At 36.3% G+C, this 113,331-nt stretch overlaps 2 protein-coding genes across 6 annotated transcripts; both read right to left on the bottom strand.

Moving 5' to 3' along the window:
* Positions 1 to 36,234: 36,234 nt before the first annotated feature.
* Positions 36,235 to 85,812, bottom strand: ADGRF4 (adhesion G protein-coupled receptor F4). Of its 4 annotated transcripts, XM_074237154.1 has the most exons (10): positions 85,550 to 85,812; positions 70,829 to 70,939; positions 69,018 to 69,072; positions 63,927 to 64,084; positions 58,951 to 59,211; positions 56,300 to 57,676; positions 55,232 to 55,273; positions 54,736 to 54,795; positions 46,499 to 46,557; positions 45,598 to 45,655 (listed from the first exon to the last, which is right to left on the bottom strand). In XM_074237154.1, the coding sequence occupies exons 1-9, from the start codon at positions 85,568 to 85,570 to the stop codon at positions 46,513 to 46,515; spliced, it is 2,130 nt and encodes a 709-aa protein (XP_074093255.1). In that variant the 5' UTR covers positions 85,571 to 85,812; the 3' UTR covers positions 45,598 to 45,655; positions 46,499 to 46,512. The 4 variants fall into 4 exon arrangements, with proteins under 4 accessions (XP_074093254.1, XP_074093256.1, XP_074093255.1 ...); XM_074237153.1 differs by lacking the exons at positions 45,598 to 45,655; positions 46,499 to 46,557 and adding an exon at positions 36,235 to 36,392; XM_074237155.1 differs by lacking the exon at positions 46,499 to 46,557 and having other exon boundaries at positions 45,032 to 45,655.
* Positions 85,813 to 95,367: 9,555 nt separating this feature from the next.
* On the bottom strand, positions 95,368 to 102,691 carry LOC141523725 (uncharacterized). Of its 2 annotated transcripts, none has more exons than XM_074237151.1 (2): positions 102,273 to 102,691; positions 95,368 to 97,433 (listed from the first exon to the last, which is right to left on the bottom strand). In XM_074237151.1, exon 2 carries the CDS (start codon positions 97,367 to 97,369, stop codon positions 95,384 to 95,386), a length of 1,986 nt encoding a protein of 661 aa, XP_074093252.1. In that variant the 5' UTR covers positions 97,370 to 97,433; positions 102,273 to 102,691; the 3' UTR covers positions 95,368 to 95,383. The 2 variants fall into 2 exon arrangements, with proteins under 2 accessions (XP_074093252.1, XP_074093251.1); XM_074237150.1 differs by having other exon boundaries at positions 95,368 to 97,411.
* Between the last annotated feature and the right edge of the window lie 10,640 nt (positions 102,692 to 113,331).

Raw genomic sequence — 113,331 nt, 5'->3', positions numbered from 1 at the left:
AGGTTGAAATGCAGCCAAGAATTCATTGTCTGGCAAAACTGAGCCTTCTCTTCCAGGGAAAAAGATGGACATTTAATGAAATAGGAGGCTTCTAACTTTTCCTGATGAAAAGACCAGAGCTAAATAGAAAATCTGGACTTCAAACAGGAGACTCAAGAGACACATAAAGGTCAAAAAAATGTGGGGGGAGTAAAGAAAAAAAAACTGGCATCCAATAAGCTGAAACTGGCTATATCCCTACCTGGGAGAAAGACTTTAATAACTCTCAAGAATTGTAACTCTATCAGAGAGAATATATTTAGCCAGAAGTGATGAGCACTCATGACTTTTCTGTGGCTTAGATAGGATGATATAAAAACAATACCTCCTTAAAAACAGGGACAGTAAAGAGATGAGAAAATAGGGGAGATTGAATGGGGTAAATCTCATTACATTAAGAGGTACAAATGATCTATTGTAATAGAAGGGAAGAAAGGAGGAGGTGAGAATTACCTGAATCTTATTCTCATCAGATTTGACTTAAAGTTAATATACATATAGTCAGTTAAGTTAAGAAATTTATCTTACCTTTGAAGTATTAAAAGGGAAAGAAGGGAGGGGGAGAGGAAACGGCAAATCAACAGAAGGAAGGGAAGGAAGAAGGGGCAAAAGGAAGGGGAAAAAAGTGGAGGGGGTTGGATATAGGAGGGCAAACTCATTGAAGGTGATGGTATTCAGAAACAAAATACTGGGGAATATGGATTAAGTGAAAAAAAGGGGAAAATCCAAACAGAGGGAAGATAACATGGAGGGTAATAAGGAGTTAGTAATTATAACTTTGAATGTGAAGGGGATGAACTCTTCCTTAAAACTTAAGCAAAGATCAGAGTAAATTAAAAACCAGAATCCTACAATATGCTGCTTACAAGAAACTCATTTGTAGCAGAGAGATACATATAAAGTAAAGGCAAAAGTTTAGAGCAAAATATATTTTGTTTCAGCTGAAGTGAAAAAAACAGATGTAGCCTTCCATATCTCAAACAAAGTAGCTGCAAAAATAGATATAAGTTAAAAGAGATAAGGAAGGAAACTAAATCCTCCTAAAAGGTACAATAGACAATCAAGTAATTTCAATAAAAAATATGCATAAACCAAGTGGTATAGCCTCCAAAATCTTAGGAGAGAAATTGAAGGAGTTATGGGAAGACATAGACAGCAAAACCCTACTAGTGGGAGACCTCAACCTCCCACTCTCAGATTTAGATAAAATAAACAAGAAGGAAGTTAAAGAGGTAAATAGATTGTTAGAAAACCTAGACATGATAGACCTATGGAGGAATCTGAATGGGAATAGAAAGGGGTATTTTTTTCTTTTCTGCAGTATATGGCATTTTTACAAAAATTGACCATGTACTAGGACACAAAAATCTAATAATCAATTGCAGAAAGGCAGAAATAGTGAATACATCTTTCTAAGATCATAATGCAATAAAAAAATCACATGTAATATTGGTCCAGGGAGATATAGACTAATTGGAAACTAAATAACCTCCTTTTAAAGGATGAGTGGATCAAAGAGCAAATTATAGAAAAAAATAATTATTTCATCCTAGATAATGACAATAATGAAACAACATACCAAAACTTATGAGAAACAGCCAAAGAAGCTGTTAGGGGATATATTATATCTTTAAATGCATACATGAATAAACTAGAGAAAGAGGGAATCAATGAACTAAACATGCAACTAAAAAAATTAGAGAAAGAACGAATTAAAAACTCTCAATTAAATACCAATTTAGAAATTCTAAAAATTAAAGGACAAATTAATAAAATTAAAAGCAAGAAAGAAAACCATTGAACTAATAAATATACCAATAGTTGAATTTATGAAAAAACAATAAACCTCTGATTAATATAATTTTAAAAAGAAAGAAGAAAACAAAATTGCTAGTATCATAAATGAAAAAGGTGAACTCAACCACCAATGAGGAGGAAATTAAAGTAATAATTCAGAATTATTTTGCCCAATTCCATGCCAATTATTTTGATAACCTAAGTGAAATAGACAAATATTTACAAAAATATAAGTTGCCCAGGTGAAATGAGGAGGAAATTAAATACCTAAATGACCCTATCTCAGAAAAAGAAATTAAACAAACCATTGTTGAACTCCCTTAGAAAAACTCTCCAGAGCCAGATGGATTTACAAGTGAATCCTATCAAACATTTAAGGAACAATTGGTTCCAATTCTATATAAACTCTTTGGAAAAATAGGTGAAGATGGAACTCTGCCTAACCCTTTCTATGATACCAATATGATGCAGATATCTAAATCAGGAAGAATTAAAACAGAGAAAGAAAATTATAGACCTATCTCCCTAATGAATATAGATGCAAAAATCTTAAATAAAATCTTAGCAAAACAACTACAACAAGTTATCACTAAGATAATACATTATGACCAAGTTCAATTTATCCCAGGAAAGTCAGGTTGGTTCAATATTAGGAAAACTGTCAGTATAATTAATTATATCAATAACAAACCTATCAGTAATCATATGATTATATCAATAGATGCTGAAAAAGGTTTTTGACAAAATACAGCACCCATTCCTACCAAAAACACTAGCAAGTGTAGGAATAAATGTATTGTTCCTTAGAATAATAAGCAGTATCTATCTGAAACCATCAACAAGTATCATAAGCAATGGGCATAGGCTAGAGGCATTCCCAATAAGATCAGGGGTGAAACAAGGATGCCCATTATCACCATTACTATTCAATATTGTATTAGAAATGTTAGCTTCAGCAATAAGAGAAGAAAAAGAAATTAAAGGAATTAGAATTGGGAAGGAAGAGAGAAAACTCTCACTCTTTACAGGTAACATGATGGCATACCTTGAAAATTCCAAAAATCATCTTAAAAACTACTAGAAATAATAAGCAACTTTAGCAAAATCACAGGCTATAAATAAACCCTCATAAATCCTCAACATTTCTAATATGACTAGCAAGATACAGCAGAAAGAACTAGAAAGAGAAATCCCATTCAAAGTAACCTCAGATAACATAAAATACCTGGGAGTCTACCTGCCAAGGCAGGTGCAAAAACTTTTTGAAAACAATTACAAAACACTTCTCACACAAATAAAATCAGATTTAAATAACTGGGCAAATATCAACTGCTCATGGATAGGTCAAGCTAATATAATAAAAATGACAATTCTACCAAAATTAAACTACTTGTTTAGTGCCCTACCAATCAAAATTCCAAAAGAAATTAATGAGTTAGAAAAAATTTTAAGTAAATTCATATGGAGAAATAAAAAGTCGATAATTTCCAAGGATCTAATGAAAAAAGTGTAAAAGAAGGTGGCTTAGCCCTACCAGATCTAAAATTATATTATAAAGCATCAGTCATTGAAACTGTCTGATATTGGCTAAGAAATAGAGTGGTGGATCAATGGAATAGACTAATTGCAATAGCAGGAAATGATTATAGTAATCTGCTGTTTGATAAACCCAAAGTATCCAGTTATTGGAATAAAAACTTTCTCTTTGATTAAAACTGTTGGGAAAATTGGAAGTTAGTATGTCAGAAATTTGAATTAGACCAACACCTCACACCCTATACCAAGATAAGATCAAAGGATTTAGACATAAAAGGTAATATTATAAGTAAACTAGGAGATCAAGGAATAATTTATGGAAAGGAAAGCAGTTTATGACCAAGGAAGAGATGGAAAACATCATTAAAAACAAACTAGATAATTTCAATTACATTAAATTAAAAAGCTTTTGCACAGACAAAACCACTGCAACCAAGATCAAAAGAAATGTAGTAAATTTGGAAACAATTTTACAGCTAGTATCTCTGACAAAATGACTCATGTCTAAAATATACAAAGAACCAAATCAAATTTTTAAAAAACAAGCCATTCCCCAACTGATAAATGGTCAAAGGATATGCAAAGGCAATTTGCAGATGAGAAAATCAAAGCAATCCATAGTCATATGAAAAATTGTTCTAAATCACTAATTTTTAGATAAATTCAAATTAAAGCATCTCTGAGGTACCACCTCACACTTCACAGGCTATCTAATATGACCAGCAAGGACAATGATCAATGTTTGAAGTGATATGGAAAATCTGGGACACTAATACATTGTTGGTGGAGCTGTGAACTCATCCAGCCTTTCTGGAGAGCACTTTGGAATTAACCTCAAAAGGCAACAAAAATGTGCATACCCTTTGATCCAGCCATATCACTACCGGGTCTATATTCCAAAGAAATCATAAAAAAGGGTAAAAATATCACTTGTACAAAAATATTCATAGCAGCTCTGTTTGTGATGGCAAAGAATTGGAAATCAATTGAGGAATGGCTTAATAAAGTATGGTATATGTATGTGTTGGAACACTATTCTATTAGAAACCAGGAGGAATGGGAATTCAGGGAAGCCTGGAAGGATTTGCATGAACTGATGTTGAGCAAGATGAGCTCAACCAGAACACTGAACACCCTAATAGCAACATGAGAGTGATAATCAACCTTAATGGACTTGTTCATTCCATCAGTACAACAATCAGGCACAATTTGGGGGTATCTGTGATTGAAAATACCAACTGTATCCAGAGAAAGAAGTGTGGACTTTGAACAAAGACCAAAGACTATTACCATTAATTTAAAAAAGAAACCATTATCTTATTATATAATTTTGCTATCTCTTATACATTATTTTTCTTCCATAAGGATATGATTTCTCTCTCTTCACATTCAACTTAGATCAGTGTATACCATGGAAACAATGTAAAGACTAACAGACTGCCTTCTCTGGGGTGCGGGGGGAGAAGCAAAATTGGGGGGGAGAGAATTGTAAAAATTCAAAACAAATAAATAAATAAATAAATAACTTTAAAAAATATTTGCCTTTGCTACTATCAGTTTGACTTCATCAAGAAGCTTAATTCTATTTGCATTCTACTCTTTCTAATTTGATCCCTCTATCTCATCTAGGATGGGAAATCAGATAACTTTTTTTGAGCTTGTGAGAACCATGTCTAAAGTAAGAGCAAAGAGGAACCCAAAGGATTCTCCTATGAATGCATGAACTTTAATTCATAAATTGCTTCATCCATTTAAGGTTTTAATTTTTGGTCTAAATTCCTTCACTCTATTAAATTGCACTGACTTTCCTACTTTATATTATACTTAGTAGTAGTGACATTCATACTATGCTTTTCCTACCATGTTCTGGCAAGTCCCATCTCCTGTAGGGGTCCAGCCTCCGTGGGGTCCTTGGAACCTGACAGGAGGGATAGAGTCAGCGAAATGAGTTGAGTCAACAAGTGGGTAAAGGCAGGAGCAGGTTGACTGACTGTCAACTGCTTGGATTTATTTTTATAGTCTCAGAATCATATCAAACAAGCAAACTAAAATCATTTCCTTGGTTACAAAAGTATACAATTTTCATCATCAATCGTATAATTCATGTGGTTACAAGTTTTAATCATGTGATTACAGTTTAAGTAATAATCATATAGTTAATTGATTTCTTTTCCCTACTCAGACCATGATGACCTCAACCTGTCTGTTACCTTATTTATTACTACATTGTATCATTGTTAATTCATTTAAAGTTATTACTTAAGCAATTCTTTTAATGGAAAGTTTTTTATGTTTTCTGTGTAAGTAATGTTTTTCGATACACTTCCTTAACAATCTATAGTGAGGGTCTTTATGCTTGTCCACCCATCCGTTAACTCTTACAATAACCAATTTTTCTTTCAGGCCTTGTTGGTAGAAGCCACAGTTTCTGTGACTTTTTTATTCTTTCCCATGAAACTAAGGCTGCTGGAGTTCACATATCAGTCACCTGTACTAACTATTTTCTCACCATCTTTTTCATATATTCCTGTGTATATGGTAAGGGGGGCAAAACTATTAATTTCCCTGGAATTCTATCTGACCCATCTTGTATCTGTTTTCCTTGTATATATTCTGACATCTCCTTGGAATTCCCAGTGTTGGATTTTCCAGGGATTTCATAATGCTGAAGCTTTTTGTATGCCTCAGGGAGAGGCAGTCCTGTTAAATTTGGACAGAGTTTACAATCTGTTTTATTCAAGGAATTTTTCTGAAATCCTTCCTTTATAGTCATTCCAGTATTAGGGTGAGTAAATATTGCAATCAATAATAAACCTATAAATATTGGTATGCATGAAATCCCTATATATATTGAAGAAGGAAATGTTGTTCCATCAGGCAGTGTGACTGCCTTGAGTCTTCTTGCTGTGACTGTGTCAAACAGCTTAGAGACCCTGGCTCCCAACTATCTCCCTCATGTATATAGCTCTACTTTTCAATTTTCTTGATGCATTTTTCCCCACTAGAACGTAAGCTACTTAAAGGCAGTAAATGTCCATTTCTGGTTAGATTTTTATTCCTAATACTTAGTCTGGCACAAAATAGGCATTTAATAAATGCTTATTGACTTGACTTATTCCAGATAGTTGAGTTTATTGGATAAGGAATTCCCACCAAGAAATATTCACTATATGTTCAAATAAAGAATATCGATGCTGTAATTATGAATGCAAATAGACAGTAATTTCTTATGTACTCTAGGAATAGTTAGCACATCAGTATTTATTCTTGTGCCTCCCTGCATTTCCCAGAAGAGAAGGTACTCAATGAGCATGCCAATCTGTGATACAAATATATCACTACAGTGAATGAAGAAGTGTGACTCACCAAGTTAGCACAGAACTTGATGATATTCTTCAAGTCATCCATTTCCTTTGCTTTGAAATTCCAAATTGGCAATACAATCTATTGGGTTATAATGCTCAGCTAGAGGATTTGACTATTATTATAGATATATTTCATAATGTAAATAACATATTAGAGAGAGGCAGCATGGTATAGTAACTAGAGAGGCAGTCTTGGAATTGGGAAGATGTGGATTCTCAACTCACCCTTGATACATATTGTGATGTTGGGCAAATTTTCATCTCTCAGTAATACCAAGCAATTTACTAAGGCTTTAAAGTTACAGAGTAGGTGGTAAACAGCAATGATACAGGGTGTTTCTTCACTTAGGGTTCCATGAAATGAATGAAATCCGAAAGCCCATTTTAAAAATAAATTAAATATTATATCAACATGGGGCAACTAGGTGGCAGAGTGGATAGAGCACTAGCTTTGGAGTCAGGAAGACTGGAGTTCAAATTTGGCCTCAATTAATACTTAACTTAACTGTGTGACCTTGAGCAAGTTACTTAATCAACGCCATTGCCTTGCAAAAATTTTTAAAAAATTAAATCAACATTATGGTTTATAAGTCACCTTTTATGAAGGTGGGGAATATTTATTATATTATATTATATTATATTATATTATATTATGTTATGTTATGTTATGTTATGTTATGTTATATTATATTATATTATATTATATTATATTATATTATATTATATTATATTATATATTAGATGGGGGAAGAAATTTTTGAGTTTCACACTACAATGGAATTTGTTTTTTTTTCTTTCCTGTAAACTGAAAGCCTATTGTTCATATTATCCTGACCAAAATCTATCCCATGGAATGTGAAATTTACTTAAAGTCTTAAATATTCCTTAGATTAAAAAAAAGAGAGAGAAAGTATTTCAACTGTCCCTGACTCCTTGTAATTATCATTGTTGTTATTGTTGTTTGTCCTTTCTTGAAGAAGATTATGACATCAAGGAGGTGATACCATGACAAGCAAGTGAACTGGATTTGAGTGAGGGAGATGTACAACATTCTCACTTTCTCCTCTGGAACCATCTGGGTCCAGGGGCCAGATATGAATCAGGACCACTGGAGATGGTCCTGTATGCAAGACAATCAGGGTATGAGTTCCCCAGGGTCACACAGCTCGTAAGGGTCAAGCATTTAAGGTCAAATTTTAAGTCAGGTTCTCTCTACTCCAGGGCTGATGCTCTGTCCACTATAACATCCCGCTACACCTCTGACTCCTTAGTAACATGTAAATCTTCCTCCTCAATCAACCTATACGTGAACTCTCTAAATGTAATTTAATTTGTAATCTGACTTTGTTTAGCAACAGAGTTTATTTGAGGAGATTCCTTCCTTTCTTAGGGGAAGTATGAGAATATGACTCCATTTACTTAAGTTTATACATCTTCAGTAACATTGAAGGAAGTGTGCTATTAAGAATCTGTGTTTTCAAGGGCAGCTAGGTGGCGTAGTGAATAAAGCACTGGCCCTGGAGTCAGGAGTACCTGGGTTCAAATCCAGTCTCAGACATTTAATAATTACCTTGCTGTGTGACCTTGGGCAAGCCACTTAACCCCATTTGCCTTGCAAAAACTTAAAAGAAAAAAAAAGAATCTGTGTTTTCTTTAACTTTTAAGGCCTAAGAGGAATATAAAAGATTCCAATTGTACAAGAATTATTTCTCTATGGTTAATATGCTTTGCATGATTTTTCATGTATAATTGATATTATATTGTTTGCCTTCATAATGTGTAGAAAAGGTGTGGGAGGCAGGGAGAGGATTTGGAATTCATTTTTCTAAATGGTTAAATTAAGTATTTTTTTTGTCACTCTGACATAATTTTGCCCAACAGAGGGCTTGTTATAAGCCTAATGGTTTTTCAGGCTTATTATTTTGTCTGAGACCTCTCTGATTCCTCTGATGTTTGACCATAATAATAAAATCTAGGTTTTTATCTTTTAATTGCTGCAACATGGTAAATATGTTTTGGTAGCAGTTACCTAATATATGAACTCAGAGAAGATATTTCTCCTGTAACAACACCAATGGCACTAGGTACCATTTTGCTTTGGCAAAAACTTTCCCATATAAATAAAATTATAAGTCTGATTAAAGTTATTACATAACACTTAAACACTTCTTTAAGGTCTTCAAGATACTTTAATAGCAGTGACCCTAGGAGGTAACAAATGTGATTATTATTATTTTTTTTCTTTTGGTAAGGCAATGCAGTTAAGTGACTTGCCCAAGGTCACACAGCTAGGTAATTATTAAGTTTCTGAGGTCATATTTGAACTCAGGTCCTCCACCTCCAGGGCCAGTACTGTATCCACTGTGCCACCTAGCTGTCTTATTATTATTATTCTTAACAAATTAAGAAACTAAGTGTCAGAGAGGTTAAACCTCTTCCCCAGGATCATATGGTATATGAGGTCGACTTTGAACTTGGTCTTCTGGTTCTGAGCCCATTTATTGGGATACATTAATTCTTTTTTTTGTCCCAAGTTCAATGACACCATTGCTAGTCCTTCCCCAAATTTCAATACAATTTACTTGTTGTTGTATCACCTCTCTGATGTCCTAGTCCTCTTAAAGAATGAAGGACAGACAATAATAACTATAACTATTAACTCCTATCTTTGTCTTTGCTTATACCAATTGAATTCTCTCCTGTGGGACAATGCATAAACTACTGAACAGTTCTGGAAAGAGCAGTAGGAGGAAAGAAAACACAAACTCTGACACCTTGGGGTTATTTAATTTGTATCTTCTGATTCACTCTGATTCACATAGGTAAAAATTCAGTTTTTAAATTAGAAGAAATCCCTGCTGGGCTTGATTTATTGCTCCTAAAATGGACTGTGGTAAAGAAAGGTGTGAAAATCCTGTAAAATGATTCATCACCAGTCACAATTGCTATTTTCCAATCACCTGTCAGGTGGCTGTTATTTTTTATCAACCCTGAGCGTGGGTCTGTGCACCCTCTATTAAAGTTTTGCTTGACTTCTGGTAATCTGCCTTAGTTACTGAAAACTATTGATTTTCTTTTCCACACATCACAGATTGTTAATAAGCTCCTTGTTATAAGTGTCCCCACAGGCATCAGAGATCAGCTTGACCTGTTAAATGAGCAAAGTTGGTTCCTATTAGTATGTTCTTTATTCTAAGTTGAATCCAGGAAAACATAAACTGAGCAAGTCTGAATTTTAACATCTTCAGAACAAAATTGTCCAGTGGACCATATATGTGAATTTGGTTGCCCATTTATGACAGGGTATCATCTATATAGCTTCGAACCGGGGTGAGGTCAGGAAAAGTCTAAGAGGAAAAAAAAAAAAGACCAGTGATCAGCCAGTCAACAAAATTTTGTTTATTTTATATTGACCTTATGCCAGACACTCCACTTGGCACTAGACACAGACAAAGACAAAACTGAAATAGCACTTGCTCTCAAAAGGTTTCCGTTCTATTAGCAGATACAGAATGAAGACATAAAAATAAATCCAAAATTTATAAAAAGAAAATATAAAGAATTTTAGGGAGAAGAAGGAGAAGGAATAAATCAGCACGGCCACTTAGTCTATGTTTGTAAAATTCTATGAAAGTGGAAGCTTATAATGTAAGGGATCACTCACCAGTCAATTCATCAACTAGCTAAGGAGCAGCAATATAGTTCAGACGATAGAGATCTGGACCTGGATTCAGGAAGACCTGCTTGACTAGGAAGCAGCTTGGTGGTTTAGGAGACAGAGTCCTGGGCCTGGATTCAGGAAAACCTGAGTAGAAATCTGACCTAACTCTTACTTGTTATGTGACCCTGGGCAAATCATTTAATCTCTTTTAGCCCTAATCTATTGGAGAAGGAAGTGACAAAAAAGTACTTCAGAAAACCCCATGGATAGTGCTGTTCCTGGGCTCATGAAGAGTGGGACATGAATGTGCCATGCAAGGGCTGACATGACACAATAGATCTTTGGAGTAAAATGATAATAAAAATAAAGATAACAATAATAACAATGTCATTTCTAAGACCTGTTAACATTTTGCAAAATACTAAATATCTCACTTGTGCCTCACAACAACCCTGTGGGGTAGATTTTAGTAATCCCATTTTATAGATATGGAAACTCAAAAAGTTTTAAGTGATTTGCCTAGGATAATATAGCTGGTAAATATCACAGATGGGATTTGAAACCCGAGCTCTTCCTGAATCCAAATACAGTATTTTTTCCATTATGTCAAGCAGCTTCCTCTTAAGGTAAAGTTAAATCTGCCTGCAAACTAGAAAAAATTTACATTCAGGTAGAAACAATAATGTGAAACTGAATGACATTTTTTAAATATTTCAGAAAAACTATATAACCAAGGCATATCATCACTTTTCATGCCACATAATTTACTACTTAATTTATCTTGTTTGATATTGAAAAAATTTCAAGGGTTATACTGAAGACCTACTCACTAACTTAGTGATCTTGCGTAAGTCACTTAACTAACTTTCCTGAGTCTCATTGTCCTCATACCTAAAATGGGATTAATAATAGTATAGTACCTCCCTCACAGGGCTATTGTGAGATTAAATATGAGTTAGTATCATCACTCTAATTGTTTCCCTTCTCTCAAGGGTATGGTACACTTCAGAGTTTATTCAGTCCAACTCTATCATTTTATGGATGATAAAAGTGAAGTGATAAAGTATCTCATTCAAGGTTAGTGACATGAATAGGACTTGAATACAAGACATATGTCTCTCAATACAATTTTCCTTATACTACAAGATGCTTTCTCCATCCCTCTCCTCTTCCACCATGCCATGCTTGATTTTAATCATCCTCCCCTTTATAAATGAGGTTGCATTTTGACAACAAACATGACCAAAAAAGGATCACATTCACAGACATTGTCTTTACTTTTGTTCATTCTCACTTTTTTCGAGGCATGCTTATTTAAAAAGTTTAGATTAGATCTGTCATAATGGTACATAGTATCCTCCTCTCATTTCTTGCTTTTCTTTTTTTTAATTTATTTAAGGCAATGGGATTAAGTACTTGCCCAAGGTCACACAGCTAGGCAATTATTAAGTACCTGAAGCCAGTTTTGAACTCAAGTACTCCTGACTCCAGAGCTGGTGCTCTATCCACTGAGCAACCTAGCTGCCTCTTGCTTTTCTTTTAATTTGCTAAATTAACATCTGATTAAGAAGTTGAATCTTATGTATAAAATTTGAATTTTTTAACCATGATTTAAAATAAGGGAATTTTTTTTAAGTTTTAACCATGAAATGAGTTCACAATCAAGGCTAGTGATATATGGAAATCTAGACCATATTTTTTCTAGATGAAAAGGTTTGGAGAGGGGAAAAGATACCCACAAAGATCTGCCACAAGAAATAGCAAATACAACATACAAAGAAACAAAGATAGGAATAGGAGAAGGAGCAAGCAGCATTCATGAAACATCCATTATATGTTTGCTAAGGCACTTTATTAGGCATTTTACAAATAACTCATTTAGTTGACTAGAATGCCAATAGAAAGAACTAGTAATTCACAGATGTTATCCAAGAAGAGAATCAGAAATAAAACTTAAAGCTTTAGAAATTTTCACAAAAGAATATAAAATATGAATAGAGATCTTATAGCAAAGGAAAAAATTGATCTCCTGGTTATCACTGAGACTTGGTGGATAAAATTCATATCTAAAATATGATTCTAAAAAGAATTGATAATATAAACAAAATAATGGGGTAGGATTATAGGATCATAAAATTAGACATCAAAGGGATCATAGAAGCTATCTATTCCAAGATCTTCATTTTACAGATGAGGAAACTGAGGTCAAGAGAACATAAGTGGCTTGTCTTGGATGGTATATAAATAAGATCTTTTTATTTAGCAAAAGTCAAGTATTAGAAATGAAAGGCTTGACAGAAAACATTTGGGTAAGTTTCAGTGTAAGAAACAGAAGCAATATTGTTTCAGGAGAGTGTACTAGAAAACACATGAGTAGAAGGATGAAAAGCCAGAAAAAGATAAACTTGGGATGGAAGAATTTCATTATAACTAGAGAAGTCTTCAATTATCTGACATAGATGTTATTCTGAGAATTTTTTTTATTTACTTCCATTGAATTTTACTATTTAAGGTTCAGGGCCATTTTTCCTAGATGGTTTCTTATTAATATTAACTTCATCTGGCTAAAATCTGACTCATAAAATGATAGTATTAAGGAAACACTTTTTTTTTACTTTTTATATTACTGAGATAAAAAAAGCCAAAAAGGAATTTGAGCTTCCCAAAGTAATTTAAATTGCCTTAGTTTTAGAAAGATCTCCTTGGCTCTGATCCTTTTATAAATCTCTTTCTCTCAACTAACCCATTATGAACATTTTTAAATGTAAGCTTGCAGTATTATAGTAATTTTTTCAAACTTCATGTTTAAATCTGTAACTTAGTTTCTTTCTCAGATAAGTCTAACTCAGTTTTTTAACTTTAATGATATTGGAGAAAGCATGAAATCATACTTCTTTTTGGCTAGAGCTGTGTGACCTCTATAACCTAAAAAGTCATAAACATTATCTATGTTAAAAAAAAATTTTCTCTGTCCTCTGAAGTGAAATTTTCTCTTTAAAAATCTTAACCCAATCTTGATTCAAGATTAATTTTCTGAATCTTGAAACTGTGCTTAAACATAATTAATCCTAGGTGTTAACCTCTTGGATTTCTCCATTGTTGTAGAAATATTCAGTAAGTTACCTATCATATGAACTCAGTGGGAAATATTTTTCCCTTAACAAATTTGGTGACACACAAAAAGACACGCAGTAAGATTGGAAAAACTGGAGCATTCATTTGAGAAGCTGTCCTATATGCATGAGATTATGTTTGCCTTGGAGGCTTTGAAGGGGAAGACCCAGAGAGTTATAAAGAATACTGTCCTCAAGGAATAAAAAATCATAGTAAAAGAAGCAAGTCTATCTTCTATATGCATTCTTAGTATTTCTGTCTTTTTTTCTGTATTTTGCTTTTGCTTTTTGTCTTTTGCATCTGAATAATCAGCACATTTTTAGTGTGTTTAGACTGAAAGCTGTCAGGCAATATGATTAGTATTATATTAGTTTATTACTATTATTTATTACTAATCTAAAGCAAGAGATGGACTGAGAATCCAGGTTTTACAAGGCAGAACAGGATCTTAAATAAAATTTTAACAATGAAACTACAGAAAATCATTGCTAGTATAATACACCATGATCAGGTAGGATTTATACTAGGTAGGCAGGGATGGTACAACATTAGAAAACACTCAACATAATTAAACAAAACAAAATAAAAACCTACAGAAATCATATGATTATCTCAATAGATGCTGAAAAAGTCTTTGATAAAATACATTCTTTCCTATTAAAAACACTGGAAAGTTTAGGAATAAATGGAATTTTACTTAAAATAATAAATAGTATCTATCTAAAACCATCAACAAATAGTTTATGTAGTGGGAATAAAATAGGAGCATTTCCAGTAAAATTAAGGGTGAAAAAAGGGATGCTCATTATCACCATTACTATTCAACATAGTATTAGAAATGCCAGCTGTAGCAATGAGGAAGAAAAAGAAACTGAAGGAATCAGAATTGGCAATGAGAAATAATCTTTGCAAATGATATGATAGTATACTTAGGGGACCTGAGAAAATCATCTAAAAAATTCCTTGAAATAATTGACATATTCAGCAAAGTAGATGGATATAAAATAATTTCTTTATCTATGTACAAGAAAGTCTAAGAGCAAGAGAGAGAAAGAGAAATTCCATTTAAAATAACTATAGACAACATTAAATACTTGGGAATCTATCTCCCAAGACAAACCCAGAAAGTGTATGAACACAATTATAAAGCACTTCTCACTCAAATAAAGAGAGATCTAAATAATTGGAAAAATTTCAATTGCTCATAGTTATGTCAAACTAATATAAAAAAATGACAATTTTACCCAAATTAAATTATTTATTCCGTGTCATCCATACCTTTCAAACTACCAAATAACTACTTTACTGAGTTGGAAAAAATAGTAACAAAATTCATCTGGAGCAACAAAAGGGCAAGACTAGCAAGGGAACTGATGGGAAAAAAAAACTGTAAAGGAAGGTGGCCTAGTTCTACCAAATTTAAAAGTATACTATAAAGTAGAAGTCATCAAAACTGCCTGGTACTGGTTAAGAAATAAAGTAATGGATCAGTGGATTAGGATAGGTTCAAAAGAAGTTACAGTAAATGACTACAGTAATCTCCTATTTGACAAACCCAAGACATCAGCTTCTGGGATAAGAATTCATTGACAAAAATAGTTGGGAAAACAGGAAAATAGTATGGCAAAAACTAGGCATAGATCCACATCTCATACCCTATACCAAAATAAGGTCAAAATAAGTACAGGATTTAGACATAAAGAGTAATACCATAAATAAATTAATAGACCAAGAAATATTCTGTCAGATCTATGGAAAGGGAATAAATTTATGACCAAACAAGAATTAGAGCACATTATAAAACTGCAAAGTGAATGATTTTGACTATATTAAATTAAAAAGTTTTGGCACTAATAAAATCAATGTTGCCAAAATTAAAGGAAAACAGAAACCTAGGAGTTCTGATAAAAGTCTCTTTTCTAAAAGTTATAGAAAATTGCATCAAATTTATAAGGTCACTGGTCATTTCCCAAATGATAAATGGTCAAAGGATATGAACAGTTTTCAAATGAAGAAATTAAAGCTATATAGAATCAAGTGAAAAAAATGCTCTAATCATTATTGATTAGAGAAGTGCAAATAACAATGAAGTATCATCTCACACCTATCAGACTGACCAAGATGAGAAAAAGGAAAAATGATCAAAGTTGGAGAGGCTGTAGGAGGATTGAGACATTGATGCATTGCTAATGGAGTTATGCCCAAAGAGCAATAAAACTGTTCATACTCTTTGACCTAGCAATTCCAATTCTGGCACCATATATCCAGAAGAAATTATTTTTTTAAAAAAAGGGAAAAGTTCTACATGTTCCAAAATATCCATAGCAACTGTTTTTGTAGTGGCAAAGAATTGGAAATTGAAGGGATGCCCATCAATTGGGGAATGGCTAAACAAGTTATGGTACATGAATACTATGGAATACTATTGTTCTATAAGAAATCATAAATGGTCAGACTCTAGAGAAATGTAGAATGCCTTTATAGGATCTGATACTGAGTGAAGGGAGTAGAACCAAAAGAACAATATACACATCAATAACAACATAGTGAGATGAACAGCCTTAATGGAAGCAACTCGTCTCAGCAGTTCAAAGAGCTAGGACCACTCTATTAGATGGGCTATAAACTATGTTATCCCCACACAGAAGAAGAAAAACAAAACAAAAAACACACACAAAAAGAACAATCCTTCAGAATCTGATTAACACTTTATAAGCATTATCTCTTATGTATCTCTTTCCCTTAATCCTAATTCTTCATACCAAAAATAACTAATTTGTAAACATGTTTATCAAAATATGTATGTACAATGTTAATCTGACTGTTTGCTGCTGGCAAGGTGGGGGGGAAAGGGAGGGGGAAGGAAATTTTATAGCTTAAAAATATACATTTGCATATGGATGAAAATAAATTTTAAAATATATATAAAAAAACAAGGCAACTTTTTTTGCAAATTCTGTGCCATTTTTACTCCATTTTTTTGTAGGCAAGAATCTTGTCTGTGTATTGGACCATTGTCCCTGAGCCTCAGATTGATCACGTCAAAGTGGTCAAAACTGATCACTTGGAGATGGTCTTAAATGGATTGCTTAGACATGACCCAAGTAGGTCACTGTGGTTTATCTGATTATAAGAACTGCAGTGGTTTAATCAGAAATTCCCTTCCTTGTCTGGCTATGCTGGGTCAAAAAATATACATTTGTCATACATCTCATTGTCACATTCATGATATTGCAGAGATATAAGCAGCTAACAATTACTTATTATTAACTCTTTTCTCCACCTTGGAAAAAATAACAGTCTTGCTTAACTCACAGAACAATGAAAAAATAAGCAAATGTATTCTGACAATGTTTTTACCTTACCACTGTCTTCTATAAATGATTTAACAGAACTTTATTATTTAGGTAAACTGGTAGTAAAGTTACCTAAAAGAAATTGGAACTGATTATGCAATCAGAAAGGTGAACATGTTGTAACTAATTGGTAATAAGAAAATAGAGATCGGGAAAAAAAGGAAAGATGAAGCAAGAAATGAAGATAAATGAAGTGTTAGATCAGAGTGTAAAAGGAATGATGCAGTTAGAAGTTTGTTCACAGGAAGACAGAAAAAAGGAGAAAGAGGAGATTTGGCTAAGTAGAGATGAGATGGAAAGAAAGTTAATGAAAATTGTAAAGACAATGTGAATAAAGGGTTTGAAAATAAAAGTCTGAAGTTGTGGACAGGGGTTTGAGGAAAGTTGATTTTGTTGGGGTTTTTTTATTTCATTGAGATAAGAAGGATATGAGAAATTTTCTGTGCCTCTAATACTATTTGGAGAAATACCAATTGGAATAAATTTTGAGATGTCTTATTTATGTATTTATTTATTCTTTTTTTTTATAAAGAAAAGTTCAAATTGTGGAGTACAAATCAATATTGATAGTATTCTATCAAGTTACAACATTTACCCAATGGAAAACATAGAAGTAATTTTGAAGCATGGAATTATTTGAAAATTGCATACTAAAACTCTATCTTTTAAGATATATTAGAAGGGTATTATATCCTCATTAGATAATAGAAGTTGCATTTGTAATTTCTATATTTTAGGACAGCCTAATGGACCCCAAAAGAGGAAGATGAGAATGCAGACTGCCACCATAAATATTTGAGAATAAGTTATTTGAAAGCAGAGTGCCTCTTAATTTGAAGTGCTAACCGCTAATGGCTCTTGGGATAATTGAGATTTTGAAGGACAACTTTTGTTATTGTAAATCCAAATTTAATTTCATTGTAACTTCATTTAAAATGAGATGTGTTCTCTCCTATTTGAATACTTGTGATGTTTAATCCTCTATAGATAGATCAGACTTTTATTATAATTATAAAAATCAAAATCAAAAGTATAATTGCATCAAAATTTCTCTACTGTTCTCTGAATCCAAAATTGATAGGATAAAGTAATTTTCTTTTCTTTTTTTCATTAAGTATCTGAGACCAGATAAAGTGATTTTCTATTTAAGATCATTCAGGTGTGGTAATGCCAGAGCACTAGTCTTAAAGTCAGGAGAATGGGAGTTCAACTTCAGTCTCAGAGATTTGACTCTTAACTAGCTGTGTGACTTCTGGCAATTCACTTAACCCTGATTCCCTCACATCCAAGGTCATCTCTAGTCAGCCCTGATCTATATCTGGCCACTGAACCCCAGTGGCTCTGGAAGAGAAAGTGAAGCTGGTGATTTTGCACAGTATTCCCCTCCCTCAATTCAATTCAGGTGCTTCTTCAAGAATGAAGTATAAAACAAAGCAAAACAAAACAACAACAAAAAACACATCATTGACTAGAAAAAAATGCTGTTTTGTACATTTTGTGCATGAAAATTAAAATATTGTTTATGCTACTGTTGGACTTTTAGTTTTTCTTGTACTTGATTTTGTAGAAATCATTGTAAAAGAAATGCTTTCAACATGAAAAATGATACCTCAAATGTGGTATAATTGTATTCTTAGAAAATTAATTTTTCTTTTGATTTCACTATTAGATTTTAAATTGTTTGTGATCATTATGTATGTATGTTGTTCACTTATTTCAGTTTGACCCTATTTGGAGTTTTCTCAGCTGAGATATTGAAAAAGTTTGTCATTTTCTTCTCCAGTTCATTTTAAGATGAGAAAACTGAGGCAAATAGGATTAAGTAACTTGCTCAAGGTCTCAAAGTTAGTAAGCTAAATTTTAACTTAAGTCTTCCTGAATTCAGGCCTAGAACTCTATCTGCTCTACCACCTAGATTCCTGGTCATAATGTAAAAAAACTTAATTGGGTATATTTTGTTTTAAAATAAATAGCTTACCCATTTTGAAAAGCACAAGACTTGAAATTCTTTTTTTGTGCAATTCTTTGGGAACTTACTGCCTATTTGCACAAAAGTAAGGAAATCTTAAATTCCCTGGGAAAAAGAAGTTGCTGTAAAAATATGAAATTGTAAGGAAATGAAGTGATGTAATAGAAACTAGGATCTCTCGCAAACAAAATAGGGTGGAGGATGACTAACAAGTTGAAGAATTTTTTTCATAAAAAAGTGATTTTTAAAAATCTAATGGTTTGATTTATAATCAGGCCATTGATTGTGCAAAATAAAAAAAATCACTTGGAATAGTATGCTTTAAATGTTATAAATCTGATAGAAAACATTCATTTTTTTCTCATAACAATGATAGGTGGCACAGTAGATAGATATATAACATTTAAAGCACTGACCCTGGCTGGAGTCAGGAATACCTGAGTTCAAATCTATCCTCAGACACTTAATTATTACTTAGCTGTGTGGCCTTGGGCAAGCCATTCAACCCCATTGCCTTGCAAAAACCTAAAAAAACAAACAACAACAACAAAAAAAAAATGATAGGCCATTTCATTCACATACTTGGAGTCCTCTTGGTCAAAAGCAAAGCAATTAATAAATTCTTGGTTTACCTTAATAATGACTTTATCTTTCAAAAGGTAGTAGAGAAGATGGAAGGACAAAGAAAACTATTCTTCAGTACTTGACTCTGATCAGTAAGTGTGGAGGATGTAGATAAATCTGTGTACTGTGAGTCTTGGGGAAACATCTACACAGAAAAAGTTACTTTAGATGACAAAGAAAAGAACATTTGTTCTTTATAAACTGAATTTCTTGGGTTGACAAGAATAAGACAAACCAGACTGATTGGTTTTTTTCAATTAATATACATACTTTTAAGTTCCATGATTTCCTTCTCCCCTCCCTACCTACCCCCTCCCCTCAGAGGTGAACAGTCATGTGAATATTATATATACACATTATGTTTAACATATTTACAGATTAGTCATTTTCAGTATAAGGAATTCAATTAAGGGAAAAGAAAGAAATCCATGAAATAGGGAAAAAATACAAAAGAGAAAATTTTTAAAAATGAGTGTAGTGTTCATTCAGATTCGGTAGGGTTTTGTTTGTTTTTCTTCTTCTGGATGGGAATAGCATTGTCCATGACTAGTCCTAGAGTTGTCTGAGCTTTCTGAACTGCTGAGAGGAGCTGCATCCATCAAGGTTGATCAACTCACAGTGTTGTTAATGTGTACAATATTCTCTTGGTTCTGCTCCCTTCACTCAGCATCACTTGCTATATTCATTGGATGATTCTCTAGAGTCTGACCATTCAAGATTTCTTATAGAAAAATAGTATTCCATAACATTAATATACTTGTTCAGTCATCTCAGACTAATTGTTTTCTGAAGGACAATTCCATTATCTTAAATATTTCCTGACCAAATAGAATATTCTGATAAGATTAACTAGAGAGAAAACATTATCTGCCCAAACAAGCTGATCTTTGGCAACTCCTAGGGTTCTAATGAGAACTCAATCTCCCTAAAATTTTCTAACATTCTGTCTTTGCTACTCAACCTTCCAAATAAGATAAGTGTCTGAGAAACCTGCTTGAGTTTTCTTTTTACCATGTAATGTCATCCTAGTATTGGTCAAACCCTATTCTTCTGAGTATCTCTCTTTAGTTCATGGCTGTTGCTATTTACTAGTCAATTATCTCTTAGATGATGCTAACTAAAATTTAAATCTTCTGATTTGTTGACCTTCAGTCAAACAGATCTAAGTTAGACTAGATGAATTTTGAGTTACTTCCAACTCTGAGATATTGACTGTAACTTAGGATCTAATTAGTTAACAACTTGACTATAATGTTTATTGTTACTTCAATATGTCCTTCCCTGTAAAAAATATAGCGTTTCATTTTTTTTGGTGATATCATTGAGACCTCAGTATTTCTAGGCCATTCCAATTATCTTATCAAAAAAGTATTCATGATGTACTAGCATGAGGCAACTGAGCAATCTGTAAGTCTTTGACCTCTTTTATTTCTTGCCTACAAACCATATTTTCCAAAATAGTTTCTATAGCCCTGATTCTTTGTTCAATACTACTTTTGATTTAAATGAAAATCAAGACATTTGAATAACTTATTTTGAAGAATTCTATCAAATTTTCCACAATTTGTATACCTCTTCATCTTCTACAATGATTACTGCTGCATAAATTATATTATTTCCTTGATGTTCTTTTTGCTTCAGGTAAGACAAAGCAAGTTGACCCAATTATCACTGAAATTAAAGTTTCTAATATGTTGGAATATAGGATAAAACACATTTTGCCAACAAGGACAGAGCATAGTATAGTGGCAAAAATGCAGAACTTCATTCAGTTCCACTTATAGAGGGTTATGCACTTCCCACTCTGGGCTTCAGTTTCCTCATCTATAAAAGGAGGGGATTAGAGAAGCCCTCAAAAGTAATCCCCAGCTCTGAGTCTCTAATTTTTGGTTTGTCTATCTAAGGAAAGTCCATGGACAATCTTTTCATCTCTGTCTGAAACATCTGTATAGCTTTTCTTTTCAGTTATAGAGAGAATATCAATATGGAAGAGGTCAATTTCCTGCAATGAATATGCCACCTTCTTGGAAAGTGGACAAAGGTCATACATTAAGAGTGCTCACAGTTAAGTTAATGTTTATAGACAAGCTAAGAATGGTGACATTCATAATACCCTCTGACCCCTTTCTCATAACTCAATCAACCCCAATCACTATGGAGGCATTTAGGAAGTCACAAATCTTAAAGGAAAAACACCTTTTTTAATCATTTCATTGATCATCTCTCATGGATTGTAAGCCTTCTTGAAATTATCTTTTCAAAGTTCTTTTCAATTTTCTCTGTTCCTATTCTCTTACCAGAGCCTATTTCTGCTCCCTCTACTGTAGACTGAAATTTCAACTGAGTTATTCCCTGTTTTAGACAATAAAAGCAAAACCTTAAATGAAATTAACCACCCTGTTTTGGGAAGAGTATTTTCAAACATACCAGCTCCAAGAAGACCTGGTTCAGTGGGCAGAGAGGTTGCTTTTGCCTCACATTATCAACCAGTGTACAAGTAAGATAAACGTTTGCCCATTAATGACCAAGTGACCCAGGGGGTGCTACCCTGTTAACCCCACCAACAAGTCCAGTTTTTCCCTATCCTATAGAACACCATGGTCAACAAATACCATCTAGTGGTCAATCTTTTGATTATCAAGCTTTCTGTACTTAGTTAGGTTTCAAGCAACCAAACTATTGTATGTTAAATAACATATTCAAAATCATGCAGTTTTGTAAGACTTGCTCAAGTTTGTATTCTGTAGTAATGATTTCTTTCCAGCTGTCAATATATGTCTTGATATTTATGAAATCAAATGTGATATTAGGCACAAAAGCTGAACAATAGAAAGTATACTGGAACATATGATTTGTAATCAAGAAATAAATGAGACCAAAAGTTTTAGAGGCTACTCAGCTGCCTCTTGCAAATATATCAAAAATACATTCTTTAAGAAGACATATGGGGGCCACTAGGTGGCGCAGTGGATAAAACACCAGCCCTGGAGTCAGGAGTACCTGGGTTCAAATCCGGTCTCAAACACTTAATAATTACCTAGCTGTGTGGCTTGGGCAAGCCACTTAACCCCATTTGCCTTGCAAAAACCTAAAAAAAAGACATATGAAAGTAATTAGACATGTCAAAATCTGAGCAACATCACAAAGATGGCACTAATGCCCATATAGAAGAGTACTGATTGCAGAAGTAACAATCATTTCAGAATTAGCTGTATCTGTAGTTAGATCCTTGAATGATTAGAACATGGGTCAAAGTTGATATCACAGAATCAAAGGATTAAAAGAGACATCAGAAGTCATCTAATTAACTTGTATAAGAATAGGAAACTTTCCTGGGTAATTCTTGAAATGCTTCAAGAACCCAGAGTCAACTCTACATAAATATGTAAGTTTAGAGTAAGACTTGTGTAGATGACCTCCTTTATGTTACAGAGCAGAAAACTGAGGCCCAAAAAATGAAGCCGCACTCTTGGCAGACCAAGGATGTGAATTCCTCAGTTCCAAAGTCAGAGCTGCTAGAGGCAGTTATGTGACATGGTAGCTTGCACACTGTCACTAGTTGGGAAGAATTTAATTCATATGCAGCATCAAAAACTTAACTAGCTATGTGATCCTGAGCCAGTCATTTAACTTCTATTTGCCCCAGTTTCCTAAAGTATAAAATTAGTATGATACCTCCAAAGGTTGTTGTGAGGATCAAATGAGATAATATTTTAAAACATGAGCACAGTGACAGGCACATAGTAGGTACTTAATGAGTGATAGTTTCTTCCTTCCTCTTTCCACAACATCATACCATTTCCCTGGGTAGTCATCACCACTTTATCTATGGCCTATTGTTGTTTAAACTTCACAGTTTGGATTGCCACCACATGAATCAAATGCATTCAACACAACCTTCATTCTCTAGCCAATAATTTGCACCAAAGTCCATTGGCATGATGAGTTAGAAAGAAGGAAATCTAAACTTGAAACTTGTCTTTCTATTTTGTGAGACCAGCTCAAAGATACAATCTTCAGTCTCGCAGAAAGAATGATTTCATTAGATATCTAAGCAGTTAGGACCTACTTTTTTTTTCCCATGGCATCAGCCAGATGTTTATGAAACCACTAACATCATTTAATCATTTATCTTCCTACTGAAATACTGATCATGTTAGTCAGCTACTGCCCAGCTCCAGCTAATATGGTGAGAAATTGTGCCTTCCCAAAGCATGCCAAAGCTGTTTTCCAACCACAGGGAGCAACCCCAAGAGTTTGAATAAAGTTCACAAATTAAGCATCATCTCTACCTTGGAATATATACATCACAGAATGGATAGACTTGAAGTCAGAAAAACCTGAATACAAATCTGACCTCAGACACTTACTAATGTGAGATCCCTAGACAAATCACAATAGTTTAGAGATTCAGTTCCTCATCTGTAAAATGAGAATCATAATAACACCTTCCTCCCATCATTGTTATAAGGATCAAATGAGATATTTGTAAAGTATTTTGAAAATTTTAAGGTTTCACACACACACACACACACACACACACACACACACATATATGACATCATTATATAGCTATTTTTAAAAGAAATGGACATCACATGTGGTCATGAAAAACCACAGAATAAACCTCTGCAGGATTCATTGAGGCTTATTTCAATAGACTTTGGGGATGGGAAATGAGGCTTCTCCCCAGCTTCAACCAGCAAAACACTATTGTGTTTGTCTTTATCAGATTAATTTTTTTGCTCCACCTTCCACCCTAGTCAAGCCAGTCTTATACCACTAGCAGCAAACTCCCATGCCAGTTCTCATCTCTGTGCCTTCACTGTCTTTTCTCTTTTCTAGAAAATCCATTCCTTTCCCTGTTCAAATCCTACCATTCTTCAAGACCTACTCTTTGCTACCTCTTCCATGAATCCTTCCCCAAGTAATAATGGAATTATAGTATCTGAGAGTTGGATGGGACCTCAATGACCATCTAACCTAAAAGCAATCCTCATGGATCTCTCTTCCTTCTTAGCAATTACAGTCTATTCCACATTAGTCAGTATTTAATAATATGCTATCCTTTATGTTTGTTATTCCCTGGAAATTGTATATCTTTTCCAACTAGTTTATACTTTTTTCCATCCCCAAAAGATCCCTGTTGATTATGTGATTAACTTATGAATCAGTCCTAGAATGCTTAAGAATAGAAGAGGGTAAGTTTTAAGATGTATTGGTTTCAATGGGATGAGGCTGAGAGGAGAATAGCAAAATATGACCCCAGACTCACTTGGGGGTCATGAGACTTTCCATTCATTCTTTCTCTTTGAGCAGTTGATCAACTTCCCTGCTCCTACACCCTTTATCTCCTAATTTAAAATATCATTGACAGTCTGCAAGACAAATCTATTTTGGTGGAGGGAAAAAGAGCCAGAATCATATGGTCATAGATCTAGACCCTGAAAAGGACCTTAGAAGCCATCAAATCTAAACCTCTCACTTTGTATATGAGAAAACTGAGGTTCAGGAAGGTACAATGATTTACTCAAGTACATCAAAGCTGGGGTTTAAATCCAAGTCCTTTAATTTCAGATACAGTGCTCTTTCTTCTGTTCCACACCCAGGGAATCTCTTGTGGGATCCTGAGCATAGAAAATGCTGGAAGATCATTGCTCTAAGCCTTCATTCAGATCACACTTTTATAAGACCACACCTTCACAGAAAGTATGATCAAAGAGCTATTCAATGGCAGAAGACTTTTCTAGGGAATGCATTCCTAATAATTACAAATCACTTGATTTTCCAAGTTTGATAGTTTTATATTTTCATCAGATAGTTGTATTTGATTGCTAATTTTTCTTTGGCCTTCTGATTCTGTCAAAATAGAAATTCTAGGAAAGTATTCCTGTTCCTGGAAATAGCACTGAATCAGCAATAAGACAGTTTAGAATCAATAAAAATATGTAACCACTAGGCAGCAGCAAAGTATTTCTTTTGATTTTATCAAGCTAAAAAAATCTACTAGACAAATGAATAGAAATTTTATCTTAAAAACTGATGAATTGGTAATGATCATAAAGCTTTGATAAACTATGGAATTTGGGGAAATTATGAAATTATGAAATAAACAAAATTATTTTTATCCTTTGCCTCCCCAGGCAGTATGAATCATTTAGTACCTTTTTCAGTTTAACAAACACATAAATACCTACTGTATTCGAAGAGCTCTATTAGCCATTAAGGATACAAGGACAAAATTTTTTAAAAAATAGTCCTTGTGCTCTGACCGCATTCAGATCCTGATCACAGTCTAGGCCCCCCATAGAACAGCAGGGCTCCCCCCACCTCAGCCTCATGCCAGATGGATGCACTTGTCATCATTCACAGACCAGGGACCAGGAGAGAAGATAGAGCTTCACACACAGAGATCCTTGGGGGGGGGGGTGTCCCAATAATACTCAAAAGCTCAGGAAGCACCCCAAGACCAGACACAGGCTGGGGAAATGAGTAAACAGAATAAAAAGAGGAACACCATTGAGAAATACTTTGTCTATGATCCCAGGAAGGATCAAAATACTCAGAAGATGAGGAAGTCCAAGCTCCTGTATCTAAAGACTCCAATAAAAATGGAAATTGGGCTCAGATTATGACAGAGTTCAAAAAGGATTTTTAAAATCAAGTGAGGGAGATAGAAGAAAAATTGGGAAAAGAAATGAGAGAGATTCAGGAAAAGCATGAAAAAGAAGTCAGCACCTTACTCAAGAAGATCCAAAAAATGCTGAGGAAAATAGCATGTTAAAAACAAACTGAGGCCAAATGGATAAAGCAGTTCAAAAAGTTATTGAGGAGAAGAATATTTTAAAAAGCAGAACTGGCCAGATGGAAGAGATAAGAAAGCTCTCTGAGGAAAACAAATCCTTCAGATCTAGAATGGAGCTGACTTTACAAGAAGTCAGGACACAATACTTCAAAACCAAAAGAATGAAAAATGAGAAGAAAATGTGAAATATCTCATTGAAAGAACAACTGATGTGGAAAACAGATTCAGGAAAGATAATTTAAAAATTATTTGGATACCTGAAAGTCATGATCAGGAAAAGAGCCTTGACATCATTTTTAAAGAATTCCTACAGGAAAATTGCCCAGATATCCTAGAAGCAGAGGGCAAAATAGAAATTGAGAGAATCCACCAATCTCCCCAAGAAAGAGATCTAAAAAAAAAAAAAAACAACCCCCAGGAATATTATAGCCAAGTTCCAGAACTCCCAAGTCAAAGAGAAAATATTACAAGCAGCCAGAAGGACACAATTCAAATATCATGGAGCTGCAGTCAGGATCACACAGGACTTAGCAGCAACTACATTAAAGGCTCATAGGGCTTGGAATATAATATTCTGGAAGGCAAAAGAGCTCATAATGTAACTGAGAATCAACTACCCAGCAAAACTGAACGTCCTCTTCCAGGGAAAAAGATGGACTTTCAATGAACCAAAGGAATTTCAAATGTTGAAATGGCCAGAACCGAATAGAAAGTTTGATCTTCAGGTACAGGACTCAGGTGAAGCATAGAGAGCAGAAGAGAAGGGTAAAATATGAAGGACTTAATGATGATGAACTACATATATTTCAGCATAGAAAAATGATACTGATAATACTCTTAGGAAACTTCTCTTTTAATAAAGCAGGTAAAAGGAGCTTTTATGGATGAAGCACAGGAGAGAGCTGAGTTTGAAGATATAATATATTTTTAAAATGGAGTCAATGGCTAAAAGGGAAATGTAATGGGAGTAAGAGAAAAAAGAGGTAGAATAGGCTAAGATATTTCATATAATAAGATTTTTTTTTATTACAATCAGCTATTGCAATGATATGGAAGAGGGGGAAGGTGAGGAAGAATGAGGGAACCTTCACTTTCATCAGAGGTGGCTCAGAGAGGAAACAGCATATATACTCAATGGGGTATAGATATCTAGAATAAGGAGAGAAGAGGGACAGGGGGATGGGGGGGAGATGTGAGTGACAGAGGGGAGGGTGGACCATGGGGGAGAGTGGTCAGATATAACACATTTTCTTTTTTACTTCTTGCAAGGGGCTGGGATTGGATGGCCTATCTGGGACCACAGGGTGGGTGGTTGCTGGGCCTTAGGGGTGGTAGGTGGGCTCAGGGCCTCTTAGCCCCAGGGCCAGTGATTAGTCTACTGTGTCACTCAGCTACCCTACAGCAAATTTAAGAAGAGGGACAGAGTGAAAGGAGAGAGAAAATATAGTGTATGGTAGTGGGGAAGTAAGAATGGAGGGAGTTGTGATCAGCAATGGCAACAGTGGAAAATTATGGAAGTAGCTTTTGTGGTGGACTTATCCTAAAGAATGTGATCCACCCACAATAGAGCTGGTGGTGTTGGAACACAGACTGAAGCATTATTATCATTATTATTATTATTATTATTATTGTTGTTGTTGTTGTTGTTGTTGTTGTTGTTGTTGTTGTTATCATTATTATTATCATTGTTGTTGTTATTGTTATTGTTATTTTTGTGGGGGGGGTGTGGGGAAGTGGGGTTAGGTGGCTTGCCTGGGGTTGCACAGCTGGCTGATTGTTAAGTATCTGGGGCTGGATTTGGGCTCAGGTGCTCCTGACTCCGGGGCTGGTGCTCTGTCCAATGTGCCACTTAGCTGCCCCTATCATTATTATTATTTTTTAATTTTACTTTTAATTTTTTCCTCTTTCCTTTATTTTATTGCTCATGAGGGTCTATATTTTGAGGGGGAAGGAGTATTATGCTTACTCTTAAATGAAAATATTTTAATAATATATAAAAAATCATTTGTTCAAAAATAAAATAAACATAAATAAATAAAAATAATAGTGACTGCTAATTATAAAAAAAATAGTCTTTGTCCTCAAAGAACTTACATTTTACTTTTACAGTTGTTTCACTCTTAATTTCCCTATATCAGATCTACATCCCCAAAGGTCCCTATAAACAAAAAAATGACTCTCTCCCTTTTCTTACCCAAGTCAAAACTATTTCTTTCATGGTTTTTAAAGTAAATAATTAGTTTAATTATAGCTAATAAGATGTCGCATTAGGTTTTTAACCACTGGGACACTAAGGAATAATTCCATGATTATCTTTATCAAGGGAATCCATATTTTAGAAAAGATTGCCCAATGGTTGAACAAATAGGAATACATGAATGCCATGAAATTTTCCTCTTCTGTGAGAACTAATGAAGTTGTTGAATACAGAAAAGTATGAAAGGATTTCCATGATCTGTTGCAGAGTGAAGCAGAACCAGAAACAATGTATTCCATAATTTCAGCAGTGTAATAGAGTAACCACCACAAAATTATCAGTACTGAATACCATGAAAGATTAGCTCCAAAGAAGAAGGAAGAGACATCTTTCCGCTTTTGATATACATATTTTGTCAATCAAGTTAAATAACTATTATATACTAAAAAAGTGCTAAGAGCTGGGGATACAGGAAGAATCCTTATCTTCAAAGAGTTCATAATCTAATGGCTCATTTTTGCAGAGGTTCAGGTCCACAGTTGTGGAACTTTGAATTAATACTTCAGCCTTTTTCCATGTATTAATTTTAGTGAATTTTTTCTCTCTCTTTTTTTACTTTTTTTCTATTAAAAAATGTATTTGTTATAAGGGACAGCTCTCTCTCTCAGCAAGGAAAAAGAAGGAAGTAGAGGTAAAATCAGGAAATTTTAAAAAATATTAATAATGCCAAAGGAGTTGATGGTTTAGTCAAAAGAGTGAATAGCTAATAATGGATTTTCCAGAACCAGGCAAGATCAGAAGAGGAAATATTCTTGTAAAGCAAAGACTTAACCTTTTTGTGTGTGTGTCATGAACATCTTTGGAAGTCTGTTGAACCCTAAGGCTAAAACCAATGTAATACAATAGAAAGAGTATTGACTATATCCTGAAAGAGCTGAAAGAAAAAAAGACCTTCATGGTAGCATGTGGTGGCATTTGGTAGCATGATCTATGAGAAAGAAACTGTGGTTAAACTGGTAGCTCACCAAAACTTTTAGTAATCTGCTTCCTGATGCCACACTAACACTTCTGACTTATTCTTATTTGAAATTAGCCTAGGTTATAATTCTCTTGCTGTTATTGGCAAATATATATATATATATATATATATATGTATATATAACTGAAATTATATCTATAATATGTCATTTAGGGACAGACTGGGAGATATGAAATTCATTCTTCTTTTCCCTTCTTAAGTATTTCCTTTATGAAATGGCCTGCCTGTTCCTTCTCAGAATCTCATTTTATCTCCAATAAGAGATTCTCTGTACTTGGTGCCAAAGTCTTTAGATACAGATCACAGTCCTCTTAGGACCATTTAGAAATTCAAATGAGCTAATAGACAGGAAGCACTTTGTAAATCTTAAAGCACTATATAAATGCCGGTAATGATTGTTATTGTTACTATTTTTATTATTATCATTTTTACCAGTTTACAGGCATCAAACCTCCAGATTGGTAAAGACTTGACTCCCTATGCCTGCTACTGCACTCCTGCTGAGCTCAAGCAATGTTTACAGTACAATACACAGGTATACTAATAAATATTTAACAACTAACTCTGCAGGGAAAAATGTACTTCTAAGTTTAATCTGCATTATTAACACTTTCTTAAATCTAGACAACTAAAAAAAAAAAAAAACAATAAACCAAAGTCATTTCTGAAGTGTGAATACTCATACTGAACATTTAACAATTGACTCTCCCTTACCCATTAAAGTTGGTTCCAACATACTCTGCTTCCTAATTAATCTTTTCCTTGGATTAAACTTCCTGGTTCATGATGCTTGATTCTTACTAAATATCTTACCGTCTCTGATGACGATCGTTCCATCTATTATCTAAGTTTAAACTATAAAGTCTGGAATTTTTCCTTATTTGTAACCATAACTATTGAAAACTTTACCTTAACCCTTACTTTTCTATATAGGAGAACTATGGAGTTCCCATGTTGTTAATACATGACTTTACTCTTGTGAGATTTCTGTTGGCTTAAATCCCAAAATGGAGTGGGTCTTATAATACACAGGAGTTGAACTTATTTGATAGCAATATTTCTCTGAGAAGAACCTTAAGAAGGAAAAAAAGATGAGTTGAATATAGAAAAAATTCCCAGAATGGGATCCAAACTAGAGCAAGGAAGAGGAGGTGGTAATTTTCCAGGTAAATTTCTTCACACCACTTTGGTCAAGGATGATTGATCCTCCCAATCCTTAGCTACAGAGCAGTAGAAAAGTGGCAACAAGAAGAAAGCTAAGAGTAAGTTAATTTTCAGAGGAAGGAGAGAACAAGGAAGGAGATTTTTCAAAAAAATTAGACTATTGTTTGCCTAATTGAAAAAAGGCATTTTGGATTTATTTACCTATTCAAGATTTATTTCTCCTGACTTTCTAAATTGAATTGGGGTATAAGGCAGTAGAAGAGGTGTTGAAAAAGAACCATACATTTCTTCCTCAAATCCTGTCCCAAAAAGTTTTCCCAGTTCCTCAGAAGATAACCCCAGGGGTTCCAAATTGGTGTGGCTCAGCAAAAAGTGAGCCAGAGTGAGAGTAAAAGTCCATATATGGGATGTCCAAAATTGTTGGACCAGTGAAGCAGAGATGGTGGAAGGAGATCTGATGTAATTCAGGGATTTAGACTTGCTGTGGGAGGGTAAGATAGATAAAAGAGGAGAATTTGAAAAGTAGATCAGGAGTTACAAAGGAAAGGGGTGCTGGCTTATTTCAAAAAACAATTGGACAGGGGCTGCTAGGCGGTGCAGTGGATAAAGCACTGGCCTTGGAGTCAGGAGTACCTGGGTTCAAATCCCGTCTCAGACATATAATAATTACCTAGCTGTGTGGCCTTGGGCAAGCCACTTAACAACATTTGCCTTGCAAAAACCTAAAAAAAAAAAAATTGGACAGCTGTGAACTCATGCAACCTTTCTGGAACGCAATTTGGAATTATGCCCAAATGGCAACAAAAATGTGCATACCTTTTGATCCAGCAATATCACTCACTAGTGGGTCTATACCCTGAAGAGATGATGAAAAAGGGTAAAAAAGTCACTTGTAGAAAAATATTCATATCAACCTTGTTTGTGGTGGCAAAGAATTGGAAATTAAGTGAATGTCTTTCAGTTGGGGAATGGCTTAACAAACTGTGGTATATGTATGTGATGGAACACTATTGTTCTATTAGGAACCAAGAGGAATGGGAATTCAGGGAGGCCTGGAATGATTTGCATGAACTGATGCTAAGAAAGATGAGCAGAACCACAAAAACATTGTACACCCTAACAGCAACATGAGGGTGTTGGTCAACCTTAATGGACTTGCTGTTTCCATCAGTGCAACAATCAGGCACAATTTGGGGGTATCTGTGATGGAGAAAGCCATCTGTATCCAGAGAAAGAATTATTGAATTTGAACAAAGACCAAAGACTATTACCTTTAATTTTTTAAAAAACATTATCTTATTATGTAATTTTGCTATCTCTTATGCTTTATGTTTCTTCTTTAAGGATATTATTTCTCTCCCATCACATTTAATTTAGATCAATGCATACCATGGAAATAATGTAAAGACTAACAGACTGGGATGGCTAGGTGGCATAGTGGGTAAAGCACCGGCCTTGGAGTCAGAAGTACCTGGGTTCAAATCCAGTCTCAGACACTTAATGATTACCTAGCTGTGTGGCCTTGGGCAAGCCACTTAACCCCATTTGCCTTGCAAAAAAAAAAAAAAAAGACTAACAGACTGCCTCCTGTGGGGAGGTGGGGGTAAGGAAGCACGATTAGGGGAAAAATTGTAAAATTCAAAATAAATAAAATCTTTCTTAAAAAAGAAACAACTGGACAGGACACACGGTATTTCTTGCCTTACTTCTGACTCAAATTTTTCAGGTCAGTGAGGGTGTCAGGAAATTTTTGGAATTTGAGGTCCTTGTGCAAAAAAGTATTACAAAGAAGTAAGGATCCACAGAATAGTTCAGTGGCTATAACTAAGCGGGGAATTGAGGGGAAGGGCATCCCCACCAGCTGAGTTGTTTAGACTCAGTTTAAATACAGAAAGAAAGAGGCATCCCTGTTCCATTTCTCTGTTTTGAGGCAGTTCCCCACCTATCTAGGATTTTGGAAAGGAACACCCTGGCTGTCCTGGCAAGGAGGAAAGAGAAGTACACAGGAAGGAGTCTTAGCTCTCAAATTAGTCCAATCTTCTCAAATGGCCAATCAAGTTTGTGATCCTTCTGAAGTGGCCAGAGTGTAGTAGCTGTCCTTAAATATAGAGATTTGGTAGGTCCAGGAGATTACAAGGTTTGTTTTGCCAAGATCAGGGGTCAGGCAAGTGTACTGCCACAGCTCACTGCTTCCCTGGTTGAAAAAGCCTCAGGATTCCTTGTTATTCTTCTCCTGGTTTCAGCACCAAATGAAAGGTCAATACATGAACCCTCAGTATAAAGAGAACAGTACTAAAATGGAAGAGAATGCAAAACTATTTACTGAGTGAAAATAAGTTGGCTAGGTCCAAGAAGACTCCAACAGTGGAAAGAGTGGAGAGCAAGCTTTTGTATAGGATATTGGATAAAGGAGATAGGGTAGTATGGTTTCCATAGGAACTGAAAACCATTTAGGGTCTCCATAGAGGATGTTTTGTTTGGGGGTCACCAAAGTGAGATTGAGAGTTGTTTGGAATTTCCATGGAGGCTAAGATTCATATTCTCAGGAAAGGATAATCAACAGGGATCTACTGGGCAAGAGTGAAACTCAGGTCTGGATCCAGCAATTACTTCCTTTATCTGATGAAAGAAAATGAAATGATCTTAAAGACAAATCAAAAATTTTTCAGGTGCTCTCCTTTTGATACAAAGAAAGTCTGAACAGTGACTAACTAACTTGTTGAAACTCCACATCACTATTTTGTGTCTTTATACCAAGTTTGTGATACTAAACTCCTCACTTATTTCCTTTCTCTGGTCTAATGCTCTGTATGATGACTTCTGTATAGCCTTTCACTGGTCCTCATCCAAATATTCTCCATTATTCTTCCCCAATGTGGTTTTTAGATTTCCTCAGGTAACTGTAACTTATTTATTATTACCATTATTTTATCTTTTTTTTCATTATCTGTTTTTGAATAAGATATTTTCCTTTGTGATTCTCTTCCCACCAAACCTCTGTAATATATATGAATTCGTATTTATCTCCTGTCATTATCATTTTTATGAGAATGTATGGAATAATCAATAGACTTCTGAAATCAGGCAGACTTGGTCTCAACTAATCTCCTCATTTTGCAAATGAGAAAATTGAGGCATAGAGAGGTGACTTGCCCAAAGACTCATATATGGTAAATTGTAGAGCCAGTATTAATCTAGCAATTCTATTATATTCCATACTGCTTCTTCTTAAAATCCTCCTGCAGTCATGAGAATTTTATGTGAACTAGCTTCAGTACAAGCTACATGTTAAATAGCTGACATATTGGTAGGAATTCATCGATCTCATTAACCCTTAAGCTTGCCTCTCCTACAGCAGAGAACCAGACCCTAAAAGAGAAACATAGCTTGATTGGATTAAAAAAATCCAGTGAATCAATCTAGCTCCAAAGTTGCCCCATCCAGGAAGCTTTTCATGATTCTGATTAGAATGAAAAAAATTCTCTCCATCTTCAAATCTCTCAAAACACTTTGATCTTTTCTATCCATTTTCCACAATCTGTTTTATATTAATCATTTTTATTCAGTTTTTATATCTCCTACATATTATAAATTTGGGGGGAGTGAGTGTATGTGTAAGCAGTCAAGGTTAATTGACTTGCACCAGGTTCACACAATCTGAGAAGAGATTTGAACTCAAGTCCTCCTGACTCTAAACATGGTCCTGTATCCACTGCACCACCTACCTGCTCCCATATGACAAGTTTCTTGAGGAAGAAGTTCTGAATTCATTATACAATGTCCATACTCACATTCCTTTTAAGCACCTAGGATGATTGCTTGAGTATAGCAAGAGACAAAAAAAGTCAAATTAAACTTTTATACGATGCCCTAACTACTTGAGTCCTTTGGCTAGCAGAGGACTGTTCTCAGCTTGCCGTGAATGAGATGGGAGGCAGAGATGGTAAAGCACTCCAAACTTTATTAGGGTCACACAGCAGTTTATATCGTAGTCTACTTCTATACTTGTGGACAACTCATGCTACCAACTCAAGCACCAATCATATTAAAGATTACACATTGGTTAGTTCATTACACTTTGGTTAAATAGTTGCACATTCTTATGCATACTTCATTGCTCTCGCTACAATGTGATTCTTGATCAATGTCAGGAGATACAAAGGAACTGGGTCATGCTGATATTATGGAAAATCAAAGGGGTTTGGGTCATGCTGGTCTCCTAAGAAACCAAGCCAGTATGTTTGCAAAACAGCAAGAGGCCAAGAGGGTCTTTAAAACATTACCTTTCTCATTTCACAACTGTGGTCCTCAAGGATCCCTAACAAACTCTGAATTCAATAAGATGGAAAGAGAAAAGGTTCAGAAGTTAAGGTGTCACCTAGCCTCATAAAATAGCTAGGAATAGTAAAGGCACTGAGCAATTTTAAAAAGGGAAGACACTGAACCAAGGAAAAGCACTTTTAATGAAGAGTCTAACGTTGAGTTTTCATATCACATTATTCATTTTAGTCTAGATAGTATGACGCATATAGAAAAATGAGTACATTTCTTCCTGACAGAATAATAGATTTAAAGTTCATTTTTCCAGAGAAAAGAGATTTTTTTCCCCCATAGAAACATGGGAACTAAACTCTAAAGCAGATGATGTGACCTTAATTAATTTACTTGAAATTCACACTTAGATCATAGATTTAGAGCAGAAACCCTAAAAAATCATCTAGTCTACATCTCCCGTTGAGTTTACAAATGAAATAGCTAAGGCTTAGACAAAGATCACACAGGTAGTAAGTAGCAGGACCATGAATAGAACCAAAATTCATTTAGTGAATATTATGATATCAATTTCATCCATGTAACTTATTAATTTTAAGACTTTAGAATTTTGAATAAATCACTTAAGGCTTGTGATGCCTCAGTTTACTTATATTTAAAATGAAAAGACTAGACTAAATAACCATTGAACATTGAATCTATGTTAGTTTCAATATATCTATCAAAATAAATAGAACCTAGGATTTGTTAATAAGGATAGTCAGATGATATTTAGGGAAGCTTAAATTGAGATGTTGCTGTTGCTGCTGCTTGTTGCTGTTTGAAAAAAAGAAAGAAAGAAAATCATTGGGAAAAAAATTCTTGATATGTATGTAAAAATCTTGGTACATATGACTGGCTATTTCATAAGATGTTTCTGGGGTGCTGTCAGTATCCATAGCAATGCAGAATCAAAGCAAAGCAATGCTAGCTAAAAATCACTGAACCATGATGAATGAAATGAAATTCTTTGGAACTAATGAGTGGAGGTGCATAGATCTGGGTCTACTCAATCAGATCTATTTCTCTTCTTGCTTTCCAAAATACCCTCCCAACCAAACTCTTACCAGATGTCTTTGTGTAAAAGAATTCATATGATCACAAAGCTAAAGGGACTCCAGAGAGAATCAATCTTGTATACCATAGGAGAAAACTTAAATTAGTAAGATCACAGATATAGAATTGAAAGATATCATTTACTCTCATCCATTTTATAGATGATTAAATTGGGGCGAGGAAAGTTAAATGACTTCCCCAAGTTCTCACAGAGAGTAGTTAGAGATGATATTTGAACCCAGGACATCCAACTTAGGGAAAGAAGGGAAACAACTTGCCCAAGGTTACCTTTTTTGTTATTGGTAGGTCCAAGAAGCTCCAGATCTCCTAATTCCTGTTCCAGTGATCTTTCCTTCATACTGTAGAGATAAGAACAATCAATCAACAAATCATAAACATTTACCATATGCCAAGAATTTTATCAGGAGCTGGGAATAAAAATAAAATGAAACAATCTTTTCTCACAAGGACTTTACATTTTGAGGAGAACAAAAAAGCTTCATTGGACTTCAAATTCTCACTAAACTCTTGAGCTCTTATGAGTCTCCACAACCTCATTCTGTCCTGTCCATCCAAATTTATCTCCCAGCACTCTTTAATAAATACCTGTATTCCAGCAAGTCCACCCTATTCATTTCTATCTTTGATGCTTCCTTTATGCTGCATTTGCAGCTTAGAATTTATACTCCCCTCCACATATCCATCAAGCTCAGCTAAAGGCTCAACTAAAGGCTCATTCACTCCCCTCATAAAAAACTTTTCTGACAATTCTGATTCCCATTGACCTGGTATAGTCCTTTATACTATTTTTAAAAAAGTTTTTAAATGAATGTAACTAAGGTTCCTTATCTATTAAATTAAGCTAGAGAAAGAAATGGCGACTCAATCCAGTATCTTTGTTAAGAAAATCTCAAATAGGATCACAGAGAGTTGGAAATAACTAAAATGACCAAACAACAACAATAAAAACTTAGAGGTTTAAGTCTGAATATTGGGAAAAGACTCCTCATTGGTGGAAAATACAATTACTCTATGTTCAGTGCCTCTGTGAAGGGGTTGAGTTGGCAAGAACTTGAGAAAGGAGATTTCTGACTTTGATAGAGGATATACACAGACATAAATAGAAGGCATAGACAGTTCCAAATTCTCTTCAGTGAAAGTCTCTAGAGAGAAAGATGGGAAGAAATATACCTGTAGAAGGGTCAGTGCCCCAAGCATGTCCCAAATTTCGATCTTACTACAGAAAAAATTTTGGAAAATTTTCCCATGGATGAAATTGGGTATTGTCTCTCTTAGTTGAGTTGAGATCTCATTCACTCTGCAATGTGCCTGATATAGCTTTCTCTTTATAGCCTTCTCTGATATCTATTTGTTAATCACTTGAATAAAAAGAAGTTATTTGATTTTCACTATTAGTGGAGGTCTTTGTTTAACTAGCATTTGCTAGAAAAGGAGTTGTACCTTTGGAGAGATCTTGGGGAATCTCTTCTTGGCTAAGGAAAAGTAACCAGAAAAAAATGACTTGAACCTAAAAATAATTCTTCCTAGAAAAACAATATTCAGAGGAGCAGATAGATATAATTCTATTCCAGTATCCCTTCCTGGAAGACAATAGAGTTGCCCAGGTTTCTGGTCTTATTCTCCAGCTCCCCTCCAGCCATTACTCAAAGTCTCTCGAAGATGAATAAACAAGACTCTACAGATATCTATCCATCCTATCTATCCTTACCTCTGAGTCAAATTTAAACAAATTCATGTGGATTTACATTTAAACACCATGGGGAACACACACACACACACACACACACACACACACACATCCCTTCCATTTAAATACCACAAATTTGATATTGCATTGATAGGGGCTCTCCCTTATACTGATTTTTTTCAAAATCCACATACCTCAAACATTTTTTCTCAAAATTATTTTAAAACCAAAACTGGGAACAAATGGGATTTGTGAAGTAGAAAGAGTGCTAAAATTATCCATGTCAAATCTAGTTGCTGGTTTCTTCTTTGGGCCAATCACTTAACTTCTCTAAATTTTAGTTTCTTCATATGTAAAATGAGGGGTTTGGACTTTCCTTCTACTGCTACATTAAATCTAAAATCATCCTATGATCTAATTTCCATTCTGGGCAAAATTCTCTAATCTGTTAACTAACTAGACTGGTAAATCAAAGAATACAAAAGATACCCAGTGGTGTTGTAGGACTCAAATGAGATGACTATGAAGCACTTTGCAAATCTTAAAATACTATATAAATGTCCATTATTCTTATTATTAATTATCATTATTAGTCTCCAGACCTCCAGGTTTCTAATGACTTAATTCCTTCCATCTTTTCCTACCATCATGCCAAGCTCTAGCAATATTTATAGAGCATTACTAGGGTGTTTAGTTACTAGGTTCACAAAAAAAAGTACGTACCTAATTAAATGTTTAATCTGAACTATTAACTCTTTCTTAAATTGAGACAATTACCAAAAAGCCTCATTTGTCTTGTTACCTATTTCTGATACATGCACAAGGAATATTTAACAAATGGTTCTTAAATGTAGAGTTGGTTTCAACCCACCCTAAAGATACAGTTTACTTAGATTTTAGAAAAGTATTTGAGATGGATGTGGTGATATATGCCTATACCATAGAAGATGAGACAGTTGTATCACTTGAGTTGAGGAGTTCTGAGTTGTAACAGTACTAAAGATGATTGGTGTGCTGAACCAATATGATGAAACCCTTAGATCAGAGGGCTACTAGGCTGCTACCTAAAGAGGAATAAACTGACCCACTTCAGAAGTGGAGAAGATGAAAGGCTCTGTGCAGATCAGAAGTGCTGCCAAGTCTGTAAGGACTCACTGTACTGGAAGAGATAGAAAGGGCCTATCTCAAAAATTAGAAAAGAGGAAAGCATTTGATAGTCTTTCACACTATTGCAGAAATGATAAAGATGTCGGTGTAGATGATGGCACAAATAGGTGGATACCGACCTCGTAGTTATATCTGTCCCCAAAGTGTATTCATATCCTATCAATTTGTCTGGAGTTATTTTAAACAAATATTAAATATTTTAAATAAAATTTCTCTGTCTATTCCTGGTGGGTTTTGATATGGAAATATATAGAAATATATAGAAATGCTGATGATTTATTTGAGTTTATTTTATATCCTTGGCTAAAGTTATTGTTTCAACTAGTTTTTTAGTTGATTCTCTGGAAAACTCCAAGTATATCATCATATCATCTGAAAAAAGTGATGGTATTGTTTCCTCATTGCCTATGCTTATTGTTTCCAAATTTTTTCTTTCTTGTTGCTATAGCTAAGATTTCCAATGTAATATTGAATAATAATAGTGATAATGGACATCTTGCTTCACCTCTGAGCTTCTTGGATTCTAACTTATCTCCACTATATATAACACTTTTTAATGATTTTAGATACTATTTATCATTTTAAGGAAATCTTTATTTATCTCTATGCTTTTTAGTGTTTCTAATAAGAATGGATGTTGCATGATGTCAAAAGTTTTTTCTGAATCTATTGTTTTAATCATATGATTTTTTTCTATTGATATGGTCAATTTTGCAGATAGTTTTCCTAATATTGAACCAGTTCTATATTCCTATTACCAATTCAATAATCTCCAAGGAGAGAATCAAACCCCTTATAATATGATTTTTAAAATAACTGTAACTAGAAAGAAAGAAAAACATTAGAGCCCAATTTCCTGATTGAATATTGATACAAATGCATCAATATTCATTCAGGAAATTGGGATCTAACTTTATTTTCTATTTTTTATCTCCTGGTTTAAAATCATATTTTGTCATAGAAGGAATTTATTATTATTATTATTATTATTATTAATTGAAGAACTTTAGCTAAGGTCATTTAGGGATTAAACTTTACAATTCTTTCATTCCAGTTACAATTATTCTAAAAATCATATTAGAAGGGGCTTGTCTTTCTCCTTAATGATGTTTTTTCCTCTTTCTCATATCTTCAAGCTCCCATGTCTCTCTACAACTTCTCTGACACAGAATATTGAGTTTCCTTCAAAACTCAGCTCAATGACTTCTTCATTCCTTGGTAACTGACTCCCCACTCCCTGGGCAGGTGGCTACATCCTGAGGAGCTGGGCTAGGAAGACTAGAGCTGCCACAGAACCACTCCTTCTTTGGAGTAACTCAAGATTTCCACCACACCTCCCAGAAGTATGAGTGGGGAAAACAATGACCATCTATTACTTCACTGCCATCTGCAAGGAAGAGATGAGTCTCTTACTAGATATACTTTTTAAATCTTTGCTGACCTGTAGTGGGAACACCACATTTGGATTCTAACACGAGTGTGGCTTATAAAGTTTGGAACATAGAAGGTTCATAATATGTGCTTTTTGATTGCTTGGGAAAGGGGCAAGTTCTGAGAGGAAAGCTAACACCTTAGCCAAACAGCATGAGGATCAAGGCATTTCTTTTCCCTGTTCCTATTAAAATGTTCTTCCTCCCACTTTGGGAATCCCCAGCTTCTTCTGCTAGAGTGTCACACACTATCTCCTCTTGTCCCACTCCCCAATAATTTGTATTTTTATGCCATATTCCTTTCTACACATTATACATTTGCTATGTATATATGTATATAATAATAATTAATAATAATAATAATGTTTATTTAGTCATTTCAGTCATATCCAACTCTTTGTGACTCCATTCAGGTTTTTCTTAAAAAGATACAGGAGTGTTTTTTTCCATTTCCAGTTCTAGATTATTTTATATATGAGGAAAACAGGCAAATAGGATTAATGACTTGCTCAGGGTCACACAACTAGTAAGTGCCTTAGACTGAATTTGACTTCAGACCTGGCACACTATCAGATGTACCATCTAGCTACCCTTATGACTCTTGAAGAGGTAACATAGCTAGTAGTTATCAAAACTCAGGTCCTCCTGACTCCAGGGCTGGTGTTCATCACACTGTGTCACCTAATTGAACTGCTTTATTTATTTTCAGTTGTATCCAACTCTTTGTAACTTCATTTGGGGTTTTTTTTTGGGGGGGGGGGTAGGGCAGGAGCAGATTTCCCTCTCCAGCTCATTTTCCTAATAGATGAGACAATTGAGACAAACAGGGTGAAGAAATTTGCCAAGGATCATGCAGCCAATAAATGTCTGATGTAAGAGATGAACTCAGGAAGATGAGTCTTCCTGACTTCAGGCCTAACACTTGATCCACTGTGTCACCTAACTGTCCTTTTATGAATATAAGATTAAGATCATAATCGCCATGCAACTGACCTACTTGTATTCTCTCCTAGTCAACATTTAGTTCCTTACTCTTTCCTCTTGTATCTTCCCCCTATTCTCCATCATAAGGTCTTCTTCTTACCCAGCTCTGCCCCTGCTTTTTCTTTATCTGCTATTCATTTTTATCTTAAATTTAACTCCATTCATGCCCCAGATTGTATTCCTAATTTTTTTTTGCAAGGCAATGGGTTAAGTGGCTTGCCCAAGGCCACACAGCTAGGTAATTATTAAGTGCCTGAGGTCGGATTTGAACTCAGGTACTCCTGACTCCAAGGCCAGTGCTCTATCCACTGTGCCACCTAGCTGCCCCTGTATTCCTATTTTTGAGCTTCACTATTATCTCCTATAGCAAGGCCATACTATTCAAACCTGTTATTCTAGGACATTTATATTCTAGCACCATATGATCAAGTCAATTTTCTCTCCAAAATACACACTCCACTCAGCTCTGACATCTCTTCACAGTTCTCTAAACCACCACAAACCATTTTCATTCTCACTTTTATGGCTTTGCTCATGATACCTCCTTTACCTGGATTGCCCATCTCACTCTCATCCTTACATTCAACTTCTATATACCCTTCAATAACTAAATTAAATCCCAGCTCTTCCTCAAAGTTTTCATAGTCTTAGAGTAATCATTTCTTTTCCAAGTAACTACATATTTGATTACAAATGACTAAATCTTTAATATGTTTAGTCTTTTTTCCCCTCCTCTCTACCCCCTGCCATCTCCTCTATCACCTGCCATCAACAAACATGGTTCATTTTTTGAGGATAAAGACTATCTCATATTTTTTATTCCCTATAGCACTGATGTCAAAATCAAATAGAAAAGGATCATTAATGTAAACATAAGTATTCCCACAAGATATATATTGGCACAATTTTAAAATGCAATATTATCTATGTTTTATTTTATTTTTTTATTTTGTGAAATATTTACCAATTATATTTTAATCTAGTTTGGGTCTCATTCAGGAATGCTGTTGGTTTTTATGAGTCTCATGTTTGATATCTGTGCCCTATAGTATCATTTAATATTTAATGACTTGAATAAGATATAAAGCAAGAATCATGTCTCTCTCCTTGCTCTCTCCTTGATCTTGTATTAAGTGCTTTTAAAAATATAAAATCATAGTCCTTTTCCTCACATTATTTAGAGTATGGCAAGAAGATATTAGTACTAATGGCAATGATACACAACTATGATAAGTTCATTAAAGAGTCATAACATAAAATGCTATATTAAAGGTCTACAAGATAAGATCATTATTAACTGTAGGAATCTGCGATGATTTATTTGAGGCTTCTTTGACTTTTTTCCATCAAGCCCTCTTTCTGAATACTTTTCCCTCCCCTGCCTTTTCAGCTTTCTTTTGTACTTTGTCTTCTTCCACTAGATTATAATCTCCTTGAGGACAAGAACTGTCTTGATTCTTCATATTTAGCGGAGTCTCTGGAACATCATAGGAGTTTAATTCTTACTGACTCTTATCCTGACCTATATCTGGTCACTGGACCTAGATAAGTCTGGAGGAGAAAGTGAAGCTGGTGACTTTGCACAATCTTTTCTCACTTTAATCCAATTCACTTGCATATCATGCTATCACCTAAATAATGTCATGGTCCACTTTGAGAATGAAGAACAAACAATAATTAACCATTGACTCCCTGGAGGAGATGGCATTTGCATCCATTTTAAAGCATGAATAAAAATACAATGGGCAGAGAAAAGAAAGTATGAAAATGAGAAGATTCAAAATATTTTCAGAGCAAAGTACTACAGGTTCACCAGAGTATAAAGCACATCTTTCAATCTATATCCCAGGTGCAGCCACAAGTCCTCCACTTTCTTCATTGTTTCATTACTCTGATCTACTCTCAAGAGAGGCAGCAACAACAGCTGTGGGACATCCAATGAGTTTGGCAGTCCTCTTTCCCAAAGGCACTTTATGCTCAGTACATGTTAAATATAAACAAATGGGAGAAGGAAAATCATAAAAGTTGAAGCAGCTAGGTGGTACAGTGGAGTCAGGAGTACCTGAGTTCAAATCTGACCTCAGATACTTAATAATCACCTAGCTGTGTGGCATTGGGCAAGCCACTTAACCCCATTTGCCTTGCAAAATCCTTAAAAAAATCATAAAAGTCAAGAAATTCTTGACTTAGACCAAAGCTATATTGAGGGTTCAGAAATTGAAATCTATCTGGAATTTCCAATTCATGGGACAAGAGAAAGAAATGGTTAAGCAAACAGGGGAGCCAGGGGAGGGGGGAGACTCCTTATAGAAGATGCTATCCACAATCAGAGGAAGAAAATGATAAGAGTCTGAATTCCAATCAAAACACACTATTTTCGTTTTCTTATTTTCCTTTTGGGTTGTTTATCCTTTCACAATGACTAATATTGAAATATGTTTTACCTGATTGCACAAAAATAACTTCTATCAAATTACCCTTTTAGGGAAAGAGAAGGGGAAGAGGAGGGAGAACAATTTAAAATTTTAATTTTTTATAAAAGGAATGTTAAACATTGTCTTTACATGTAAGTGGGGAAAAACTATTTTTTAAAAAATAAGAAAAGACAGTGTAGATGGACAGGAAGAAGGAAACCAACATAGAACAGAAAGACTTTGTTGGAGATGTTTCACACATGTTAAATCTAGCTAAATTTATGTGTCTAAGAATGATATAAATTAAACCAGGAAAACAAAGTTATATATTAACCAGCAACTGATATCATGTAAATAGTCATGATTTCTTTAGAAACTAAATCTAGTAGTCTCTTACCATATGATCCAATATCAAGGGGATGAGTAAGAGCAAGTCCTTAAAATAAAGTCAGTAGTAAGACATTCACACTTTTGTTCATGATGATTCAGCAATAAAGATGATAAAGTATTTCCTCTGAATCAAAAAAATGTACTGCTTTAGATAGAATATCCCACTCTCTCACTTCTCTCACTCTTCCCCCAGCTATTTCAAGTCAAAACTACAATAAATTTCAATATAGGAAAACATTTCCTGCCACTCTACCTTTATATAGTGCCTAGAATGAATATCCTCCCTCCTCACTTCTATATCCTTTGAGCTTTAGGTTCTTTCAATCTCCACCTCAGGTGCTGCTTCTTATAGGAAATCTTTTTTTTTTATTTTTGCAAGGCAATGGGGTTAAGTGGCTTGCCCAAGGCCACACAGCTAGGTGATTATTAAGTATCTGAGGTCAGATTGGAACTCAGGTACTCCTGACTTCAGGACTGGTGTTCTTACAGGAAATGGGAAAACCCCTGGATGTTAAAATTTTTTTCCTTCCTCAAATTATTTTATATTTACACAACTGTGAAAAGGTTGTGTCCTCCAGGATAAGCCCATTGGAACAATGATTATGTTTTGCTACAAACCTGACACAGAGTCTGGCAAACAGTAGGTACTTGTTAAGTACTCATTGAATAAACTAGTGTTCACAGAAAATAATTTAGAATTCTTTGGCCAGTCTTTTCCTGTCATTGCAACCAATCAATTATCAAACATATGCTTGCCAGGAATTCTGTTAGATTCTGTTAGATCTGTCAGATCTGTTAGATCAAGACAAAGATAAAAGACCCTGCCCTCAATGAGCTTACATGCTATAGATATGTCTGGATTAATGAGGTGAATCAGAATCTTATGAAAGTCAAATATTCACTCACCCAGGGAAGGGAATCTTCTTTATTCTTAATAAAGAAAAAACATCATGACAACAATTTCATCTTTTATACACACTGTATACACTGATTTATCCATATGTACATATCCACATTTGTCCTCACAAGCACTTTCTAATATTATTTTCTCCATTTCACAAGTGAAAAAAACATGGTCCCTAGAGTTCCTTCTTCAAAAGTCCAAAATTGAACAGTAGTTCAAGTGTACCCTCCTTGTCAAAAACCACCTTGGACTCATTTTCCCCAAAATATGTTCTCTCAATTGATTTTATTCACTCCAGGAAAGCTAAAGACTTTCATATACATATATATGTATATGAAAGAAAGCCCCGCTTCCTTATAAGAAATATAAAACTTTAGGAAGAAAAGTTAAATTTCCTCTCCTAAAGAGAATACAGCAATGTTCAGGCAGATTCATAATCTCTACAAAGTCCAAACAGGCTTCAACATGCCATAAACAAGTCACTGGCTCAGATGAAAATCCTTTAGGCAGCAGTCTTCCTGATATGATTTCACATTGTTGGCCCTGGTTTCAGTTCACTGGGGAAATAATAAGCCCCGTTTTCTCATCAACCTTCCTTCCAAACACGTCTTCCCTGGAAGCATACCTGTAAGTCACAAGAAACCAAGATTTATAGTGTAATCTACTTGGTGGTAAAGCAAAGAGTCAATCTGGTACAAAAAGATGCTATTTATTCTTTTATGCCCTCCTCTACCCTTTCTCTTTTCCAAAATCCATTCCTTCTCTGTATGGTAACTCTCCCATTCCCCCACCTACTCTACTCACCTCCTACTTTAAATATCCAGTGCCCTCTCTATCTTCATTTCTATCAAACCTCTCCTGGGGAGAGGATGTGATATCACTCACACTGAAGGATAGTGGTGAATGTCATTGAAAGAGTTCTGGATGGTCAATCAGAAAACCAGAGTTCTTATTCTGACTTTGTCACTCATTATCTTGTGTGACCTTGACCATGTCACTTTACATTAAATTGTGAGTTCCTTGAGGACAGGAACTATCTTTTGTCTCTTTTCTGTATCCCCAAAGCTTAACATTGTGCGTTTGTTGTTCAATGGTTTTTCAGTTGTATCTGAATCTGTGTAACTTCATTTGGAATTTTCTTAGCAAAGATACTGAAATGGTTTGCCATTTATTTTTCCACCTCATTTTACAGATGAAGAATCTGAGACATAAATAAGAGTTTACTTGCCCAGGGTCCCATAGCTAGTAAGTGTAGGAGATCAAATTTGAATTCAGAAAGATGAATCTTGCTGACTCCAAGACAGTATTCCATCCATTGCATTATCTAACTGCCTATGTCTCAAATAAAGAGGCTCTATTCCTCCAAAATCCTTTCCAGCACAAAATCTATGATCTGCCCAATACACTCTTATGCTTTTATATATACTAGAGGATTGGTCTACCAACGGACAACAGTTCTGGAACTTACCTTTATAGGGGGTCTCATACTTGAGGATAAAGCATATGGCCAGGGATGGTAAGCTTTTCCTATATTAAGAAATGCATTTCTGAGTAAAGATGTTTTCACTATCTCATATCCAGGGCCTGTTCTATGAAGGAGTAAATTTGGAATTTACATCTTCGGTATGATCAACTGCATGCTCCAAACTCTGCCCACTCAAAAAATATCTTCTTTTCCTGGCTATTATGGCATTTGTCTTCCTTTCAAGTCCACCTGAAATTTCCACAATTACAATTGACTCCTTTGAGTCAACAACAAAGGCTAAGCTAGTTCTCCAGAAAGCCACTTAAATGAACAGCATATAACCAGGATGTAGCAGAAGGGCCCTCTCCTATGAATACAATGTAGTTTGTTACAGGGATTCATAAACTGGGATTTATAGATAGCTTTTAGAGAGTTTAAGAACCTATTTGGGGGTGGGAGGGAAGATTATTTCTTTATTTTCACAAACCTCTAATTGAAATTTAGTTTGTTCTTCAATTATGAATATAATCACAGGAATGTGATGGTGTTTAACAACCAGCTCTATGGGGTAAGTGGGGGGGATATAAACATAACACATTTTTCATTTTAATCCACATTTCTAACGTTTTCTCCAGAGTTTACTGAAGTCTAGACAATCAGGAAAGCAATAAAACATTTTTATAAATTTTGCTGATTTCTAAAATGAAAATGCTCACACTGAAAAATTTAACAATCATCTCTCTCCTTTGAACTGACTCCAGCATATCCTAGATGAAGGCACCAAACATTATTCTGTGAAAGATGATAATAGACAGCATTCAGACAGTAGATCAGCAGACTGCCAAAGGAATCCATGTCAAAAAAAAAGGTTAAGAACCCTGGATTTATTAAGATAGTTAATTGTATCCTTAGAAGACAGAGAAAGTACTTAGAGGAAGAGATACAGAGAGAGAGTGTAAATTTCAATACAGAGGAAAGGATTTGAAATATAGCTACCATGAGACCTTAATTGATGGAGGACCAGAGAATCTCAAAAATATTAATAATAATAAGTTTGTCCATTGTTTACATGAACTTTAATGTTGTTTTTTGGTCATTTAAGTTGTCTCCAACTCTGTGTCCCCATTTGAGGTATTCTTGGTAGATATTGGAATAGTTTGCTGTTTCCTTTCCCAGCTTATTTTTAATAGATGAGGAAACAGCTTCCTATACAATGTTATCTCATTTGATCCTTACAACTCTCTAAGGCAGATGGTTCTATTTTTAATTTTAAAATTTTTTAAATTTACAAATGAAAAAGCAGTCTGAGAGAAGTTCAGTGTCTTGTCCAGGATGACACAGCTGGCAAGCATCTGATGCAGAATTCTAAAATATGCTTCCTGACCCAAAGGTCTTTATCTCCTATGACACCTGTCTGCCTAGAGGGATTGCATGTGAGCACCAAGTCAAGAATGGTAACAAAAGGCACACCCAGGGCAGTCACTTAGGAAGAAAGCAGAAAGGGTGGAGGAGGGAAAAGGTAAAGATAAACTTTTCCTACTCCGAAACTTGTGCCCTGGCTCCACCCAATTGTTGACTAATAACAAATATCACTTTTGAATTACTTTACTGGGTCAGATTTGAGAGATAGAAAAATAAGGCAATAGAATAACCAATACTTTTTAGAGTAAATTGGCCCTGCTGAAACTCTTTTGGGAAAAGGGTCATTTCTCTCAAAATCCAGAACTGAGAAAGATTTTGAAAAGATAGCGTTATGGTGGTATTTGATGACCAACATTTTGGGGGAGGTGGAAAGGTGAGTATAATTTTTTTTCAGTTTAATCTGGAATTCTTAGGTTTTCTCCATAACTTTCTTAAACTTGATAATCAACACAAATTTTTTTTAGATTTTGTTGGTTTTTAAGGGGTAAATGCTCACACTAAAAGTTTAACAATCAGCTCTCACTTGAATTGGCTCCAGCAACCCCCCATGAAGGCAACAATTATTCTTCCATATTCATTTCTAGATCCCCATGCAAAATTTGTCAGCATCATCTTCTGGACCCTTCCTAACCCCTACTCTGATATACCAAATAAGCCAATAGTACTTAACTCCTAGGCATTCTGATCCCATTTTATCTTCTCCTTCCTTACTTGGTTCCCTAGCAACTGCCAGCTCTGATCCATATTCTTTTTCTTGTTATTTTTCAATATTTCTGACTCTTTGTGATACCCTTTGGGGTTATATAGACAAATCTTCAGTTCATTTTACAAATATAGAATTGAGGCCAACAGCATTAAATGACTTGCCCATTAAATGACTTACACAACTAGTAAATGTCTGAGGTCAAATTTCAACTTAGGTAGATGAATTTTTCTAACTCCAGGCCAGGCACTTAATCCACTGTGCCCAATCCATACTCTATATTATACCTTTTATGTAGACTCTTCCTAATTTTTTCCCCACCCTGATTCTCTTCTCCCTTTTACTATCATTTGATGCCATTGAAAGTTTAGCTCAAGCACCATCTCCTATAGAAGACTTTTACTGATATTCTCCTTCACAGTAACTTTGTATTTATCTAGTATATATTTTGTATTTACTTAACTGTTTACTAGCTGTTCCCCCACCCACCCAAGAAAATGTAAACTAGGATTACTAAGAACAAAAACAGTTTAAATTGTTTTGTGTTTGTTATTCAGTTGACTTCAATTATGTTTGACTCTTTATGACCCCATTTGGGGTTTTTCTTGGTAAAGATACCAGAATGGTTTGCCATTTCCTTCTTCAACTCATTTTACAGATGAGGAACCTGAAACAAAAAGAGGTTAAGTGACTTGCCCAAGGTCATGCAGTTAGTAGGTGTCTGAAGCCTAATTTAATTCCTGCCTCCATTGCCCTTTCTGCAAAAGGGGATAGTGTATTCTTAAGAAATGCTTAATAAATTAAATTGAAGTGGGGGGGGTAGGGAGATAATATCAAAGGCAGTAAAAGGATTAGCTGACTTTCTATATGGTATTTATTGCCACAAAACTACTCTGCATTAAACTCAATTCTCAAAAATACAACCACAAAGATTTGAAATTCTAATTTGAATTCAAAGGAATAAAAGTAGCAATATTCCAACATGGGAGAAATGAAGTGAGAAGGAGGAGTGATAACACCAATGGCAGCGGAGTGGAGTGAGGTGAGCACTGGATTTGGTGTCCAAAACTTGTATTCAAATCCTCTTCTACTACTTAATACCGCATGATCTTGAGTGAGTCACCTCCCCTATCTGAATCTTTTACTCCTCAACTGTAAATTAAGGAAGCTTATCTGGGTGACCCAGTTTGAAAGCCCACAAGCTTTAATTCATTCCAGTTTCTCTTTCTCTCTAGAGAAGCAGATAGGACAGGGAGGTAAGAAGAGAGGGGGTTTATGGGTATGGAATATTTGTTATCCTATAAGACAAATGTATTATCTTTTATATATTTTTTTTCTTTTTTACAAAGAGGACTCATTAAATGGTTGGTAGAATCTGCCTTGAATTTACTGGGTTGTAAAAACATATTAAGAGCAAATGAGCTCTAGCCTTTAATTTAGGGGCAGCTAGGTGGCGTAGTGGATAAAGCATTGGCCCTGGAGTCAGGAGTACCTGGCTTCAAAACCAGTCTCAGACATTTAATAATTACCTAGCTGTGTGGCCTTGGGCAAGCCACTTAACCCCGTTTGCCTTGCAAAAAACCTAAAAAAAAAGAGCAAATGAAACTTCACTGTATTCTTTCTCTCACTATGTTCAAGAGCAAGTCACCTAAAAGCTGCTAATTACTTCATCATGTGGATTGGATAATGTTTTTCAAAAACATTTATTTATTTTGTAATAATGATGATGATAATAATTAAGGAGTAATAATTACCCCTTAAGTTGGATAGTATGAATATTATTTATCCACATTTGACAGACAGGGAAATTCAATCAAAGAATTCTGATTAGTCTGAAGTCACTCAGCTATTAAATGTGAGGGACAGGACTCAAACTTGGATCTCCTTTTTCCAAGGTTGGTATTCATAGCTCCCTCAAGCTGTCCCTCAAATTGTGCTTGGATTGTAAAATGGGTCATTAAATCATTTAAACATTTTTCAAGTCTCAAAGTAAATGCCATATGCTCAAAAAATTTTCAAGAAAATTATCTTGATAGATAGACTGAATGGGGTTAAGTGACTTACCCATGGTCACACAGCTAGGTAATTATTAAGTGTCTTAGGTCAGATTTGAACTCAGGTCCTCCTGACTCTAGGGTCTACCACTCCACCACTGTGCCACCTAGCTGCCCCTGGTTCAGGTTTTAAAACTCACTTCTCATAGTGAAGGAGTCACTAATTTAGATCCATTGTTAGGATTATATATTGAATTCTAAATAAGGGACAAAATAACAACACTGTCATGAACCCCCCAAAATAGTTTTTATATTGCTTTATACTTTACAAAATCTTCTCTAGCTACAACCCTTCAAGATTGGTTACTAGCTCTGTAATCATGGGCAAGTCATATTAAGCCTAAGTCTTATCTTTATTTTTCCAAAATGGGTGCTATCAATTAGATGCTGTGAGGAAAGTGCTTTGTTTAAAGTTCTCTAGACAAAAAAAATGACATTATTAATTCCATTTGGCAGATATGAAAATTAAAGATCATAAAGTGGTACTTGTTCAAAATCACATGCACAGCAAAAAAAAGCAGTTAACCTAAATTTTATCTCAAGTCTTCTGATCCCAAGTCCAATGTTCCTTTCACAATATCTATCTGCTTCCTGAATTGTGCCCATTTACACTCAAACCTTATCTGACTGATCGCCACATTCCAGATGAAAAACCTCTTCCTCCTCCAATCATGCCATGCTATCCCATTCCCACCCTCATCCCCATCTCCCTTTTGCCATGTCAGGATTCTTAATGTGTAGGGGAATGTAACTTTCAGTGTCACTCCTATGTCAGTCCATTAATATGATTTACTACACATCTGCTACTTAATAGTTACTAGAGTTAAGCAAGCCACTTTATTTTTATTATCTCTTCCATAAAATGAAGAGAGTAATACATATGGGAACAAAATATTTAGAACTGAAAAGACCTTTAGAAACAATTTTATCCAACTCCCACATTTTGAAGATAAGGAAAATGAAGTCAGGATGGGGGAAGTGATTTGCCCTAGATCAAATCCTGGCCCCACTTCCAAACTAGGGAATCTTATTTCTATATCCTACTGTCTACACTGGCTACTTCATAGGAATATTATCTAAACGATACTAAGCACTGAGTGTAAATATCAGCAGCTGTTATGACATCTCCTATTTCTGATTTTTCTATTAGCAATCTCCCCCTTATATTTATTCATTAGTGATCCTCTTTGGGACAGTAATGTCTCTTTTGTGCTCACACCATAATTAGGAATCTTTGGTTTATAGGAAAGAAACCATTACCATTTCTTTCTCCAACTCATGTTTTTTAAGAAAGAAAAAGCAACTATGTAGGCTTAGGACAATTTCCTGAAAATATTTATGTAATGACTCTGCTATTCCATATGTGCTTATATGTGTGTGCATTTAGATATATGAGAGTATATCTGTAAATGTATGCCCCATCTGTATGTGTTGTGCATATATTTGTGTTACTTTGGATATTATGGTTGTCTTCATGTATATATATAAATATACACATAAATCTGTGTATGAATCTATATGTATATATGCACATATAATTGTATATATGGAATTCAACATTACTGTCCAACATTAATGTCCAAAATGGACATTATTTATGTATCTGTAGAATGTGTATGCATATATATGGAATATGTGTCTGTGCACATATACTCATGAATATATGTATTTTTAAAAGTTTAACATTTCATTCAGACTTATAGGACCTTTTGTGTATATGCACACATAAACATAAATGTGTATGGTGAAAATTTGTACACTCCAATATATCAATATGAATGAAAATATGTATGCATGGATTATATAAACATATGAATAGTCTTTTTTATATTTCTGTATATACACACATACAGTCCATGGACAATTAGGTTGCTCAGAGGGTAAAGCATGGACCTTATAGTCAGAAAGACTTTTATTCAAATCTGTTCTAAAATATTTACTTACTACACAGTCCTAGACAAATCACTTCATCTTTTTTTGATTCAATACAGTAAAATGTTAATAATAATAATGGTACCTAGCACTAAGGGATATTGTGAGAACCAAATGAAATCATATTTGTAAATTGCTTAGCACTATATAGATGCTAGCTATTATAATATTTGTGCCCATGCATACTTATGTGTATGTATAAAATCATACATATACACATATATATGAACATTGTACATGTGTGTTGTGTGCTTGAATATACAAATACACAGGATGTTCCCAAAGTCTTAGTGCCATTCTAAGTGTGAATAGCTTAGTTCCCACATTCAGAGTTTTCTACTCTAGTGAAATTATAGATTTGGACTAAATACTTGCAGGATGTCCCTCACCACATTACCTCTTCTGATGCTTATTATTATATATTTATCATAATAATCACCATTATTCTTTTTATGATACATCTAATAACCAGACATACAGAGTGATCAAGCACTATCATTTGCTTGACTTTCTCCATGGAGACTCCTCTATGCCCTTCCAGTGGAATCTATTCAATGGGAGTTTTACTATTCTAATCTACCACTTCAAAGTTATCTAATTCATTTCAATTTAGTCTAGTTCAATAAGTATTTTCTCAGTGAACAAGCTAGTATTTACTAAGTTCTAGCCACTGTTGTTCTAGACATTGGAGACACCAAAGATAAAAACAAAACGATACTTACCCTCAAGTAATTTAATTCTACCAGAGGAGACATATACAAATACAAGCATATACAAGAAAAATATAAAAAGTAAATAGGATTAACTAGGAGAGGAATTTTGCTGTTGTTTAACAATAGTCAAGTTCTACTTTTCCTGATCCAGATTCTAGAGTAGTTTACCATTTCCTTCTCCAGTTCATTTTGCAGATTAGGAAACTGAGGCACACAGGGTTAAGTGACTTGCCCAGAATCACACAGCTAGTCTGTGTCTGAGTCCAGATTGAACTCAAGTCCTCCTGACTCCAAGTCCAACACTCCAATGCACTGTGCCATCTAGCTACCCCCCTAGGGAAAAAGCTCTTGAAACCAAAGAGATTAAGAAAAGCTTGATGTAATTACTGCAATTTATGATGTATTTTGAAGGAAACTTATTCTAAGAGACACAAGCAAGGAAAGAGCATTCCAAGTATGGGGATTCATTCCTGTCCAAAGTCATATGTATGAAACAACAAGAAAGCCAATTCTCCTGGACCATAGAATGAGTAAAGAGGAGTAAAAAAAAAAGTAATGTTTACAAAGGCAGATTGGAACCTGGTTCTAATGAAGACATTAGGGTTAACAGTGAGCCAGTGGAATTCATGAAGTGACATAGTTAGGACATTATTTCAGTAAAATCACTCTAGCAGTCGTGGTTAGGGTAAATTGGAAAGGGAATAGACTTGAAAGAGGGAAAGTTATTAGAAATCAGTTTTATAATAATACAAATTATAGGTGATAAGGACCTAAACTAGTATGATAACCATGTGGGCAAAGAGGATTTTGATGCATTAACTATTATAAAGATAGAAAAAGTAAGATTTTGGTTATGGATTGAAAAATGAGATGAGGGATGGAGAACTGAGAAAGTGAACCTGAGAGACTAGAGAGTTCAAAAGAGGGGTGAATTTTATGAAAAAGATAAACTCGGTTTCTGATATATTGATTTTGAGATTCCTATAAAACATCCAGATAGCTATTTCTAGTGAGCAGTTTCCAAGGGGAGTTCTGGAAAGAGACTAGGATTGAGAGTGAAAAGTGCATAGGGATGAATACACACACACACACACACACACACACATATACAGAGAGAGAGAGAGAGAGAGAGAGAGAGAGAGAGAGAGAGAGAGAGAGAGAGAGAGAGAGAGAATATTCACCTTGCTGGGTACTGATTGCATTTAATTTTAGATCCATTTGGAGCTGGAAGGAATGATTCTGAGAGAGACAGAATCCATGTAAAAAAATATGAGAGAAATCTCCAAACAATAAAGATTCTGTTCTCCAGCAAAATCTGAGTACTAAGTAGTCTATGGAAAAGAATAGTTGCCTTCTATTTTTCTGTCCCCAAAACTCCACAATGTTATAAAAAAAAAAGAAAAGAAATTTACTTACCTCTTCAGTCCTTGATGTCCCCTTCAGGGAAGATATCCTCACCTTCAAGGCTTCTCTTGTCTAAAACCAAAGGAAAAAAACAAATTGCTGGATGAAATAGACTCTGAGAAAGCCTTGGGAAAAATAAAACCCACAAAATTCAAATCTGCCCCACTTCAACTTGAATATAAGAATGTTAGCTCAATGATTTGCCTCAAATTCAATTACTCATGCAATAACCGTCAACATACAAGTAACCTATCTATACTGGATACATATTATTTCTCACATTGTCCTTATCTATACTCACATGTAGTTGGTGGTTGCTTGAGTATGAATCAAAAAGAATTTTCCTCTCTCCCCCAACTCATTTCTATGCTCCCAATTCCCACCCCCCCCAACTCTATACTCAAGCTTTTGTTTGCTCACTTGTGAATTTTAAATAGGCCTCTGCAAGATTTGCTGCAATCCCCAATAAGGAAATTGAGTTCACTATATGAACTACACAAAATTTTACCTTTTGATCCAGAATGGTTCCAAACAGCAAGATGAAGAAACCCTAGAACAATAATCAACATGTATAAGAACAAGGGAGAACATCTCCCAGACCATGTCGCCTTCAGATGTCTTCCAGAATCATAATTAGGGCAAAGCTACTGAAACTTTGGTCCATAAGTACAAAAAATTTATAGAATGTAAATAGCTACATTATAAAAATTTTCAATTGAATTTGTTTCATTTACATGTCAACAGGAACACAGTACTTCAACATTATAGAGACAATAGTGTTTAACACTTAACTATCAAGAAAAATAGGAAGTCAACAGATAACAAGTATTGTTAATAACACCCATCAATAAGCCTTTATAGTAAATAACTATACTCCCACTCAATTAAATTTGTTTTAATTATCTCTTGTATTTTCCCATATCATGAGTTATAAGTTGATTTGTGGACATGCATTTAGTGCTACTTGCCCCAGGCACCAAAATGTCTAAATTTATGGCTCTGATGTTTTAGATTTGGTTTTTTAGATTTATAAATCCAAATTATAACATAACAACAAACCTCCCAGGCTAGGAGTCTTATGTAACCTTTAGTAAAAATACATACAAAAATTTTTTGTAAAGATCATTAAAGTGAAAATAAAAATTTATGTAACTTCTGCTATGTGCCAAACACCTTTTACAATTATTATCTCATTTCATGTTCACAAAAATCCTTGGAGTCAGTTGCTATTATTATCTCCATATAAAGATGAGGAAACTAGAGCAAACTCAGGTCTAGTGTCTTGCCAAGGGTCACACATTAAATGTCTGAGGTTGGACTAGAACTCAAGTCTTCCTGATTTCAGACCCAGAGAGATATATATACTGAGCCATGAGGTGTATCAGTAAATCTGAGACCAGAGAAGAATAATGACTACAGTAGAAATTAGATAAGAGTTAAGCAGGAAAAAGAAAGAGATTAGCAAGGATGCCCAAATGTTGTCAAATGCCCATAATTGTAGCTGACAAAGTTTATTTGGGTTAAATTCCCTTGGTCCAGAATAGTGGAAAAATATTCCCCAGTTTGTGTCACTTACCTGGAAAGCATTGAGTAAGGAGAAGATGATGTGGAAGACTAAGGAGCGGCTATCTATTAAGGTGGCTATTCCAAAACCCCAGGTCAGTCCCAGCAGTGGGGTAAGGATAGCAACATTCTTACTGATCCTCATGATAGTCACCATATCCTGAGACTTGGAGCTTCCAATAGAAGGCCTTCGAGTGTTGACAGCCACAATGAAAACCACAATTAGGTTTACTGCCACAATAGTCAGTACTGGGATGGCAAAGGCAAGAAGAGCTTTAGAGTTGTCCCATTTGAGCCAGCAGGCCTGGGGTCGCACATAATTTTTTTCTGGTTCAGTGACAGCAACTGTAATGGCAGCAATGACCAGAGGGCACCCATAGCCAACTGAAAAGGCTGTAGCCATCATAGTAGACTTCATCATCCGGCGGAACACTATCAGTATTCCATATAGGATGAGGAGGGCTTTGATCAGCATCCAGAAGAACAGGGAAAGGTAGAAGTAGTGACTAAAAAATGTCACTGATACACACCATTTGTAATTTCGTTCCCTGCCATCAAAGAATGATGCAACGATGAACCATACATTAGCTATCAGAAGTGATGTGGCTATGTTCACAATACATACATGGCGCATGTAGGAGATCTCTGTCACTGTCACCTGAGACCACACTGTGATTTCAATGATCAGGCACAGAATAAGACTTAAGATAGATATGCTGAGGCCAATACAGGTAATGTAATCCAGGGTTTCATTGATTAAGGTCTTAGGGGACATTAGAATGGAGAAGGACATCAGCAAATTGGTATAGTTGCAGCGGCATGAGGCTTTATCCACTACATCCTCTGTGGTTTGACAGGCCTCCTTAACCCACCTCCTATTCCGAGAGTGCCAGCCTACACATTGAGCTCTGACATTGTGGGATTTATTGATCTTCTCAAAAATGAATGAGACCTGTTTCAACTTTTCTGGCAAGATTACTGAGAGAACCAGCCCATTCACCTGTCTGGGAAAACTCTCATTCTGCACATGTGCTTCTTCCAAAATGTCTCCCAGGGTTGGGAAGGCAATGCTAATGGCCTGGGAGGGAGCTGAGAGCTTTTGTAGTTCGTTCCAGGGGATGAACACTTTCCCTTGTACATCCTCCTTACCATCAGTCATCCTCATAGAGAAATTGAAGCTCTTCCCATAGGGACTGCGGCTGATTCTAAAGCCTTTGGTCTGAATAAAGGGTTCATCCACAATATTCTCAGGCTCATCAGTAATGATGAGATTCTTGGCAAATGAATTCACTGATTCTAGCAAAACTGAACAAGTGGTTCTCTCAGGAATGAAGGCCCAATTTTTGACCACTGATCTGTTGAGAACATGGTTAGCCATTTTGCTGAAACTCTGCCAATGGAGATAAGAGATAATTAATAATAAAAATAATAAAAATTATACTTGTTCAGTACTTTTTTACATTTTTCCATCAACTTCACAGATAATTATATCCTTTGAGATAACCCTGGTCAAGTTATCCTGTGAGATAGTCAGGTCAAATGTTATCATTATCCATCCCCATTTTAAAAATAAATGAGACTTGATATTTGCTGAGTTTATATGACCTAACACATAATCACATGTCCAGTAAAGACTGGACATTGGACAAAATCTGACTTTGAGTAAATTCATATGTTGACAGCTCCAGAAGTAAAAGATTAAAGGTCACTCCTTCCAACCCTATTGTTTTAAAACTAAGGAAACTGAGGCCCAGAGAGGTTAAATTATTTGCTAAAGGCTACATAGATAGTAGGAAGACTCAAATTCAGATCCTCCGATTCTAAGTTCAATACTCTTTCCATTACACTCATTGCTTCATAGCTCAGGTTTCTATTCCCAAAATAACTTCATATTTAAAAACAAAACAATGGCATATCTCCCTTCCAAAGTCTGTAAAGAATTCTTAGTACTTTCTGTGCAATAGTGGAAGATAAGCACAAGTCTCCCACAGTATGAGTTGTGGTTGGAAGGGAATGTCAACCTGAAGAGACCATGAAACCTCCTGAAGAGTTGGAATAATCCTCCAAATTCTGTTGGGGAATGATTCCTTTTTTAAATCACTGGTCTTGGAGATATTTTGATAAATGAATCCTCTATTAAAATATAAATATTATTGAGAGAAGTCATAACTTAAGTTATCATTGAGGAATACCTTATTGGGGATTTCTTTCCAAAGACATCAGAGGACTAAGAAACCAAGGTCTAATGGAATACAAAATAGACTCTTGGTGACAATGAGCAAGCTTGAGCCTAGGTGTTAAAAGGTGAAGGGTAAGAAGCTACTAAAGGCCCACCTACTAAATTTTTGTTGTTGTTCAATCCTTTCAATCCTGCCCAACTCTTCATGATCCAATATGGGTTTGTTTGGAATTGTTTTTTGGAAAAGATACTAGAGTGGTCTACCATTTTCTTCTTCAGCTTACTTTGCAAATAAAACTGAGGCAAACAATGTACAGCAATTTTTTTTTGTCCCAGAGTCACAGAGTAAATAAGTATATGACATCAGATTTGAACTCAGGAAGATGAGCTTTCTAAGCCTGATACTCTATACTCTGTACCATCTACCTGCCCTTCTGAGAAATATAGCTAATTTTACTACCAAAAAACCTATAAAAAAGTTATACCTGCATCTTAATCCAATTGACTTTTGTAGAGAATGTGGATATGTTTTTCAGCAATTCGACTATGAAGGCAATGTTTCCAGATGTAGCTTCTGAAGACTTCACACCATTGATTATACAGGCATAATCATGAGGACAATACTTCCAGATGCCTTGTTCTAATGACTCAATGAATTGTTCATTAAGTATATTTGGTAACGTATGTGAAGAAAGTCGTGAGCCACTAAGTAAGCTAGACTCAGCTACTGAAACTCCAAAGTGATCCTGTAAAAAAGAAAAACAGAAAAATAGCCATTGCCTTCTGCAGAAAAGACACCTTACTGGGATCTGGGGTGATCTTACAGGTGTCTGGTTACCATCATCAGACACTTACAAAGTAGAATATCATCTTTTCTGGGACAGAGAATCAGATCCAGATTAGGCAACATCTCAATGATCACCCAAAAGTTTCTGAACAATTCTCAAAATGAAATTAATTCATGCAAATTAATATAATGGTTTTAAGCCATGATTTAGCAGTCTTATTTTTAGATAAGGGAAAGAAAAGAAAGGAAAGGGAAATAAATAATCAACACTCAATGATAGGGTGTATTGACTTCTAAAAAGTTGGGAATTTAACCTAATTCACCTTCTCTCTTGAAATTATCTCCAAATTGTCAAATTGTCCTGAATATTTATCTCATTTGTGCATAGTTGTATGAGTTTTGTCTCTTCCTTTATTAGACTCTGAATTTCTTAATAGCTGAGACTGTTTTTGTTTGTTTGTTTGGCTTTTTATTGTGTCAACACTTAGTACAGTGCTTAGGACATAATAAGAACTTCAAAAAAGTTTATTCACTTGTTAATTTGATAAATCACTTCAATACTTTTTTCCAGGTACAAGACTTCATTGTTACGAATACTCCCTCCATCAACAGATATCACAACACCATATTGTTTCAGGGATTGTGATAGCCAAAATAAGTCACCACCTTGTGGTGAATCCTGTGATAATGACTCTCTGACATCAAATTTTGAAAAAAACAATTTAAATTCTTTCTCCATTCACTTGGGAATAGAAATAATGTCAAAGAACTTTTAAAATTTCTCCATGCCTGCAACCTCAGGATTGGGAGAATCTTTATCTAGTAGCAATGCTTGCTACTAGAAAATGAAAAAGACAGTCAGGAGAGTATGCAGAGGCTGGGGGAAGTGAGAGGAAGAGACTAGTTCTTGATAACTAGCTATAAGAATATAAAGTAAGTCTTACTTTCTGCATCCCTCTGAGGCATCTAGACTCTTGTTCCATGCTCAAATGATTAGAAAAGCAGAAAGGAATGTTAGTTACTACAATATTTTTATCCAGTTATCTAGTAATATATGTTTATTATAAAAATGATGATACAAACCTTTCAGTTTAGTGATACTTTAAAAAAACTATATCCAAAGGCTAATATTGAAGAGATGAATGAGAAGAAAGACTTATCCATGGAAAAATATTCATATATATTTTATTCAAAAGAAAAAAAACTTAGACATGGTCTACCAACCCAATTATTGAGGAATATATAAATAGATATTAACATATAAATAGTATTGTTTCTGAAGAAATGATAAATATGAAAAATAAGGAGAAATATAGGAAGATATAAAACATGAGATAGAACAAAGAAAGCAGAAACAAAATGATGACATAAATAATTTTGCCCATAGGGATTATAATGATTTTGGTAGCTGGAGAAACATAGGGCAAAAGTCATGAGTTTTATCAACTCTACTTGTCATTTTAAATTTTGTTCTTGAATTAATTAACATGTCAACCAGGGGGTATTTTAAGAGTTTAAAACAGGGGCAGTGAATGTTTAGCCTGCAGACTATATAAGTCCTGGTCTGTGGCTGCCATAGCAGCCTCAGGTGAGATGCAAAATTCAATAAATCTAGAAGCTTATTAGAGTGAATTAATTAAATGTTTGACCAACTATAACAGGTTAATTTTCAAGTTATAAATATTCAAATTGTCCTTAGCAGAGAAAAAGCTCACCCCATCTTGATTTAAAAGAAACCTCCTCTTTATTTTGTTCAATTTTGATTATTTATTACAAGGGAAGATTTTTTTCCCCCTTGGGATTGGAGTTAGTGTTAGAGATACCAAAAAAGAGGGGTGTTGGAAGAGTGAGGAAGAAAATTCATTGAAACATTTTTCTTAAATTCACAGAAACTGAGAAGATAATTTTGAAACTAATATGTTAAAGATATACTTTTAGAAAAACAAGCTACATGTAGTACAGATTTATTATTCCATATACAATCTTTTTATGTTTTTCTTCGCATATAGAAGTATTTGTTTGTAAATATTGATCAAATTCAGAAAAACAAAAAGGAAAAATTATTTAGAAAAGAATCATATCACCTCAGCTCCTTATACACTTTAGCTTAATGAAGTCCTTGAGATCACTTGGAGAAGACACAAAGATGTGATAGAACCTCAATTCCATTGCCTTTTGTCTGTTATTTCCTATTTAACCTGTATTTGGTTTGCTTTGTATATTACTTCCCTCATCAGACTGTAAGCTCCTAAAGGGCAAAAAACTCTTATTGTATCCCTAGTCTGGCATTTGGTAGGCACTTAATAAATGTTTATTGTTTGTTTAATTTAAAAGAGAATTTATTAGTCCATAACAAATAATAAGAGTACGAAAAGATATTAAAAAATGTACAAAATCTGATGTAATTAAGTGAACCAGTTGAACAACAATCAAAATAACAACTTCTACAACATGATAAATAGAGAATAAAATGATTTGATCATTTCACTTAGCAAAACTGCAAAGGAAGTGATTGGAGAGATGGTTAGGAGGACTTTTCAACACCTATAATGCTCCTGGTTACTATACAAATCAACTCAGGAGCAAGAAAAAAAGGAGAGGGGTAGGACTGGTGAAGTTGTTGGTTTTTGTTCTATTTCCTCAATCACCCAAAAGAGAAGTACCCCTTTTAGACAATATACAGGGAATTCCAGAAGACTTGGTGCCATTTCAAGTTATGTATTAAAGCTTAAAACTATACTAAGATTTTTGAACTATATTTTATATAAAATGAATTTGAACTATATTTTTTATAAAAATGACAATAAACAAACAAAATCAGACTATCAGAAGAAGAGTTAATAAAGAGAAAATAGTTATTGTTTAATTTATTGGATTTGAATCTCTTATCTTTTAAAAATAAATTATATCTCTTTGGAGAGGAAAAAATTTTGGAAAATGTCACATTAAGTCTCTAAAAATATAGAAGTTTTTAGTTAGGTAACAATTAGAATTTAGAAAATGGTAATAAAGTCAAAAATCATAGGTTTCATATTCATGTGGTAGGCTAGTTATTTCATTCTATTTCATGATCACCTAGACAATAGGTCATTTTGGAAAAGATTTCCTCCTTAAATAAAACTCCAGGGGACCTTTTGGCTAGGTCATGGGGATATATAGAATCTTAGAGCTTAAAGATATTTAGAGGTCATCGGGTTCAATCCTGTAGATAAGGATTACTGCAGATTTGTGTACCACTTGGAAAACCAATTTAAAGATTATACCCTGCTAGTCCTAGTAAGTCTATTGCCTACATATAATAGTAAATGAATTACCTACACATAGGAAAAGTAAAATTAGATATTAGTTATTATTATTATTATTATTATTACTAATACCACTACTACAATTACTATTACATTGTATCTGCTCAGTTCACCAGCATCAATCAATATACCTCTTAAGTTTCCCTGGAAATAATAATTTGTCTAGTTCCCTATAGGTAAAGTTTGATGACCTCTGCTTAGAAGTACCAGACTAACTCAGGCCAGTTTCATTGAGGACAAACAGGAAATTGCTTTGAGAAATGAGATAAGGAGTAAAAAGATCAAAGTTTCACCTTGCCCCCAAAACTAAAATTATCAACTTTCTCTCTCTCTCTCTCTCTCTCTCTCTCTCTCTCTCTCCATATTTATCTATACGCATATGTATATACATATAAGTTAAATGACCCTAGGCAACTAACATATATATAGCTATGTGTCTGTATATATACAAACACACACGTCCTCACATACATATGTGTGTGTGTATGTGTGTGTGTGTGTGTGTGTGTGTGTGTGTATGTGGTGCTCAGTCATATGTGTATGTTGCTCAGTCTGTCTCTTTATTGGTAGAGATACTTGACTGGTCTGCCATTTCTTTCTCCAACCATTTTTGGAAATGAGGAAAATGAGACAAATAGGGTTAAGTGACTTGCCCAAGTTCACATAGTGGGGAAGTGTTTGAGGCCAGATTTGAACTCAGGAAGATGAGTCTTCCTAACTTCAAAGCTAGCACTCTATCTACTGAGTCATCTAGCTGTTCCAGGAAGAAATAATTCTTTACACTTCTGTCATTTTGAATTCTTTTTTGAAAGCAAATTTTGATGGTATGAAATTAAAAGTATCAAATGGCTGAAGAATGAAAGGGAGATGATATAGAAAGACAGAAAAACCTAGAGATTTAGGAATAGCTGTGGGTTAGGCATGGGAGATCTTTTCTAAATAATACTTTTAACAAGCATGTACATAGGGCTTTAAGATTTGTGCAGTGCTTTACATTTATTTTCTCATTTGGTTCTCACAAGTCCTTCACAACTATTAAAATTAATTACTATTAATATTCACATTTTATAGATAAGAAAATTGAGAATGAGAGAAGTCAAATGCTCAGAGTCACATAGCTAATAGTACCAAAGAAAGAATTCAGACTCAGTAAATTCTGGCTTAAGGAACCCCTCCAAGTAATACTAGACTGAGCCTATCAGAAATATCTCTATTAGGGCATCAAAGGTTACCTTTACTTCACAAAAGCTAAATGATAAATGAAACTTGAGGTGGAATTATCCCTCTAGACTGATAAGATCAACTTCTCCCCACCAGCCTCTTACCACACCTTTCATTGGCCCATAGCCCAGTAATGTAACATACATACCTTAAACTCAAAAAGTGTTTGGATGCTAAGACTCGTACATGTTTCATTGGATTTTTGCCATCTTTTATTATTACATGTGAATCCTATTTTTCCATGGAAGGGATTTTGACAGGATTGTGTACAGCTAGAGCCATTCCTACAGATGCCTTGGCATTGCTCTGGAGAAGATAGAAATGACACCCAACCAGAATTACCACAGGGCATACTGTTAACTATTTTCACCTGATCTCCAAGGCAACATAAGATAAAAGTGAGGTTCCCACTGTACAGGTTCAGCTGTAGAAGAAATTCAACTCATAACAGCTCTCATTTATTTAGCTTTCTCAGAGTCCCAAAGTCTTTTACTACATGTATTTTCTCATTCAAACATCATAACAACCCATTCTTTCAGGGAGGTGTTAACAGGTATTATTTATTCCCTTAATACAGATCAGAAAACTGATGCCTAGAGAGGCTGGAATGGCACAATGGGATTTGAATATATACTTTGACTACAAACCCAGTACTTTATGAAATGTCTCCAATTAAGCAGTCCTTGGCTTCCTGACTCTGCATTTCTTTTTTCTAACCAAAAAACTAAGTTGTACTGCCTAAACATTTTATTTTCTGCCAACCATCTTCCTAGGTGGCCTGGAAGTGGCTAGGGACATACAGAAACTAGAAAAACAAAACAAAATAAACGCCATTCCACTATTGAATTTCTGCCATTAATGTCATTTTTCTTTCTGACATCTCAAAGTAGAAGAGCATCAGAGATCATGCAGAAATCTTTTGTGCAAAGTCCACAATTGTTCATTCAGCTCTTGCCTGAAAACCTCCACTTCCCTCTAAAAAAATAATAATTTAATAGCTAACATTTATGAAGCAATTTCTGTGTTAGGTATTATACTAAGCACTTTACAGTTATTATCTCTTTTGATACATAAAACAACCCTGGGAGACAGGTACTATTACCATACTTCCCCATATATTAGAGTAACCTTAATTTTGAGGCCCAAAATTTGAAAAAATGCATTACATAAAGTTATTAAGCTCAAGTTTTATTCATCATGAAATTGAAGGACCTTCTGCTCATAACTTTCAGGCATCTTTTGGGTCAAATCTGGTGTGTGGATGCATGCTTAGTCCATTCTGTTTCATGAACCTGAAGCACCAATTGTGTCCTCCTTTGAAATCAGTCACTTCTTTTTCATCAACAGTTCTGGCCTCGTGCTGAACCATCTTTGTGGACAAAGGAATTCCAATTGTTCTTTGCTCTTCAATCCATCTATTCAATTCCCTCTCTAGATCAGGCCATTTTTGCTGACTTGCCTCTCATGGCCTTCTTCTGCTGTGGCATTTTCAGGAAGATTACTTCTTCCTGTAGACAGTCTCAGATTGTTTTCTCAGTTGGAGGAGGACCAAACTCATGTTCAGCAGCATGATTGTCATTCATTTTTGCAAACTGGATCACTTTGAACTTGAATTCAGCACTGTATGATAATCTTTTCTGAGCCATTTCTGGACAGAACGTGGCAAAACATAATCTAATATACTGGTAGCAATTGCAAAACAATGAGCACAAAGACATCAAGCATGAAAAAGTGGAAAATGCAAGTGAAAACATCTACAACCACTAAGATGATCCCAGTTTTTAGACCTCAAATTTTTTGGAAATAGGTATGTCTTATACATGGGGAAATACAGTATTATCCTCATCTTACAAATGAGGAAACTGAAGCAAACATATTAAAAAAGATGCCCAGGGAAGAGTTCCAGGTCAGATTTGAATTCCAGTCTTCCTAACTCAATGGCCAGCACTCTCTCTATCCCTTGCACCTCCAAAGCTGCTCTAATTACTCAATTTCTGAACAACTCTTTTGATCTAGTTGAAACTTGTTTCTGTAATACGCAACTGTGGCAAAATTATAACATATATTGTGGCTTTCAAATCATTTCTCTTCAAAATAAATGGGAAATAGAATAAGTCTAATCCTTTTATCTGGAAACCTTCAAATGCTTGAAGACAGTGATATTGCTCCTACCAAGTGTTCTTTTCTCCAGGTTACATTCCCAAGTCCATCTACTGATTCAAATATGATACAGTCTCCAGTTCTCTCATAATCTAAGTCATCATCCTCTGAATATAATCTAGTTTATCAACAATATTCCTAAAAATGTGACAGCCAGAATTGAACAGAATATTCCAAATGTGTTCCAAATAAAGCATGAAACATCACAACTAAGTTCCTCATCCTGATTACCATGACTTTATTGGCAAAGTCAGATATCACATTGAGGTGTTTTGGTATATATCATACTATATCATATTGCCCTTATAGTCCACTAAAAACATGAATATTTTTTCACATTAGGTATTACCCAGATATACTTCCCTTCTTCAGTATATGTACAGATGATTCTTTTAATGCAAGTGTAGGATTTTACATTTATCTTTATAAAATTTCTTCCAACTAGAGTCTGCTTATTTCCAGACTGCTAACATCTTTCTTTCCCCTATAATTCTCCCTATTCCTATCTTCCCTATTACTGTCCAGGGTACCATTCTCTTACTCACCCAAGCTCATAATCTAGATGTCATCCTCAAGTCTTCACTCTATCTCATTACCCCTTCCACCAATATAAATTGTTGCCAGATTCTGTTGACTCTACTTTCTCAACATCTATTAAAATGTTCCCTTCTCTTGTTTAGACTTAACAGCATTTTATACAGATGCTTATCACCTCTCATGTGGACTATACCATTATTTTCTGGTTAGTCTCATCTCACTCCAATCTATCTTCCATTCAATAATCAAAGTGATCTTCCTGGGGCAGTTAGGTGGCTAAGTGGATAGAGCATTGACCCTTGAGTCAGGAGGACAATGGCCAACACCAATCAATATACCCTAGTAACTCCCTATTACCTTTAGCATCAAATATTAAATTATGTTTGGTTTTTAAAGCAATTTATAACAATTAAACTAGTCTTTTTATACATTATACTCCCCTCAACATACTCTGTGATCTAGGGAGTCTAGTCACCTTACTGATCTTTGAACAATATACTACATCTCTTAACTCCATGCATTTTTACCGACTGTCCCCCATGCCTGTAATTCTCTCCTTCTTCATCTCCATGTTCTGACTTTCTCAGTTCAGTTCCATTAAAACCTTTATCAGTTGTGTCCAGCTCTCCATGACCCCATTTGGGGTTTTCTTGGCAAAGATACTAGATTGATTTACCATTTCTTTCTCCAGTTAATTTTACAGAGGAGGAAACTGAGGCAATGTTAAATGACTTGCCCAGGATCATACAACCAGTCAATATCTGAGATCAGATTTGAACTTGGAAAATGAATCTTCCTAATGTTAAGCCTGGCTTTCTTTCCTCTGAACAACCTAGCTTCCTTTAAGTCTCAGTTAAAAACACTATTTTCTTCAAGAAACCTTTCCTAATCCTTCTTAATTTTAGTACCTTCCCTCTTAGAATATTTCCATTTGTTAACAAATATATTTTGTTTATGCATAATTGTTTGCATGGTGTCTCTTCCACTAGACTGTGAGCTCCTTAAGAACAGAGATTGATTTTCTTTGTATGTCCAGTGCTTAGCACAATGACAGGTATGTAATCGCCTCTTAAATACCTATTGTCTAGATTTTTCAGATTTTGACACTAACATCCAATATGCTAATTCTAACTCTAGGCTTTTGAATAGCTAGCTGCAAATCAGTAAAATGTGGCTTCTGTATCTCCCTCCAGGTCACACATAAAAATGTGGAATAACACAGGTTTGAAGACGCATCCTTTGGTCAATCTCTCCTTGATGACAATGATCTCTATTTTTCTATCTCTATCTCTCTTATCTCTCTACCTCTCAGTCTCTCTAGCTATCTATCTGTCTATACATGTACGCAAGTACATACATATATACAAATATATGTGTCTATATGCAAACAGATATAATTCTGTATTATATTAGACTATACATATATTTATATAGATTTATATGTTATAAACTATAATTTAAATTTTGTAAAATTATACAGATAAAATATGTATGTCTACATAAATTTACAAAATTTAAATATTAACTATTGCATTAGCTAATATAAGTTACTAACTATTAACTATCATGATACATGGATACAATGTCAGACTTGGAATCAATAAGATCAGGGTTCTGTCTTAGAAATTCACTATTTTAACACCCTCCAGCTTCAATTCTCTGGGCTCCAGTTTTATTACCTATAAATTTAAGGATTATAATTTCAAAAGGCATCTTGTGCCTATCTCACAAACTTGTAATTTTTATAAAAAAATACTACATAAATGCTAGTTATCATTTTATTGCTATTAATTATTATTCCCCTGTGTCTAGACAGCTCACTGGTGAAAGAATCATCCTCAGCATTCTTAGTAATAATCTTTGGCCTAATTACCTAAAGTGGGCTTATTTTAAACCATTATGATAATGATGATGATGACAATAACAGCAACAAACACCACATACATTTACATGACTAAGTTTTACAAAGTACTTTTCCTAGAACATTGGAAAATAAAAAGAATTTTTAAGTCAAAGGATGAAGCTTCAAGTTTCTGTGATGATATGAACAATGCTACCTCAGGCAAGTCACTTAACCTCCCTGGGTCTCAATTTCTCTAACTATAAAATTATTTCTGAAGCCTCTTCCAGCGCTAAATAGATGCTATATACTGTGATATTATGCCCCTTGTAGACATAAACCTGAAAGGTAGGTAGGAAAACATTATTTCATACATTTTACAGATGAAAGAACTGAGACTCAGAAGCAAATTTTTCAGCGTTATATGGGTAAAATGTGGCAGAACCATAATTTAGACCCAAGTCCTCTGACTTCAAACTGTGTTCTCTTTCCATTCAATATAACATACTTATTTCAAAGAAGGTAGAATGTAGAATGCTAAAAATAAATATTTTACTAATAAATTCAAGGAAAAATACTTTCAATCTGATCTAAAATCTCAGATACCTTTATTTCCCAATTGTAGGGTGTCAAGGACCTGCTTTGCTTTCCCACATCCTTCTTGATTTCTGGAATTGTAAAGATTGTTCCCCAACTACATACCTTGGAAGTCCCTGAGCTTTGATTTATCTTTCAGATCTTCAGTTTTGTCAACAACCTGAAAAACATGAATTCCGAAATGTGTTCTTTATTATGGTTCTCCTACCTTACCTCTTTATCACTGAAGTGAGAAAGATTTTTTGGGGTTCTAGGAAGAACAAATAGTATACAATACAGTTTGGGAAATACCATAGACTTGGATCAGAGAACCATAGGTCTAAAGCTGAAAGGGAATGCAAGAGCCACCTTGTTAATTTCCTTTTTGTTACAGGAGGGGAAACTGAGGACAAGGTCAATAAATATAATAGTCTTAGAGCCAGAATGGACTTTGGAGGATTTCAAGTCCAATTTCCCTCATTTTGGATGAGGAAATTAAAGATGGGAAGATCAATAATAATAAAATAATAAAGTTAGAGCTAGAAGGAACCTAAGAGATACCATCTTATACAATTCCCTCATTTTACAGATGACTAAACCAAGGCTAGGAAGACCAAAAATAATAAGATAAAAGTGATAAATATGGACATATGTTTTAAATGATTGTACATATAATTGATTCCTTATCATCTAAAGAAGGAGGGAGAGGAGAGAGGAAAGGAGAAAACTTGGAATTCAAAATTTTATAGAAAATGAATGGCAAAAATTGCCTTTATAATTGAAAATATATATATATATAAAAGATAGATTAAAAGAAAAAATTAGTATGATAGATCAAAAGCTTGAAGAGACCTCAGAAATTATCTAGTTGAACCCCTTGTTTCATAGCTAGGGAAACTGAAGACAACCTCAGAAGGTACCATTTCCAAACCTCTCATTTCAGACGAGAAATCTTGAGCCCCAGAGAGAATAAGTAACTTACCTGAGGTCATCCAGGTAATAGACATCAGAAGTGAGTTTTGAACCTAGATGTTCAGATTCCAGAGGAAGTGCCCAGTCCATTGTACATACTACATCTTTAGTGGAAATAACTCTGAACTACGAGTCAGATTACCTCCTTCCTAGCCATGTGACTTCAGACAACTCTTTGGATAAATTCACCTGTCACAGTCCCAATTCTTTCACTATAAAATATGTATTATACAAGTTGTACTACCTTCATCACAGGGATGTTTTGAGGAAAGCGCTTCCTAAACAATAAACCTCAAAAAGGTAGTAAACTATAGGAGATGTGTTTTCGATCACAGTTTACAAACAAATTGAATTGGGATTAAGTCTCCTTGAGAAAGCAGTCACAACACTAATATCAATAAGCTTCTCCATTAACAATACACAGTTACTCTTGTCAATAAAATATGGAACATGCTTTCATTTTCTTAGAGAAATGATGAGTGAACACAAAGAGTAAAGAGCCTTTAGAGTTTAGTCAGGCCTACTCCCATAATTATAGAGGAGGAAACTGAGACAATAGAGAGTAAATTAATTTGCTAAATTTCACATGGCTTTTAAATACCAGCATGATTCCTGGAATACAGGTCTCTAGACTCCCTAGTCCCCTGGCACTGCCATTATATCACAGTGCTTCCCATTGATTTTTTTTAGTTTGCACCATTTCTATTTGCTCCCTGATTATTCCATTGCCATGTTGGCCCTCTGACATGTGGTTTTGTTTGGTTTGTTTTTTCCCATCTCACCTCAACTTTACCTTGTTTATTACCTGATAATACTTAGAACAGAAATTAATCCCCAGAAAACTTTCTGAAAACATGCAATGGATTCAAGAGCAACCCTACAATCTATTTCTTCACCTCAATTTAAGAATTTGTTAGAGGACTGCAACAATGGAGAGTTTTCATGGTTCTTATTCATGAGCTTACTTTGGGATGGAGCGTTGGTCTCTGGTGATAGCATGCTGTGACTGAAAATAATAATAATAAACAGCAGGCTGTGGTCGCTGTAGATATCATTTTCATGCAGGAATTCTTTACCTGAAGGGAAGAAGAGATGAATCCTGTTGAAGGTATTAATATCATTTAATTAGCACAGACTGGTGCTTGTGGTAGAGCTCTGAAGACTATACTTATTTTGCAAAACTTATAACTCTAAGCAAATGTGAGCTGTCATCTTTTTTTTAACAGAACTGTAATTTCATTGGCATAAAAAATTCCTAAAGAAAGAAAAAGTCTTTCTAACAAGGCAGACTGGGACTCACTTTGTATTTTAGAGAATTACCTGAACTAATGAGTCATTGACTTACTTGCTCAGGGTCATATAGCCAGTACACACACACACGTATGTATGTATTGTATTGTATATGTGTTTATACATATGCACACATATATCTATAGATAGATTTCTGAGGTAAGACTTGAACCTAGGTCATCTTTACTCCAAGGATGGCTCCTTAGTTACTGCACCATCTGAATGAGATTAAGATAGATTAGGAAATATTAAACAAAACAAATTAAATTGTAAAAAAAATGATATAGATATCACTACATTTTAAATCTAAGTCAATATGTATTGGCCAGATCCTAATGTCCAATGGATGACCCCATTTCTATGTAAGTTTGACCCAGCTGAAGACATCATCCTATAGCTTCTCTATTTTTACTATTTGTTGTCTTCATTCTTCTGAATGTTTAATAAAATTCAAACAAAAACTGTCCTGTGACAAATTTCTAACCTTTTAAAACAATCTTTAATGTTCAGAAGACCAGCACAAATAGATAAATGTTGGATATAAGATTATTGTTATTTGTCTGGGAATTTATGGTTTCCTTTTTTATTATTTGGACCTTTAACTATTGCTCTTATAAATGTTGATTAACTTTAGCCTCACCTGACTAAAAACTGTCCTATGGGTTGTAAAAATATGCTTTGAGCTCTAGGCATTACTTGGCAAGAAGTTAAAGGAAGAATTTGAGCTATCCCCAATCCTTAGCAACATGTAAATCCTCCTCCTCAATCAATATAATTATAATTATCTAAATATAGTTTAATCCATAAATTTATAGGGTTTAACTTATAGGGCTTTTTTAACCAGGTTTGTTTTCTTAAGGGATGTCAGAGGTTATGATTCTATTTAAGTTTACTCAAATTTAATGACATTAAAATAAATTTAGGACTAAATATCTATCTTTTAAACTTTTATGACCCAAGAGGAAGGTGCAAGATTGTAATCTGTAAATGAATTCTCTTTCAATCTCACCTAATTTTTCCTTTAAGAAACCTTTTTAGAATCCTAATTAATGTCAGGTTTCCTCCAAGGCCTGAGCATATACTTGAATATAATAATAAAACCTAATTTTTTTTACTTCCTATTTTCTGCATTGTAGTAAATATATATTTTGTTTGCAGCAGTTACCCACTACGTGATTTGAAGATCTATTTCTCCCATAACATTTTTTAAAAGTCAAGGAAATAGACACTGGCCAAAAGAAGTATGGAGGAGTTTTTGAGGGAGAAGTGATTGAATCACCCAAATCCTCTACAATTTAGAGAATACTGATTTAAAATGTAGAGCAGGCAGGCTCAGTCTTCTCTGACCATGGCCCAGCCAAGTTTCCTTGGCTATTCTTTTCTGTCTCTCTCTCTCTCTCTCTCTCTCTCTCTCTCTCTCTCTCTCTCTCTCTCTCCAGCCCTTCCTATTTCTTGTAACCTTTTAAATAAATTTTTGTTTTATTTCCACCCATGCTTTCCCAGTCTCAATAATGATTCCTCATAGGCAGAACCGAACCCAAGTAGCCAGCAGCAACATTTTGGCAACTAATGAAGGGATTCTCTCTGCCCAGATTGGGAAACTGGATGGAACTACGTGAGCACACACCCTGTTTTTTTAGATCCTGCATTTTTAGAAAAGTAGGAAAATTAATGAACCTCTAGTCCTCCTTCTGTGTTTGCCTTTTACTGGAAACTGGAAAAAGGTTGAGATTGTGGGTTGTCAGTTTGTGTTTGGCAGTAGCCCTGGTAGCCTCCCCTGTTCAGACTGACTGGAGGAATGGCAGTTCTGAGGTGTGTTTGTTTTATACCCCACTGTGAGTGAGGGTTGTTAAGGAAAGACATGTTTGGCTATCTATAAATGATAGAGAATTAAAATATGGGGGGAAATCTGGTACAAAACATCTGAACTCCTGGAAATTATCCTTGGGTGGTATTCTCTTACTCTTTCTTTCTCTTTGAAAATGCTCTCTCTTATTTTCTGCCACCCCCACCCTCTGCAGAGGGAGCAGGAGGGAGAAGGGAAATCTTCCTTTTTAGAATGTTGAAACTCAAACCTATGTCTCAGATGGAATGCATGATTCACTGCAGGAAGGGTAAGAACACCCCAAAACTTGTTTTAGAAGACAGGGAACCCCCATGCCTTCTTCCTGGCTTGGGGGGGGGGGTATTGGGCTATGACCATGTTTTTCTTAGGCTACAGGTGTTTATCAATTCCAAGTCCCCCGTTAGCTGGGCTGAGAAAGCCCCACCCTTGGGAGGGGGAAGGGGAAATGGACAGATAGATTGTCAATTAGTTAAGAAAAAAGGGGGAAGACTTTTTCTTGGACAAAGTAACTGGATTTGAACTTTATAAAAGTTACTTAAGAATCCATTCAATTTTAACTACGGGTTGTCTATTTCAAAATCTTAATGAGGTTCCTCAAGAAATTCTGATTGATTCTAAAAGTTATTTTTTTTGACTGCTCTTAATTGGTACATTCAAAAAAATATAAATATGCGTACATGTGTATTTAATGGGACATTTTCACATCTCTCTACTGGCCTGGAGAAGTGGGAAAATGCTTCTATATTCTGAGATCTGGTATGGGCCAGGGTATCAATCTCAACTTGGTAAATTTGATACAAAGAATTGTCTATGTCTAAACTCCTTTGTGTTTGTGTGTGTGTGTGTGTGTGTGTGTGTGTGTGTGTGTGTGTGTGTGTGTGTGTGTGTCTGAGTTAAATCTTACTCCTTTTAGTTTGGGTTTTGAATTTAATTGCTTAAAAGCATTTAATTTAAAATCAAGTAATTAATGAAGTTGGGATCATCTTATATCAATTGAAAGTTTGTAAGCAACAAAGTTTGTGAAATGATCTCATCTGTGAGTTAACACCCTTCCCTCAAGAAGCTTTGAAAAGAGGGTGAGAAGGCCTTTGATAGAGGAAAAGGTCACTACCTTGTGTTTAAAAAGAAACTATCTGAGAGCTAAATGTGAATAATTTAGTTACCTAAGTTTTGTAACAAGTCTTGAGAATTTATGTGTTATTAAGAAGGAAAATGTAATTGAGATAAATTGTATTTCAAGGAATCTGGGAACATTGAATCATATATAATCTACTGATTTCTTTTGGGAAGAGATATTTCGTACTAAATTTTGTAATCTGATTTTTTTATGTTAAATTGATATATATTATCAACAATCGCACAAGGTCTTTTGTTGGTAAGGGAAGAAAGTTGTAATCTTTGTCTCATCATTTATCATCATGTTTATGGAAGGGAATATATATGTATATGGGACTATAAGGGAATGTATATTGTTTATCAGTTATGTGATATTCTGAAAATATTGTCTATATAAGGGTACATGTCCTCATGTCCCATGATCATTCCAGGTGCATCATAATTAAGTTTGAGAATGAGCCAGTGGATCAGGATAATGCCTATTGGCATATTTAATGGCTTTAAAGGAGAGATTCATTCTTCAGCTAGAATTTTTGTTCATTCTAATCATGGCCAAAGCTAAAAGAGAAAATTTTGCAAATTAGTTTTTGGACATGTGCAGATTTAAAATGCTTTTTTCAGAACTTTTTTTTAAACAACTTGTATGATATCCATCAATAAATCTGTGTTGTATTGGAACCCGTGTTCTTAAAAAAAGATTTTGATACTAACTTAAGATCATAAAGTATAATTCTTGCCCCTTATAGACCTTCTAGTTTTTCCTAATTATTAGACTTAAATAGCCTTTTCTGTTACAATATCTCTGGTTTTTGCTTGCTCGACTCCTTGGCTGTTCTTTTATCTCTTTCTCTCTCCCCAGCCCTTCCTATTTCTTGTAACCTTTTACTTTTTTTTTTTTTTTTTTTTTTTTTTTAGGTTTTTGCAAGGCAAATGGGGTTAAGTGGCTTGCCTAAGGCCACACAGCTAGGTAATTATTAAGTGTCTGAGACAGATTTGAACCCAGGTACTCCTGACTCCCAGGCCGGTGCTTTATCCACTACGCCACCTAGCCGCCCCTCTTGTCACCTTTTAAATAAATTTTGGGGGCTTTTTCCCAAAAACAAAAAAATGTAGAGCAGATGAGCAGTAGCCCAAAGAATAAAACTACACTGACACTTCCTGGAAAATTTTCAGAGTGGAATACCTGTGTAAATGCCTAACTTTTTTTTTTTCTTAGTATTTGTTTAATGTATGCGCTCCAAAGAACTTAGGACCTCACTAATCTCTTTTCCCAAAGCTCCAAATGCAATTCAAGTACTCTCTCTTTTTTTTTTAAGTTTTTGCAAGGCAAATGGGGTTAAGTGGCTTGTCCAAGGCCACACAGCTAGGTAATTATTAAGTGTCTGAGACCGGATTTGAACCAAGGTACTCCTGACTCCAAGGCTGGTGCTTTGTCCACTATGCCACCTAGCCGCCCAAGTACTCTCTTTTTAAGGCAAAGAAATAAAGGTATAGAAACACTTCAGTCCTGGTCCCCAAGGACAGGTGTGGCATTGGAATATAATTTATGCATCTTGCCCCCAGTCACCACCTGCCCCATTTCTTCTGTTACCTCTGAGACACCATATTTAAGAAACTCTTCATCACTATAATTACTGTACCACCATGGTTCTGTCATCATCATATCCTTCACAGGAGATGATAGCATTAATTATGGTCTTCTCAATTCTGTGCCCAGCTCAATGATTAGTATTCTTCCATCTGAAATTCTTTAAATTTACTTCTCTTTGTGGCTCTTGCATGATAGAAACTGGTTCTTTTGCTTTGTATCAATGATAAGACTAGCATTTCCCTAATGCAGTTCTTCCCTTCATTCCCAACTTTGTGGGATATGGCTTTACCTAAAAGAAGAAAAAGTTGATCCCCAGGGGCATGACTAACCTATAAAATTTCTTTCCCCATCCTCCTTGCACTACTAGCAGAGGCAACATTGATTAGGCTCTGGACAAAACTGCTCTTAGGAAAAAGGAGTTTCATTGGTTCCAGCTTCTCTGACATAGCAAATTAGTTTTCTAGGAACATTCAAACTCCCACCCACATAGAGTTTGGGTCTCTCAGAATTGTGCTGGGTTCCTAAAAATCACCTAAATTACCATATACTGATAGCATACTAATCAGATGCATTTCCAGATAGTGAGAAGACTTCCAAGGAAGTGAAGTATCACTTTATCTTTATTGAATATTCTTGCTGGTGAAGGCAAAGAAAATATTTGTTAAATATTCATTGACTTTCCTCTTAACATCTAATCTCAACTAAGAGAAGACATTAAGTCTAGAAATATCCTAGTACCAGCAAAATAAATATTTGTTGATTTACATTGAATGGCTCTAACCAATTGACCATTCATTTGTCTGACCCAGTCTCACTCATTATTCTTTCTTACTTCCTGGCAAAGAACACATATATGCAAGACCAGGATGCAGTTAGTACTATAGAGAATATGACCATTGATGAGTGAGCTGGACCTTACCATAGTATGAATCTGACTTGATTAGGGCAGTACTCTATTTCACTATCATGCATATCTAATTAAGTAAAGTTTTTTTTTGTTTATTTCTTTGTTTGCTTTCAAATTTTTCACCTCTGTAAAATTTCGTACAGTCCAGTGGGAGAAAGGGTAGTGAAGTAATTCATGTATTGTAGAAGAGGTCTGAGTTCACAGAAAGAAATTCATTAAAATGCTGGTATGATGAACTAGGTCTTATTCTGAATTTTCACAAAAATTAGGAAAAGGGTTCAGAATTTCTCTCTTCATGGATAAGGGTTATCAGTCTGTGATCTTATAATATATGGAGAGAGCAAAGTGAAAAACAAGTTCATGGCATACATGGTACAATAAAATCTCATCTATATAGAAGTGTTAGATTTAAAAGGAACTTTGTGTTCAAAATCTCATCAAGCTGACAATCATCTGGACATAATGAACAATCAGAATTTTTAGTGACATGCAACTATAAAACTGTAGATTTAGAATTAGAAGAAAATTTAGAGATCACTTAATCCAAACTTTCTTTTTTTTTTTACAAATGAAACAACTGAGGTAAAAGAGAAGGGAAATTCCTCTTTATTTTAAGAGATTACTCCAACCCTGGAGTTCACAGCTGGGAAGAACCCTTAGCATCTTTGACCCCCTCCCTCTGATAGGAGAATTACCAGCATTTCTATTAGAGGAGAGTGCCCAGGCCAGACAGTTCTTCATTTCTTACCAGACTATAATCACTGGTATGTCCCCTTCTCTCACCTTTTCACTTTCCTTTTATATACTGTCTTCCCCCTTTAGAATGCAAACTTCTTGAGAGTTAAACTGTCTTCTTTTATTTGTATTGAAGGAACTTAGCACAGTAGCTGGCATAGAGAAAGTAGTTAACAAATTCAGTGCTTACCTAACCTAGCTAGTTGAAAAAAATTCCAAAATGTGAACTCTGACCACAAATCCATTATTTTTTTCACTAAAATTATTGTCTGCTCTAGAATTTTTTTTCTAGGGTCTGGTATATAATAGCATAAAAACCATCTATATGGATAATGAGATTCAGTTTTCATTATCTAGGATTTATTCTCCATTTGCTGAAATCCTGCCCTTACTCAACATTGTGATGTCCTTGGTCATCTTTAAGGACCATCAACAAGGACAGCATCAACAGCTCATATGCTATCTTATCCAATTAGCCTTCCTTGTTCCTAACTATTTTCTTACTCAGGCCTTGAATTCCATATGATAATACCTTTAAATTGGATTTAGAGTTGCACAGGCCCTTAGAGATCATTTGTATCATAGATTAGGATTATAGTTTATCTAGGATTGTAGATTAAGATATTAAGGCCCAAAGAAGAGTAATTTGCCCAAGGCACACTGCTAAGAACTAGAAGAACCAGATTCTATCCCAAATCCTTTCACTTCAAATCTAATTTTCTTTTCACTATATCACAATGCCTTATTTGCTCCAACATTACCTACTGCCTAGTGAATGACCATTTTCTACTTGATGTTAGGAAGGCATTACAAACTCAACATGTTCAAAAACATATTCATTCTCTTTCACCAAAAAGCCTGCCACCCTTACTTCTGAACTTCTATATTTCTAAGGAGAGAAAGAACCACCTTCACATAGATTTATAACATCAGCATAATCATCAACTTCTTACACCTTTTCACCTTACATGCTTCTCAATCACCAAATCTTGATAGTTCTATATTTGCATCTCCAACATATTTTTTGTAATGCATCCCCTTCTTTCTACTCATATAGTCATTCCCCTGACTCACTAGGTGGCAGAGTAGATAGAGCACTGGTCTTTTAGTCTGAAGGATGACAGTTCAAATTCATCCTCAGACACTTGATACTTATTAGGTGTGTGACCTTGAGCAAGTCACCTCCAGGCCTCCTGATTCATATATGGTCACTGGATTCAGGTGACTCTGGAGGAGAAAGTGATAGCATAGCACCACCTCACTCAAATCCAATTCATGTGCTTGTTATGGCATCACTTTCCCTGATGTCATGGTCTTCTTCAAAAATGAAGAACAGGGACAGCTCGGTGGTACAGTGGATAGAACACCAGCCCTGGAGTTAGTAAGTACCTGAGTTCAAATTCGGCCTCAGACATTTAATAATTACCTAGCTGTGTGACCTTGGGCAAGACACTTAACCCCATTGCCTTGCAAAAACTAAAACAAAAAAAAATGAAGAACAAACATCATCATAAATCCATTCTCACCACTCATCCAGACTTTTACAATAACCTCCATTTAATCTCCCTGACTCATCTCTCTGCATTCCAACCCATTCTCCAAATGATCCACAAAGTGATTTTCCTAAAACAAAGGTCTTACTATATCACCCCCCTACTCAATAAACTCCAGTGGGTTCCCATTGCCTCTAGGATCAAATGTGAACACTTCTCTTCCTCTCACTTAAAAGCTCTTCACAAATGAGCAGAATCAAAAGAACATTATTCACACTAACAACAGCCCAGGGTGATGAGCAACTATGATGGATTTATTCATTTCAGCAATACAATAATCGAAGACAATTTTAAAAGATTTGTGTTGGAAAATACCATCCATATCCAGAGAAGGAACTGTGGATTTTAAATGAAGGCCAAAGTTTTTTATCTTCAATTTTTTATAGTTGCCTTATATATTATGTCAGTTTTTCTAATATTTCATTTCTTCCACTTGGATTTGATTCTTCTCTCACAACAAGATCAACATGGATTTATGATTAGCATGGTTATAAATATAGAGCTTGTATCAAATTGCTTCTGTGAGGGGGAGGGAGAAGGGAAGGGAGGAAGGGAAAAAATGTAAAAAGAAAAATGATTGATAAAAACTGTCATTGCATGTAGTTGGAAAAACAAATAAAATATATTTAAATTTTTTTTTATAAACCTTTACGATTTAACCCCTTCCTAACTTTCTAGATTTATTGCACATTCTTCCCTTTCCCTTTCTTGCATTCTGTGGTACAATTATACTAACCTACCTTCCATTCCTCATACATATTTCCATTCCCAACTCTGACTCTGCACCAACTGTCCTCCATGGCTGGAATGTTTGTAAGGAGTTAAGATACTGGAGAGATTGCAAGTGGGATAAAAAAGGAAGAAGGATGGGATCCCTAGCAAAAGGGCCATATAGTATGGGGCCAACAAGCCAAAGTTCAGCCATATGACCTGCTCTAGGTTAGAGCCTTGTAACAAAACCCTAGTGGTTCCACCTTACTTGCAGTTTTGGGATATGTCATCACATAGAATCAGCATTATCAGGACTCTGCTTTGACATTAATAAGCATACAGTCACTGATGTAGTATAATCTGAGGGAAAGGTTCTCCCTGACCAAAAATATTTTTCCTCTGATGTTTAGCTTCATCTTTAGATTAGAACAATGAAAGATCCTATAAAAATGGAAATATTGATAATTAAGAAAAAAGCATTTGTTAAACACCAGTATACTATATATGCCAGACACTGTGCTATTCTTTGTAGATGCAAAGACAAAAATAAGTCGCTGCCCTCAAGGAGTTTACATTCTGTCAGAGGAAATAGCATTTGTATAAATAAAATAGATTTTTTTCAAAAATGTAGGATGTAGAGGAGTCAGAACAAGCTTCATGTAGAGATGACGCTTAAACTGAGTTTGCTTTAGCATTGAATCAGTTTATCAGACATTAGTAAACACAATTGGGTTCTGAAAGAATAGGAGAGAGGATAGATTTGATAGAGGAAGAAATGGTCAGGAACAAAGAACAAAGTAGGGAATCTCAAGGATGAGAGAATGAACACTTGATGGGAGTGGAAAGTGTATTGAAAGGAAAAAGGTACTTAAAGTGGGTGGAGGACCTCCAAGAAAGAGCTTCACAACCCTGCTTCTGGTGATGACACAAAAATTTAACTGACTGACTGGGCTTCAGACAATGAAAGCCAGGATGGATGGGGACTGACATACCTCATTACCATTAACCTGCTCTACAGTCTCCATGAAGGGCATAAGAAACCCAGTCATCTGGAATGGCAGCTTCTCTAAGGGTTGAAACTGAACTAACAACTTTTTCTACAAAGGGATTGGGAAGTGTGTCAAGTATCAGTCTCCTTTCTCTTAACTATCCCCATTAAACACACACACACACACACACACACACACACACACCACGTCTTGCCCCCTTCTATTTTCTGATTGCTAGTCTGGACATGGTAATAATGGATAGCTAGACTTTATAAATGCAAAACATTCTGCTTTGAAATAACAATGATTCGTTTTCCCCACAGAGTGGTAATTTGATTCGTCCTCAGGAATAGTCATCATGGACAAGCAGAGACAGACCAAGGAGAGGAAACAGAGGAGGGCTCTAAGGCTGGCTCTCTCCCCTACAGTATTGTTATCATAGATGTAGAGCTAGAGGGGACCTTAGAGACTGACCAATTCAACTCATTCTTTATTACAGATGAGGAAACTGAGACTCAGGGAGATTAAGGGACTTGACTAACACTGTCAAGTATTGTCAGAAGCAGAATTTGAAATCAGATCCCTTGGCTTCTGAGGGAGACTATTCTCCACTGTAAAATACTGCCTCTTATTTCTATTTTCCATTACATCCTATACCAATCCAGTACTATCTTCTAGTGATGATTGTAATGATGCAATTGGAATAGGAGCAAGAATCTGCCTAGTCCCTCAGGCTCAGGGCCTGGTCCCTCAGGCAAGATTCTTGCTCCTATTTCAATAGCAAAGGTCAAAGAGGTAAAACAATGCTCTAGTATTTTCACTATTAGAAACCAAACAATGGTCTAGTAAAAGAAAAGGCTGCAAGAATGTGATAGGTATCTCTCCCTATGCTCAGCCCCCTGCTAAAGAGCTATTCCAACTTTTAATGTTCTTTCACTCATTTTCATACTCATTTCATAGTGACTCTAGTTGGAGAGGAAACTACATTTTTGTTAGCTAGTAGATTTTTCCAACTTCTGGGCTGTCTACACCACAAATGTCAAACTTGTGGCCAACAAAAATCCCCAATGCTGGTCTGAACCAGATTAAAATATAATTGGGAAATGTTGAACAAAATAAAAATTTTAAAATGCAATACTACAGGGGCCGCTAGGTGGTGCAGTGGATAGAGCACAGGCGCTGGAGTCAGGAGTACCTAAATTCAAATCCGGCCTCAGACACTTAATAATTACCTAACTGTGTGGCCTTGGGCAAGCCACATAACCCCATTTGCCTTGCAAAAACCTAAAAAAAAAAAAGTCAATATGAAACCTGAATATTTGAGTTTGACGCAACTGGTCTAGGTTCACCTAGTTATAATTACAAACTGTGCTAATAATCACTTGAGAAGTTGAGTAGTATTTTGGAGTCAAACAAATCTGGATTCTAGCCTTGCCTTCTACATTTATTAGCTGTAAATCCATGGATAAATCACTTAAACCCTGTGTGGTGGCATATACTTGTAATTACAGCTGATGGAGGTAAGAGATGGGGGATGCTGAAGCTGGTAGATTTCTTGAGTTCTGAAATTCTGAATTTCAGTGATCTTGCCATTCTAGTATCTACACTAAGTAGAGTGCTAAGGTGATGAATCTCCAGAAACTGGGGAAGGGAAGGGATGAGAAGTGAAAGTAGAAAACCAGATTGCCTAAGGAAGGATGAACCATTTAAAAATGTGACAGTCAAAGCCCCTATGCCAATAACAATAGCATTAGGTATGGATAGCTCTGTAATTTTCCAGCCTAAGTGAGATGGGTAAAGACAGTTTTGTTTAGTTGTTTTTTTAAAGTAGGTTACAACCTCTGTGTTCTCCTAGACAACTCTCTAAAATCATAAGTTCCAGACAAGTTTTAAGTGTGCATCTCTTGAGGAAGTTTCCCCATTGGGAGATATCCATACAGATGAACTCATAGGCTCAGATGCTATCAAACTCCCCCCCCCCAAAAAAGAAATTAATTACTCCTCCTCCATTTATTCTCCCCTTTTCTAATTCTTAGGTAGAATGAATGATTCAGAGTACTAAACCCCTAAAGTGATTGTTTTTTAGACAAAAGATCAATATCCAAGCATCTCCCCTTCTATAAGTTTTTTTTTTCCTTTCCTTTCTTGTGTGTAGACTTGTTTTCCTATATCTTGAGTTTACTTTCTGTGAGTTAATTGGAATCTAGAATAAGATCAGTAGACATAGGATCTAGGGAGATAACTTACTTGTTTCTGTTTAGGTCCTCAGTCCAATTAAAATGCATGTGTGACTCATTCTGAAGTCAGTTCAGTTGTCCTGTCTGAGCTTGCTGAACTAGACCTGGCCCTCAGGGATACTTCCCCCAAAATAAATGAAAGTAATAATAGGTGCTATAAAGTAGTAAACAAAAAGATAATACATATGAAATGTAATAATTACTGTCACTTTAGGATCTCAACATAAATACTCTTAAGGGAGGGAGATTGAGAAATTTGGGGGTTTTTTCACTATTAGAAACCCAAACAAATACTTTTACTAAATTGTACCTCAATTGTCCTTTGTATCCTCCCATGATAGAGTTTATGGTCACTACCTTTATGTATATGCTAAGTTTTAGATATTAATTCATTTCAGCCTCTTTGGTCAATCCATTAAGAAAGGTATGCCCATTTGTATATGTATATGCATACACAGAAATTTGCCTTCCTCTAACCTAGCTATTCCAGGTGTAGCTGTAAATTAATCACAAAAAAATTCTGGGGGGAAAAAAGGGAGGGAGGGAGGCAGAGAAAGAAAGAAACAAACAAAGGAGGGAAGGAAGGAAGGAAGGAAGGAAGGAAGGAAGGAAGGAAGGAAGGAAGGAAGGAAGGAAGGAAGGGAGGGAGGGAGGGAGGGAGGGAGGGAGGGAGGGAGGGGGAGGGAAGGGAAGGGGAGAGGGGAGGAAGGAAGAAAAAGTAAAAAGAAGTAAGAAAGAAAGATGGAAAGAAATAAAGGAAGATGGAGGAAGGAAGGAAGAACAAAAGTACAAATGAATGAATTGCAAGGTGATTTTTCTTTTAATGTAGGAGAATTTACACCCCCAAATTGGTGTAGTCTCATTCCAATCTTTGAAATTCATTCATTCACTTCAATTGTTCAAAATTTTTCTTTTCTCCTTGGGAATCACTTTCAATGTCATTTTGTGAGCCATTCAAGAACATTAATTTCAGTATTTTATTTAGTCCCTGTTTTTGAATTAACAAGTAGTCCAAGATTATTCATATGACCTTAGAGTTCAACCTCTTCATTTTCCAGAGGAGGAAACTGAGGCCCAGAGAAGATATAAGACTTTTCCAGAGTAACAAAGGTTCTAAGTCACAGAGTAGAGATTCAATAAACAAGCCATCTAACTCCAAATCCAGGGATCTTTTCATTTGACTTAGATTTGAATGACTGTTTCCCAAAACCAAGTCCATTCTCAAAAGACAAAACTTGCCATCACTGCAGAAGCATAGACACTGAAGGCAATTCTCAAAGAGGATCATAGGATCATAGATTTAGACCTGGAAGAGACCTTAAATGTCATCTAATCCAAATTCCTCATTCTAATAGATGAAGATACGGAGACCAAAGAAGTTAAGTGATTCACCAAAGGTCAAAGAGGTAATAAATATCAGAGACACAATTTAATAATTTGTTTTGTTTAGTCAATTCCAATCATATCTGACTCTTTGTGATCCTATTTGGGGTTTTCTTGGCAAAGGTACTGGAGTGGTTTGTCATTTCCTCCTCCAGTTCATTTTACAAATAAAGAAACTGAGGCAAATAGGGGTGAGTGGCTTGCCCAGGATCACACAGCTGGAAAGTGTCTGAAGATAGATTTGAACTCAAGAAGATAAGACTTCCTGACCTCAGGTCCAGTGCTCTATTTGCTGAGCCACCTAGCTGGCTCACAGGTCCTTTGCTTAGGGTCAGTGAAACAGGAGACCTAGTAGAATAAACTCTGGGAATACTCAAAGGTCTGACCTTAGAATTTTAGCAAGGAGGATAGGCTTCAAAGATGCTGAGCTATTTGTTACCCAAAGCAATGAGAGATGCCATTGAAAGAGATGTAGTGACTGGAACAGGGTAATGTAAAGAAACATAAAGGAAGGAAGAATAGAGTTTCTGCTTTTAATTCAAGTTCATCAGCCCCACTGAAACTTTCAGAGTAATATTAGAATGTATTTAGGAGTACTGGCTTTGAAGTCAGACAACTTAGATTCAGATCCCACCTTTCACACCACCTATTGATTTTGGACAAGTCATTTAAACTGTCTGACCTGACCTCAATTTCCTAAGAGGAAGTTATACTTGGTTGTGACTCCCTGGGCAAATCACTTACCCTCTGCCTCAGTTTCCTCAACTTTAAAATGAAGACAATTTAGAACCTATCTTCTAGGGTTGATATGAGGTCCAAATGAGATAAATGCTTTGTAAAAGCATTTGGCACAGGATCTGGCACAACATGATGGGCATTTAATAAATGCTTGTTTCTAAATCTGTAATCGAGTGGTTCCATAATATTATGCTTAAATGACTCTCAACTAGAAAAGATACTAGTCTCACCTTACAAATTCAAAAGAAAAGAGGTAAACCATGACTGGCTAATCCAATTTGTCAAGTAAAAGAAGGTGGGGAATTATAGAAAGTCTAAGTAGTCCCTGTCAAGGTGATATGAATTTTTATTCCAAAAAACTAGCATTTGAAGGTGAGAGAAAAACTTTATGAAGCAAAAATAAGTGTAAAGAAGCCCTGGCAATTACCACCCTGAACTTGAAGTAAACAGCAGGGAGGGAGGGTGCCTGCACAACTGGGTGTTCCAGAGCATGTTCTAACGTCCCAGGTATTTCATTAATTCTTCACTACATTCAAGAGAGACCCATATTTTGAAAAGGGGAAAAAAAGGCCTGAAACCCAAGTACTCACAATATCCAGGAGAGTCAGCATGCCAGTAGATCACATAGCAAGATGGTCAATCCCAAATTCCCTGCCACATTCTCCCAACCATCCTGTTCCAGCATCATGGGGGTCTGAACTGGTCCTGTGCCCCCAGTATGTCACTTTGGAAGACTGGGATCCTTCCTTTTCATTCTCCAAAGATCGTGCCAATGGCCCTGGCATATGCCTTCTGATGTCCAAAGACAATCTGAGAATTGTCGAGCAACCTAGAGTTTAGAGGCTTGGGCAAGTCTGTGATTCACACCACAATGGTACAATCAAACACGCCTAAGAGAAATTACAGGTTATCCTCCTCTGAAAAGGAATCCATTAAAATGAGTCACTTGTTTGTTCTTTGCATTCATAGACATTATCTTTCAGAAGGTCACAGGAGATTGTCTACTCCATCTACAAGTCTAATAAAATTAGAACTCCAGGGGCTTAATAATATTATATGATGGTGATGATGGTTGAGAAAGAAATCCTACAAGATTTTCCCTGTTCTGAGACTGAATATGAAGGGAAATGCCTGGAAATTCTATTGATTCATCTGGATATAGTCCCTTCCTCAACTTTTACAGTAATTTCATCTTTTAACAAAAATTCATCAAGGTCTGGAATCAAGAACATTGTGGGACAATAAATGAGGACTAAGAGTCAGGAAATCTGAGTTTTAAACCTTGCTCTTCTAGTAACCATCTATCTAGGTCTGAGATTCCTCATCAATGAATAAAAGGGTAGGAACAGGCCAAAGTGTATAGCTTCTTCCACATCAAATTTCCTATGAGTCAGTAATCATTCACTAAGTCCTATATTATGTGGTCAATGCTGCTAGTTGCTATCCAGAACCTTATAGTCTAGTAATTGCAAAATTCAAGATGGTTAATAAAAGAATATCAATCTTTTTTTTTAGGTTTTTGCAAGGCAAATGAGGTTAAGTGACTTGCCCAAGGCCACACAGCTAGGTAATTATTAAGTGTCTGAGGCCAGATTTGAACTCAGGTACTCTTGACTCCAGGGCTGGTGCTCTATCCACTGTGGCCCCCTAGCTTCCCCACCAATCTTACTTTTGAGTCAGAATAGTATTAAGAACACATAACACACAACATAGTAGATAAAGAACTAACCTTGGAACAAGAAAGAGCTGGGTTCAAGTCCTAACTCTTACTGATACACTGACTGACATGTTATGTCTCAGGGCTCTAAGCAACTTTCTAAGGCTATAAATTAGAGAGAACATATTGACCCACATTAGTAAAAGGAGTTTCCATGCATTTTCTGAGATTTCACAGAAATCACATATTAAGTAATTGTCTTATTACCAAGGAAGGTATCACATATCTCCTATCTGATTTTCCATTTCCTTCTCCAGCTCATTGTACAGATGAGGAAAATGAAGCAAACAGGGTTACATGACTTGCTTGAAATCACACATCTAGTAAGCGTCTGAATCCAGATTTGTCAGGAAGATGAGTCTTCCTGACTCTAGACTCATCACTCCTCTGTTCCATCTAGCTGTCCCAAAATAATTCCCAGTCTTAGAGAATTTACATTCTTAGTTTCTCTTGTTGGCTCAGTCAATATGCACAGGAATACTTAATCTCATTGAAATATGATCTTGTTACCTCTTAATAGCTAGCAAAGCACTTTACAGATATGAAATCACTTTATCCTCCCAATTATCCTGGGTCATGGGTATTTTTATTTTGCTTATTTTATGAGAAAACCAAGGCAGGCATAAAGAAGTTAAGTGACTTGCCCAGGGTCACACAGTTAGTAAGTGAGATTGATTTGAACTCAGATCTTTGTGATTCCAGATGCAAAGTCCTATTGTGTGACTCAGGTACCTCCTGGACAGAGTAGCCCATTAGTTACCTTTGATCCTCTGAAGATGGAGAAAGTTAGACTGAAAGAAATGAGGTTTGCTCAACTTCATTTGTTATTTGTATCTTGGTTAATTTTTTAATGTGATAAATCATTATCATCAAATAGACAACCCCCAAAAAGGACCTCAGATGAAATCTGTCATTCAACAAAAATTTATTGAATGCATCCTAATTTCAAGGTGCTGTGAGGGATATAAATATGAACTGTATGTGTTTGCTGCCCTCAAGAAGCTTACAATCTGGTTGAGGTAAGAAGATAACAGTGAATGCAGATGTTCAATTTTACAATTTTATCAGCAATTAGGTTAAAGGCATATTAAAGGCAAATTTTACCAAATTTTCAGGTGATCCAAAGCTGCAAGGTATAGCTGCCATGTTGTATGACCATTAAGATTCAAACTATATCTCTGAGACAAAATAATAGATTTAAAGAGCATATTTTAAAAAAAGAAAAATAAAAAAAATTCTACCCATGGATATCTCACCTGAAAAAAATCAGAGTATTATGAGTGGATTTTAAGCTTAATAGAATTCAAAAGTTTGATGTGTAGCTTAAAATGATGATGATGATGATGATGATGATTACAATGAAAATGATGATGTCTGTCCTTCATTTTCAAAGAAGAATTGAATTTGAGTGAGGGGCTGCTGTGCTAAGTCACCAGTCTCACTTTCTCCTCCAGAACTATCTGAGTCCAATGGCCAAATATGAATCAAGATGACTGGAGATAGCCCTGAATACCAAGCAGAGTTAAATGACTTGCCCAAGGTCACGCAGCTAGGAAGTGGCAAGTGTCTGAGAATTCAAACTCCTGTCCTGCAACATTAGAATGGTAGAATACTAGATATAAAATTGGAAGGGATCTAAGAGGCATTTAAAGATTTTTTTTAAAAAGAAAAGAAAAAGGCTAAATTGAGAGGCAGAACATCCAGCATAAGATCCCATTGCATTCTATCCTGTTAGACCAAATCTGAAGTATTGGGTTAAGTTCTGGGTGTTATATTAAGGAAGGACATTAGTAAGTTTAAGATAAGTAATGATCTTGTCTTGCCTACTTATAAGGGAAAATTGAAAGAACTTGAGTTATCTGGAGAAGAACCTAAGGAGGAAAACACTAAAGGTAGATGCTACATAGAAGAGGGATCAGACTGTATACCAGAGGGACGAACTAGGAGAAAGGGGTAGAAGTTATAAAAAATATTTAGTACAATATAAGATAGAACTTCCCAACATTCCCAACTGAATGTGGAATAGATTGTTATGGTGAGTTTCTTCTCATCTTAGGAATTTTTTTCTATATAACTTTATTTTTCAATTTTTTAATTTTTATTTTAATTTATTAAATAAATTAATCATTTTCATGACATAATATAATAAAAAAGATGATTGCATATGAAACTACAAATCTATTATGTACAATTTTCCTTTCAAAATAAGGCTATCGTGTAAATTTCTTTCTTTTTCCTCTTCCCTTTCCACTCCTAAAAGTCATTACCATTACACACACTTATGTATATATACATATATACAAATATATAATGTATATGTGAGTGTGTGTGTGTGTGTGTGTGTGTGTGTGTGTGTGTGTGTAAAATCATTCTATACATAATTTTATTTATCAGTTCTTTCTCCAGATACTTGTAGTGTCATTACAGGTACTTTGTAGTTAATTTGGATATTAATAATAGTTATTTATTTACTAAAAATTGTTCTTAAATCAATATTACTTTTACTGTAGCAATGTTCTGTTTTCACTATTATTTCATGCAAGTCTTTCCATGTTTTTCTAAGATCATTTTTTATTATATAAATATTTTATTTGTTTTCTAATTATATGCAATAGTAGTTTCTACCTATCATTTTTTGGTAAGGTTTTGAATTTTACACTTTTTCCCCCACCCTCCCTTTTCTCTGCCCTCCCCACCACAGAAGGCAATATGATAATCTTTGCATTGTTTCCATGCTATACGTTGATCAAAAGATAATTTTTAAGTATTTTATTTATTTATTTTTCCAACTACATGAAATGGTAGTTTTCAACAATCATTTTTATAAGGTTTTGAGTTTCACATTTTTCTCTTTCCTTCTTTCCCTCATCCCGCCAACAAAAAAAAAATCTAATATAAACCATACAAGCGCAAGCATGCTAAACATAGATCCATATTAATCATATTGTGAAAAATGAATCAAATCAAAATGGGAAAAATCAGAAAGAAAAATCATATAAGATACATAAGACAACTTTTAGAAATTGAAGATAGTAAGCTTTGACCTGTATTTAAACTCTGCAGTTACTCCTCTGGACATGGAAGATATTTTCAAGCACAAGTACTTAAGAATTGTCTTTCTTTATTTTGCTGCTAAAATAAGCAAGTTCATTATAGTTGATCACCACCCAATATTGCTGATAGTGTGTATAATGTTCTTTTAGTTTTGGTCACTTCACTCTGCATCAGTTCATACAAGTCTTTCCAAGCTGTTCTGAAGTTCCATGCCTCATGATTTCTAATAGAACATTCTAAAAGAATGTGGTGTTCCATCACATTCATGTACCACAATTTGTTCAGTCATTCCCCAAGTGATAGGAACACCCTCAATTTCCAATTCTTTGCCACTACAAAAAAAGCTGCTATAAATATTTTTCTACATGTGGTTTTTTTTTTAACCCTTTTTGTGATCTCTTGGGGATGCAGACCTAGTAGTGGTACACCTGGATCAAAGGGCATGGACAATGTTATTGCCCTTTGAGAGTACTTCCAAATTTCTCTCCAGAAAGGTTGGATCAATTTACAGCTTCACCAACAATACATTAATGTCTCAATTTTCCCACATTCCCTCCAGTGTTGATCATTTTCCTTTATAATAATGTTGGTCAATCTGACAGATATGAAATGGTACCTCAGAGTTGGTTTAATTTTCATTTCTTTAATCAATAATGATTTAGAATTTTTTTCATATAACTATAGATGAGCTTGTAATTTCTTATAACACAGTAGTAATCCAACACAATCATATACCACAACTTGTTCAGTCATTATCCAGTTGACAGGTTTTCCCACAATTTCCAGTTCTTTGTCACCACAAAGAGAGTTGCTATAGGCATTTTAGAACATACAGAACATTTTCTTAATGATCTTTGGAAATAGACCTCGTTATGCTATTTTTGACTCAAAATAATATGGGAAGGTTTTTACCTCTTCAGGAATAATTCCAGAAGCTCTCTGGTCAGTTCACAATTTTACCAACAATGAATTAATGTCTGAATTTTTTCACATCCCCTCCAACATTTGTTGCTTTCCCCTTTAATCATTTTAGGCAATCTGATAGGTGTTAAATGATATCTAAAGATTGTTTTAATTTGTATTTCTCTAATTGGTTCACTTTTTCATATAACTATAAATTGTTTTGATTTTTTCATCAAAAAAATACCTATCCATATCCTTTGACCATTTGTCAATTGGGGAATGACTCATGGTCTTATAGATTTGAAAAGTTCTTTATATGTTTAAAATATGAGACTTTTATTCTGGAAACTATCTATGGGGCAGAACCAAGATGGCAAGTCTCTTAAAAATATTCCAAAAAAATTAAAAAGAGATCCAAAAAATTTTTGAGAGACAGAATCCACAAAAAAGATTTAATGAGGCCATTCTCCAGTCTAAGGTAGCCTGGAAAATCATGGGAAAATTCTGTTCCACGCAGGTGAAGGGGGCAGCAGCACAACCAGGATTAATGCACTGGAACAAAGGAGCTCTAGTCTTCCTGGAACAGACCACTGGGCACCTAGGCACCTGGGGCCTGGGGAGCCCAGCAGCAAAAGCATTTTCCTGACCTGGCAACCCAGGGAACACCAAGTACAACTTGGAAGATCAGCAGGGACACCTCTGCCAGAGTGTGTGTGAGCCAACATGGTCCTCAGTGCAGCCTGGCCACCAGCATAGCTATGGTCCTCAGCACAGCCCAGATCCCAGGAAACAGGAGCAGGTACACAGGACCACCCAGCAGCTGTTCCCAGATTGCTCAGGCCACCAAAGTTAAGGGGGTATGGGAAGTGTCAAGGTCTCTCCTCTGGCCCTGGGACAGGACTCTTGTGCTTTGTTTATTTGGTCTGGGAGCCCCCATGGCCATCCACAGACCAGAGCACAAAAAAGAGAGCAGTCAGAGCCTTACATAATGAGATCCTTGAGGTGTGCCCCAATAATATTCAAAAGCTCAGAAAGCACCCCAAACCAGGCATAGGCTGGGGAACTGAGTAAATAGTAAAAAAAAAAAAAAGAACCTGACCATAGACAATTACTTTGGTCCCATGGAAGACCAAAACACATAATCAGAAGACAAGAAAGTTCCAGCTTCTGCATCTAAAAACTCCAAGAAATATAGGAGCTGGTTTCAGACTATTTCAGACCTCAAAAAGATTTTGAAAAAAAAATAAGGGAGGTAGAGGAAAAATTGGGAAGAGAATTGAAGGAGATGCAGGATAAAACACAAAAAACAAGTCAATAGCTTAGTCAAGGAGAGCCAAAAAATGTTGAAGAAAATAACATACTAAAAACTAGTTTAGGTCAAATGGAAAAAAACAATTCAAAAAGTTAATGAGGAGAAAAATACCCTAAAAAGCTGGAAAAGGAGATAAGAAAGCTCTCTGAAGAAAACAAATCCTTCAAATGTAGAATGGAGCTAAAGGAAGCTGATGACTTTGCAGGGAATCAAGACACAATAAAACAATATCAAAAGAATGAAAAATTAGAAGAAAACATGAAATATCTTATTGAAAAAAACAACAGATCTGGAAAACAGATTGAGAAGTGACAATTTAAAAATCCTTGGATTATCTGAAAGTCATGATCAGGAAAAGAGCTTTGACTTCCATTTTAAAGAATTTCTACAGGAAAATTGTACTGATATCCAAGAAGCAAAGGGCAAAATAAAAATTGAGAGAATCCACCAATCTCCTCCTGAAAGAGATCCAAAAAAATAGCTCCCAGGAATATTGTAGCCAAGTTCCAGACCTCCCAAGTCAAAAAGAAAATACTACAAGCAGCCAGAACAAAACAATTCAAATATTGTGGTGCTGCAGTCAGGATTACCCAGGATTTAGCTCACAGGGCTTGGAATGTAATATTCCAGAAGGCAAAAGAGCTTGAAATGTAACCAAGAATTAACTACCCACCAAAACTGAACATCCTCTTCCAGGGCAAAAGATAGGCTTTCAAAGAAATGGGAATTTCAAATGTTCTGTTGAAATGGCCAGAGCTGAATAAAAAGTTTGTCTTCAAATATAGGACTCAGGTGAAACATAGAGTAGACAAGAAGGGTAAATTATGAGGGATTTAATGATGATGGACTGAATATATTCTTACATGGGAAGATGATCCTGATAATACTCATATGAACCTTCTCAGTTATTAGAGCAGTTAGAAGGAGTTTTTATAGTCAAGACACAGGAGAAGAGAGCTGAATTTGAAGGTATAATATATTTTTTAAATGGACTCAATGGGTAGAAAGGAAATGTACTGGGAGAAAAGAAAAGAGAGGCAGAATAGAAGATAATTCATGTAAAAGAGTCAAGAAATAGCTTTCACAATGGTATAGAAGGGAGAAAGGTAAGAGGGGATGAGAGAGCCTCATTCTCATCAGAAATGGCCCATGGCCCAGAAAGGAAACTATACATATATATATATATATATATATATATATATATATATATATATATATATATGTATATATATATATACACACACACACACACATACTAGGGCATAGAAATCTAGAAGAAAAAAGGAGAGAAAGGGGATGGGGGAAGGGGGGGAGAGGTAGGGGATAGAGGAGAGCGTAGATCATGGGAGAGAATATTCTGATATAATACATTTTCTTTTATACTTTTTGCAATGTGGTGGGACCATGGGGATGGGTGGTTGCTAGGTCTCTGGGTTGGGATGTTGATTTGGGGCCTCTTAGCCCTGGGGTTGGTGCTCTGTTGACTATGCCACTTGGCTGTCTCACAGCACATTTTTGATGAGGGAGAGAGCGAAAAGAAAGAGAAAATATGATAATAATAAATATATAAATATAATAATAATGGAGAGAAATGGATGAAGGGAATTACAATTAGCAACAACAACTGTGGAAGTAACTTCTCTAATGGACTTATGATAAGAATGAGATCCACCATGAGACAGATCTGATGGTATCAGAACACAGACTGAAGCACAATTTTTTCCTCTTTCTTTCACTTTATTTCTCATGAGATTTTTTTTATTTTTGTGGGGGAAGGGGGGATTATGTTTACTCTTACAAGACTATTTTAGTAATGTATAAATAAATAAAAAAGTAAAATTTTTAAAAAGTAACTGTATAAAAATATTTCCCCCCAAGTTCTGCTTTCCTTCTCATCTTGGCTACATTTAAAGATCTTAGATCTTTTGATAAAGGCTGGAGATTGATGTGTCCAGGACATTATGAAGGGATCTCTTATTCAATTTTGAGTTGGACAAAGTGATCTTTGAGATCTGCTCTAAGGTTCTCTAAGACCAAAAAAACCCCACAATATTAAGAGGAGGAAGATAGTGTCAAAAATGTGGTTCTGGAAGAAGCCCCAGAGATCAAATAATTCAACTCCCTCACTCTACAAGTAAGGAAATAGAGGCTAAGAGTGTTTCAATGATTTGGTAAAGTTCATAGAGGCATAACACAATTGAGATTCAAACTCAAATTCTGATTCCAAAAATCTAGAAGTATTTTCACGTGTTAAAATTTTACCTTGTTCAGTCCCTCAACCACTATCCTCCTGACCTTTCTAGTTAGTTTAGGAAGTTTTAAAGTAGCCAATATGAAGGAAATCATGTACAGACTGTCCCATAGATTAAAAGAGTATTATTTACAAACTGTATCTTAAAGAATCAAAAATTCAATCCTGAAAATAAGGGCTGAAACAGCAGAAGCCATCTAGGCACTGCTGTCAGGGTCTGGTCCTATATACATAAATTTTATTTATTTATTTGTATATTTATACATATATTTATATATATACTTATGTATCTGTATCCATAGATAGATATGCATATAGATAGATCCATATGCGTGTGTGTGTGTATATGTATATATAATGATAAGTTTCAGATATTCTTGTAAGACTAGCACAACAGCAAAAGGTGATGATAATAGAATAATATTGCTCCATGACATACATATACCACAGTTTATTAAGCCATTCCCCAATTGATGGACATTACCTCAGTTTCCATTTCTTTACCACCACAGACAGAGCTGCAATGAACATTTTTGCACAGGTGATGTTTTTATCCTTTTTCATAATTTCTTCAGAGTATAGATGCAGTAGTGGTATTGCTGGATCAAAGGGTGTGCATATTTTTGTTGCCTTTTGGGCATAATTCCAAATTGCTCTCCAGAAAGGTTGGATGAGTTCACAGCTTCACCAACAATGTATTAGTGTCCCATATTTCCCATATCCCTTCCTGTCCGGGGTCTTCTTCCCCGGACTCCCGAGTGAGCTCCTCAGTGGGCACTGCTTCAGGCGTCCCTGGTGTTTTCCCTCCCCCGGGGATCAGCGAGGAGGGACTCAGGCAGACACTTCTTCAGGAGGCATATGTTTTATTAGGTGCAGAGGGATCCCCCGAATAGCTCAGGGTGATGGCTAATATAGGGGGTTCGTTCTGGGCTGCCACCCCGATCCGCCCCGAGGGCAGGACCTACCACCCGATTGGAGCAATGGACACAGGCCAACCAGGTGAAGCCACTGCTCCCCTTAAGGAACCGTATCTTCTTTAGATTGGCCTGACCTCACTCTCGGGGAGGTCCTATCCACTCAGGCGGTCAGGGCCGACCCCCGACAAACTCCCCCTTTTTGTTTAACACAATTAGCGCCCCACCTGCTTATGGGGGGGGCAGAGCACCCTGGCTCGGCTCGGTTAGTAATCATACAGGGGCTGCCCGAGCCCGGCGATGGCGTGGGCCTAGAAGGTCCGCCTTCAATGCCTCCAGAGAACGAGAAAAGATGAAGAACAATAGTTTCAGGATACATGGGAAAAAGAGACAAATCACAATAAACATTCCTACAGCCGGCAAGAAGGAAAACAACCATCTCAGGTGGAGGGCACCCGTAAACCATTTTAGAAAGGAGTCTTCTTGATCATCCCACTCAGCTCTGAAATGGGAGGAAATGTTGTTGAGCTGGGCTATCAGCATATCTAATTGGTGGATGTCATTGGAGGTGTTGTAGGCTAACATCGCCCCCTGTAATGCCTGTTTAACTCTACCCCAGTCTGATGGGAACTGTGACATATTTACAGGCAAATTAAGCACACAGAGAGGCTGATACTTATAATGGCATTGAAGTTTCATGTACCCTGCCATAAGGGCCAGTCTATCCCCTAACCAGAGGACTGTTGTTTCCAATGCTCCTATTTGCTTCTGTAGAAGGGAGTCAACATGTTGCTGGTAATGCCAGAGGGAGACCTGGTTTGTTATGAATGTTTGGATAGTAGAAGCTAACATAGTCACCTCACTCTCTAGTTCCTGGATCTGCCATTCCTCATACATCTCAATAGCCAAGTTCACCAAACTCAAAGCATCCCCGATCCCATCCCTCCTAGTACGTAACAACTTTTCCCCCAACACTGCACGGTACAATTTTTTCACCAAAGAATCAGCGGGGGACAACGCAAAATCTTCTGCTTTGACAGGTAGGAGTTGGTAGGGAGGGGATACAGCTAGGAACACAGCATACCCAGTATGATTATACCGTAAAACATTTGTAAAAATCGGGTCAGTACAAGTGATGTTAAAAAGGGGTAAACCAGCGGACTCCCCCTTTAGTTGAATAGTCAAGTTAGCAGGGGGACAAAGAAGGAAGAGAGCGTCCGGAGGGGTGTGCGCGGTGGCACTCAGCCGGTAGCACAAGCGGTCTGTGCCGTCCTTGGTTTGATGGCAAGAGATGTTAAGAGTCTTAAACACATTATACCATTGTTGGAATGAAAAGTCATGACAGGCATCGTCATTACGAGGGCATGGCCACAGGCGAAAAGAGGCGTTCACTCCTCCTAAGGCCACTCCTATTTTCCAGAGGTCGGGATGCATCTGTCCATACGGTAAGGCAACAGGAGTGGGAGAGGGTCTCATGGTGTACGTAGTGTGGTTCTGCTGTCCATCCCAAAACCATAACTCAGTGTTGTTAGGTAGCCCAAGTGGTCCTAGTCTTGGGATGCCCGTGGAGCAGGGTACCGTAGGTATGAATACTTGCGAACGGTGGCCTATTGGGCAGGGTGGTAGGGAATGTAAAGGCACTATGGAATTAGAATTCTCCGGAGGGTGCTGCTCAATGGCCATGAATGAAAGATTAACCGCAGCAGTATGGTTGTTCAGGTCCGGAATCGGCCTCGGAGTTTCTGTGCTGTTGTATGGCTCTAAGGGTATACAATGATTCTTAACAGAGGTTCCGTTATCTGGGGAAGAGGAGGTGTTCCCACCCGGCCATAGCCCGTGTGGAGGACGGGCTACCACACAAATAGGCGTGGTAATGGAGAGCAGGGTGAGGGGCTTCTTTAATGGTCTTTCCATCGGTATAGGTAATGTACCGTGTTCATGTAAGCCCAGCACAACGGTGGCGTTGCCATGCAACTTTAATGGCACTGTCTGGCTCCCCCATCCCATTATACGAAGGGACGGTACTCCCCTCGCAACAGCCCAATATGTCTCTCCTCGTTCATCAGCAGCCCTCCGTATAGGAGAGGTCAGATTGTACCACTTCCCACCCTTGCCCCAAGGAAGAGGGGTGGCGGGTTGCAATCCACATAGCAAACCCATGATACTTAGCCATACAGGAGCTTGTGTCTTCATAATTTTTCGTGTCCTGCTAGGTCGTTGCCTTCTTCTGCTCCGATATCTTTTCCTTCGTCTCTTCATAGGCCCTGGTCCATTTGACGGGCACCCAGCGTGTTCCCTCACCTGTTTGGAGACATAAGAATCCCTTTCCCCACACCTTAACCTGTGCAGGGCCGTGCCAACGACCCTCCTCATCTCTCCACCAAACTGTGGTCGGACTTTGCAAGTGTGCTTTTTTATCATGTTTTTGTGTTTGTTGTTCATCATGTTTTTGTGTTTGTGTTGATGTTGACAGCATCTGTTTCATGGCAGGGGTGATGCCTTGTTCATTATCAATCAAATAATTCCTAGTGAATACTGCTGTTGCTACCTGGGCTGCAGTGAGCCTACCACGCACTCCCCCTTTTTGTTTAATGAGAGTGCGCTTCAAGGATTGATTGGCACGCTCCACGATGGCTTGACCGGTGGGGTTGTAAGGGATACCGGTAACATGGGTGACACCGAATTGGTGGCAGAAGCGAGCAAAAGCAGAGGAGGTATAGGCCGGGCCGTTGTCGGTTTTTAACAACCGAGGTATCCCATGGGTGGCAAAGCAGTGAAGACAATGAGCTATCACATGGCGTACAGCCTCACCAGGCTGCAAAGTGGCCATAATAAAGTTAGAAAAAGTGTCCACAGTGACATGAATCAGGCTGGCCTGAAAGTGGGTGACATCCATCTGCCAAATGTCATTAGGGGCCAGGCCCCGGGGATTGGTGGCATGTACAAGCGGGGCAGGGCGGAAAGGGACACAATGCCTGCATTGTCGGACAATGCGACGTGCCTCTTCCTTAGGAAGACCATAAAGCCGTGCAAGTGTTTTTGCTGGGAGATGAAATGTGTCATGAACAATAGAAGGATCTGCATACATGACTATCTCACTTTTGATATCAGGGTCAAGGAGAGCCGAGTCAGCTATGGCATTCCCTGAGTATATTGGGCCAGAAGTGGACACATGAGATCTGACATGTAAGACATAGAGGGGGTCAGAGCGGTGTAGGAGAGACCGTTGTGCTTGGTGTAAAAGATCTATGACTGCAGAATTGGACAAAGAAAGATCTGCTAGAGCTAACTGTTGCAATAAGACAAAGCAGTAATAGCTATCAGTGATTAAGTTAAAAGGCTCATAAGCACACAGTTCTAAGGCTATCACAATGGCCTGCAATTCATTCTTTTGAGCTGAGGTATATGGGGTTTGTAGCACCTTCAATATCTTCTTGTCTGGAATATAAATAGATGCTCTATGGTGTTTGGTAGCATCCGTAAAAACATTGACTCCCTGTACTGGCTGAGGAACTACAGGGTTGGAGGGATACTTCAAAGGGAGTTGCAACCATCCTCGTAATGAGGGAGGTGGATGACCCTGAGAAGTGGGATAAATAGACAATAACATGGCCCACTCCTCAGAGTTCTGTGCTAGATGAGTAAGTATTGCAGGATCCTCTTGGAGCAGTAATATAGGAATGGTACCAAAAATAGTGATTGCAGCTTCCGCTGCTTTCAAAAGGAGTTGTGCATCCACTTCAAACTTGGAGGGTATAGACTTCATGGATTTAGATGAATGTACCCATTGTAAAGGACCTGTAACTTGGAACACTACTCCGGCCTTACCCAATGAAGGATGACACACCAGAGTTACATAAACTGGAGCGGCTGGATCTAATCGGGCAACAATTGATGTGGATGCTAAGTCCTGTATCTGAGTAACAGCTTTTATGGCTGCAGGGGTCCATGTACGAGGCGAGTTCAAATCAGATGAGCCTTTTAAAATATTATACAATGGATACATCATATCATTGGAAATAGGAACTACATTCCTCAGCCATTGGATTGAACCAATTAATTTCTGAAAGTCATTTAATGTAGAAACTTGAGCTGTATCAATCTTAGGAGATTTCTTCACTAAATCCTTGTATACCTGATGTCCTAAATATGTGTAGGGAGGTTCTGTTTGTATCTTTTCAGGGGCAACTTGTAACCCATATGCTGCTAGGGCTGAGGTAATCTTTTGTAAAATAAGTGAGACATCAGTCCGGTGGGATGCAGAAATTAATATGTCATCCATATAATGAATAATAATGGCTCCTGAGTGTTCTCGCCTAATGGGCATCAAAATCTGTGCAACATAAACCTGACATAGAGTGGGACTGTTTGCCATGCCTTGGGGAAGGACTTTAAACTGAAAACGCTGAGCAGGTTCTTGATAATTTACAGCAGGTACACTAAAGGCAAAGCGTTGTCTATCTACAGGGTTAAGGGGTATACTATAAAAACAATCCTTTATATCTATAACAGTTATGGGCCAAGTCTTTGGAATGGCAACTGGAGAAGGCAACCCAGGCTGGGTGGTACCCATAGGTTGTAGAGTGGCATTTACTTTTCTTAGATCTACTAACATTCTCCATTTCCCACTTTTCTTTTTGATTACAAAAACTGGGGAATTCCATGGGCTGGTGGATGGCTCTACTTGTCCAGCCGATAAAAGTCCTTGTACTATGTTAGCAAGGGCCTGTAATTTCTCTTTTGTGAGGGGCCACTGATCTACCCAAACCGGTTTGTCAGATCTCCAAGTCAGTGGTATGGGTTGCGGCCCTCCAGTGACCCCTAGTGGTTTAAAGCTGTGTCTGTAGTCAGAGACAAGCCCAAATTTTGCAAAACATCCCTCCCCCATAGGGACATAGGAATAGTAAGTACCAAAGGGCGGAAAATCCCTGCTATATCATCACTTTTCCATTTTAGAAATCTTAGAGACTTTTTCGCCAAAGTTCCTCCTGAAACTCCCGTGATGTCTTGGGGAGTTTTTGAAAGTTCCCAACAGGGCTGCCAATCTTTTGTGGATATGACCGAGACATCAGCACCTGTATCAATTAAACCTACAATCTCTCTTCCCTCCACTATAAGTGGTAAAGTGGGACGGTGGGCTGATATAGCCTGTGTCCATGCCACAAATGTGTCCTCATTGGTACACTCTCTCCAATCCTTATCTATCCAGGGGAGGGAAATAGCAAGAGCAACAGGCTCACCGCCTTTTAGTTCTATTGGATAATGGTGGGGATTTGTAACAGTTATAGAAGTCTGGCCTGGGCTTAGGAGCTGTGTGTGGACAATGACCTGGGGAGCGAGAGCAGTTCCAATCACTAAGCGGTGGAAGTCCCTAGGGGAGGCTTTAACAGTAGTCGTAGTCCATGGGCTCAATTCTGTGCTCTCTGAGAGGGGAATAGTAACCGAGGGATTTAATAGGTCAGCCCTGGGGTCGGGCCCTCGGCTTCCCGACCCCTCTTCCCGTTTCCCTGCGGCCCATCATTGCTATACTTCTTATTTTTCTGTCTACAATGCTTTGCTATATGACCAGGTTTACCACAGACAAAGCACTTCATTGCACTCTTCTGGGAATTACGGCACTCAGCTTGAAAGTGACCGGCCTTCCCGCAGCGAAAACAGTTTCCTTTGCCCTTTGATCTAGGCACCAAGCTTGTGGTTTGTAAAGCATCAACGAGGAGGTTAATAGAGGCTTGGAGAGGATCCGGTGGGGGTTCCTCGTCTAGGGCCTTATCAATTATCTCCTCTAAGGAGGGGTCAGCAGGCAGAGTAGCTAGCAAGCCTTTTGAATGAGTTAGCCCTCCCTTTATCAACTGAATGATTAAAGGCTGTGCTGCATTTCCTGTCCCGAATTTCCCTTCCACAGTAGTCTGCACTCTGCTGATAAAATCTACAGCAGACTCCTTGGTTCTTTGTTTCAGCTGCTGCAGGGGGAGTCGAGGCTGCTTGAGCCAGTTTGTTCAGGGCATTCAGTCCTGCTACCTGCACTGCCCTGACAATGGGTTCTGAAAGTTGTAATTGAGCCTCCACCGTGTTAAATTGGCCACATCCAGTGAGTTGATTAGTGACTAAATCAGAATTATTTGGGTCTATGATCTCAGCCTGTAGCCTGGCCTCTCTGCGCCAGTAGGCAGCCCAGGCGGTGTAATGTGATGACTCTAACACCGCTTGTAAAGTTTCATCCCAATCCATGGGGAGCCAGGCGGCAGTCTGAGTGTTAGAACTTATGAGGCATTTTACATAGGCAGATCCTGGCCCATAATTATGGACTGCCTCTCTGAGATCTTTGATAAATTTGTACGGTATTGGGCGGCGAACTCTAACCTGTTGGCCGTTTTCTCTTTGCACAAATACTGGGTAAGCAGCTGCTGAGGAGGTAAGATAGTCTAGGTCTTCTTCCTCTACTTCCTCCCCATCCTCCAAAGCCTTATGAATGGCCTGCTGTAAACGAGTCCGGCGGGGTGCCTGTCTGGGGACGGTCGCCCCAGACCCTTCCTTTCCTGTTATCAGCACGTGGCTCCAGCCATCTGCACCCTGTCCGCAGATCCCTTGCCATTCTGTATGTTTGCCCTTTTGTTCTAAAATCTTACTATCACTTTTTACCGGGGCAGGCGATCGACTCGCAGCAGCCAGTTCTTCCCAAGGGTATTTGGGGGCTGGTTCCCTCCGGTCATCAAGCCCCTCATCTGGGGGCGGGGGCCATTCAGGTTCCCCCAGTAATGAGGGTCCTGTTTGTGATTCTCCAGACACGGCTCCTTGTGGGGGCTGCGGGTCAAGGGCCGCAGCCACCACGGAGTAAATTACAAAGTCTGTGTCCATTAGAAAGCCAGGTTTTTCTGTGTTGTAAGAGGACATTTGAGTTCCTACCACTCTCCACTTCTGAGGGTCAATGCCGGTGTGGGAGACCCAAGGAGAGACAACCAATATTTTTTCCACCCAATCCTTACATTCTTTTATACGGACTCTTATACCATGAGTCTTTACTAGTGCATGTACTTGACATGCTAATACTCCTGAATCCTCTGGCTGTAAATGCTTAGTCATTCCTTTGCCCATCTTTACTCCCTCTAGGTGTCCCGTGGACCTAGGGTGTCTGCCTCTTCTGTTTTTACTTAAACAGGCTTACCTCACTCGGCGGGGTCTTCGGGTGTCCCTGTTCGGGGGCCAGTTCTGTCCGGGGTCTTCTTCCCCGGACTCCCGAGTGAGCTCCTCAGTGGGCACTGCTTCAGGCGTCCCTGGTGTTTTCCCTCCCCCGGGGATCAGCGAGGAGGGACTCAGGCAGACACTTCTTCAGGAGGCATATGTTTTATTAGGTGCAGAGGGATCCCCCGAATAGCTCAGGGTGATGGCTAATATAGGGGGTTCGTTCTGGGCTGCCACCCCGATCCGCCCCGAGGGCAGGACCTACCACCCGATTGGAGCAATGGACACAGGCCAACCAGGTGAAGCCACTGCTCCCCTTAAGGAACCGTATCTTCTTTAGATTGGCCTGACCTCACTCTCGGGGAGGTCCTATCCACTCAGGCGGTCAGGGCCGACCCCCGACACCTTCCAACATTGATCATTGTCCTTTCTAGGCATATTGGCCAGTCTGAGAAGTGTGAAGTGGTACCTCAGAGATGTTATAATTTGCATTTCTGTAATAATTAGTGATTTAGAGCAATTTTTCATATGACTATGGATTACTTTGATTTCCTCAGCTGTAAATTGCCTTTGCATATCCTTTGACCATTTGTCCTTTGGGGAATGGTTTGTCTTTTAAAAAAATATTTGACTCAGTTGTCTGTATATTTTTAGAGATGAGTCCTTTATCAGAATCACTAGTTGTAAAAATTGTTTCCCAATTTACTACATTTCTTTTGATATTGGTTACAGTGGTTTTGTCTGTGTAAAATCTTTTTAATTTAATGTAATCAAAATTACATTTCTTTTTATTTTTAATGGTGTTCTCCATCTCTTCCTTGGTCCTAAATTGCTTCCCTTTCCATAGATCTGACAGGTAAACTATTCCTTGTTCTCCTAGTTTACTTATAATATATTGCTTTTTATATCTAAATCCTGTCTCCATTTTGATCTTATCTTGGTATAGGGTATGAGATGTTGGTCTAATCCAAGTTTCTTCCATACTAACTTCCAGTTTTCCCAACAGTTTTTATCAAATAGTTGGACTCTTTGCATTTATCAAGCAACAGATTACTATAGTCATTTCCTGCTATTGCACTTAGTCTATTCCATTGATCCACTGTGGGGGGTGGGCAGAGGGAAACAAGATTGGGGGTTTTAAAAACTGTAAAACTCAAAATAAATAAAACCTTTCTAAAATTAAAAAAGTGATGATAATTTTGAGATAATGCAGACTTGATAACTCTGACAACTCTGTAATGATTTAAATATATTAATGAACTGACTACAAGGTAGTACAGATAGTTGTCCATTTCCTCAAAAAAACCTATAAAAATGAGACCTCAGACTTCTGCCCCCAGAACCTTCTTCCTTCTCCTAAAGGTCTGTGCTGCCAGTACTTCCAATTTTATCTAAGCAATGGTAACATGAGTAATTATCTGTACCTCTCCCCTCACCATTCCCATACAGTCTTCCTTCCTTCACTATACCATCCCTTGTCCCCCTACCATCTTCCCCTATACCCCTTTAGCTATTTATCTCTGCCTTAGTGGACTTTCCCTCCCATGCACCTTGTGCTTACCTACCCTGTTTCCACCCACCATTCATGGTCTTTTCTGGTGAGAACCCAAAGAACCAAGTATGCCTGTCCCCATTTTATAAGTTATCAATGCAATTTGATTTTATAGTGCCTTCCCCAAGATACAACAAGGAACTGGGTTAATTTGGGAAGGTTTCACTGAAAAGATGGAATACATGTCAGGGAAAGACAAGAATTTCTGAAAACTATATGCATTCTTCTCCCAAACAAGAAAATAAATTTCTGGTATATGTGGCAGAATAATATGACTATCATCCAGTTAAAAGATTCTGCTGATCATTGTCCTTGAATTTGAGCAGACTGAACCATAGTTTGTGCAAGTATCCTCTATGTCTAACCCAGTGAATAATACCTGCCTATGTGTCCTAATACCATCATACCACAACTTACTTAATACTACCTACTGCTGTTTCTACCACTTGATCTAAGATTCTGAAATCTCTGCAAAGCATTCTACTTACCTATCCAACCACTTGGGCATAAGCCCTCAGGCCCCTCCCACACAAGACTCCTTGCTTGAACTAATGAGTGACATACATGGAGGCAGAATAAGGTAGAGAAATAAAGTTTGTATTTGCAGTCAGAAGATTCAGGATCAGCATTGATACTACTTATGGAAACGTAAACTAGAGACTTACACTCTCTGAGCTTCTATTTTCCTTTCTGTACAGTGGGGAAAATAGCACATCTCTGTCTCATAAGGTTGTACAAGAAAAAGATTTCATAGATCTTAAAGAACTTTGGAAATGTGTCATTGTTTGGAACCTTCTTATAAAGAATCATTCATCTTCCATCTTACATAGTCAAACCTATTTTGCATCATTAGTGGGATTGTTTCTATCCTGGGAGCTCCCAGAGAAATCAGATACCCTGATGCTTAGTCATAAGGGCAGGGTCATAACTACACTACCCCATTTCGGTACAATTAGGGTTTAGGCAAAATATTTCCAAACACATACAAATGCACACAGACACACATCACCACACATGCTTATGCAAAAAGCAGTTGAAAGATTTATTATGCAATGTTCTGAGGATACAAAACATTTGCTGTTCTATCTGCAGAAGACCCAAGACTATCAGCCCATCTTCTTGGACTGAATCAATGGCTAGAGCAAAATGCATCCAAGTGTTCTCAAACATATCTTTATCCCATCTTTTTTTAGCCATCCTATCAGATAACATTAGGGCAAACAATTACTTAGTAATAGACTCATAGAAAATGACTGCTAGGTGCCTCAGAGGATATAATAAGCATTAGACTTAGGTCAAGAAGAATTGAGTTTGAATCCTGCCTCAAATACTTGCTAACTGTGTGATCCTACTAAGTACAGAGATCTTAATCTTTTTCAGCTTCAATTTCCTTATCTATAAAATTGAGATAACAAGGTTTCTTATAAAATGATATGAAATATGAAAAGAAATTTGCAAGCATTAAATATAAATACTGGCGTGGTTAGGTGGCACAGTAGATAGAGCACTGGCCTTGGAGTTAGGAGTACCTGAGTTCAAATCTGGGCTCAGACACTTAATAATTACCTAGCTGTGTGGCCTTGGGCAAGCCACTTAACCCCAATGCCTTGCAAAAACATATATATATATATATATATATATATATATATATATATATATATATATATATATATATATACACTAACTGTATAAATAAAAACTACAGACTGTTATTGTCTGAATTCCAGTGTCTCATTTCTAAGGCTTTATACAATGCCTACATACAGCACAACACTAGGGCCTACACATAAGTTTAGAGTACCCAACCCAGATGCTCACATGAACTATTTATGCCTGACCTGTGGTAAAGCATTCCAAGATCGTATTGGTCTGATCAAGCACAGTTGGCCACACTGTAATACGTCTGTAATCACAGTGATGTTGCTTTGGGCTTCTTCGATAATGAAGGGCAAGAACCAACCAGGGCTTACTATTTTTTCCCTCCAATTTGGTATCATCGCAGTAGTTACTGATGGATGACTCTAGGTCAGATAATATATTTACTCCTATGTGGTTGGGATGTTTGTCCTTAATTCTCAAAAAAGAACATGACATCAAGAAGGTGATGCCAAGACATGCACATGAATTGGATTTGAGTGAGGGGTTTCTTTGTCAAGTCACAAGCCTCGCTTTCTCCTCATTAGTCATCTGGGTCCACTGCCCAGATATGAATCAGGTCTACTGAGAGGGCCCTAGATGTGAGGCAATCAGGGTAAAGTGAATGCAGGGAAATGTATAGGGAACATTGAAATTAATTAGAAATAAATTTTGCAAATCTTTTGTTTGTACTGTTAAAATCTTATATTCCTATGGATCCTCTAACTTTCTGTTAAAAACACTTCACCTTGACCTCCAGTCTGACCTTGGCCATGTGTTCATTGGTAAAGCCAAACTAGATTATGCAGGAGTGGAAAAATCATCTTGAGACCCTCTTGTCCAGAATCAAACACTCCAGTGTAAGACCCCTGACCACTCCCAAAAAACAAACCTTTCAATGCAGGTCATTGAACAACTCCCAAGGTGCCACCTTTTCCCATGGATCCTGAGGGGGCATTTAAGGAGACTTTGGCTTGTGCTGCCCTTTCTTACATCCTCTGCTAATCTTGCAGCTGGCCTGCCTGATTAATTTGCATTACTACAATCCACATGGCCTTTAATCTTTCTTAACTTTATCATTTTCTTTGTGTTATAGTGACTTTTTTTGTTTTTGCAAGGCAGTGGGGTTAAGTAACTTGCCCAAGGTCACACAGCTAGATAATTATTAAGTGTCTGAGTCTGAACTTGAACTCAGGTCCTCTTTCTACTGTGCCACCCAGCTGCCCCAAGGACTTCTTAACAAATTTTTCTTTTTCTTTTTACAGTTGGATTCCTGGATCAACTAGTGATTCATCACAGGAAACATGGAGCCCCTGAAACAACTTAACCAAGGTCACACAGTAAGTGTCAGATCCTCCTTACATCAAGACTAGTGTTCTATCCACTGTAGCAACTAGCTGCTCACTTCAACAGCACATATACTAAAATTGGAATGATGCAAAAATTATTAGCATGATCCTATGCAAGGATAACAGGCAAGTTTGTGAATAATTGCTCACAGTATAGTAGCAATGAAGAGAAAGTCACCTCCCTAGGGTTCCTAAAGATTCCTTCTTAGCTCAGATAATGGGTGATACTTGGTCTTAGGGGCAGTAGGTGGCCCAGTGGATAAAGCACCGGCCCTGGAGTCAGGAGTACCTGGGTTCAAATCCAGTCTCAGATACTTAATAATTACCTAGCTGTGTGACCTTGGGCAAGCCACTTAACCCCATTTGCCTTGCAAAAACCTTAAAAAAAAGATACTTGGTCTTAAACCAACAGTTTCTCCTCTTTGTATCTAAGTTTTCCCACTGGCATACAGAAACTATACCTATCCCATCATTGCCTTTCCTATCCTATGCAAGTTCTTAAATTTGTATGTTGGAATGGTGCAATAATTCTATTATGGAATTACAACATTCTCTAACATGTTTATTATGCTAAAAACAGCTTGTCTTACTAGTCAATCCCTCTCACCCTTTTTTGATATTCCCTCACCTAGGCTTTTTGCAGTTCCAAATGTCTATCCCAGAAGATAACTTCATAGTTGAAAGACTGAAAATAGGTCCATCCAGGTCCCAGTGATTCACAAAGCGGGCAGAAGCAACCACTCAAGCACACATCTTCCCTTCTCTCATTTGTAGAAAAAATCAATGGCACTGAATAGGTTCATGGTACATATTAAAACTTCTTCCTCCTCCCTTTTCCTGATTAATAAGCTCTATTTCCAATTCCTACCCAGTGCTCTGACTTACAAAGTGCTCTTTTTTCTTTCAAACAGTTCCAGTAGTTTACCTAATCCTCCCTCTCAGATGATTTCCATTTTAAAAGAGGATTTGCTTAAACACAAAATTAAGGAAATGAATTGATCCCCACCTGAAATGCAATCTCTAATTCCACTCCTCTAATAGAAGATATTCTTCTTAAGAATTAATTCTGGGGGCAGTTAGGTGGCATAGTGGATAAAGCACCGGCCCTGGAGTCAGGAGTACCTGAGTTCAAATCTGGTCTCAGACACTTAATAATTACCTAGCTGTGTGGCCTTGGGCAAGCCACTTAACCCCATTTGCCTTGAAAATACCTTAAAAAAAAAGAAGAATTAATTCTGCATTGTAATACTGATTCAATGAACATTCTTAGAGGTAGTTTAGCAGTGAGGAGGCTTAGTGAGTCTGGAGTCAGGAAGACCTGAGTTCAAATTTAGCCTCAGACACTTACTAGCTTTGTGACTCTGGGAAGTTTTAACCTCTGTTTTCCTTAATCTCCTGAAGAACAAAATGACAAAACACTGCTAAGAAAACCCCATGGACAGTATTAGCATGCTTTGATGCATGGAGCCACAAAATGTTGGATAAAACTAAATGACTGAACAACAGTGTGGTCTAGTGAAAAATATTCCATCCTGGGAATTAGGAGACTTGAGTTCTAGTTCCATCTCTTATACACACTTGCTCTGTGACCTCAGGCAAATGCACTTTTCTTCCCTGAGCCTGAATTTCATCTCCTGTAAAAATAAAGCAATTGAACTAGGTGATCTTTTTCTATAATTTGTACTTAGAACACAGATTAGAAACTTGCTCCCTAAATTTGGGCAAGATCACTGCCTTTATTACACAGAAGTATAATATTTAGTGAAAACCAAACTGATCACCTAAGTCATCCAATTTTGAAGAGATTTTTTTTTAAATGCACATGACATTCTCATTCTCCATAATTAGAGACAAAGATGATCTAGTTGGATATAGTACAATCCTCAGTATTACACATGAGTTGAGGTGTCTAGGAAAACCTAGGTGAATACCTATCACACTCTCAGCTAACCAAAAGAATCTACATAGACTAAGGTCTCAGGTAAACCTTATTCTCAGATTAAGTGGAGTTGGCTCCAACATTTTGTGATGAATAGCTATGATAGACTTAGCTCTTCTCAGCAATGCAATGATCAAAGACAATTCCAAAGATCTTGTGGTAGAAAATACCATTTTCAGAGGAAGAACTGTGGAGTCTGAATGCAGACCAAAACATATTATCTCCAATTGTTTTATGCTTTAGGGGTTTTTTTTAGTTTTTTCCCTTTTTGATCTGATTCTTCTTTTACAATATTACTGATATGGAAATATGTTTAACAGTTATACATGCATAACCTTTATCAGATTACTTTCGATCAAGGGGAGGTAAGGAGGCAGGGGAAAAATGCAGAACTCAAAATCTTAACAAAAAAATGAATGCTGAAAATTATTGAGTGGGGCTATAACTAAGTGAAGCTTCCCTCATGGTTTCAATGAGTCTTTCTTTTTCTCAAAACCATGTCAGCAAGAATTGCAAAGTTTCCACTTCCTCAATGTCAGTTGGTAACAAAGATTATACAGCACTGTGCTAATTGATCCTCATATATGAAAAGGTACCGAATTATCTGATTGGGTAAAACAAATTGTCTTTTATAGAGTAAAACTGAATCTGAATAATTATGCAAATGAAGCTTTAAAATGCTTTGTGTTGATTGGCTAGACACTCATGGAAAGATTGTGAGCCCAACTGTTTAGCCAATAGGTAGCAGGCCAGGGGGTTGGGATTGTGTTAGGTAGTTAGGATAAAAGGGGCTTTCACGGGGCACTTTGCACTCCTCCTAGAGCAGTTACTCATGTTACAGAGGTTGTGTTCTCTTCTTGAGTAGAGCAAATAAACTAGTTTCTGTTCTCCAGATTGGGTCTTCTGATTATTCTGTTTAAGAAGAACGAATGCTGTAACACTCGGTTCTGATCCCACACACTATCTTTTTATGTAGTTGGAAAAAAATGATTTTTTTTAAAAAAGTCACTGTGTCCATTGATTATTTCTTATGACAACTAAAGGAAGACTGATTTTGTCAACAGAGTAAAATAGAGCATACCGTTGCTAATAGGGGCAGCAAGGAGGCACAGTCCTGGTCTTGGAGTCAGGAAGACATCTTCCAGAGAACAAATCTGTCCTCAGATATTAGCTGTACACAGCCCCTGGCAATCATTTAACCTTATTTGTCTCCTTTTCCTCATTTGAAAAATAAAGTGGCAAGCTAGTATTTCTACCTAGAAAAATCCAAATGGGGGTGTGAAGAGTGGGGTGTGATTGAAATACAATTGAATAAACAATAGTAACTGCTCATAACTGAAAACACTGAGAAGCTGCAAAGGAAAAAAAAGAGCAAGCTCACTCAAAGGCAGGAATATCTCAGTTATTAAAATTTTCTCTATCCTTATCTTAGGTCTAGAAAATTAAAAAAAAACAATCAATCGGGGCAGCTAGGTGGTGTATGGGGGCGGCTAGGTGGCGTAGTGGATAAAGCACCGGCCCTGGAGTCAGGAGTACCTGGATTCAAATCCGGTCTCAGACACTTAATAATGACCTAGCTGTGTGGCCTTGGGCAAGCCACTTAACCCCGTTTGCCTTGCAAAAACCTAAAAAAAAACCAATCAATCAAGATCTGCTTTGTAGCATTTACTGAATTCTGAAATGTCAATAATCACAATTAAAATATCACAATCAATGAGCAATGACTCATCAATAGCTGATATCCACTGCCATGGTAAAAACAGTTTACCACAGCAATGAGCAAGAAAAACTTTCAGAAGCTCCCAAAGAACTCTATACCTTTGCCAGAAATCCCTTATGATAATGAGAGAACTATTTCAGCGATTGGCATGATGTTTATCCTCCTGACAGTAACATTCACTGGCCACATAGTATAGTCAATTTATCTTTTTTTTTAAAGTAAAAGTGTTTAAAGTTGTTAAACATATACTAGCACACCCCAGTTTATAAGGATAAAAATGGATTGTGTCTCTAACCTTGGTCCTGATCATGATTTTAAATGACTTAGTTTCTTTGGGCCTTAGATTCCTCATTTATAAAAAATAATATAAGCATTTGGGACTGGTTGATCTTTATACTTCCAACTTTGATATTCTTTAAGTCTAAAAATTTTTAAAAAACAATGAAATAATACAGGAAGAAAGAAGATTCTAAGGAGGTAGAAAGGAATCAAAACCCGAATCCAGTATAAGAATATGATACAGAATAGAAAGAAAAAGAAAAAAATTGGCAAACTATTAGAGTTAGGTAATGATTATGAGGTGAATCCAGATCCTCTGGAGAAAGTATACCGTGGACCAGGAACAATAAGGAGGATTTCATGGTTCAAGAAAACCAACGATCACTGATCACAATAAGATAATTTGTATCAAGGCAACTAAGTGGGATAGTGAAAAAAGTGCTGGGACTGGAGTCAGCAACACCTGACTATAACCTCAGACACAATCTGTGTGATGCTAAGAAAGTTATTTAACCCTGCTTATCTCAGTTTCCTCATCTGTAAATTGTGCTTTTTCTAGAAGTAAATGGCAAACCATTCTAGTATCTTTGCCAAGAAAACTCTAAAGGTGATCAGGGAGAGTTGGTCAAAACTGAAAAACTGAACTGACTTTCAAACAGAATTACCTTTGAACTGAAACTCTGTAGACATGTTGCATCAGAACTTTTGTAAAACATTTGATAATATGTAACCTGATATTCCTGTAAGATAAGTAGAGAGATGTGCGATGAATAATTCATTGAACCCAAACAATACTTACTGATACAAACTAGAGAAAGTTTCGTTGAAGTGCCACAGAGTGTTGGCCTTTACCACATTTTCATTAACAATTTGATTGAAGAAACCAATTCTCTGCTTATCATATTAGCAATGACAAAAAGTTAGAATAATAACTATAAATTTAGATGAGAGAATATTCAGAATATCTCCATAATGTGAAATGAGTTGCCTTTTGAATTAGTTTTGAGCTAACTAGACACTGGGGATCAAGTGTTGGCACTTGAATCAGGAAGACCTGAGTTCAGATTTGATGTCTCTTAATAACTGTGTGATTCTGAGCAGATCACTTAACCATTTTCCTTAGTTACCTCATCTGCAAAGTGGAGATAACAAGAGCCTTACTTCCATTGATGCTTTGAGCAGCAAATGAGAATAATTTTAATAATTGACCATGCAGACCCTAGCACACCAATAACTGTCCATGAAGTTATTTTAACAAAGATTTTGTAGTGCTTTTCCATTTCCTTCTCTAATGGATTAAGGTAAACACAAATTATGTGACTTGACTAGAGTTTTACAGCTAGAAACTTTCTGAGGTTAGATTTAAAGGTCTTCCTAACTCCAGACCCATTGATCTATTCCACTGAGTCACCTTCACCTAACCATGGCAGATAGTAAGGGTATGAAAAATTATTTTCTTCCTTATTCCTCTTGGAACTTCTATCTACAATTTCTAGTTATCCCCTCTGGAACCAAAGAGAGCAAGTTCAATCTCTCTTGCACATTCAGATTTCCAAACATGTGAAGACGACTATCATGACCCCTTCTCAGTCTTTTTCTTTTCCTCTGAGCTAAAGTTTCCAAATTCTTTCAATTGATCCTTTAAGTATCTTTGGTCAAGGCCCATCAACATCCTGGTTGTCCTTCAGCCTATCATCATACTTCCATTAACTATGTCACCCAGGATTGAACACAATAAACCAGCAAGATAAATACCTTATTATTAATGCAAACCAAGTCATTCAATGCAATCCAAGTTCACATTAGCTTTTATTGGATGTATACAAAACATTTTGAACTCACACTGAGACTGTCATCCACAAAAATCACAGAGCTCTTTGTCAGACTTACTGTTATCTAGTATTGCCTATCCCACCTTGAATTTATGAAGTCTGTTTCTTGAACCCAAATGTAAAACTTTGTTCTGGGATGTACTAAAGTCAGTTCAGACGAGCTTGTGAGCACTAATTGTTAAAATTTCACTGTGAGCATTTACATCTCAGAAACTAGCAAATAAATCAGAATATAGCACTGTTTTGAGTTCTAGACTTGAGAAAGTGATGAAAAAATGTTATCAATGCAGATTAAACTTAAAAGTGACCTGTATACACTTTTTTTCAGAGTGCTGATTGTTAAACATATACTGGCACACCCCTGTATTCCTATTTAATATGTTCTTATTAGTTATAGCCTAATATTCTAGTCTGTCAAGATTTTTTTTCTTTTTAGACTCTGTCATCAAGTATGTTATCTAATCCTCACAGTTTTATGTGATCTGAAAATTGTGTAAGTGTGCCATCTATCTTTCTTTTCCAGAGTATTTATTAAAATGCTTAAATGGCAGATGCAAGCACCTGGTACACTCCTCTAGAGACTTGACATAGAATCATTAAGTTTTGAGTCTGGTCACTGAACCAGATCTAAATCCAATTGGACTATCAAATTGGGGACTCTATATTTTCTATCATCTGAGGTCACATCTTCTCATTCCCCCCCTTTCTGTTAGAAGATTGTGAAATGTGTCCCACA

The sequence above is a fragment of the Macrotis lagotis genome, chromosome 5 (genome assembly GCF_037893015.1).
Source record: "Macrotis lagotis isolate mMagLag1 chromosome 5, bilby.v1.9.chrom.fasta, whole genome shotgun sequence".
NCBI lineage: Eukaryota > Metazoa > Chordata > Mammalia > Peramelemorphia > Peramelidae > Macrotis > Macrotis lagotis.
The sequence above is the reverse complement of the archived record's forward strand: the minus strand, read 5'-3'. Positions and strand labels throughout refer to the sequence as shown.

Bases quoted from the DNA above. Each gene is read 5' to 3' on its own strand.
- ADGRF4 (XM_074237152.1), bottom strand. From the start codon at position 85,570: ATGCTGACTCTCCTGGATATT. The intron at 64,085-69,017 runs GTATGTAGTTGG...TATCTTCTCCAG, and splicing joins AAAGCTCAGGGACTTCCAAG to AGCAATGCCAAGGCATCTGT. The intron at 57,677-58,950 runs GTATAACTTTTT...CTCCATTGGCAG, and splicing joins TCAATTGGATTAAGATGCAG to AGTTTCAGCAAAATGGCTAA.
- LOC141523725 (XM_074237151.1), bottom strand. From the start codon at position 97,369: ATGAAGAGACGAAGGAAAAGATATCGGAGCAGAAGAAGGCAACGACCT.